Source organism: Sapajus apella, unplaced genomic scaffold (assembly GCF_009761245.1).
Source record: "Sapajus apella isolate SASKATOON/1434 unplaced genomic scaffold, GSC_monkey_1.0 scaffold56, whole genome shotgun sequence".
Lineage (NCBI taxonomy): Eukaryota > Metazoa > Chordata > Mammalia > Primates > Cebidae > Sapajus > Sapajus apella.
The window spans coordinates 3886775-4030953 of record NW_022436996.1 but is presented as its reverse complement, the minus strand read 5'-3'; the positions used below and the strand labels follow the sequence as shown (position 1 = coordinate 4030953).

Genomic DNA, 144179 nt, shown 5'->3' with positions numbered 1-144179 from the left:
TCAGTGCCACAAAGAAAAATCAGCACTGAGACAAAGGATCTCTCGGCAAGGCAATCTTTACTTTCTGCAGAAAGGGGGCACCTGTTAGTCATCTTGCTTAATGAGAGTACAGTGAACAAAGGAAAAGCAGACCTATTCATCCCTTACACATTTGGGGTCGTCCTTACTGCTGTGCCTGATCTCCGTTTGTTGGAACCAGACCTCACAATCTAAACTAAAACCTGATGGGCTAACAACTTAAAACTTTTCTAAGCAGGTAAAAGTAATGGAGAACAGAAGAAAAAAAGGAAGTCCAAATAAGGGACAGGAAGTTGCTTGCAAAAGGACTTAAAAAAGTAATAACCTACATATCTTGGTTAAAGTACAAAGACATAGAATACGCTACTGATTGTGAGCATATCCAGCACAAATATCTTGGTTAAAGCACAAGGACATAGAATATACTTACTCCTGTATATCTAATAGCTACATAGGATAGGACTTGCCAAAGAGTCACTAGAAAAAAGCAAGAAGGCTTTGAAGAAAGTTAGTCTTTAAAAGAGACTATAATTTCTAACATTTATTAGTATTATTCTTTAACAAGAAAGGAGACTTTGAAGAGGAACTTTTCTACTTCCTACACTAAAATTTCTATACATCTCCGGAATGCATGCATGCCAAAACTTATTGTGCAACCCTTGCTGACATTGAGGCACCAAAATGTCTACAAATGTAATAATTTATCATGCAAATCACCCTTCAGCTCCTGCATTGAAGTCCATAAATACCCCTAAGGAAAAACCCACCGCAGTGTGCTCAGTTCTCTCCAGCTGAGGCACCCACTGCACTCTCTGGCACCATTCTTCCTAACAAAACTTTCCTTTGGCTGGGTGTGGTGCCTCACACCTGTAATCCTAGCACTTTGGGAGGCTGAGGGTGACCTTGATCACAAGGTCAGGAGATCGAGACCAGCCTGGCCAACATGGTGAAATCCCATCTCTACTAAAAATACAAAAACTAGCCATGTGTGTTGGTGCGTGCCTGTAATCCCAGCTGCTCAGGCTGAGGCAGGAGAATCACTTGAACCCAGGAGGTGGAGGTTGCAGTGAGCAGAAATTGCACCATTGCACTCCAGCATGGGTGACACAGCAAGACTCTGTTTCAAAAAGAAATTTTCCTTTTTCAAACGTATATTGTTGTTGGTAAATTCTTACCAACCCACGAGTTGACCACTTCCTGGTGCCAGGCATTTAGCCTGGCTAATGTGTCACATCTCAACACAGAAAGGCCAGACAGCTACAGTCGTGCTGCCAAGAAGAAACACAACTGTTATCTGACTTGGTTTCTGGACCTTAACTTTGCCCCTTGGCAAATACATTTAGAAGGTCCTGAAACTTATTTTATGTGCCATGTCCCACAATGAACAAGGGTTCAAGGACCCAAGAGGAACCAAGGGTTCAAGGACTCCATCAAGGAATGATGGAGGATAAAGAAAGACATAGACACAGACGTGGAGAAAGCTGGGCCAGGCAGCCCAGAAGGTGAGGACGTCAGTCTCTCCGGCCCCGACCTGTCTCAATGTACTTTATTTTATATGTTCACAAAGCACATAGCAGAGGGAGGGTACAGTTACTCAGAACAGCCTGTGGTTATTATTCTCATACTTCAGTTAACATACTTCAGCTAAAAACTATCTTGCAGCGAAGTCAGCGAAAGCTGGTTCTCTCTCTAGGTCAGTCTCTTCTTCTCCAAGACATACACATCCTCCTGTTATGGTTTCACTTCCCTGAAGTTCAACCAAAGTTCACAGCAGGTTTGCTGCTGATCGCCCCAGAGGGGCTGTGTTACTTCAGCTCCCTACAATTTTACTTTCACATTTCTCCCTTTCCTTCAAAATTGTTCAGAGAAAGCATTTGTCTTAGTCCGTTTGTATTACTATAAAGGAATACCTGAGGCTGGGCAGTTAATAAAGAGAAGAGGTTTATTTGGCTCATGGTTCTGCAGGCTGTATCGTAAGCATGGTGCCAGCATCTGCTTCTCATGAGGGCCTCAGGAAATTTCTCCTTGAGGCAGATGGGGAAGGTGAGCTGGCACATTGTGTGGTAAGACAGGAGGCAAGAGAGGGAGGAGGAGGAGATGCCAGGCTCTTTTGAAAAAACAGTTCTGTCAGGAACTCTTGTGGGAAGCAATAGGGCAAGAACTCACTCATTACCTAGAGGACACAAGTCATGAGGAATCCACCCTAATGATTCAATCACCTTCCAGTAGTCCCCACCTCCAACATTGGGAAATCAAATCTCGATTTGAGATTTAGAGGGGACAAATATCCAAACCATATTGGCATTGCAGAGGAAGTGTGCTCAGGCTCTGTATTTTATCAAATCCCACATTGCTAGGGAGGCTTAGAAGTCACTTCCTTAGGAGAGAGGACTGGAAGGACCAAGGTAAAATTTCAAAGGAACAAAGGGAGAGTAGTCCTGGAGCCTGAGTCAGGCTGCACAGTTGCGTCTTCAATCACAGCAGTTCTCTGAACAATCACGCTTCTAGTTTTCTCAGCTACACATTGACTCAGGAGCAGACAAACACCATAGCAGTGCTGTGGACGAAGGCAAGATGAAACACACCATGATGGTGATTCCTAGGGCGAGCAGCCGCTATTGCCAGCAAGTTCCCCAACAGCCAAAACAACTACTTAGCCAGTCCCAGAAGGAGGGTTTTCTATCTGAAATTCTGGTTATTTGGGTTATTGTTGGAAATAAAAGCTCGAAGTCTCAAAGAAAATGAGCACACAGGCAAAGGATTTCTCAGCAAGGCAAATTTACTTCTGCAGAAGGGTGCTGCTCACAGGTCTGGTCGCCACAAGAGTACACTGAACAAAGAAGGGAAGAAGGTTTTATTTTTAATGCAGTTTGTCCCTGGTACTCTGCCCTGCCTCCATTGGCTGGCATTGGACCGCAAATCTAAGCTGAACTCAATTGGCTAACTTGAACAGTGCAGGAATATGCATGATGAGGAGGGAAGGGAAGTTTGGGTGGGAAGAACCATTGTGGCAGGAGGGGTAACTTAGAGTGAAAAACAGATGTAGCTCTGTAGATTAAGAATGGAAGGCAAGCTGTTGACCGAAACCAGGGCAGGGGGGCACAAGGGGTAAGCGTCTGGCCTTGAAAGCGGGGAACAAAGAACAAGGGAACCAACCAAACCCTTTGAAGAGGAATTCTTTTTTTATATTTGACAGTTATCATATGAGTCATGAATTTGTGAGGTTATTTGATTCATCTGAGGGTAGTCACAATATTCAGTTTTTATGATGGCACACGCTTCTCCTCGGGCCACACTGAGTGTGTCTTGGCCACACAGCTCTGTAATACAGCCTTTCTCATGACAGCCACGTCATGATTTAATAACAAAATACCCATGCAGCTCTCACTCAGGGTATTTTGTGCACTACTGGGTAGGGCCTCTATGTGCCAAATGACAACTTTGATACCCAGCTGCGGTAGGATGACAGAAGCCACATGATCACACCGATGGAACACAGAACACAGCCACCAAAATTGTAAATGAGGAAAATTTACCGGTTTTGACAGGGTATGAACTACACAGTCTTGTGCGTAAGCATAACCCAGGCAACATCGTCCTTACCATCCTGGGGGCAACAATGGCCATATGTTAGTGCCACATAGCCAAGATGTTCCATCTGGGACTAACCAATAAATACCAGTCCTTGTGTCTAACTGGTGGCAGGGCAATCCATCTTTTGTAAGACAAGGGTGCAGGCACACTGCATTTTTGGTATCCACCCATATTTCTAGGACAGTTGGGCCATTATCTTTGGTGTGATTTTTTTTTTGCTCCCAACACAAAGGGGGATGCTGCCTAAGCTGTTCATAACAGGACATGAGGCCAAGTGCAGTGGCTCACACCTGTAATCCCAGCACTTTGGGAGGCCAAGGTGGGCAGATCATCTGAGGTCAGGAGTTTGAGACCAGACTTACCAACATGGTGAATCCCCATCTCTACTAAAAATACAAACAACATAACTGGGCATGGTGGCATGTGCCTATAGTCCCAGCTAATCAGGAGGCTGAGGCAGGAGAATTGCCTGAGTCTGGGAGTTGGAGGTTGCAGTGAGCCAAGATCATGCCACTGCACTCACTCCAGTCTTGGAGACAGAGAAAGACTCCATCTGAAAAAAAAAAAAAAAAAAAAAGGAAGTGAGCTAACCCACCCCAAATTTGTGTTACACCATCCTGAAATCCTGTTGTCTTTTAGGTATCATTATTGTTTTTCCTTTCAGATGGCGTGGGTCCTGACTAAAAGCCAATAAATTTCTACCAAGAAGCTCTTCTCATGTTCCTCACTCTGTAAAGTGTCATCAGTAGGTCCACAGTGTACCTAGTGAGGCAGTGTATCCTTAGACAAGTGTGAAGGACACCAGTCTGATTTCATGTCCTGATAGTTTTGATAATTTTTCTATTCAGTCTTGCTCTTGGGAGAGAGAAGCCCACCATGGTAGGCCAGAACCACTGGAAACGGGCCACATATCCAGCAAGCATCATTTTGTAATCTACCAGCACAGTCTGGGACCCATTGCAGAAAGAGGCTGATAGTCATGCCATCATGTAAGGACTAAGGATACAAGAAGGAAGTTCAGTGGAAGTTTATAAAAGAAGATCTTCTCCATAGACTAACAACTTAGTATTAAATGTCTGTCTAGCATTTTGGTTTCAGTTGTCTATGTTAAATGCTATCTTGTTCTCTGCCTGGCATAGACTTTTTTGAGCCAGAGATTACCTTCTGGGGAAAGTGTCCAACCTGGAGTCTCAGCCTTTGATATGGCTTGAGTTTGTGTCCCCACCCAAATCTCATGTCGAAGTGTAATCCCCGACTTTGGGGAGGGACCTGGTGGGAAGTGACTGGATCGTGGTGGTGGACTTCATCGTTGCTGCTCTTGTGATAGTGAGTGAGTTCTCACAAGATCCGGTTGTTTAAAGGTACATAGCACCTCCCCCGTGTTCTCTTCCTCCTGCTGGCCATGTAAGACATACCTACTTCCCCTTTGCCTTCCACCATGATTGAACATTTCCTGAGACCTCCCCAGCCATGCTTCCTGTACAGCCTGCAGAACCAAGAGACAATTAAACCTCTTTTCCTTATAAATTATCCAGTCTCAAGTTGTTCTTCATAGAAATGTGAGAACAAATAGTCTTCTTTAGATGAGAAGTGTGAATCCACAAGCTTTAGCAAGCTATGTTCAATAAGGCCCATACCACTTTGGTTGAAGAGAGTTATTTAAGAAATGTTGTTTCCAATAGAGAAAATCTCATGGGTCAAGTCCATGGTCCTTGAAATTTTCTTCTCCCACAAGCTCAGTGTGAAAAGCTTCTTCTGCCCATTCATAATTTTTAGTTAATTCCTTCCTAAAGCCATTGCAGTAGCTAAATACGTCTCCTTTCCTATTAAATGCTGTAGATATGCCTGTTGTGACTTCGAATGGTGATAACTGGTGTTTGCCAAAAGGGATTGACCTCGGATTAAGCAGAAACAGTGGAAAAGCTTTTGGCCAAGGAATTGAATAACATCAATACATTTTTCCAGTTGAGCTTTGACTATTCTGTTCGTGTGGTCCACTAACCCCGATGACTGGGGTGGTCAACACAATGGGAATGCTGGAGAATGGGCCAAATTTAACCTACTGGCTGGATTATTTGTCTGGTGAGCCAAGTGCCTCTGCCACTATGAAGCTCCAGAGGAACTCCCCAGGCTGCAATAATTTTTTTCTGAGAGAATTTTGTTTACCCTAAGGTAATTGCTCTTCTGCTTAGAAACCCCTGCACCCAATGAGAAAGCATGAAAATCATTACTGAAACATATTTGTATATTTGTGAGGGCAGCAACTGGATGGAATGAAATTGCCATACTTTGACAGGGGCCTCCCTGGAGTATTTTGGGGGCAAATGTAACAACTGTACACTATGTGCACTGCAGTCAGAGAAGGTTTCCAAACTATTGTTTCCCTCAAGCAATCACTCTGTCAGGCTCAGGGGAGTTACGCCATGTGCACAGGTTAAAAATGATAACAAAAATTCAGCAGGAATAGAGGCATGTTGCGTGTTCCATATCATACCTCGTCTTTGGGGAAGTGTGTGCCCCCCTTTGCTTTCCAACTTTTATGTTCTGATTTTGGAGCTCAGGTTGAGTTAATTTTATATACAGGTGTTTCTTTTTAAATTATTGTAGATTATCTTTCCTGTTTAGATGCATTTAGAGTAGCTCTTTTCACTACCTTATTAGCTGGCTGATTTCCCTTACTTTCTGGGGTGTCTGATTTGGAAGGGCCTGGAATTTTAAGTATGGCCAGTGACTTTGGTAATAATATGGCTTCTAACAATTGTGAAATGAGGTGTCCATTTTTTTATGGATTGACCAAGAGAGGTGAAAATTCAGTTTCCATAGCATTCCAAAATCATGAGCTACTCTGAAAGCATATCTACTAATATCAGGAATGAGTATTCTCAACAGGTATTCCTTCTGCCAATCGGCAAACCCTGATCAATGCAATTCTGCTTGTTGACGCAAGGTGGCTTCTGAAAGGTAAGGCTTTCTATGTCTTCAGTTGAAGATACGATTGTATAACCTGCGCAGTAAGTCCCCTATCCATCCTTTAAATAAGAGCTGCCTGTAACTCAAACAACACCAGCATTTATCAGTGGAGTCTCTTGCACTTCCGTCCTAGGAGGAAGAAGCCAATCAGTTAGGACTATGTCCTCGTGCAGCGTTTCAACTGAAAATGAAGGCAGAAGAGTGTCAGAATTTAGGCTACACCCAGAGATGGTGACAGGAGAAGCTGAAAGAAGTAAAGCTCATGTGACGCTCGCCTTTAGTGGAAGAATGCTGAGTGTGGCACAAGTTTAGCAATGCTTCCACAGAATGAGGGATAAAAACAGTAAGCGGAGTTCCCACCACAGTTCCTCTTGCTACTGGGCCTAAATGTTGGCTATAATGCCTTACAGGTCTATTTTGGCCTTCATGTTTCTGAGTCAGATCATCAAAAGCATTTCCATCATTTTCATGTACAAACAATGAAAATCTGAGGTCATAATTTACATGCCCCAAAAAAGGAGCATTGGCAAGGTCATTCTTAGTCATTTCTAATGTTAGCTGATTTTCTTCTATCCAGTCCAGAGGGTTAGAAGGTCTCTTTTAAGAGGATATATAAAACTGGTCAGTGAGACTGACCAAACTATGAGTAACAGTGTAAGGATCGGGCTTTTAAACAAAAATTTGGAATCCAATTTCTACAATATCCTGCCAGTCCCAAAAGCCACTCAACCGTCTCTTCATTCTCGGTGGTAAAAAGCTGAGATCCTTTCTAGTCTGTCTGAATTAATAAAAAGTCCTTCCTTGGATATTAGGTGGCCTAAGTATTTCACTTGTTTTTGACAAAATTGAAATTTATCTTTAGAGACTTTATGTTTTCTTAAGGCTGTCTTTTGTAATAAATGCAGCCCATCATTCACAAAAGCCTGTTTGCTCTCCAAGAGGGAAGTCATCTATTTACTGGATTAATGCATGCATTTCAGGAAATTAACATCTGAGAGGCCTACTTTTAGTATTTTTGAAAAGTCAGGCTTCCAGCATGTCCTTGGGGGCATATGTGACCCAGTGTATTGTCTGTCTTCCCAAGTGAAGGCAAAGAGAAGTTGGCTATTTTTGTCTACAAGAATGCTAAAGAATGCACTAAGGCCGGGCGCGGTGGCTCAAGCCTGTAATCCCAGCACTTTGGGAGGCCGAGGGGGGTGGATCACGAGGTCAAGAGATCGAGACCATCCTGGTCAACATGGTGAAACCCCGTCTCTACTAAAAATACAAAAACATTAGCTGGGCATGGTGGCGCGTGCCTGTAATCCCAGCTACTGAGGAGGTTGAGGCAGGAGAATTGCTTGAACCCAGGAGGTGGACGTTGCGGTGAGCCGAGATCGCGCCATTGCACTCCAGCCTGGGTAACAAGAGTGAAACTCCGTCTCAAAAAAAAAAAAAAGAATGCACTACGTAAGTCTCTGACTGTAAGGAATTCCACATTAGATGGAAGGGCTGTGAGTGACACAGGCTGTCAGTGTAGAGTGCCTGGGGTTACCACGTTGTTTATTGCTCTCAAGTCTTGTACAAACCTCCATTCTCTACCATTTGGTTTTCTTACCAGCAGGACCGGGCCATTACAACGGCTTGTACGGGAGTGATTAGCCCTCTTTCTATGTAATCTGACATTACAAGCCTTATCCCTTCCAGGGCTTTAGTTCTCAAGGGGTATTGTATGATACTTGGAAGATGTTGCCATGGGTGTATCTGAATCTTTATTGGAGTGGCTAACAGTTCCTATATCAATGGAGGACCTTGACCGCAATGGATCAGGTACTGTTTTTAGTACATTTTGTAATTCTTCCTTAAGCAATAATTCATTGTCTTTCATGACAATATAGATTGCCGTTAGATTCACCTTTGAAAATTTATTGAACTATCTGGTGTGTCTGGTGACTGAGTTTTATCATCTAATTTTAAATATATTTCCTTCCTTTGGGAGAAAGAAATGTGGGTATCATATCATTCCAAAAAGTCTCTTCCTATTGAATGGGTTGGGGGGGCTGACGGAACAAAGAGGAGGGCAGGAATTCCTTGTAAGGAACACAGTTGAAAGGTTACAAGCTGAGATTTACATGCCAGTGCAGGAGTACTGTGATGCCCACCATTTGAATTGTGTATTACTGCAAGGAATGGGAACTTGTAACAAGACGGGATTAATTCCAGATAACGTGGCCGCAGTGTTACTACGCGCTGTGTTAGTTCTCCATTTACAGTCATTTCTGTTTCTCCCAGAGTGCTGGGAAGGAGAAAAGGAAAGGCCCCTCTAAGTTTCTTGCAGCACCCACGTTTTCTTTTCTGCCTCCGCTGGTTAACATTCTTTCCTTTTTTATTTTTGGCCATTCTTTTTAAAGTAATCAGGCTTTTTGCAATAATTGCAAAGTGGAAGGTTAGGTCCATGAGGGGGTTATGGGGTATTTTGAAGGCCAAAACTGTGTGAATCGTTGTTTTGATCGTAAATTCGTAATTCTATTAGCCTCACTGTTGCGTTTGGCTTCCCTGTCTCTTCTTCAGTTAGGGTGTGGAAACCTGCTCAGTGAGACTGACCGAATGGTGTGCAGCAGAAGTGGCCCGCCTGGGGCTTTGTCTTTTCACTGTGAGTGCCAATCCGTCTAACTCATTTACAAAACTGGAGTTGAGTATCTTTTTGATGATTAGCACCACTTTCTTGAGATAAACCTAAATATTCCTTTAAATTTTTTTCACAGCCCTCAGAGTATATTACTGACTCATCTGAATTTTGTCGGTGTTGTGTTTTGTTGCAGTTGACTACTGGAAACACTGAAGGGACAGCCTGATGCAAAGCCCTTTGGTCTGCAGGCCTGTCTGCAGTCGCCTTCTGAAGACGCCAGTGCAGGAGTATTGTGACGCCCACCATCTGAATCGTTTGTTCACTGTCCTCTTATGAAGATTCCTAGGAGATCCTTCCAATGGGCCTTGTCTAGCCAGCCTGTAGCTTTACTTTTGCTATTAGCATGTGACTGTGTTGCTAGAAGTCAGAACAACAAGGGTCATAAGTCTGGATATTTAATTCAAATTTCCTAGCAAAACCAATAGGCCCCTGGTGAGGATCTGGGTATTCTTTTAACTATGCCTTTAAGTTGGACCATGATTGATAGACAAGGCAGGTTCCCCTCTGCCAGATGCTGGATGAAATGGAGCCAAACCAGTGGGAGCGGGAGGAGGGGCTGGGAGAGGAGGAGGAGGTCAGTCAGAGCTGGGCAGTTCTGATTAGGAGGCTTAGAGAGACGGGGAGCAGAGAGAGACGACGATGACATTTCAGTGAGTTTCAAAATTCAGTAATGGTTTTAGAAAGCTTTTCATTTTCTTCCTGTAAGGGAAGAGCTCTGTCAGAACCTCTTTTGGATGCTTCTGGGTCCACCGGAAGTAACCCTCCCAATTATTTTGATTCTGTAGCTGGCTTTTTAAAATTCTGCACACAAATAAACTAATCTAGGCATTTCAAAGACACTCCTCTCTGATTATTGTAATTTAGGGTCTTCTTAGGTCAAATAAGACCACTTCTCCAAATATTGGCAGGAGGTGGCGCCATAAGCCCTGTACATAAACCCCGCTGGAGTTTCCAAAGGCGCATCCTTGCTTAATGAGGGCGTGGTTACAGATAAGTGATTGCTCATAATGTGGATTCTCTTTTAAAATGCCCAAAGGCTAAAAGGGAAAGATGTGTGGGCTCCAGCGTGCTGCTCAGTAGGGATTATTCCTGGAGGTGTCAGTACAAGTACCTTCTTCGCTTGTACCTAGGGGGTTCAAGGCACTCGGTGACCAGCCCCTTATGTGTGCCCCGGGGATTAAGACACTGTCCCTGTGAGTTCTTCTCCAGGGTTTGTTGTATGATCTCCTTTGCCTAAGGTGCCTTTCAGCTGGGAGAAAGAGTGCTCTGTATTCAGCTATCACGTCCCCATTCCAAGCCTTTTACAAATTTTTGGTCACTCAAGGAGAAACTTTAAACCTCAGTGTTAACAAAGATCCAAAGCCTGGCTAGGATCTTAAAGCCACACAGTTAGCTTAAGCCACAAACATTCACTTTCTCATTTTAAAAAGAGACCTGCTTTCTCTTTAACCAAATGTCAAATGAGAGAAAAGTTTGCAAACCTGAGCGAGTAAGATGAGTGAAAACTTAACCTAACAGAAAAGTGGAACCACAAACCTGCCCATAGCAGAATCTTTAGAGAAATAACGAATGAAATTCCTGCCTTAAAGCCCTGAATTACAGCTTCAATATCAGCCCCATTGAGCATGAAATTCGTTTACTTAAATAAAAGCTGAATCTCAGCCCAAACCGAGGAGATCCAAAACCTGAGAGTAGTCTTACCGAAGATGCCCGTTACCCCTGGGGTGCGAGCAGTGTGTGCGGGAACCAGGGCCCAGCTGCTGATGCAGTGGCAGAAGTCCGCAGAAGCCTACTTCAGAGTTCCTGGGGCTTCTAGGGGAGGTGAGAACACAAGTGGTGGGAGAGCCTGGGCAGGGAACGTCCGGTGAGTAAAGGTTGTGCTGTTGTGCAGATAAAATGTCTCTGAGGTCGTAGACGTCTTGTGCCACCCGCTCAAGAACAGGTGATGGCCGTCTGGGCTGATGTCAGCCTCCAGGGTCCTCTCCTGTGATCTGTGTTAATCTTCCCAGATCGGTAAGATTCCTTCCTGGGGAGGGGATTCATGACAGCTGAGTTCCTTTTGGAGAATTCATCTTCAGGCAGATAAGGGGCTTCAGAGGAAACGTCTGTCTCCATCCGCTGATCCCCAAGTGCCCTCAGCTCACAGGGACCAGCACTCCAAAGCGTCACGGAAGTGGCATTTCCTGAACTCCTTCAAAGCAATAACAGCAGGCTGGGCGCGGTAGCTCAGGCCTATAATCCCAGCACTTAGGAGGCAGAGGTGTGAGGATTGCTTGAGCCCAGGAGTTCAAGATCAGCCTGGACAACATAGGGAAACCCTATCTCTACAAAAAATTAAAAGAAAACGTAGCCAGGCATGGCAGCGCACACCTGTGGTCCCAGCTACTCGGGAGGCCGAGGTGGGAGGAGTGCTTCAGCCAGGGAGGTGGAGGCTGCAGGGAGCTGCCATTGCACCACTGCACTCCAGCCTGGGCCACAGAGTGAGGCTGTCTCAAAGCAAACCACAGCAAAAAGTGAAGCAGTAATAGTAACTCGTACAAAATGGACATTTGGGATCGGCATGCCACACTCCTGAATGTGTCTCTTTAAACAACAGGTGTCACAGTCTTAAGCCTAGTTGTTCTCACCCTCTTCATTCTAGGCACCTGTCTCATTCCAGGTGGGGCTGCCTCCGGTTTCCTAACTCGGCAGGTTGAGACGGACAGCAGAGGACACTGCACACCTCTACGGGGCCTCCCCTCGGGCCCACCAGCTCTCCCTTCTCCAGAGTGAAGACCTCACTGTGTCATCCAGGCAGGAATCATATAGACAGAAACCCCAGAAGCCCCAGAGCTCTGAGGACTAAACCACAAGCCCCACGAAGTCCCACAGGGCGCAGCTGGGCAGAGTGGCCTGGGCCTTCAGGGTTCATTTGGTTTTGTGGACCACGTAGGCATTCTTTCTCCTTCCTCTCAGGTAGCACAAAAATACATTCTCGGACTCCCAGTTACATATAGGGGAGAGGGAGAGGGGAGGATATTCCTGACTGGAAAACAAACAAACAAACAAAACCTACATTTACTATTCTCAACATATAAATTAAGCAAATCAGATTAAATAATTCTGAAATTATTCAAAATTTTCTTGTTAGTTTTTTTATTATTTTAGAGAAGGGGTCTTACTCTGTTGCCCAGGCTGGACTCAAACTTCTGGGCTCAAGCGAACCTCCTGCCTCAGCCTCCTGAGGGGCTGGACCACTACGCCTGACTGAAATTGGTTTTTATTGAGGTCTTGATATGAAAAAAAACTTTGAATCTTAATGTTAAGTTTTCATTTCTTCTTGGCAACCAAAGCATCCCTATTTTAATTTTTATTTGTTTATTGTTGGTTGGAGAGTACCATCTTCCTCACCTGCTGGGCATCAAGCCCTGTCCCCGGCCTGAAGAACACCATCTGCATCTTAGTGATCATCAGGAACAAGGCATGCCACTCCGAACTACAAAGATGAAGGTTTGGGGTTTATGCTGGGGACAGCTCATGACGCTAGCTGCAGGAATAGCGGACTGAGCCTCGCAGGTCCTGGGAAGCAGAGCGAGGATGCCCTGCTCCGATTTCCTCAGCATCTTTGCCCTGCAGGCCTGGCTCGCCCTCCTCTGCTCTCTGCACCCCTCCTATCATGTGTACTGACCTGGCAGCTTCAGCCCTCCATTCTGTGTGACCTCACAGCCTTGCACCCTACGACACCTAACCCAGACGGTTTCCATGTTCTACTTCAAAATTGCTGGGAGGAAAATCAAATTGGCATTCGAGTTTGAGAACGAAGGTTTGAAGAGCCAGTCTGAAGAGTGGGAGCAAGGCCTGGCTAGAGCAGTGGTCAACAAACTCTTCCTGTAAGAGGCGGGTAGGAGGGACCTTAGGCTTTGCAGGGCGTGAAGTCCACTCTGCATTGTAGCGGTGTGCAAGCTGCCATAGTCAATACGTAAATGAGTGAATGTGGCTGGATCCCATTCGCATTTCATTCCCAAAAATAGTGGATGGCCAGCCAGATTTTTGGCCCATGGACTAGAATTTTCCATTGCCTGAGATACTAGAAACAGAATGGTTTTGTTGCTGTTTTAACTAACTCTTTATTGAAGTAAGGCAAACAGACAGAAAAGTGTACACATCATAGCATTTCATGAACTATCGCAGAGTGATTGCACCCATGTAAACACCAACCAAGTGAAGAAAACGTTGCCAGCATCACAGAAACTATGTTTGTGCCCTTACAAGTCACTAATCTCACCCTCCTCCCCCAAAGTAATTCAACTCTAACTTTTACTGTCACTAATTTCTCCTGTTCGGGGCTTTATAATCATGAATTTATATTTTCTGTGTAACTTCTTTGTACAATATTCTCCCAATGGAATTCATCTCTACTGTGGTTTGTAGCAATGGTTCATTTCTTTTTATTGTTATTACAGTATTTTATTCTATTACTATAATGCTATTTATTTCATTCTACTGTAGATGGACATTTGACATTGTTTCTAGTTTGGAGCTACTGCATGTCTTTGGATGAATATGTGTGCACATTTTTGTTGGAAGTAGAATTGCTGGCTAACATACATGATAGATAGATAGATACATAGATAGATAGATAGATAGATAGATAGATAGATAGATAGATAGATGGATTTATTATTGAATATACATAACAATTTTCTATATTGTTCATTATAATTTCCAAATGACATTTTTTTCTGCTTGGTGAGGAATCACTTTCATACCTTCCACTGATTTTTTAGACATAGGTCTTTTATTTATTTGAAAATATTTTTGATACCTGGTTTAATGTCTGTCTAGTAAGTCCAACATGTGGGCTCACTCTGGGACAATTTCTTTTGACAACTTTTTTATGTTTATAGGCCATACTTGCCTGTTCTTTTGTGTGTTTCCTAAATGTTTGGGTGAAAACTAGACACTTTAAATAATATATCAACTCTGGAAATTAGAGTTGTTGCCGTTTTCGTGATTGCTATTGTGGTGGGTGGCTTATTTGTTTAGTGATGTTTCTGGATTGGTTTTGTAAAGTCTGTATTCTTTTTTGTGTGCAGCCACTAAAGTATTTACTTGGTTAGCTTAGGGGTCCACTAATGATTGGACTGAGAATTTTCTAAATGTCTTCAACCAATAAGCCTCCCCTTGCTTATGGGCTGGTTATCAGGGTATGTCCTCAATACGCCTACAATTCACAGCTCCACCTTAGCCTTCACTCCTACTTGGGCAGAGCCTCAGGAGCCACTGGAGTGAGCACTCAGGGCCTTCCTGGTCTCTCTTGAGCATGCATGCAGCCCTGCACACAGGAGGCCTTCTAACCCTCCAGGAATAAGTTGAAGCTTTTCAAAGCCCCTAAGAACACCTCTCTCTCTCTAGACTTGCCTTATAAGGTTTTTGTCTAATTTCTTATCTGCCCTAAGTGGCACCACCACCTCAGGCATCCAGGATGTTGAACAGTTAGTGCTGATTGATTTTCACCAACACTCTGGGGATGTGGCTTTCCTCGTGGGGAGATATGAACCAGGTCAAATAAAGGTGAGCCCTTTGAATGGATAGGAGCTACCAGCCCATGACAAAGAGTGATGATTCTCTAAGAATGAGGTTTCTGGGACTCCAAGGCTGTCTTTCCCCTCTAGTATCCATTAGGCTATTGGTTTTCACCACTACCACAGTTCCAAGGCTGCTGTTTTTCAAGGCCACTGCAGGGCGGATGGCGGTGGAAGGGGTAGGAGTGGAGAAGAGGCAAAGTGAAAATTCCACAAAGCTTGCTGTTTACTGTGTTTCAGCCACTTTCTTGAATAAACACTCTGAACTGTTGCAATCCTATTGTTGATTTGCAGAGTTCTGAAAAAAGTGGATCTCGACAGCTATGCTGTGTCCCTTCTCTTACGGAGGCACAGATTCTTGGAGGGGCCTCGTCCATCACTCCACACATCCTTCTGTAGCCATTATGGGTGATGGTTTTTTATTTTTTACTAGTATAAATTTTAAATCTTTTCTAGGCCAAAAACTTTTTGGGTATAATAAAAGAACAGGAAAAAAAAAAAAGCATACACACACACATACGCGCGCGCGCGCGCACACACACACACACACACACACACACACAGGTACATTGGCCTATCATTTAATTCTACATGTGGATGTTGGGGTTTGTGTTAGTTTGTTCTCCTGCTGTTATAAAGAACTGCCAGAGACTAGGTAATTTATATATATATATATATATATATATATATATATATATATATATAATGTCTAATTAACTGCCAGTTCTACAGGGCTGGGAGGCCTCAGGAAGCTTACAATTATGGTGGAAGTTGAAGCAAATACGTTTTTCTTCACATGGTGGCAGGAAGAAGTGCTGAGCAATGGGAAGAAAACCCCTATGATCTCATGAGAACTCAGTATTACAGGAACAGCGTGTTACTTCCCGCTGGATCCTTCCCCCAACATGTGGGGATTACAATTCAAGATGAGATTTGGGTGGGGACACAGAACTGGACCATATTGTACACCCTGGCCCCTCTTAAATCTTGTCTTTCTCACATTTCAAAACACAATTATGCCTTCCCAACAGTTTCCCAAACTCAACTCATTTCAGCATTAACCCAAAAGTCCAAGTTCATAGTCTCATCTGAGACAAGGCAAGTCCCTTCCACCTATGAGCCTATAAAATCAAAAGCAAGATAGTTGCTTCCTAGATACAATGAAGGTACAAGCAATGGGTAAATACGCCTGTTCCAAATTGGAGAAATTGGCCAAAATGAAGAGGCTACAGGCCTCATGCAACTCTGAAATCAAATAGGGCAGTCATTAAACCTTAATGTACCAAAATGATTTCCTTTGACTCAAGGTCTCACATACAGGTCACACTGATGCAAGAGGTGGGCTCTCACAGCCTTGGGCAGCTCTTCCCCTGTGGCTTTGCAGGGTTACAGCCCCACTCCCAGCTGCTTTCACAGCTGGCATTGAATGTCTTCAGCTTTTCCAGGTGCACAGTGCAAGCTATTGGTGGATCTACCATTCTGGGGTCTGAAGGATGGTGACTCTCTTCTCCCAGTTCCACTAGGCAATGCCCCAGTGGGGACTCTGTGTGGGGGCTCTGTCCCACGTTTCCCTTTTGCATTGCCGTAGCAGAGGTTCTCCATGAGGGCTCATGGAGATGACCCCTGCAGCAGACTTCTGTCTGGACATCCAGGTGTTTCCATACATCCTCTGAAATCTAGGTGGAGGTCCCCAAACCTCAATTCTTGTCTTCTGCACACCTGAGGGACCAACACCATGTGGAAGCTGCCAAGACTTGGGGCTTGCACTCTCTGAAACAATTTCCTGAGCTTGTATCTTGGCTCTTTTTAGCTGCAGCTGGAGCTGAAGCAGCCGGGATGCATTGCAACAAGTCCTCAGGGATGTGCACAGCAGCAGGGCCCTGGACCTGGCCCATGACACCATTTTTCCCTCCTAGGGAAAACCCTGTGATAGGAGGGGTTGCTTAAAAGGTCTTGGACATACCCTGGAGACATTTTCCCTGCTGTCTTAGTGATTAACATTTGGCTCCTTGTTATTTATGCAAATTTCTGCAACTGGCTTAAATTTCTCCCCAGAAAATGAATTTTTCTTTTCTGCCACATTGTCAGGCTGCAAATATTCTAAACTTTATGCCCTGTCACCTCTTGGATGCTTTGCTTTAGAAAGCAAAATTCTGAAGCAGAATTCTAAATAAATTTCTAAAATTTAGAAATTTCTTCCACCAGATACCCTAAATCATCTCTCTCAAGTTCAAAGTGCCACAGATCTCTAGGGCAGGGGCAAAATGCCACCAGTCTCTTTGTTAAACTATAGCAAAAGTCACCCTAATTCTAGTTCCCCATAAATTCTTCAACTCCATCAGACACCACCTCAACCTGAACTTCATTGTTCATATCACTATCAGCGTTTTGGTCAAAACCAGTCAATAAGTCTATGAAGTTTCAAACTTTCCCATATCTCCCTGTCTTATGAACCTTCCAAATCTCTAGGAAGTTCCAAACCCTTCCACATTTTCCTGTCTTCTTCTGAGCCCTCCAAGCTGTTCCAACCTGTGCCTATCACCCAGTTCCAAAGTTGTTTCTACATTTTTGGGGTACCCTTATAGCAGCACCCCACTCTCTGTGGTACCAATTTACTGTATTAGTCTGTTCTTACACTGCTATAATGAACTACTGGAGACTGGGTAATTTATAAAGAAAAGAGGTTTAATTTACAGGGCTGGAGAGGTCTCAAGAAACTTACAATCATGGAGGAGGGTGAAGCAAACATGTCCTTCTTCACATGGTGCCCAAAAGGATAAGTGCTGAGCAAAGTGGGAAAAGCCCCTTATATTTTCATCAGATCTCATGAGAACTCACTCACTGTCATGAGAACAGCATGAAGGTAACTGCCCCCATGATTCAATTACTTCCCACCAAGTCCCTGCCCCAACACATGGGGATTACAATTCAGATTACAATTGAGGATGAGATTTGGGTGGGGACACAAAGCCAGACCATAGCAGGTTTTCAACACAAGGTTTAAGAGAAGTTCAAAGAAAGTCTTGTGGAAGAGCAAAATACGAATTCACAACAGAATCTCCCCTTGGCCAACCTCCTTGTCACCAGTTCACTGGCTAAACTAGTGCTCTGCATTTCCTTGTTTTTAAATTGTGATGAAATATACACAACACAGAACTTAACATCTTAACCATTTTTAAGTGTACGTTTGTGACTTTTAAGTACTTTCACATTGTTGAGCAGTCATCACCACCTCATCTCCATAACCCTTTCCATCTTAAAACTAAAACTCTATGCTCATTAAAAAATTCTCCATGCTTCCCCCCGACCCTGGAAACCACCATTCCACTTTCTGTGTCTATACCTTTGACTACTCTAGGAACCTCATGCAAATGGAGTCATATACTATCTGTCTGTTGTATGATTTCTTTCACTTAGCATTATATTTTGAAGGTTCGTCCATGTTGCAGTGTGTGTCAGAATTTTCTTCCTTTTTAAGGCTGAATGATATTTTCTAAGGCTGAATGATATTCCCTTGTATGAAATGCTACATTTGTTTATTCATTCATCTGACGATAAACATTTGATTTGATTCCACCTTTTGTCTGTTGTGAATGTTGCTGCAATAAACATGGGTGTATACACATCTTGAGGAGCCCCTGCTTTCAATTCTTTTGGGTATATACCCAGAAGTAGGATTGCTAAATCATATGTTAATACTATTTTTAATTTTTTGAGGGCATGCAGTACTATTTTCCATTTTCCATTCCCAACAACAGTGCACAAATTTTCAATTTCTCCAAATCCTCACCTACATGTGTTATTTTCTGCTTTTTTTTTTTTTTTTTGACAGTAGTCATTCTAATGAGTGTGGAGTGGTATTTTATTGCGACTTTAATTCACATTTCTCTAATGACTGGTGACACTGAGCATTTTTTTCATGTGCTTATGGTCCATTTATATGCCTTCTTTGGAGAAATTTCAAGTCTTACCCATTTTTAAATCAGATTCTTAGCTGTTGAATCATAGGATTTCCTTATATATTCCAGATACTCAACCTTTGTCAGATACACGATTTGCAAACATTCTCTCCCATCTGATGGGTTGCCTTTTCACTCTGTTATCTTTTTGTACATAAACATTTTACACTTTGGTGTAGCCCAATTTATATTTTCTCTTGTTGCCCATGCATTTGGTGTTGTATCAAAGAAGTAATTGCCAAATCCAGTATCATGAAGCTTTTCTCTGTTGTCTTCTAACAGTTTTATAGTTTTAGTTCTTAGCTTTAGGACTTTGATTGATTTTAAGTTCATTTTGCATATGGTGAAAAGCAAGGTTCCAGTAACATCCTTTTGCATGTGGATATCTAGTTCTTCCAGTAGCGTTTGTTGGAGTTACTGCCCTTTCTCCCATTGAAAATCTTAGCACCCTCGACAAAAATCCTTGGGCCATATGTGCAAAGGTTTATTTGTAGACTCTATTTTATTTCAGTGGTCAGTAAGTCTTTGTGCCAACATCACACTGTCTTGATTGCTGCCACTTTCTAATACTTTGAAATCAGGAAGTGAGACTTCCAAATTTGTTCTTTTTCAAGATTATTTTGGCTGTTCACTCTTGAGATTCCATGTGAATTTTATGGTCAAGTTTTCTATTTCTGAAAACAATGTCATTGAGATTTTGATAGGGATTTCATTGAATCTGTAGATTGCTTTGGATGGTATTGACATCTTAACAATATCAAGTCTTCCAATCCATAAAAAGAAGGTGTCTGTCTATTTGTTGGTATCTTCTTTAATTTCTTTCAATATTTGGTAGTTTTCAGCATACAGATCTTTCACTTCCTTGGTTAAGTTTGCTCCCAAGTATTTTATTCTTTTTAATGCTATTGTAAATGGAATTGTTTTATTTGCCTTTTCAGACTGTTCATTATTAGTGTATAGAAACACGACTGATTTTTGTGTTGACTTTGTATTTGCTAGTTAATTAGTTCTGTCAGGTTGGTGTTTTTGTTGTTTTAGTGGTGTTTTTAGGGTTTTCTACATACGAGATCGTGTCAACTGTGAACTACCGCATTAAGTTTTATATTTTAATTATATTTTATTTCTACATATTCCTTTTGATACTTTTTCAAATCTGCTGGGTCATTCTTCATAGTTTCTTATTTCTTGCAAATATGTTAAGCCTGTCTCAAGAGATATTAACTGTTGTGTTCTCTCGTAATTCCGAATTATGTGGCTCTATTTCCTGTTTATATCTCTGATGTGTGTCCATTTTTGTTCCTCATGCTTTGCTCCCTTGCTACTTTCTCTGGGGTATAAGTATATGTTTAGGCCAAAAGGGGGAGGGGGCTTCTCCAAGGATGATTTTAATTTCTTATGCAATTGTTTTAGGGTGCTACTAGCTGAAATTCTGAGCTTGAGGGATTTGGGGACCATCCATGTATGGTGAGTTAGTGCGGTGGTCCTAAGGTTCAAGACTGGCAGTGACTCCCAGGGTTGTTGGGGGCAGATCTAGGTTTTTTATTTCATATTTATACCTAGGGTATAGCCCTTTTGGGTTGCAGTCTTAGGGAAGGAGGATCTTCTATTTGACTCTTCACTTTGGGCAGGCCCTGAGTACTTGCCTGCTCCACGGTGAGGCTGTGAAACTCAAGTTCAGCTGCTTGGACAAATACTCTCAAGGCACTGCCCTCAGTGCTTAGCTAGTCCCTGAGTTTTCATCTCTACTCAGTTTTTGGCCTGAGTACTCCTGTCTTGCCAGCTTATGGATTTATTTTCCATATCTACCTTAGGTCAGCATTTTTCATTTTCAGAAGGAGGGCTAGTCAAGGTAGCTGCCCACCACATTGTTAGTGATATAAATGTCTCCTCAAATCCTGAGCTCTCATACCATCAAGATTCTCATCTCACCTCGCCAGGCATTCCTTTGGTATGTTCCACTGACCACTGAGAAGTGGTCTTCAAGCCTCAGTTCTTGGCAGTACAAAGGGCAATTAGGGAGCATTGATCTACAACTATTTAATGCCATTTTGACAACTCCCCAGTGATAGAATTCAGCTTACACCTCTTATCCAAACTGCAGCCTTAATTTCACCAAAAAATTCTCTCAGGTTGCCTTACCAAGTTCCTTGCTTATATCGAAAGCACTACTTTCTTTCTCCAAATGTAAAATTTTTAGCTTAAATCATGAACTAAGTGATATTGTTTTCCTTTGAAACAACCTCTTTTTGCCTAAGTCTATCCTAACTTCACGTCTATTACTTCTTCTAGAGATGAATCCAACATGTTTTGTTCACTTACCTGCCTTCACCATGTCTACTTTCAAATTCGTCTTTCTGGAATAGTTTTTATTATATTCCCCCAAAACTTAAAACTATTCCTTATCTTGCCTCGATAATTTTAGTTCAACACAGTTTGAGCAAATGCCTATTAACTGCCAAGCAGTCTACAAAAATTTGGGATACCGTCAGTTTTCCATTGCTGCTGTAACAAATCGCCAGAAATTTAGTGGCTTAAAAGAAGAACAAAACTCTATTGTTTTACAGTTCTGTAAGTCACAAGTCTAGTGGGGTCTCACTGGACTAAAATCACTCTTAGTTCCTCACATCTGTGGGATTAAGGTTCCATTCTCCTGCTGGCTGTAACTGAGGGCTATTCTCAGCCCTTTGAAGTGGAGCCATTTCCTTCCCTCATCTTCCAGGCCGGCAATGGTCACATCATTTCATGGCATCTGCCTTCCTCTTTTGCTGTTAGGGGTTCATGTGACTCGATCGGGCCTTCCTGGATAATGCAGGCTAATCTCCCCATCTCGAGGTCCTTAACCTTAATCACACCTGCAAAGTTTCTTTTGCCGACGAGCTAAGATAGAAGCCACAGTTTCTGGGGATTATTAGGTCTAGGACAGGGGTCCCCACCCACCAGGTCACTTACCAGTACCAGTTCACGGCCTGTTAGGAATCAGCTGTGATTCACAACACAGCACAGCACAGCAGGAGGCGAGAGGTGGCAGGCAAGCATCACCGCCTGAGCTCTGCCTCTTGTCCAATTTCTGAAAAAAATGCCCTTGAGATTTTGATAGGGATTTCATTGAACCTGTAGATTGCTTTGGATGGTATTCACATCTTAACAATAACAAGTCTTCCAACCTGTGAACATAAGATGTCTTCCCATGTATTGGTATCTGCCAATTAGTGGCAGCATTAGATTCTCATAGGAGCACGAACTCTATTGTGAACTGCACATGCCAGGCATCTAGCTTGCATGCTTCTTATGAGAATCTAATGCCTGATGATCTGAGGTTGAAGTTTCATCCTGAAACACCCCCTAAACCCCCACCCAGTCTGTGGGAAAATTGCCTTCCATGAAACCAGTCCCTGGTGCCAGAGGTAAGGGACTGCTGGTCTAGAACATCTTTGAGGGCTGTAATTCTGCCTACCACAGATATATAGGTGAAGAGGGCCTATATCTGTCTCTGAGGCTTTAAGGCAGGGAGAAACAGATTGCAAACAAGTAACCACTCACCTTCCACTGTCTCAGAGAGGGTTGAGGACACAAAGCGGAGGAAACTAGCAAGAATGTTTGCAAAGGTCAGGAAGGCCTTACAGTCTAAATGAGGGGAGAGTTTGCTAGATGGGAATGGGAGTTCTTCTAACAGGAAGAGAGGGCATATAAAGTGTGAGAAGCCTATGCAGTGTTTGGCAGGCTTACATAATCACAAGTGATTCCATGTGACTAATGGGAGTAAGGGGGTGGATGGTGATGTTTTAAGAGATTAAGAAGCTGGCCATGGTGGCGTGCACCTGTAGTCCTAGCTACTTGGGAGGCTGAGGCATGAGAATCACTTGAGCCCGGGAGGTGGAGGTTGCAGTGAGGCAAGATCACACCACTGCACTCCAGATTGTGCTACAGAGTGAGATTCGATCTCCAGAAAAAAAAAAAAAAAAAAGATGTGAAACATCTCATCATCTTGGACTCTGTTTTCTTTTCAGCATTAATATGAGACGCAGAATCTTATTTCAGGAAAATAACTCTTGGAACAGAATAGCGAGCAACCTGAAGGGAAGAGATTGGAGAAAGGGAGACAAATGTAAAACCTTGCTAACACACACAGGAGGAAAAGACATGAACACAGGGAGCGCAGGGACAGGTAGACAGGAACAGCTCTGCAGTCGGAGGAACAAACCTTGCCGATGAGGAGACGTGACCTGTGTTTAGCTGCACCCTGGAGGCTGCAAACTGCTGAGGGGCAAGCCCAGCAACACCAGAGTTTAGGGATGAAGGCTGGGCAGTGGGCAAGAGAAACTCTTCGGGGACACGTGATTCATTTTAGGAGGTAGTTAAACTTCCTACAAAGTTTGTACATAATTACGCACTTATTTCTTAATTCAACAAAAATAAATAATTTGGGAGAGCTTTACGGGGAGCAGCACTTAGGTTTAGAGTTGATGATAGGATTATCTTCATTTAGCTTATTTCCTATGCTAAAACATTTCTGAAAAATAAAGTTGTGCAGCTATTACTATTCAAATATTTTTAAATTACCAAATATTTGCCAGATTGACATATGCTGTTTAACTTTCCCTAGTGAGACTGTAAACTCCTATAGCTAGGATACTCATTATTTCTTCCAAGTTTCCTCTCAATACTTAGCATCTAGATGGGTTAAAAACACACTTGTGAACTGTCATGTAGATCATTTTAATTATCCTACACAAAGAATCTTGGTCTTCATCATTGGCATTCAAATTGCCTGCCATCCTTACTCGCCAGTGTTGCAGAATTCAGGGTAAATTGAGGCAGCAGCACGGTGACAGACGGCTGTTCATCTTCTCAATGATCAGCCACCCTGGTCACTGTCCAATGGAAATGTGCATGGTGCAAGGGAACACCTTGATTTTTAATTGCACTTTACATTAACTTAAAAACTGGCACTAATTCAGTTACTGGAAGACACAGTGATGTTTTGAATAACGTGCATATATAAACAGATGCAACAGATTTTTTCAACTATAAGAGGTATGAAATCTAAATACAGATCAAGTGTTTCCAACGAAAATTTCAGAATGGAGATATCCTCTAAGTGTAAAATACATACTGGATTTTAAAGACTTGGCACCCCTCAAATAGTAAAAATACCTCAGTAATTTCTAAAAATATTACTTCTGGCAGAAGTAATATGTGAGTGTATTGTCTACATATTAAAATTAATTTAAAAACATTTGTAGCTACTAAAAATTTTCAAATTATACACATTTTCCCCATTATATTTCTTTTAGATGAACTGAGCCAGATGAAAATAGCAGGGTTAAACGAAAGATTTCCTTTGCTTGTAAGAAATAATTTTTCTGATCTAATCATTTTTTCTAAGAAGCATTTACTCGAAATCTTTTTATTTTTATATGTTCGTCTAAGTCCCTCTTAGTCACCAAGCCAATGCTGAACAGCTGTGCAAGCCGGTTGGCTTTAGACAGCTCCTGGAGTTTTAAAGGATTATTTCTTGGCAGCTTTTGGAAAAAATGGCAGTAATTGAAAGGTTAATCAAATCAGTCCTATTTGTATGTTGGTTATATAAACACCCTGTCTCCACTGAAGATTAAACAGACGCACTATACTCTACCCAGAAGGCCCATTTATTCTGTAATTATCATCACTTTCCTTCAAGTTTCTAAGTAGTAGGGAAGTACTTTGAATACTTTGCAAATGAAAATTCTATTCTGATTTATGAAGCACTTCTGCACATGCAGGATTCTACAGAATCTAAAATATTTTAGAGCAACACCAACTCTACCTGTGGTGCATGAGGGGAAAAGGTCAGTTCTACCTCTACTTAGAGATAAGTACATATCTCTCAGTTTATTTAGCCACAAAAATATAAGCTTAAAAGGAGATACAAAGTTTGTTAAAAACAACCAGCTATGAATGTTGACGACAGCACTGGCCTGCAGGATCTACAGGTATTAGCAGTTACTGCCCTGCTCATCTTTAATAAACCGGCAGTCTCCCATTATTTTATTAATCTAAAATCCAACAAGTGTACCGCAACAGGATCTGGAAAGAAGCGGGATGGATGAAGTTCTGCAGCGTCCCTGGCACTGGTTCTCACCGGTTGTGCCTATGCTTAGTGACTGTGAAATAATCTAGCCCACGCCTGCCTGGGATGGAGTTTATTACAGTGACAAAAAATGGCTGGCTTCCAGAAATTATTACTTGAGGTAAAAGTTTACTAGAAAATAGCTTGTCTTGAAATCACTTAAAATGTGATCCAGTTTGATGTACATTGTTATGCAAAAAAATGTGGAATGATAAAGGATTACTCAATTCTAAGTTCAAAAGTACATTTATTTAAAATGTGGGCAAGATATCAATATAAAAGAAAACAGTATAAGAAATGAAAATAATCAAAGTACAAAACATTTCAAATCTTAAACATCCATAATTTAGAGATAGCAAGGTCTTTATTTACACCATTTTATTACTAGTTGAAGTCCCCTAACAGTTTTTTGAAAACATTTAAAAACCTGGCAAATGAATCATAAAACCTAATGTGGGCTTTTAAAGTCATATAATACAAAACATAATTTATGTTTCCTCAGAATAAAATTGCACATCTTAAAAAGATGCAGTATATTAATTATATCTGTCTTCCTGGCTTTGCAGTCTGATCCCCCAAGAAAGCAGCTGGAAAACAAGAGCATGTGAAGGAAGCACGCAGCTCCTCGCCACCAGACAGCTGGCCGTGCACCGCAGAAGTCCACACACGGCAGCCTAGATGCCATCAGTTAAACTTATATGTAGGCTCGTTGAGGAAAACAACTTCCAAACACAAGGCAAAAGACAAACGTGAAACCATGGGTCCCAACATTCATCACCCAGGCTCAGGCACGCCCTTGTAGGAAGGCTACAGACTCTTTCTTACCCACTCAAACCAGCTGCTCTGCTGCACACCCACATCACAGATGACTTTCAGCCCACTCCCGACAGGCTCACTCAGCCCAGGGACATCAGCCCCTGTGCCAGCTCCCCAGAAGATCCACCATGTGGCTAGAGCTGAGGCCCAGCAATAGCTGCAGTGTCCTTTAAATTAACATGTGCAACACACAACCCCCAAGAGCTGACACCCCCAAAGCCCCACCACAAATAACTGACTCCTACCTATACCTTCAGGAGCAGATGCTGACCTCTGCAATTCTACACCGTCTACTATGGGCAAAATTAATCGAGCTATAGCTATGAAAAAAGGCCCCCAAGGTAATTAATACTCACAAGTCACCTGTATGACTTTTAAAGCAATTTCTTCTGAAAGTAGAAGTAGTAAAGAATAGGCTTTCACAAATATAAATATGAATGCTAGAAAAAAGACTGAAAAAATGCAAGGGTATATATTGTATAAAAGCCAAATGCTTATAGCATATCTGTAAAAATTTAATAGGCCTCTTACCATTTTTATCAGTAGTGCAAGCAATAATTTCCTAATAGATCGAGGTATGGAATACACTAAGCTCTGGTATGAATAAGAGGTTTCTGCACCAAGCCTCATTCCAAGTAGACAGGTTATTTATGGCTAAACATGACATTGGCTTCTGGAACTGAGGCAAATTTTACTCCACTTTTTTTTTTTTTTTTTTTTTTTTGATTAAGACAGAGTTTTGCTCTTGTTGCCCAGACTGGAGTGCAATGGCACGATCTTGGCTCACTGCAAACCCTGCCTTCCCGGGTCAAGCGATTCTCCTGCCTCAGTCTTCTGAGTAGCTGTGATCACAGGTGCCTGCCACCACACTTGGCTAATTTTTTCTATTTTTAGTAAAGACCGGGCTTCACATTGTTGGCCAGGCTGGTCTTGAACTCCTGATCTCAGGTGATCCACCCGCCTCAGCCTCCCATGTTGGGATTATAGGCGTGAGCCACCGCAAGAAGTCAAATTTTACTTTTTAAAAGTGTTTTTCTCTCAGTGATAGCATCTTCTATCTGATATTACAACCATAAGCTCTTTAGGGTTAAAAGGAAAATGTTTGACAAATATAACTGACTGGATGAATGTCAACATATTTAAATGTAAATATACTTAAATGTAATTACCTGGATGAAATAGGCACATATGAAGAATAAAAAAAACTCAGCAAGGATGGATGTCATTCTGACCTCTGTGCCTTACTGAAGCAGTCCTACCCCAAACACAAAATTCCCCCGCATAAGCAATGGTCTACTGAGGCTGATGCTGGTCAGGGGTGACAGAAGCTCCTTCCCTCACAGAGAGGACGAGCTCAGCCCTCCACCCCATTGCACCAGCCCCAGAGAGAAGTCCTGAGAAACACGGCCTGAGAACAGGCCCTCTGCAACAGAAAACCGAAGTTGAAACAGAAGTGTTCCCATAAGGACCTGGAAGGCATGTTTTGCTTCACTGAGGGGCTACTCATACATTAAAATAATAATTCAGAGACTTTTAGTAAGGGCTACACATACAGATGATGAGCTTTATTTTTTCCTGAATGTCTGAAATAGAAAAAATCGTGTCATTATTCTAAAGACTAACCTTTGCATTTTTCCTAACATGTTAATATTCATTCTGCCGCTTCTATTAAATAGTTTTTTTATTTCCCATCTCAAAGTTATACGAACTAAATTTCATTTTGAAAACTACAAACTCAGAAATGAACTGATAAAAAGAAACATGTAAGATTTTTTTGCAATTATTTTCTATTTTATCTAATTGTCAAATACTTTAATGCCTACATAAACTGCTGCATAGATTCTAATCAACATCACCTATTAAAACTGAACTCTCAGTAAGTTAAGGGAAAGTTTTTACTTGCAACTCAAATGAATATTCTGAAGAGAAAGAACTGTTCACTGCATAAATCATAATAGCAAAGAAAGGAAAAATGGCTTGTAAAACCGGAAAGGTACTGCCTGGTTAATCTGGAAACGCCATTCTATATCCACCCCACTTACTTTTCGCTCTCTTTTGGAAAGGATATGACTCGTAGTCCAGCGTCTGTGTGAGCACTCCAGTCAGAACAAACTCCGCGTTGTGAACATCTGAACGGGACGGAAGCAGAGACTGTTAGAGGTGCACTGCTGTGTGTACACACACTCATACACGCAAGCGGGGAAACGTACCTACGCCTCTGGCAAAATATTCTCGGCATAAATGAAGGTCATTTTCACAGGATATTAAAATTATTTCCGACAGACTCTAAGGAAAAGAAAATGAGTTTCTCAGTGACTGAACACTGAATCTGACACAGGACAACGACGGACTCGCTGGTGGACTCCACTCTACCCACCGAGTTCTGCTTGTGCTCCATGAGTTTCCGGAAAGATGGCTGCTTGGATAACACCTTTCCTCCTGCACTCTCTACAATTGATCTCATAGTGGAAAGACTTGGGCAGATTCCAGGCGTGATGTAAAAATACTTTGCCTAAAATTAAATGAAAATGTATGCATTAAGTTCTTAAATACTTTTAACTTTTAGAGTATGTAATTTTTCATAGATTCTGCCCTGAGATTTTTGATAAAATTTCTAATTTTATGAAACGATGAAGGTACTATTTATTCTCCTACTAGCACTCAATCTGAAGTGGAAGAGGAATCCAGCTATGTAAATTTGGAATTTAAGCATTTTCACATGTTAAGTATGCCGAAGATGATTTAAAGTAACCAGAACTTAAGTCCCTAAAACAAAGTGTTTTGTGAATAAGCAAGAATATCAAAAATATTTTTCACAATTTTTATACAATTCTAAATCTGCATTATATTTCACCACACTCATCTGCCTAGCAATAGCCTCTGGCATGGCACTGCCTGCTATCCCTTTTCTTATTTTCTCTGTATTATTTGAACTCAAACAGGGCAGGAAATGATATTGATGCTTAAGATTGAATTCTCTAACAAGCTTGCTCCTGAGCATACCACAAAATAAAACTGCTCACGGAAAAAATCAAACACTTAGAAAGACTATTTTAGGTGAAATATATCTTAACTCAGCATTGGAAATCATCTCTAATTCCCGCTGACTCCTTAAGAAGTTTAAAGAACTTCTTAAGATAAAGATTATCTTTATTGATTTACTTCTTTGATACAAAAAGAATTCCTAACTCTTCTAACAGTTATCTCACGTTTAAAAATCTTATATCTGAAATTATATATATTGAATTAATATTTTCCCAAGTATCTTCTCCAGTTGAATACACATCTATTGACAATAGTATGAAGTAAGCAATGTCCCCTAAAGATTCATTAAAAGCAGAAAAATAAACATGCCTTTTAACCAATTAAATTATTCAAAAACATACTCTTTGAACACCTTATTTCTCCTAAATGTATTTATTAAATTTGTGTACTTATTTTTAAACATTACAGCAAAGTAAAGTTCTCTGGAGATGTGCTGTGGTTCATAGGAGGAAGCCTTCCAAGAAGGAAGACAAGTGGTGAGAGACGCAGGGAGAGCCCAGCTCCCCTGGAGGCGCACTTCCCAGCAAATCACCTGTTCTTTCCCTTCAGTGGGTCCATGTGTTATGCTTACTTGGACTGATTTACTTTTCCCTTAAAGTGTACCTTAAAGAGTGGAGAAATGTGTGCCCGCTTTAAGGATTCTTCCAAACTGAAAGAGAAAAGTACTTCCGCCTCAGCATCTCGGAGAATGTAGTTCTGCTCATCTGGAAAACAGAACAGTACATACTCTGAAGTGTGGACAGGTGAAGTGTGGCAGGTGTGACCCACAAAATTCTCTCCCTTATTCAGTACATAATATTCACAGCTACATTTACCTGTACAGCCTTCGGATATTTAAATCTCACCATTTTATTTCATTTACTTCCCTGTAAAAGCCAGACCAAAAAAAGACAGGCAGGTATTTTTTTCCCCTAGATTAGTAGTAATTAACCATTTGGGGTCATAAACTCTTGAAAAGAAAGGGCAGGGTGTGGTGGCTCTTGCCTGTAATTCCAGCACTTTGGGCGGCCAAGGAAGAAAAACTGCTTGATGCCAGGAGTTCCAGAACAGCCTGGGCAACATAGTGAGACCTCATCTCTACAGAAAAATTTTAAAATTAGCTTGGCATGGTTGCATGTGCCTGTAGTCTCAGCTGCTCGGGGGGCTGAATTGGGAGGATTGCTTGAGTCTGGGAAGTTCGAGGCTGCAGTGACCCGTCACTGCACCTCTGCATTCCAGCCTGGGCAACAAAGTGAGATCCGGTCTCAAAATAATAGTAATATTTTTTTTTAACAACAAAAATGTTAAAAAAAAAAATTACTGAAACTTAGGAACCCTCTGCCCATAGCTGCCCTCCCCTCTTGACTCAACTGTAATCTCATACAAGCTTCTGGGAGCTCACAAACTTTCCAAGCCTGCAGGTCTCAGGTTAAAACCTCCAGTCCTAGAAAGACAAGCTTTAAATAATCCCATCCAAGTATTTATTTATATATAATGACTAACTCTGCAAGGACTTATAGGACATTGGAGTTATCTGGCTGATAATTAGGTGAATTTACCGAACTTTAAAGATTCGCCAAGCACACATTCATTTTAAGTATGTAAAAGTATACAGCAATTTATAAAGGACAGTTTTATCAATTTTTAAAGACTTCTGACAATTATTATTAATTGACAGATTTTCAGAGTTTTCATAGCAACATTTCAAGAAATGTGTCAAAAGTTAAAGATCACAACATGTTTCAATCTTCCTATAAATGTGTCATATTCAAAAAAGCATTTCCTCTTCTCCATTTCCTACCGACCATACAGCATAATACAGGCAGCTCAAACCCAGTTATATAAACATCAAAAACAGAAAACAAGGAAAAGTGATTTGGGATTGGCAAACTGGGGTTGACAAGATGACACATATTTCAGGATTTGTGGGCTATGTATTATTTCTCTTGCACATTCCTCTTCTCGTTTTTAAGCAATATTTTAAAAATGTGAAACCCATTCTCAACGCATGGATCAGTTTGCTGACCCCTGGGCAGGAACAACCACACTACAACAAAAATGCGGGCATCTGTTCAACAATGGCTAATCCCTGAGCCAACCAGCAGATGGAAAGGCTGCCTTTTAGGTGAAAGAAGATAAAAATGTCTAAAATTTGGAGAAACAAAAAAATGATGAATTAAAAAACGAATAAAACAAGTACTGCCACACATGAGATGGTATATTTGAAGTGTTACTTTCTAGGGGAAAAATGAAGGCTGATATGCCTTCTGAAGAACTTGTGTGAGATCACCAAGTAGTTAATGTTTATGATAGAGAAAATAACACCAGGCATGGTGGCTCACACCTGTAATCCCAGCACTTTGGGAGGCTGAGGTGGGCAGATCACTTGAGGTCAGGTGTCAAGACCAGCCTGGCCAACATGGTGAAACCCTGTCTCTACTAAAACATACAAAAAAATTAGCCAGGTGTGGTGGTGGTGGGCGCCTGTAGTCCCAGCTACTAGGGAGGCTGAGGCAGGAGAACGGCTTGAACCCAGGAGGCGGAGGTTGCAGTGAGTCAATGGCACCAGTCCACTCCAGCCTGGGCAACAAAGTGAGACTCAATCTTAAAAAAAAAAAAAAGAAAGTAACATTGAAAAATAAAAGAATATATAACTAAGATGATCCTGTCACGGATGAGATACTGACATTATGGTTTTTTCAAACAAAGGAACAGGGTTAACCTAGTAATAGCTATATAAAGACTCAACTTTGCATGGAAGTACAAAAGAAACGAGTATCCCAGAAAGTGATAATAATATTGATGTCTCATATTTTATATAAATTACACATAAATATAAAATTCCAAAAACACGCACCTACCAAAACAGGTGGAGAAGAGAGTCCTTCCAACAAATGATGCTGAACAACTGGATATACATATGAAAAAAAAAAAAAGAATTTGGAAAAAAACCTTAACCCTTTTAAAAAAAAAAAAAAAAAAAAAAACAACCCCCAAATGGAACACAGGCCTAAATGTGAAATGCAAAACTTTGAAACTCCTACAAGACAACACAGGAGAAAATCTAAGGGACCTTGACTTTGGCAATGACTTTTTAGATACAACACCAAAGACAAAAATCCATGAAAGAAATAATGAGTAAGCTGGACTTCACCTATTAGAATGGCCAAAACCCAGGGCACTGACACCAGCACATGCTGAGGAAGATGTGGAGCAACAGGAGCTCCCATTCGCTGCTGATGGGAATGCAAAACAGCACAGGCACTTTGGAAGACAGCCTGGTGGTTCCTTACAAAGCTAAACATACACCTGCCATATGATCAAGCAATTGCACACCGTGGTGATTTACCAAAAGGAGTTGAAAACTTGTGTCCACACTAAAACCTGCACATGGATGTTTACAGCAGCTTTATTGATAACTGCCAAAATTTACAAACAGCTAGAATGTCCTTGTGTAGGTAAGGGGCTAAACGAACTGATACATTCTGACAATGGAATATTATTTAATGCTAAAAAGAAATGCGCTCTCAAGCCACGAAAAGGCATGGAGGAAGCTTGGATGTATATTGCTATGCAAAGAAAGCAGATCTGAAAATCCTATATACTGAATGATTCCCAATGTGTAACATTCTGGAAAGGGCAAGGCTACAGAAAGGATAAAAAGATCAGTGGTTGCCAGGGGTCAGAAGGCAGGAAGGAATGAGTGGGTGGAGCGCAGAGGATTTTTAGAGCAGTAGAACAACTCTGTATGATGCTGTAATAGCAAAAGCACAGCCTTGTACGCTTGTTAAAACCCAACGACTGTTCAAGGCCAGCAGTAGGCCCTACTCTTAACTATGGACTCTGGGTGATTATGACCCAAATGTCAATGTAGCTTCATTAATGGTTAATAAACATTCCACTTTGGTGTTGAATGGTGACTGTAATGGGGGTAGCGGTGTGTGTGCATGGGTGTGGCGGTGTGTGCACATGGGTGTGGCCTGGGGGTACATGGGAACTCTGTGCTTTTTGTAATTTTGCTGTGAACCTAAAACTGCCCCCAAAAATTGAAGAATCATTACAAATTGGAAAGATTCTCTTAGGAAATCCTAAAATTTGGAAGACAAAATACAAAATGTTTTCTCAATATTAAATGTTTATAACTAAACCACTTCCTGACCCTCACAGAGCAACACAGCAAACATTTATTAACAGTGCTATAAAGAAATCAAAGCCAGTCAACCAAGCTTCCCATCAAATATGAACTGTAAACTTCATAAGCAGATAAAAGAACCAGATTTTCACCAATTGAAACTGGAAAAATTAATTAAATTGGTCATCCACTAAATTGGCTGCTTGGCAAACTAATATTCAAAGAATTTGCATGTTCTTGGTTAGAAGAGAAACGAAATCAGCTAAGTCCGAAAGTAACAGTAAAGATCTCTAAAGCTGGGTGTTACCCAAAAGCAGCCGATGGGGCCAACAGAGGCTGGAACATAACAGACCGTTTTCCCCACCGCCCAAGCTGGTGTGTGCCATGCTCCGACTGCAGAGCCCAAGAAATGACACTATTTGTATTAATGAACTGACCAAATCCTAAGTTTCATAACGTTAACATTATACGAAATTGGAAGCTAAAATGTTTGTAGTAATTGTTTCTATGGCGTTTTTCTTCTGCCTTCATTAAGTTTTATGTTTCATTAATATTTTTTAGGTTTGAAAAAATTTCAAAATTTCAATTAAAAAAATTTCTAAATACCACTTAATACATGTGAGCCTCATTATTCACAGATTCTGTATTTGCCAATTTTCCTCCCCTCTGAAATTTATTTATGAACCCATAATCAGTGCCTGTGGTACTTCGGGGGTCATTTGTGGACATGCATGGACTGGAGAAGAATCAGTCACCTACATGCACATTCCTAGCCAGGAGGAACAAGGCCATGCCCTGCCTTCCGGTTCCAGCAGAAATGGTGAAGAAGCATCCTCTTTGTGATCAATTTAGCGTCACTGTTTTCAATGTGTGTGCTTTATGTTGGTGATTTTGCCGTTTAAAATGTCCCCAGTCCTAAGTGCAAGAAGGCTGTGATGTGCCTTTTGGAGAAAATATGTATGTTAGGGAAGTTTCATGCAGGCATGAGTTACATGCTGTTGATCATGAGCTGAATGTCCATGAATTAACAATATACACTAAATAAGGCGCCTTTAAACAGGAACACACATAAAACACGGTTATGTATGATTGGCTGATGAAAATGTAGTGAGCAGAGGCTCTCAGGAACCTACCCCCGTGTTTACCCAGAGGTACGGTACAGTATTCACTCAGTGTCTGTGCAACTTTATAGAGCATAACTAACTGAATGACAAGAATTGCCTGAATATCGTAGTTTAGGATTTAGTCTTTTCTTCATATTAATGATTTATTCTTTCCTATGTCTTACTGCCTTAGATACAGAATCAAAAAATTTTAAGTTTGTTTCTAGCTTTGCTATGAACAGCAATCTTAAGCTATCTTTATTTTTCTGGATCTCCTCATCTGTAAAATTAGACCACATGAACTTTAAGATATATATACTTCTAATTTATTTACACAAATATGAATTATATTTAAATGCCAGTGGCCAAAAAAGTGACATGAATCTAAAATATTTTAATTTTAAAAGATGGATTTAATGACAACTTGTGCCCACAAAGTGTAAATAAGGTTCGGTTAGCCAGAAGCGTGTAATGGAGACCAGTAGCTCCTCTGCAGGCCTTGCTTGCCACGGCCACATACCTTGCTCTTTTCTTTGGCAGCTGTATCTTTCTGCTTAAAGGGTGGGGTGCAAGGGAGGCATAGGTGAGAAAGCGTGAGAACACGTCAATACCGGGCACAGAAAAATAAGCATGTGGATGCTCTAAATCAGGGGTTGGTGATCAGTATCATCACTACACGGTGGAGTAGCCAGGGAGTTCAGTTTTAGTGCCAGTGTGCCTGGGGCAGAAAGACCACATGAGAAAAAAGACGGAGAATTCAGTGAAGCTTGTCATGGGGCATGTACCTCTAAACCTTTCAACCCAGACAGGGCCTAGGGGAGGATGGAGGACACAGCTGGGGCAGCTGAGAGGTGCTTGGATTTGATGATGCAGAGGACACCAACCCCGCAGACAGGGTGACACCACTGCTATGCAGGATAGGAAGGGCACACAGCTGCCTTGGCTATCCAGTTTCCATGAAGAAAAAAAAAATCATTTAGAATTTATAACTTATTTTATACCTAGCAAGATTCTAAAAACATTTAGGTGTATATCAATCTATCTATCCTTTATATACTATCTCTAAATGTGACTGTTTTTTAAAAGAAATTCTCTTTTGGAGCTCTGAACAATGGAAGATGGGCAAGAGGACACAGACCTCTTTCCCTCCTATATAAACCGATATTCAAAGTGTATTTGAGCAGGACATACACCTGCTCTCTTTCCAAATAAAGACAAAAATTATACTTTCCTGCACTTTGAAAAATCTCATTTTACAGTCAGATTTCCAAACAAGATATACTAAGAGGAAAATAAAAATAGGGATAGAGAGCTTGCTTTCCCCCAACACTGTCCAAATTACCAAAACCTTCATACTTAGGGTAGAATGCAAAGACATCAATCAAAGGGATCACTGGGGATACGAAATAAATTCATAAATTTAAATAAATAAATATCACATAGTTAAAAAATAAACTAGATATTTTTGGGATGAAAAGAGATGAATTCAAGAAAAAAAAACTGTATTTGGCATTAAAAATAAGGTTACTAGCGCTGCTCCTTACCAATGAACTTCTGGCACCTGAAGCATTCCTCCAGCCACTCTGGTGTCACTATGTGCTTCACGACAGAAATCGCCGTCAGGAACTTCACAGTGCGAGTCACTTTGCTGGCAATGAGGTGTGTGCACTTCTGTGCGGACTCTGCAACCTCCCCACCGAGAATGTAGAGCTTCTAAAGGTCACAAACACAGGTGAGAAATGAAAAAGTTCAGCATTCATAGAGTCACACCGACAGAGAGTAACACAGAGGAATACCTATCTGAAGGTAAGGTTTATGACTGTAATTCTCAGCCACAGAAAAAAGTGTGACAGGTAAAACAAAACCTACAACTCCAAGAGAAAAATAAAAAGGAGAATGTATCATTTACACTTCTGTAGTTCAAATCCACACAAATCAAGATAAAAATATGAATGCTCCATCAAATATCAATAACATCTCCATGAATAAGTTAAATGACATGAGAATGATGCAGCTTATTACACAATGAAGAGTAAACAGCCAAGACTTGCTAGGCCGAAACTGGTGTTAATGAGGAACATTTACCTGCTCTTCGGTTTTTGAAATAATGGCATAAAAATTGACTAAGATATGAACATATAAAAAAGCAACCTCCTAATAACTATCTTCACATTTTAAAGGTGGGGAAATTAATTTGTTCTAAATGTATAATAGTAGCGTTGATAATTGTTTCTTTTCCTTAAAAAGGAAACTAGGAGGAAAATGTATGAATCTACCATAATACAGGTCAACTTACACTCTTAACCCAAACAAAACAAAATCCCATCATCCTCTGAGCTGTTATTTCAAAAAGCATATTTAAAATCTCTGCTCATTTATCATCTAAACAAATATACAAACTCCCTTTGGCCTCACTCTACCCAAGAAAACTAATCGTGGGTAGACTGTATTTCAATCAGAGAACTTGAAAAGACAGTTTTCCTCATGCTGGGTGTCTTCATGAATATGATACGGAAGGAGACTTGCAAATGTTCATGTGACTATTAGCATGGAACTTGGCCTATACTAACAAGAAAGCAAGAATCTAAGTATGAAATAATAGCACAGAACAGGGCAGAAAGTCACTAAACATTTAATGACTAGGATTACTATAATGACTACTAAAAATACTTCATAAATATACACTATAATAACAAGATATTCCCAACTATCTAAACTATGTAATAACTGCTGAAGTAAATATATACAAAAAGGAACACTGCTAAAAATCCTTTTACAAAGTAGATGAAATTTTACCTTAATATACTGTTGAACCTGGACAGGCTCGAATCCAGTGAAAAGCACAAGAGGGGTCAATTCTGGAGTTAGCTTTTTAGTGGGAGGCGGTACGTCTTCAATTCTGTGGAAGGAATACACATAAAACAGTGGTGATTTCATATTTACTTAAAACGAAAATTTTCTTTAGAAAACAGGGATTTCAATAGTTTAACAAGCTTTAACTGCACGTGGTTTATACTCTTAAAGGAAAAGTATAATGGGCTATCTGTCCTTCCTTTCTTTCCACTGCTTCCATAAAGTCACCTTCCAAGACTACCTCTGAAGCCTCCAAGGGACGCGTCCAATTCACTTTTAGTTAAGATCAATACTTTCTTCTTCATCAATCCCCTCAGGATTAATTTTTTTAATTGGCTTTAAGAAGAAAGCAAATAACAGAGTTGCTTCTAAATGTCACTGATTGCTTAATCGCTTCATTTTTTTCTATCAAGTTTTTTAAATAACCTTGTGTGACTCAGGCCACTCCTTGTTTGCCTGTTCACCATCAATATAAGTCAGCCAAGACGAGTGTCCCTAGAGCTTCCAGTGTCCTTTACATTCTAGCCCTCTTCAACCACAAATTATAAAAACACTGTTTTGCTAAAGCACACGTTTTAAGTGAAACCTGTTTTGTTTTTTCCATAACCCTTAAATTTTTGAGGTCTTTTCAGTTTATTATTATTTCCTAAGACAGTCCAAGAAAAACTTACTTTAAAATTTCTTTGTGGCAAGTTGATGACAGCCTCAAAAAATATAATCACATAATTAGGATTTTACTACTAACGTCAATAGTTCAGTTTGTGTTCTGGAAGTGGGGAATGGAAGGAGGGAAAGATGAGGAGCAGGGAGAGAAAAGATAAGGAACCTGGTAACTGCAAACAATTCAAGCAGTTATATTTCACCATGTACAGTTTGGAAAGAAGAGTTTTCTAGAATCAAGGAAGAAAATAAAAGCCCTGTTGGTTTGCTCCTGCATTTGCTATGCCTTAGTAATTGAACGACTGGCAGGACTTCATTACTGTCGTGTTGGCCGACACAACACTAAAATGATATGCATCTCAATCTGCATACTCCAGGCTGAAACCCAACACGCCACGTGCACTGCACATGTCCTTCCAAGGCTTTGGGTCTGGATCCTCCTTCCCACCGTGGCCAACACTGCTTGGTCCTCATTGAGAACTGGAAGATCCAAGGAGCATACCTGAGATGACACCATGGCCTAGATGCTCTCTAGTTATCTAGAGCAGGTTCTTCAGCTGTGCCCAGGAAGCCTGGAGCTCTGTGGTGTACTGCTGAGCTGGGTTCTCGACCTCCCACCCCATTCCCACCACTGCAGCTTCTGTTTTACATGGTGGAGAGGGGCTTCTCATAGTATATCGCTTAAAAAAAGACTCAATTTTTTTAAAAATAAAAAATATACTGGCCTATGTCATTATTCACCATTTGTCTCCAGCAATAAAATGAAACATATCACAACAAAGTTGAAAAGCAGAAAGCAAACTCTTTCAAATCCTATTTACTGAAAAACATTTTAGAAACTTTCCTCAATTGCCACCAATTTTCCAAAGCAGACCTGTGAAAGTCAACAATAAAAAATTTGAGGCTATTACTCTTACCTGGCTCTTTTGGAAGAAGGCTGGACATTAGCTACTTCACTCTGTTTCAGTTTGGGAGGTAGCCGTGCACTCTGCAATTAAAATATTGTCTACTTTACTTCAATCAATCTATACAGTAGCTTCCAAAAGATTTATGTGTCAAATACTCAAATTACTTAATCATATAATATACAAGAATCATGCTCTTCTTCACATCAGAACTAGTCTTCATCTCAAAAGATCACTCGGACAACGCAAGCCAGGAGAAGCTAATATTCCAGAGGGAAACTCTGTATTTCGTGTGCGTGGTTTTTTTTTTGCTTTTTGCTTTCCCTCTTTATTCAACAAACCCCTTCGGTGCTTTAAGTATCTTTGTTCCTTTCTTTCCTCCATATTACATATATGCATCCCTCAAAGTTGAACTTCTCAGAATGATTTTCATTTCAAGTATTTTGTCCTGTGTCCCAATTTAGAATGTGAAAAACATGATCAAAATTACACCTCCACCCTAAAAGACTATTCCTATAAGAGAAATTTCACCAGTGAGCTTTCACAAAAGATGTTACATGACAATCAGATCAACATTGCTACCTACAGCCAGACAAGGCGCCAAAACCCACACTCTGTCTCAGCAACATGGTGACCTCTACTAGGACCAGCTGCAGCCCTAGCTCTGGAGCAAAAGCCATGCCAAGTGAAAAGAGAGCAGGAAGAAGATGGGATTTCCTTGCGGGGTCCCTACCACGGTCAGATCTCCATTCTACCCCTACTCCTTGTTCACTCCTAACTTCATATTTTAAACTCAGAGGTTCTTTGACTTGTGTGGGCCAACCATGTCTTTCCCAGATGTTTTATTATTTGAAGGAATTGCTCTCAATCTTATTAATTTAACTACAACTTATTTTTTCTAAATATTGCTGCCATATCTAGAATAAATATAAGCATATCTACAGAAAGTATTCAAAATCTATTAGCCCTGTCATACATAGAGAATCAAGCTTCATAGCAATTTGCAGGAAAGTTTATACTTTTTCTTATTATAGCCCTTACAAGAAAACAATCTCTCAACTCTCTATTTCCAAAGACTGCAGTTAAGTCTCCAAATTATCATTCATTGGTACCAGGAACAGAAACAAATGGTGGGAAAGGCAAAAATGGTAAACTGGCCCGTCTCTAAGATTTTTAGCTTTTAATTACTGACACAAAGCCACAAGAGAAGTTGACATCTGGAGCCCCTGGCAACTTCAGAATTTAAGCCATGTGGTTTGGGAGGAAAACTCTGATGACCACTTTCCCAGTGTGAGCTTAAAAGCCACCATAAAATTCCTTTCAGTTAAATGAACTGAAGGAATATTTGCTTTTGCTGATGTGTCAGAACTGGTGATGTCATATTAAAGTCCTAACTACTAGTGTAAGCTAGTAGGAAAAAATACATATCTATGATCACATTATCATTATCATGAAGAAAACAAGGCTGTGGCTTGGAAGGGCTTCCTCAGAGGCTTGGGATGATTATTAGCAACTTCCAGATGAGATCTGGAAAATGAGTAAGTCAGTAGATGAATAACCAGAAACACGAGCCTGGGTGTTAGCTGCTAATCCTTATGAGACTATTCTCCTCAGCTAATTGATCAAGTGGCACCAACCCTAAATGACCACTGTATACAAAAGAAATGTGGTGAAAACTTGGTGGGTACATGACATATGGAAATCTGTTTTTCAAAACAAAGGTTAATATATAATGACATGAACATAAACCAAAACCTTTAAATTACACTACTATTGGCCAACAGTAAAAAAGCTGCTATTCTCAAAGTGCTGATATTCAGTCAAACAGTGAGAAATCACAGCAGACAAGGTCTAAAGTGAAAAATTATTAAAGTGGTCCTGTCTGTAACTTAGTAAATATGAATGCGGGGAAAAGAGAAAACACAACTGATCTTCCACTCATTATACTTGACTGATGAGAAGGCAGAAAGCACCTCTCTGTCTTGTAACTGACAACCAATGGCCCTCAAATTTCAAGAATGGCCTACCCTGAAAAGCAGAGACCTCAAGCCCTGTGATGTGACTCCCAACTCGAGACACAATGAAAATATTTCCCCTCATCATGAGACCCAGGACTCCTTAAGTTCTGATCTGTAGCCCCACGTAGGTTACATATCCATTGCTTCTTGCCTTTCATTAACCCTACGAAAAACAAGACATCATCTTTGATTTTACTGTTCTCTATAAGCAATCATACAGCTCTCTGAAGCAAATAAGCCCCTCACATGTATATATATGAAAATGACAATCATATCCTAACAATTCAGAGAAAAATCAGTCCTAGGGTTTACTGAACAAGCGAGTAGATACAACCTTCATTTGTTAACATGTTGACAAATTACTAAAATAATTTTTAATTATGAAGACAAATACATCCCTACTGCATTTTAATAATACAGTAATAGCCAAAGGAAGGTTATTAATTTGACATACCATCAACAACTCTGCAGTCACTTTTAAGGGAACTCTCCAAGCATCTAGAGAGAGAAACACATGATTTTTTATGGTAGATATTCTGTTTAAATAAAATGTCCTTTTTGTAAAAGTCTTCCCTGATAACTCAACAGACAGGTGGCTTAGCTGACAACACTTAATAAGGATAAATGTAAGTATTCTAATGAAGTTTTAAAAAAAGCTTTCCAGGCAAGGTGAGGGCATGCTGCTGCTCTAGCTTTACATGCTGTCTGCATGAAGCAGCACTAAGACCAGCGGCAGCAAACAAAGCAAATGTTGTGTCAAAACCCATGGCATTCACTCCCTGCTGTGGGTTGTCTGGGTAGATGTTTCCAGGCCTGTGTCCAAGGCTGGCTTTCGCAGTCGGCCTCTGGCAGGCACAGACCTTCCTATCACAGGAGCCATGATGACATCCGGGACGTAACAGCAAGTCAGTCAAAGCTCAACAGTGACAGAGGACAGACGTCAATTCTAGGAAAGTGGGGAATGTTCTGGACAGTAAGGAGCAATTTAGACAAAGGATTGACTGGCCTGAGAGACAAGACTATCAAAAAGCTTTCAAGTGCTCCTTCCATCTCCAAGAGTTGATCAAAAGCAACAAAAACATCAAATCAGGGCACACGCCTCAAGTCCCAGCTACTCGGGAGGATAAGGTGGGAGAATTACCCAAGCCCAGGCTGGCAAGGCTGCACTGAGCCATGATCACACCACTGCACTCCAGCCTGGGTGACAGAGTGAGACTCTGTCTCAAAAAACCAACAAAAAAAGTCCTTAGCAGAGTGGGGAGAAGAAAGGAAGAATAAAGAATGGAAATTGAAAATGAGTCAAAAACTGATTAGAAAGCTCAAGCCAAGCCTGGTGATTAGTACGAATAAAAAGATGGTAGAAGCAATGTTAGTACTTTTAAGGAAGATTTGCAAGATGTAGAATCTTACTTACCTAAAAGATTGAAAACTAAATGCTGGGTGGGGGCAAAGGGATCCTGCAGACTGAACGCCGTGTAGCGACTATACTGAATCTGCCTCAGTGCCTCAAAGTTTCCCAGGAGAATGTCGCCAAGCCACTGGGCGTTGACACAGGGTATCCTCCACTCTTTGGCTTTTTCATACTTCAAACCAGTTGGTCTTTTTATTTTTTGAGGAGAAAACACATTTATTAAATGTTAGAGATGTCAACTGTCCAAATTTATATTTATTTCCAAAAAGGCAATAAGATATTTCTCCCGATATAAGTGGAAGGCATAGCCTGGCAAACTGAGGGTGACCCTGCATGGCAATAAAATGTCCACCTCAAGGCTCAAGCAGAATTACAAAACCACGTCTGAGTCTTACTTTTACTCTATTCCTATTTCGTTAATTCAAATTTCATTAATTCAAATGTTTCCTAGATATTTCTATTAACATTAATATGAATATCATTGTCATACTTTAACAGAGTTTAATTTTCACAAATTTCTACCACAAAACTATGACATACTAAAAAATGCACAATTGACTGTACTGTATATAAATTTAAGATTAAAAACGGTTTCAAAAATTTGCTTACTCTTTACAGATGAGGACTGTGTTGCTGCGGCATAGATAACCCGTATATTTGGCGCCTGCCAAATAAGCCATTAATTTTAGGTCATCTCTGTCACTATCAACAAATCCAGTCACAGAAATAATCTAAGAAAAAAAGACAGAAAATAAGGTAAAAACAAAACAAACAAAAAACCAAAACGAAGTACTATTTCTTCTACTTCTTAGTTGACATATATTTTTTTCACTATTTCTTTGGCATTATAGAACACATTTGGTAATGTCATTCCTAAAACTGTCAAGATCAGAATTTTATTAAAATACTAAAAAGGTAATACACATAACCCTGACAGAGAAGAAGAAAAAGAATGTGAGATGCCTTGTTTATGTTACTGCAACACCGCTCAGATGATCCCAACAGTTATGTTATAAAGTGTGTAACCACGAGCCAGCTGAGCCAGCTCCTCCTCCTCGCTGATTCCAATGCAGAGATCATTTGAGTGGAAGGACCCATGACTACTGATTAGTTCCACCCAATAGGGGCTGCCTTTGGTGCAAGACCCTGATTTATTTTTGGATTTTAAATAGGGTCAAAGACTGAAGAATCCATTTAAATACCTACTAGGTACAGAAAACTGATTGTTACAAGGAACTAAAAGAAAACAAGCTATTTCTTATGAGCAGGCACTTACAAAATGGGCAAAAGTACACAGAGAAGCTCTGACTCAGAAGCCAATGTGGGAGCCTCAGGTAAGTGCTAGCACATGATTATCTGCCAAAGTAGAAGAATGATATAAACATGGAACACGAGGACTCTGTCTTACATGCTGTGAACATGGCTTTCCTCCTGGTGGGAAGGCCACTGGGAAGTGCAGGGCTCGGTGAGGCGGTACCATTTTTTTCTTCTTTAAGACTGTGTTTAACCAGTGTGCAGTAACACATCTCTTTCTTTCTCTTATTGCCTATCAAACAAAAAATTAGAGGTTTGTTGTTTTTGTTTTTCTGCTGCAGGATTAAAGAAAATTGTAAGGTTATATAGGTACAATGACATTTTCACTGGCAGCCCCATAACAGAATTTCATGATATTTAGCACTTGATTAAAGTAACAAATTAAAACCCAGTAGCTGGTTACTTGAAATATAACCTAAAAATGTTACTATCTATCTGCAAACAAGAGTCTACAACTGAGGACAAAAGCAACAAATTCTACAACAACTTTAAGAATAACTTTAGTGATGAATGAACTAATATGTATGATCACCAAAGTTAAAAGTGCCGTGTAAGAACACAGAGGGCTCCACGTAAGAAAAGTATAAAAAACCCATCTGCCTAAAATGAACCACAGGAAAACAAAAAATGCCTCAGAAGTATTTCCGCATTTTTACTGGAGAAGTAGATCCTGTGAATGGCTATCCTCTTTAAGAGGGGTATCTTGGAGGTCCTTTGTCACATATATATAAACTGTCTACAAGAAGCACAATTTTATGAAAAGAAATGAAACTTCAGAGTACAAGAAGGTAATATTGAGGAGAAAGCCTGCATCCCGGTAGTTTTAGAAAAGCTCTGTAAGGGACCTGGCCTTTGCACGCTTGTGTGGGAGTCACGCGCCAGTGCACACAGTGTGGCTGGGATGGTGACTGCAGGGATTGTCTGCCCTTCTTACCACCACCTGGGAATATCCCTTTCCTTCTCCATTGCTCAAAGACAATGGTGCCCACAAAAGGTATCAATCCCACCAAAGAATCCATCACAGGAAGAAGCAATTTTCCTATCTTTCAAGGCAGAAAAGTCCTTTCCAAAAATAATAATCAATCACTAGCATTTACTGCGTGTAAAAAATGACAGATGTTGTTCCTGGTGGCAGTTAAGGTTGTCTTCCTTACCTGTGCATACACACTGCTGACTTGACTCTCACAGAGAAGGTGCGTGCATCGACTTGTGAACGTGGGGTCAACAGTGCCACCGTGTGCCTGGATTATCTAGACACAAAGACCCGACCAATGCGGTCATCAATGTTAATCACTCAGAATAGAGAAGACTTCCAATTTCAAATAAGACAGCTGTCAAAAGACTCTATCATACATTTATATCATGTATTTCCCCAAAGTATCAAGGACATGTAACAGCTATATTTACAGACTTTTCTACCCAGCACCATACAATGAAAATGAGCTCCAATACTATAAATTTAGTCTGAATTTCCAGGAAACAAGAGAACAACACTGGAATGAATGCATCCTGGGGTCTCTCAAGCTCAGCATAACTGCCCCGCTGAACCAGGGGGTTCTGGGATGTGGTGGCTCTCCTGAACAGAAGAGAAGGCTACCCATCCCATGCCAGCAGCAGCCCCTAGCCATGACTACTTAATATCTTCAGATATTACAAAAGGTCTATGGTGGGCAGATCCACCTCCCTTAAAAAGGGAAATAAAAAGCAAATCAGAATGAAATTCGTAAATCGCAACCGTTTCTTCTCAAAACAGATGTGGTTTTCTGGGAGAAGGAACTGCTGTGGGCATTCGTCAGAACTCAAAATACTGTACACGGAAAAAGAAGAGTTTGATGGCCTATTAGGTGAAATATAAACTTTAAGAAGACCCGCCCCCGGCCAGGCGTAATGGCTCACACCTGTCATCCCAGCACTTTGGGAGGCCAAGGAGGGTAGATCACGAGGTCAGGAGTTTGAGGCCAGCCTGGCAACACGGTAAAACCCCATCTCTACTAAAAATATAAAAATTAGCCAGGCATGGTGGTGCGTGCCTGCAGTCCCAGCTACTTGGGAGTCTGAAGCAGGAGAATTGCTTGAACCCAGGAGGTGGAGGGTGTGGTGAGCTGAGATCGTACCACTGCACTCAAGCCTGGGCAATGAGAGCGAGACTTGGTCTCAAAAAAAAAACACGTCTCCTCAAAAAAACAATTGTTTCATTTACTACTTTTAAGATGTAAATGTTTATTTTTCCTATGGCCAAACATCAACATAGTTTAATGAGGTACAAAACAAAATTGCAGCCTCCTTGCCCATCCCTGTTTTTCACTCCCCTGAAACAAGCACATTTAGCACTTTAAAGCTGTTTCCTCTGACAATTATTTTTTTATTTTTTAATATATATACTTTATTGCACTTTAGGTTCTGGGGTGCCTGTGCAGAACATGCAGGATTGTTGCATAGGTACACACATGGCAATGTTGTTTGCTGCCTCCAGTCCCCTGTCACCTATATCTGGCATTTCTCCCCATGTTATCCCAACACCGGGAAGAGGATCGAGGGAGCCCCCACCAACTGTGGGGACCCCGAGTGTCATCGCTTCTACAATGTGCCACAGGAGGCTGGCAGGGTGCCCACCCAGCAGGCACAGTAGACTGCAGCCAGCTGGTGCTTGGTGTCCGCCCCCCGCCAACCCTTCTCCAAGCACTGGCAGAAAATGGAGAGTGTTTAGGTGGTGGGTGCTGGAGGTACAGGTTTGGGAAGGGGGGAGGGACATTTTTATTTTTGTTCTGCCACGCACATTTATACTTGGAAAGAGACCAGCACTGAGCTCGGCACCTCCCCGCCTCTCTCTTCCTAGCCACAGATGCTACGCCTGCCCAATTTTGCTTACCCCTGGGGAGGAAGGGAGTCATGGTGGGGGAGCTGGGGTACAGGTTTGGGAAGGGGGGAGAGACTTTTTTTTTTTTTTTTAACCCCTGTGTCTCTTTTGCTTATGATTAAAGGAAGGAAAAGTTAAAAAAAAAAAAAAAAGGCAATTATTAATATATTTTAACTAACACATTATATGATTTCCTTTTCTCTAGCTTTACATACTGACCTCCTACTGTGGACACCCTTCCCCCAGATAACACACACACTCTTCAAGTCTTCCCGATTTGGTTATATCAAGACTCTTGTTTAGATCAGTCGTCAGTGATGTAACACAATGTATCCTAAGGTTAGAGTTCCTTTCTGGTATACACTTTGGTTTTCCCTGGTGCTTATCGCTGCCTCATCCCAGTCCCCCCAGAATCCGTCCTTTTCTTAGTTGTCTATATGCCTTTCACTATTTCATTACCACTGTTTGAACAATGTGCATGTGGTAGTTTTATAGTATGTCTGCAAATTATTGCATAATCCTCCCTCTAAGAGTTGGAGCTTTACACACTTAGCTTTGAGTACGGACTAGACTTAGTCACTTAATACGGTGGAACTGACAGTGGGAGTCTCCCGGAACTCAGTCACAAAAGACACTGTAATGTTGTGGCTATTCCCTCTCTCTATCTTAGGTCATGCTCTCTGGGGAAGGGAGCCAGCTATCATGCTGTGAAGATATACAAACAGCCCTCACTTGTGATGAGGAGCTGAGGCCTCCAGCCCACAGCCATGTGAGGGAACCATCCTGGAAGGGGCTCCTGCAGCTCCCGCTGACATCCTGACTGCAACCTCAGGAGACGGCTGAGTCACAAGCGCCCTACCAAGCTGCTACAGGATTTGTGACCCATGACCAAACTGAGAGGTAGTTTATTGTTTTAAGCCACTAGGTTTGGAGACAATTTGTTACACAGCAACAGAAAATGAATGTACTATCACTGGTCCTTGAGCAACACGGGTGTGAACTGCGTGGGTCCACTGATAGCTAGATTTTCTTACACCTCTGCCACCCCTGAGGAGGTAAGACCAGCCCCTCCTGTCCCTCCTCCTAGGCCCACTCATCATGATGACGCGGATGAAGACCTCTATGATGACATACTTCCCCTTAATGAACAGTACATATATTTTCTCTTAGGATTTTCTAAATAACATTTTCTTTTCTTTAGCTTACTTTATTGTAAAAATACGGTACTACATATATAAAATATGCGTTGACTTTATCTCTAAGGCTTCTGATTAACACTAGGCTATTAGTAATTCAGGTTTTGGGGAGTCACAAGTGATGCACAGATCTCTGATTGCGTGGGGGTCAGCACCCCTAGGCCCCAGACTATTCAGGGGTCAACCGTACCTGTCCCTCCTGAATCTACCAGTGTCTTTGTTTGTTTGCTCCTCCAGGAAGCCGCTCTTCTGGTCCCAAGTCTAGTTTTCTCCACACCTACTTTCTCATCATCTGGCATTTCCCCTCACCTCCATCCTAGCAATTCTCTTTCCATCTCAGAGTCAAATCCCTCATTTCTTGGCTACCACATCTTACTCTCTACTGGCATAGTGGCTTCCTCTACAAGGGAGGTACATTTTTGACCATTAGTATACAAATATCTGTATTCCATTTCTTGTGACTAACAGGCTCTATAGATTACTTTAGGTTGGAAATTATTTCCCCTCAAAAACAAAAGAAGCTGCTCTGTTGCTAGCCCCTGTGCACTGCACCGGAGGCTCCTGAAGCCACCCTGACTCCTAATCTGTCCAAGTTTCCCTTCCAGGGAACCTGTGTTTGTCTGACAGAAAAGTATTGTCTCTCGCCTGTGAACGTTCCCAGGTGCCTTATCACAGCTCTCCTTCCATTTCTTTTCAATCTGGGGGCACACGGCCTTCAGCTGCAAAGCTATGTTCTTTCACAACGTTCTTGCCTTCATTTTCTCTGTTCCCAAGCTCCTATTTAACATTTAAAAAAAAAAAAGGATTTACCTCTTAGATAAATCCTTTAACTTGAAAACAAGACAAAAAACCCAAACTTTTCTCCACTAACTTTCATATCTTTGAGTTGCGTTGTACTTCTCAGGACAGTTTCTCAATGCTGGCTTCGAACACTTCTGACTTTTAAAAAAATTGCTGCTGCTGCCCTTCTCAGAACTGCCCCTTCCTCCCTCACCCCGGCACACATCCTCTGCCTCTCTCCCCAGCCAACCACACAGTCACCTCCCTGGTCGCTCTCAGATTCAACACTTTACTACTTAAAACACACAGCCGATCACTTCACCTGCATCTAAATTCCACCACATGGTACATCAAGTTCTTGGAAGACACGGAAGACAGGCCCGTACCCCTCCTGCCTCGTGGGTCCCACTGAGGCACCGTCCTTTGCACCCTCCTGTCAGTTTCCCCAGTCACAAGCCTTTGCCTGTGCTGCACCATTTGGAAAATCCTCCCCGCCTAATTCTTACTCCCAGTCATCCCATAAGCAGTTCAGAAATCACCTCTCCCAGCAGACTTTTCTTAACATATCACCCTACAACCCGATGGGTGAAGGTACTTCTCAGGCTCTCACAACAGCCTGCACCTGCCAACCTGCCTCTCCCACGGCTCTTTGGCTTTCTTCATCTCTGCGATTTCACATACCTTCCCTAAGTCTTGCAGCAGGCTTGGCATATAGCAGGGATTTAAGCACTAGGGATGTTTATGGTGAAGCACATTCAAGATGTATTAGAGGCATATTTAAACTCAGTTTTTATTTAAAAAAAAAAAATTTTTTTTGACTCAGTTTTGTTTTGTGGAATGCAAGAAAGAAAAAGCATTTCTTTTCTTTAAAGGCCATCATGCAAGATAATAAATAGATAAATGAACTACAGTTTCACAATTGGGCTAAAAGACTTTGAGGTTCTAGAGATTCCAGGATTTCCTAACAGTTACCTTTGGAGAAAGAGAAATGACTGAGATGCATACAAATTAATGGTCCTTCTCCCAGGACACCAAAAACCTGAACTTATTTCCATCGTCCCAATTATACACAAATAATTAGTGCCCCTTGGAATTTCCAAGCTGAAAAAAAAAGTCCACCATCTTCATCCAACAGTTGAGAAAACTGATGTCCAGAAAAGCACAGTGCCTGAGGTCAGAGAATGTTAATCGAAATGCCCGTCACACATTAGAACACATGTAGGCGCAGCTCAGCGAATGCAGGCTAGTGAACATAGTTACGTCTACGTAAGAAAGAAGCATCTTCAGACACAGAGTCGTCCTTCCTCCAGGCACAATCTTACCCTTTTCCATGTGGCCAGCAGCTGCTTATCAGACATCTGCTCTGGATAATCCGCAATTGCAAACACACATCCCAATAAGAAGGCTTCTTCTGGAACTAGAATAAAATTATATAAGAAAAAGAAAATTAAACCTGATGAATATGCTTGCACAAGTTAAAAAGTGGCACCTTACAGTGTGAATCTGTTATCTTAATCAGTCTTGACCATGTATCTGCCAGTAATCAGAGTGCATGGGGAATACTGCTACAATTATACTAGTTAACTGTCTGCATCAAACAAACATTAAAAACTAAAATCAAAATAAATTATGCCTGGCCATTAAATACCCGAATGAGTCCCTGTGGCAACCTAGATGTTCTACGGGACACCAATATTCACTTCAGCATATGATGTCCCAAAGTACAAAAGAAAGCATAATTATCCTATGATAGCTATATTCTTTGTCGGGTATGAGGCTCACATTCTCCATCTTGCAATAATTGTTTTGACATGAATCCTTACCCAACACTCAAATGCTCTCAAAGCATTTATGTGGGTACAAGACTTTTAGGAGAGAGGAAAAAAAATCTCCATTACTAACTCTCCACTGCTGGATCATGTCCAAAAAGCTGATGATGCTGAGGTGGTGGTGGTGGTGGCGGCTGCTGCTGCTGCTGCTGCTGCGAGGGCTGCTGAGATGGAACCTGATGCTGCAGCGCCTGTGACGTCTGACTCAAGTGTGGCGCTGTATGACTTTGCATCTGCTGCTGCTGCTGCTGGTGCATACGCTGGAGCTGCTGCTGCTGAATCTGCTGTTGCTGCTGGAGCAGGCTGTGCTGCTGCTGGAGCTGGGCGAGCTGCTGCTGCTGGAGCTGGTGCTGCTGCAGCTGATGGAACTGCTGCTGCAGGGCATGCTGCTGCTGAAAGGACTGGAGCTGCTGCTGAGGGCGATGCAACTGCTGTGGAGGATGCAACTGTTGCTGTGGAAACTGTAGCTGTTGCTGTGAAAACTGATGCTGATGGGCTTGCTGCTGCTGCTGCTGCTGCTGTGAAAACGGATGTGACGGCTGCTGGGGGTAAGGTTGCTGAGAAATCTGCTGCTGCTGCTGCTGCTGCTGGAGCTGCATTATCTGCTGGGGCTGAAGGTGTAAAACCGGGTGCTGTGGCTGCTGCGGCTGCGGGGCCTGGTGCTGCTGCTGTAACATGTGTGTCTCTGGAGTCACTTTCACTTGGCTGAACAGCACTGCATTGGCATTTGTATGGCCCTGCTGGCTGTGATTCACCTGCTGTTCTAAATTTTTTGTAGGTGCTGAAAGAGTCTGTAAGATCTACAAAACAAAAGTTAGGTCAAACATGATCAATACTTCCTGAAATGGACAAATGACAGTTTCTTAGGAGAATAGCAGCATATCCTACATATTTATTCATAATATTCAACCAGGCAGACACAGCAAATAATTGTATACTTCAAAAACGGTACTGCATTTGCTTTTATATTTATTTTGTAACACCAATATCACAAAGTAAATTCATATATTGAGACCACCAAAATATGAATCTACATCAGTAAAATGGAATAAGCTAACAAATTAAAGTGACAAGGACTGAGTTTGCCAGAGCAGGGTGTGAATCCTGTGCACACCTGGAGGCTGAGCCTAGGCGCTCCCTGGGCTGTGCTGCCACACCTCTCCACTGCCCATCAGTCTCCCATCAGCTCTGTAGGCCTTCTCCTGGCCTAGGAATGCACTGAGGAGGCATTTGGTCATCAGGCTCAGCGTCGCCTCAAACCTTCTCACCACAGCTGCCACTCCCCATTTCCTCCTGTCCTATGGCCCAGAGTCTAGTAAAGAAAAGTTCTCAGTGAATCACCTTCCAGAGGAAAGCAGCCATGACCCACGCTGTGACTCCAAGAGCCCTTCGCTCCACTGTCAACTTGCTCTGTGCACTGGCACACTACAGAAAAGGAGGCCAGCTCAGATACCACCAGTGCTGTTTAAATGGTGACATTCCCCCAACTAAGAACTCATCAATAGAGCTGGGAAATGACGCTTCCTCAACAATGACTGAGTTCTTCGTGTGGGACAAAAATATTTCAAGCTAGAAAAAAATAATTCAATAGTCAAGCCAGACTATTTCTCTTCTATTCTTTCTGTTTCACAATGGCAGGGAATAAGCTGACAGTTCTGCTTATGCTGAGGATTAGGAGAAGGATGGTGACCAGCCAATACCCACCAAACAGAGCAAGTTACTTTTTTAATATCCTATAAGCCACTGAATAAAACAAAAGATACATGTTACACAATGAATTCTGTTCAACATGCTCAAGTAACAAAAATTTGAAACCAACTTCTTATGGTCATGGAAATCAGTAAAAATAAATTTTACTAAACTCAACCCATACAACTTTTAACCCTATTAAAAGCATTTAAATTTAAATAAAATTCTAGGAATTTGATTTTAACACATATCAGAACTATACCAAAATCTCAAACATTCTAACATATATGTTTCACTTACACAGATGCCAAAATGCAAAGGTTACAAGACCCACAAGGGTAACAGATTTTGGATTTAGTGATAAATAATTGAGTTTAGAATGAATTAGGTCAAAATCAACAGCTTGGGCACACCCATCTTTAAAACTGCCTTATGTATGAGATATCTCTGTTAAGGAGATTCTAGACTTCAGAGACATCTTGGAGCTCTAAGCAGAAAAATCTCTTTTAAACAAAAATAATAAGATAACTGTTTCATCTCTGTATTTAAAAGTATTTTTAAAAATCCAGAGAAGAAGAGGGGAAAATTCACCCTACCACATGCCACCCTCGGAGCCCAGCAGCATCTGGTGCTGTGTGAACCCCTTAGGGAAGCATGGATGTGCAGGGCACCTGCCTGTCTAGTGGGCACCAGCCAGGAGCCCTACACGACAAACTGCTGCGAACAGTGGCTGCCTCCTGAGAATGTGAACGGCAATGAGGGATGGGAGGTGGCTGGGAGTTTAACTTTTCACTGTCCTTTGGTATAATTTAAATTTTTAAATTTTGTACACATATTACTTTTTCACCCTCATATGTAAATAGCCCATGGAACTCTGAGGGACAGTAAGGAAATAAACACCCATCTGCACGTGGACAGGGCTGAACCAGTCATTTGCCACATACTGCTCCCTGCCTCTCTCTACCTTCCAACCCCAGGTGGAAGGGAGCTCAGGAAGCGGCAAAGGACCTAGACAAACACAGCAGCAGATGTCAGGACAGGACAGAGGCCAGAGGCCCCGACTTTTCAGATTGGCCAAGAGAACTCAGCAGGGTCTGCCACCTGCAGAAGGTGCAACATCTGATCTCAGAGGGCTGAGGGAGGCCTGGATAGTACAAGAGGCAATGTACAGCTATTTCTACTACAGGCTTCAGTTCAGATAGGTCCTCACCCACTGCTGACCCAGCCCGTTAAGGGAGAAGAACAGATGGAGATTCAGGCTGACACTGCCAGCTAGGAATGAAGACGGCCATTGGCCCGGAGCCTTCTCCACCTGATGTGGCGAGAGGTGTAGGCTGGAGCGCAGGTATCTGCAGGGCCAGCCATTGAGATGCTGCCCAGAACCCCTACCACATTCAGGTGATCACTTTTTCAACCAACTGATCTGCTTCTGGCTGAATACATGTTAGCCCTGGAGAATGTACGAAAAAGAATCTTAATTGCTCAATTGCATAATTGTGCTATACTACAAACAATTCTGAATAAACGTCCAGTTTAAATTTTTCCACTACAACTGTCACAATTCTCCTTTACATTACATTAATACTGAGTTACTGAATGCCACAATATAGAAACCATCATGCTACACACCGCATGGCTTCTAACCAGTATAAATTTGCAATATAAAGAGGATTTTCATGGTAAGTTACAGCCCACCTCCCACAATCTGATGTTCAATTAAATCTGTCTCATATTTCTAAAGTTTCAAAAAGTCATTTTCTTCATGTCTAGCAGTAAAATGTCCTTATGTTCTCTTGCATTGCTCAAAGTCTCTCGGAAAAATCTCTGCAATTCTTCTCACTAGTGATCAAATCCATTCACTCACTAGAAATGGATGGAGGCTTCTCAGTTTTCCACCTCTAGAGAACACAGCTGAGTAACCGAATTTGTCTCCAATACAGAGATGCGCCCAAACTCCCTACTGCAGTCCATTATTTCCATTTCAAAGTAAATTATTTTGCGTCTATATCCAAATACAAATGTTAGGAACTTTGTATTTAAACCAACATCTAAACACTTTTTACACCACTGCTATTATCATGCCCAATAAAATTGATTCTCAACATCACCTTCTACCCAGGCCATACTGAATTTCCCCACTTGAGAAACATCAAGCCTTTCCACTGAAAGGGGAGGTGGAGAACACTGGATCCCGCTTCAGGCTGTTCCTATGTGCTACAGAGCAATTTTTCTGGGACTTTGAGATGTTATTCAGAAAACAAAATATGAAATGAAAGTGTCCAGAACAAGGTGAAATGGCAGACCGGGCGCCACCATCAGATGGCATAGCCCATCTGGCTCTCAATAGTGGGGCTCCTCAGAGCCTGGCCCCAGACCCTCCTCTTGCTCTGCCCCATCTACTACACATCCTCACATCTGCCTCCATAGTGTCAGTCAGCCTTGTTTCCTCTGGTTCCACCACTTAGCAGACAGCTCCCCTGCATGTGTCAGATACTTCCAACCCAACACGTCTGAAAAGAAACTTATATTCTTAAAACCTGCCGCTTTCCCAGTGTCCCTTATCTCTGAAATGGCATCATCTTCTTTCACATTCTCAAGTCAGAAAGCTGGATTCTCCCCTTCATTTTTTTCTCTCTCAAACAGCCTCTCTGCTTCACTCTTGCCTCTCTACGATGCATTGTTTACACAATACCTATCAGAGTGTATCTCACTCCAACTCAAAGTCCATTTAGCATCCACTCCTCACGATGGCCCTATCTGGCAAGGCCCCTTTGAAACTCTTCCTAGAACTCATTTACCTACGAAGTTCAAATTTCATTAACTTTCTTTTCTTAGAACTCAGCAAATTCATGCCCATGTTTGGGTCTTCCTTTTGCCTGGGAACCGTGCCCTCAGTTCTTCCCATGGCTTCTCTTTGTCATTCAAACCTGATATGAGTCACGTCCTGCCCAAGGTCCTTCTGACCATCTCATCTAACACCGCCTCCTTCCCTTCACCTGCTGTTACAGGACTCTGATTATTTTCTCCAAAACACCTTTCACCATCAACAGTCCTTTTGTTCATATTTCTCAAATTACTGTATTTCTTCTCTACCTAAATTGGTTCTAACCATTTTAACTCCAGTGCCCAGAAAAATGCAAACAGTGGCCAATATACCACCTCAACTACCTTCTTTCTGTCTTAAATAGAAAAATATCTACTTAAAACTTTTAAGGCCATGTGCAGTGGCTCACCCATAATCCCAGCACTCTGGGAGGCTGAAGCATAAAAAAAAAAAAAAAAAAAAAAAACCCTTTTAAAAACCCCCTCTTTATCAATAAGCTCCATACTATAAACCATAACCTGATATCAAGGCTTCTTCAACAAATCCACATATTTGTGCTATTTATTTATGACTACCATGAAGTTCATAATAAACAAATCAGGTACAGCTGGTAAACTTCATTAATCTCTTTGCTGCCATTGCTAATTTTAAACTAAGTAAAAGTGAAAACCCTTCAAGGGATAGTACTCCATCACAGACATCCTGGTTCTACTCAGCTGTGTTCAACCTTCCACTTAAATGCAAGCGATGACCCTCTTTCAGTAGCCCTTATGACTCTGAAATATATACATATATAACTTACAAGCAGTATTTGTGTGAGAACCTATTTTACCGTCGTATATATATATACATATATATGTATATATACACACATATATATGTGTATATATATACGTATATATATACGACGGTAAAATAGGTTCTCACACAAATACTGCTTGTAAGTTAATTGGTCTGAAAAAACACAACCAACAAACTACACTGAAATAGACTGTGAAACCCAATTCTAAAATCCAATATTGAAAATTTTTTTCTGAAAGAGTGACTTACATGTGCTACATTTGATGGCCGGTTCATCTGCTGAATGTCAGCATTATTAGTAATATTCCTCAATGTCCGTACAGCTGGGCTCCAGGTAGCTATCATTTCTGATCTTTCAGAACTTTGGAGATTTTGTCCAGAAGCCATTAAATTAGCCCGGACCTCAGGGGGCAAAATGTTACCTGGAACAGGTGGGACATTGGCACACAAGTTAATCAACCCAGGCTCCTTTCCCTGAGGCAGCCTGCGTTTTGCTGCAGCTAATTGTGGGACTTCGGCTGGGGTCCAGTTTAAATTTCTCTCCTGTTTTTCCGGTGATGAATCTGAAGAGTCATCAAACATCAATTCCCCTTTAGATTTTTCAGTGTTGGATTTGGGTGAAAACTGCTGGTCACCTGAAGGAGACCCCTCTTGAGAGCTGGCAGGGCTTGACTTCTCATCTGTACTACCCTCATTCTGAGAATCTTGTTCCTCATTTTCTACTTCCTCCTCCTCTTCCTCTTCTTCCTCTTCATAAATAATCAGACGAGGATGATAAGATGCTTCGTCCTTTTTGGTTTTCTCTGATACGCAATCCAGAACCCAGTCAGGAGTCACAATTTTAATACTTGCTCGCTTTAAAGCACATTCGTATTTCTCCTATGAGGAAAGCAGAAACACACACAAAACAAAGCTGTAAATTTCATCACATTTCCTAGAATTATGCGTTTTAGAAAAAAACTCGGGAGAGAAATGCAGTTGAAATGCTGAGCAACTATTATTGCCATTTTAAACATAAGGAAAGTTTGATCTTTTAGACAGTGGACATGAGGCAAAAGTTAAAGTGAACCATACAGCAGTGATCGTAGGAAGGTCTCATGCCTACAGTAGTAGTCTTAAAAGACTTGGGTTAAAATTAACTTTTTTAAATGATATTTTAAGTACAAAAGTAGACCTAGTAATCCTATGGAAAATTATGAAATGAATAATTGCTATCTAAGTTTTTATTGATGGATAATATTTAGAAATCTAGTTTTCCATGACGGTTAAGTAAAGTAAAAGCGTGGCAGAGTGCCGCCAATGTATCACCTGCACTCGTGGAGCGTGGCTGACTTGCACAGAACAGCTCTATTCACGATCCAGTATTTATGGGGCTCATGCTATATGCCAAGCAGCACTAAGGGATGGAGACACAAAGAATGCAAGAGTCTCTGACCTAACAAGGCTCACAGTTTGGTTCTAAAGAGAAATTAAATACGAAATGCAAATACAATGTAAAACCAGTGCTGAATCATGTGGTGATAGACTGGAAGAGGATCTCGTTAACATAAGTTGGAGGACACTGGAAAGCCCCATTGAAAGGTGAGCTTTGGCTGGGGCACGAATGGTGACAATTTGCACAAGGAAGCAGAAAATATAGCCCAAAGGAAAATATACATGCCTGGAGTAGGATGTATGTATGGCAAGCCTGAACAGAGGCCTTTTCTCCAGTAAAGGTTGCAGAATATGGAGGGCCCAGGAGAAGGAATAACAAAGAAAGAGAAAATACATAAAAAATGCTAACTAAGAGTAATACAACAATAAAGTAACTTTAACATAAATGAGTTTGTAAATTTGGCTTTGCTTTAAAAGCCTATACATAATAGCAATTCTCTAGCAAACACAAAATCAGGGCACTAAACTAAACTCCACATCGCGTTGCAGAGCCCCCAAGGCGACACTTCCAATTTATGGGTGGAATAAGAGTCACACGGGATAGGGAAGCACTGTTCATCCAGGAGGCGCAGATCCTTGCAAAGAGTGAGCTGTGCACACTGCTCAGTGACTTAACCTGTTTTTGTGAGGCTGTTCTTTCTGAAACCTTTTTAAAATACAAGAAAAGCCTAGTCATGAATAAGAAGCTAAGCAAAGGAAAATGGATGTAATCATAATCAACTGACTAGAGAGGACCACAATTAACATTTTTAGGGTATAGCTTAAACTATTTGTCATAAATATATACGTACATATATTAAAAGGGCAAAGGGAAAAAACATAGTCATAGTGAACAAATACTTTATGATGTTCCTTTTTCACTTACTATATTGTGAACAACCTCCTCCTATGACAATATGTATACTTTCATGCTTGTCTTTAACTTTTTAATGTACATTTTCAAACACAGGCCAAATTAGAGACTAGCGTAATAATTCCCTTGTACCTGTTACCCAGTTTCAATAACCGGCAACCCTTTATAAACCTTGCTTCTCCTTGACTTTGTTTATGAATCTCAAATTGATAAAGACTTTCTAAACCACCATAATTACCATAGCAGCAAAATGAGCTATGATTCACCTCATCCTCAGGCCCTCTTCACATCTCCCCAGAAGTCTCAAAGGCTCCCCCAGTGTTAGCCACATAGTTATTTCCAGTGTTTCACTACTAAGAAAAACTGGAGTTACATTTCATGACAAATTCCTAGGTTTTGGTGTTGAGGTTTGAAAAGTAATACAGATTTAAGGCTTCATTGCTATAACTACACTTCCCTCCACAAATACGCTATACCAATTACACTTTGAACAGCTATGTAAGATGCAAGAGTATATCAATTTACCTATACCCTTCGTAACAATATGTTTAATTTTTTTATCCTAAAAACCATGTTGTTCTTAAATATTTAAAAGCATAAAATTTTATAAAGATTTCCCCAGATGATAAATACAGATGATAAATTTCTAGTAGAGTTTTTCAATTTCTGAACTACCCATCCCAGAAGATCTTCACTGTTATTTTAGGAAAATATAAAGTCCAGGTACACAGCAAAATACTTATGAACTAATTATTGAATACAAAAATATCTGCTTGATTAACATATGATTATATATAATATGGTTTACATGTTACTTTTCCAAGGTAAAAAGATATTTGCTGAAATGATAAAATATGAAGAAAGTTATTTTTAATTCTGTTTTAACAAATACCAACACACACACACACACCCCCCCCAAAACTATTACCGTGAAGAGGAGTCACTGAAAATTTTAGATATAAAAAAGAGAATTTCACACTTAAAAGGCTGGGATACAGTAGGCTCTTGAGCTCCTAGTTTGTACAGAATGCTGACATTCCACATTTCAGAAATAACTTGACTATTTCCTACAGAAATCTAAGTAAAACATTTAGGTAGCCTTACTATATTTCACTCAAGTTTTCTCTCACTTTTCACAAGACAGGTAGTTTTTAATAACTGAAAGACAGTAACTGTTTCAACAAAGGTGATTTCAGAGCAAAGCAACGTTTAGGTGCCTTTGCCTGAGCCAATTTATCAGCTACATTATTCTAAGTTTTGTATCCTCAGAACTTCTAACTCACTAAAGGCCAAGGACCTCGAGAGTGAACCATGTCCCCTCTCCCCAGCAACTAATAACCATACCCTGTTTCTGTTGGCTTTAAGTTATAAATTCTTTCACTCTTCTCGGTTTGAAACTTTTAAACTTCAGTGGTGTAAAAGGTAGTTTTATTATGCCATTTGCACAAGTTTTTCCTATGTGCTCATTAAAAAAACAAAAACAAAAACAAACATTTACTTTAAAAAGAAATGTTATTTTTGCGTATAGTCAGCTGGTCTCTAGCACTCATATAATTTATAAATTAGAAGAAACTATTTAAATTCACCACTATTAGGTTTACAAATTTATGTCTCAATAGATTACAAAATACAATAATTTACGGGAATGATACAAATTCAGTCTTTTTAAAGGGATTTAATTTTTCAAATATTGTGGTTATTTAGTTACATAAGCCACAGATGTAATCAATGAATTAAGAATATAATAGCTAATTATAATTTACATTAACTTAAAACCATTTTGGTTTTATAAATAGACTATGCCAGAATATACAGTTCCTTCAGTTCATTTTATAGACTAGTGCTTCTCAGCCTTCAAGGGGTGAGTGAGGAAGAACCAGGGAAGAGGCGAGGTGAAGCTGGGAACACCAGGCAGAGAAGGGTGCGTGGCCAACTGTGATCCAACAGGAATGAAACACTATTTCTTAAAGACAACAAGCAGACATGAGGAGGAAGTCCAATCTCTCTCTTTTTGGTCCTGTGATCTTACCTGAAAGTAACTCAGTGACACTAAAGAGTTGTTACTACTCCCTGAAGTTTTGGAAATTTATGAGAGCCTTATTTTATTTGTTACAAAAGCTGGCGGGGAGGAAATGGTTGATGGAATGCTAAGTCCTACAACGATCAAGACAATGTTGCATAGTCGAGAAATTCTCCTGCAAACATTCTGATTATGTACCACCACTCATTAAAAAATATCTGGAGGTATATACATTAATCTTCCAGAAAAACAGCTACCAAAAAAATAAAAGGAATTATTTCTTACTCAAAAATTTACTACAAGTTGATCAGTTTTTTAAAACTGAATTTCATAAGAGAATATTACTAAGGGCAATGACCACTTATTACAACAGATATACAACATTAGTCTTTTTCTGCAGCTGCCATATTCATGATTGTAATATATTTTTAAAAATGCTCATACATGTAAGTTATACATATACATTTTATTTTTATTTTTTTGAAACAGGATCTCACTCTGCTGCCCAGGCTGGAGCGCAGCGGTACAATCATGGCTCACTGCAGTCTCAGGCTCCCAGGCTCAAGCAATCCTTCCATTTCAGCCTCCTAAGTAGCTAGGACCACAGCCATGAGCTACCATGTCCAGTTAATTTTTCATTTTTTGTAAAGCTGGGGTCTCACTTTGTTGCCCAGGCTCGTCTCAAACTTCTGGGCTCAAGAGATCCTTCTACCTTGGCCTCCCAAAGTGCTGGGATTAACAGGTATGAGCCACCACTTCTGGTCCATGTAATGTCTTACTACTTCATTGTCTTCTCAGGTAGCTATGCTTGAGCATTAAAAAAAATCCTGTATGCTTCTCATTATTAATTGCTTTCTTTCTCTTTCTTTACATGTGGGCATTATGGCTTCTTAAAAATTATCTAAGGCCAAGCGTGGTGCTCACGCCTATAATCCGAGCACTTTGGGGGTCCGAGGTGGGCAGATCACTTGAGGTCAGGAGTTCAGGACCAGCCTCACCAACATTTGGTCTCTACTAAAAATACAAAAATTAGCTGGGCATGGTGCCGGGTGCCTGTAATCCCAGCTACTTGGGAGGCTGAGGCAGGAGAATTGCATTAACCAGGGAGGTAGAGGTTGCAGTCAGCTGAGATCGCAGCAGTACACTCCAGTCTAGGCGACAGACTAAGACTCTGTCTCAAGAAAAAAAAAAATTATCTAGGAACAGTAATGTGTGTAAGAAAGGGGTTAGAGAAAGGAGTGGTGGGTATCTGTGTTTCAGTTTCCTTAAGGGGAGAGCAGGACTTTCTTCACAGTATGTCACGAGCAGCACTGTACTGGCGCTTAGTAAGTGCTCACTAATGGGTGCCTATTAGTGTTATTTTTATTACCGGCAAATACAAAATCTGCTTTTAACAAATATTTACCAGTGCAGAAGAAACCAAGTAAGCATTACAATAGTAGTTCATTTTTCCCTATGTTGAATTAGTTCATTTAAAACTGGGAAATTAAAATTGGAAAAGCAAAAAAAGACTTATCTTTCTTTTCAAGTCCATAAATGAAATCAAGAATGAAGAATAAATACGTTACATAAGACATTATAATTCCACTATTGACTTAGATAATCTCTTTATAGATGCGTAATACATGTATACATATCTTGTTTAATATCAACTTTTAAAATACATGGAGAATTTGCTTCATCTAAAAATAATTATAGTAGCATGTTTGTTGTCTTATTCACAAGCATGTTTTAGCCAAATAAAATGATTTCTTTTAAGTGCCACTTTGTTGGGATAAATAAAGCTTAATTAAAGCATTTATATATAGAACTTGCGACTTAGATATGGCTTTCCTTACAAATAAAAGTTTAAAAAGATTCCACTACAAACTTAAAAAATTAGTCTAAAGTCAAGGCATACTTGAAAATATATACTATATCCTAAAGCCCAAAGAGTTACTAAGGACTTATCACCAAAATATTTTGGAAGGGGGAAAAACCCTAAATTAAAGAACTAGAATTAAAAAGTCAAAAACAATTCAAAACAGCTTTAACAAACACACTCTGTTCACATATTGCCTCTTAAATTACAATTCTGGCTCAGTTAAAAAGTTAAAGATTTCATTTCCCCTTCAAATTATGTGAAAATCAAATTTTTGCTATAAATCAACATTAATGTAAAAAGAACCCACTATTTTAACCAAAGCATACTGTTTATCACTTAAATTGTTATGCAAAATGGTTTTTTACTTAAATTTTAAGAGTCATATATTTTCATAGAAAGAGTTTCTGCTTGAATAGTGTGCTTACTAAGTTACTACTACTGAACTCACCAGCTCCAAATCTCTACTGCTGTAGGGAAACTAGCATAATGAACAGCACACCTTCATGAATTACCTCTGATTAGTTTCAAAGATTGTATAAAAGGGAATGCTCTTGGCAGGGTAAGGCTTATACCAGCCCTCTACTCTACATCTTACTCCAATGCCTTTGCCAGATACTGCACACTTTTTTCTTCTAGATTTGTGATTGGATACACTCAGATTAAATAATAAGATGAAAATATTAACTCAGACTGAAAGCAGTTTAAAAAATGAAGTCAATGACTGATACATGGAAAAAATTAAGTAGTCAAAAGACTTTACTACTACAAATATGCTAAACTTGATTCTCAAACGTATAAAAAAAATTGTTCATGAAAGGGAAAAATGTTATATTACTTTTTTATAAAAAACTATGGAACTGTGGTTCTGAAACTTGGGTATGCATCAGAATCACCCACCAGAAGACCTGATTACACAGACTGTTGGGCTCATGTGATGAAGTCTGGGAAGGGGCTGGACAGGCTGCATTTCTTTTTGTTTTCTGAGACAGAGTCTCGCTCAGTCGCCTAGGCTGGAGTGCAGTGGTGTAATCTCAGCTCACTGCAATCTCTGCTCCCGGGTTCAAGTGATTCTCCTGCCTCAGTTTCCTAAGTAGCTGGGATTGCAGGCACCCACCACCATGTCTGGCTAATTTTTGTATTTTTAGTAGAAACGGGGTTTCACCATGTTGGCCAGGCTGGTGTCAAACTCCTGACCTCAACTGATCCGCCTGCCTCGGCCTTCCAAAGTACTGGGATTCCTGCCATGAGCCACCATGCCCGGCCAACAGGATATATTTCTAACAAGTCCCCAAGAAGGGCAGATGCTGCTGATCCAGGGACCCCACTTGGGGAAACACAATCCATATGACCACATCACTGCTCAGGGATGAGTGCTCTGTGCTTATCAAGACAAAAGTCATTTTCATATATTCCAGATGATGAAGAAGGGAACAGATCAAAAGGCATGGTATGATGTTTTTTTTAAAAAAAACCTTTCATCAAAGGCATGGTATGAGGTTTTTTTTAAAAAAAAAAAAAAAAATGGTGAAGGGAACTAAAAATACATTTTTTTAACAAATAAAAATGAACAAAAGTTTTACTGGATTTGAAAGGAAATTCTACAGATTAATAAAATTTTCCTATTTTCCCCATGAAACAAAGCCAGATTTCATAGTATTTAGAAATGTTATATTTGGCTTATAATTTACAGTCATCTCACATCTTTTGTAACATGAAGCCGGATATAAATAATATAAACCAGTATAATCAGTTTTTGTAAATGAAATATAATAATTTAAAAGAAGCTCAAGAAAGACATGCGATTTCTGGAAATTCTTAAATGACACACAAAAAGAAGGTGGCACAAGAAATGCTTACCCCCTTCGGCTCTGGAACAATCAAATGCGTGCATTTCTTATTGAGGGTTAGCTGGCAATTCCCCCCATAGAACGTAACCAAAGCCCACAGGGCACTTCTGTCTTCAGATGACACCTGATAGAAAGGTAGAAAGAAGGCTTTTACCATAAATCTCAACCTGTGCATGACTATACTTTCATTTTAGCGATATACTGCAACAATTCTGTTTCTCCCTTAATAAAATTAACCTAAGACTATTTGTGGAAAAAATAGAGAAGCTCTTAGCTATCTGCTTATTATAATAAAAACTTCTATCACAATAGTTTTACAGATATAAATTACTTATTTTGCCTTGTCACCAAATGAATTTAAAAATATTTATATCCACATTCCAAAAAGCAGAATGGAGGATTATTTCAGTCTATAACAAAAATAGACAGGGGAAAAAAGCAGGAAGAAGTAGTACGCCATTCCAGCTTTCATTTGTGTCACTTTTGAAAATGTTTAAATACAACAGCAATACCAAAATCGTATTTAGAAATTCCTTTATGCTAATGGGTAACAAATACCAATTATGAAATGAATAAAATAAAAACAAAGATAAAAATACAGTGGCTTATAAGTTCAGGGGAAAATGTAAATATTACTTAACACAGGAAAGAAAGAAGGCAAGCATAAAAGGAAAAATTCTTATGCTTGCGCGGTGATGAAGTTAAGACTCCAGATACAATGGCTTATGTGGTCAAACAGGCTTTCACTGTAACAATAAACAGCTACCATTTATTGCCTGCCTACTATGTGCCAGGAACTGTGCCAAGTGCTTTATCTATGCATCTAACCCTTATAACCACGTGAAACAGGAATCATTAGCCCCATTTAAAGATAAGGAAACATTAAATCACACCTAATAATTGGAAAAGCTGGCTTTTAAAACCCAGGTCTGTCTATACCCAGGTCTAACTCCAAACTGGATCTTTCCATTGTTCTCTAGTGCTTCTCTAAGGGCAGTTACTGATGGGAAAGTCAAAAGTAACTTCTTAAAAAGTGAAATTTTAGAGTCTGAAAAGCAAAAGAACATTTAAGAAAAATAAAGATATGAGCATTATTTTCTAAGATAATCATTTAACCAAGTAAATTTTTTCTGGATAAATTTATTGTAAGTTGAGGATTATAGTTGTTGAAGAATCCTGAACTTTGTCTCAAGTTAATTTTTTAACAGTACTGATAATTGCATGTTAATCTCTTTTTAACTGCCGGTATGCAGCTTGACAGTAATTTAGCATTCTTCATCTACTCTCGTCCATTTTACAAACATTTCTAGAAATTATTTTGTATTACACACTACTCTATGAATATTAACAAGAACATGTTAGCTTTCTAAAATCACCTTTCAAATCATTATTTTATATCTTGTTAATTTAGTAAGTCAATGTCAATTTCAGAAGACCGGACCAGGTTATTTTTATTAGAGGCTTTCACAAAAACACTTATATCCTGCCGCTTTTGGAGAGCTGAGATTTAATTATATGATAATACAGATTAATCCAATGAGTCATTATATAATCTTTATTAAAAATGAAATTAAAAAACATAATCTAGAGATGCCTTTATTACCAAGATTTGGCTATGCGTTCAGCTAAATATTCTTTTTATTTCACTGACTGAAGTACATCTAGTCCTATACCCTATTTGGCCTGTATCACAGGCGGAGACCTCAACAGGGTGCAGTATATTGCTGTGGAAAGAACATCACATAGGGAGGAATGAAGGAGACCTGGAATTAATACAATGCCTCCAATAACCAGCTTATGTCAACTTGGAAAACTTCCATAACCCAGCTTCTTCACTGATGTATGTTTGGATTAAATGACTTTGAACATCCATACCCGCTCGTTTAATGAATCTCCATCAGCACCATTAATAATTAAGAATGCTCTTTCCACACCAAAATGTTAACAATAGTTACTTAGTGGTCACAGGATTATGGGGACATTTTAATTTTCATTTTTATACTTTTCTGTATTTTCCAAATTTTGAAAAGCATTAATTTTATAATTGGGGAAAGTGCTTTTCTTTTTTAAAATCCATCTTTCCAAAATACCAATCTTATCATGTTGGCCAATAAACCTTTGATGTCTCCTCAGTGCTGTAAGGCTAAACCCCAAAGACTCCCCTGTGGTGTCCGGGCCCTTCCTGTCTGGCTGGCTCCTAACCACCTCCTCCTGCCCATTGGCACTGCCCCGGCATGCACCTGCAGTCCTCACCATGTTCTGCTTTCCCTGTGCCCTGGCCGTGCCTGCCCTCAGCCCTCCTCCTCTAAGACTCGGCTCAGGTAGCATTACCACTGTACTCCCACAGCAAGCTGGACAGAAATCTAAATACTTCTTACACTCTACAACTATCTGCTTGCCTGTCTGTCCTCCCAACTATACTCCAAAGCAACCAGGAGCAGAGGACTAGAATTTCAAGTCTGTGCCCCCAGGAATAAAAGCTTTCCTTTAAACCAATCAGGAACACTCCCTTCTCCTTCAGGCCTCACCACCCCCAATAAAACACTCCTTGATTCTAGCTTCCAGGATTTCCTCCTTATCCAGTCTTAATTATGAACTCTAACACTCCTTATTAAAGAGTCTTAGATGATGTCCTAAACTTCTCTGAGATTTGTCATAGTACCTAGTACAGTGCAAGGCACATGGGTAGGCAGTCAAGAAATACTGTTGATTGAGATACAGAATGGAAAGGACTTTTTAGTCTTCTAGATTTAAATCATGACCTGGCCAGGCTCTCCATTACACTCTTGACCTATTCCCCAAAACCTACCCAGCACATTACAACAGAGGCCTCAGCCTGCATCAATACCGGGTCAGAAGAAGGCAGATGATCTCTGTGCTTCCCAACTTCTGCTGGACAAGCTCCCTTCCCTACCTCTCCCTGGGAGAGCTCTGGAAGACTCCAACAAAGAGCTCCAGCTTGTATCAACACCCTGACGGGGAAAAGACAGAAGGTCACTGAGAACCACCAAGCAAACAGTCCTTTTGTAAAGCTGGGGTCCTGCCTGGGGTGTGCATGTGAGCGTCTGTGCGCATGGGTGTCCCAGTGTGCAGAAAAGGTGCAGATCCCTCTGACAGTCTCCAATCAGTTCAGAATAACCACCATGAGCACTCCCTGTTTCTGTACCTGGTGCCCACTTTCTTTTTTGCGTATGTTGCAGCATAATGTATTTGCCCACGGTCTGTCCCCTCCTAGACTGTATGTTTACTGAGAGAAATTGCATCTTAATTAATGTGTACCCCTTTGCACAGCTCCTGTCACAAAGGAAGTGCCCATCAAGGATTTGTTGGACCAAAGTCCCTTAGCTGCACACTGTACATGTTTGTTAACATATCTTAAAACCAAAATAACATTTTTTTTTAGCAACCACAAAATATTCGTGCTCCCAATGCACTTTTCTTAAACTATTTCCAGGGTTTCTTCATAGAAGTGACTATTAAAGTCTTCCCCATCCCTATTTGCACAATCTTTCTCAACTTAAATGCATTTATTTTGCCCCATGACACACTGGGGACGTCAATTCATCATGCTAAGTGATGAACTGCGGTAAGTATAGTAAGCCCATAAAGATCATACTAATTCTGGACGGTGAATTTTCTTATCCACTGAATTCACTAAAAGGATATAAAACACTATCAAAGATCTTGCTAACAAATTAACCTTTTTGTCCATTGACCCAGCCACTCCCCTTGATAAGTTTAGCACCAAGGTAAAATTGGACCTTTCATCTGACAGTGGGTGAGCAGTGCCTCTGTCCAGTTTGTCACCAGCAGGGCCCATTCCCAGACCACACAATCAAATGATACTATTCCACTGCTAAGAATCAAGCTATTCATGTTCTCTGACCAGTTTGCTCACTCAGTTGTTTCTTTATGAATATCCATCTTCCTATTCCCACAGTGGCTACACCGGTGACTTCATCATGAGAACCCAACATCTACTTAGACCCCTCGGCCTGCGGCTGAGCCGGCTGATATTCCTGTATCACTTTCTATCATCCTTTCCCTCCTCTTCCTGGGTCACAGAATAGGACTGAGGATACACACAAACCTATGTACAACTACCTCCTACCAATCTATGTTCTAAATCTTTACCTAGGTTGTTGTTACTTCCCAGCAATAAAAATAAAAATAATTAAGTCTGATTTTATCTTGGCTTCTAAAAATAGTATCCTGCTCCTCCAGTATCATCTCTGTTTTCAAGCTCCTCCTTTTATTCCTCCCCAAATCTCTCTAACAATGCCTGCTATCCAAGGCTCGGTTCCCAGTTATCTGCTCCTCTCTCTATTTTGCTCTGCAGGAATTTCCTTCACGCCACAGGATCTCCAAGTTCCTACACTTCCATACCTGATCAACAGCCCAAAGTGTGTTTCAAACCAACGTCATCATCTCTCCTCGCCAATCAGTCTCCTCTCTATTTCCCAGCTCCATCAGTGATGCTGCCACTTTACTGGTGCTCCCCTCCTGAAACAATGACATAATCTTTGGCTCCTGCTCCCCACGTGAAGGCATCCGCCATGGGATCTGGCACAGGGAGGTATACAGTAAGTGTCGGCTTCTCATTCTTTTCACCACAGCACCCCACGTCCCCAATACCTGCTGAGCCCCACCTCTTGCTAAGTCCCATGTTGTACTTGCTACGCCAAATCCAACCTCCATTTGTTAAAACTCCAGCCTCTGTCCTGCCCTGCAAGTCATGCCCAGAGCTCCTAAACCAGTTTACCTGCAATGATCACAAGTGATTCTAATTTGGTTTGCTTTTTTGTTTCCCAAGTTTTCTGAGGTAAATATTTGTAATCCAAAATTAAATTATGAGAAAAAAAGAGCGATGAAACATCCTGCTACCTACTTTACCCACTTCAAACTCATATACCTTGGTTTCCCATCATCTCTACCCATCTACCTGCCTGACCACTTTTTCTCCTACATGCCAATGCACACCCTTGGCTGACACTGATGACTTCTTACCCAGCCTCTCGTGCACTGCTCATTCTCCCTCCACCTTGCGCTATGCAGAATGCCTTCCTCCCTTCCCCGTTTCCTCCAATCCTGCCGATTCTTTCCGGTCCGCTCAGACCTGCCATCCTCTCTATCAAGGCTCCTCGCCTCACAATCCAGACTAATGCCCTCTTTCCTAAGCTCATACAGTCATACCTGTGCCCCTTGTCATACATGTATCATGTATATATGCCTATGCTATAACCTGATTTATTATGTCTATTATATTACAATCTATTACAAATATAAACTCTGTTAAACATAACTATTAGTTCTTTGGAAGACTAATAATATTCTCTGGTGCAAAACTCATAGTTAATATTTAACAATGTCTAATTACCTCATTTGAAACTCTATAATCATCTTACATTCACATACTTTTGTTTTCTTATTTATTTCACCAAATCAAATCTTCAAAATCCCATGTCATTGCGACCTTCATCTCTGAAAAATGCCCACAGGACTTCCTGTCCCTGTCCCAAACTCAGCGTGGCCCTTCTTCCTCTCTCCCTTTCTTATTCAATTGGAATCTTTTCTGGATAGTTGGCTCTGAGTCTCTGAAGCCCAGAAATCCAACCAATGCAAATAAAATTAAATTAAAAAATTCTATTTTAGCCAAAGTACACTGTGTTTATACATAAGTAGTAATGCTTTCATTTTTAAAACTTTCCTGATACGTTGATTGTAAATTTGGAACATACAGAGAAGTAGAGGAAAACAATAAAAATTACATGTAACCATAGCACCCAGCATTTAAGAGGTTTTCTCATTATAGCCAACTTTAAAGATTATTCATGTAAACATATATTTATAACAGATATGAAAAAACATTGCAAAATACAAATACCAACAAAATTCCTGTTAAAGAGATTTTTAAAAAAGCCAATTTTGCCATTTGAAGGATCTCCATCAAATTGATGTCACAAAAACAAAAACAGGATTTTAGAGAACTTCCAGAATACAAGAGACACAAACAAAAACACAGTAACCACAGATAAATTTACTTATTGCTTGGACAGAGGAGAGGGATCAAGATTAGACTGGTAATATCCTTTGTATTAACTGTTGAGCCTGGCCAACAACCTAACAACACTAAATCAGATACTACCCAGCTCCATACTCGTCTATCACAAAAGCATAAGGAAAAGCAAGATTATGACCAAATTTCTTTCCATCTCACCTAATAACTTGGTTGGATGCGCCCCTGTCTCAAAGGTGTGTATAGAGAAAGATGAGGAAATACTTTCTCAAAGTACCACCTATGTGCACCAAAATGACAGCCTTGGATGAGGACTGTCAGGTCAAGTGAGATGGGATGTTCTATGGTGAAATTTTACCTTCCTAAGGACCACTGATTTTAAACAAATTACTCCATGTAATTTTAAAAAGACTTTAAACAATAACAACTTGATTTTTTTCTAATAGTTTTTTATTATGATTTGAGGTTTTTCTTAGCTGGGGTTAGAAAAACAAAATACAATAAAGAAATATTAAATATTCAGATATCCAGAACTAACCACTGTTAACATTTTGGTTCCTCATTTCAGATATCTCTTATATACTTTATTTGGTTGGTGTAATATTGCACATACCCATGCTATGGCCTGCTTTTGCCACTTAAAACATTTCCCATGTCTTTACATGTGTTCATAAAACAGAATTCAAAAATAGCTAAGCAGCTAGACTACTGTATATGTATATATAATAGGTTTCTCAAACATTCTCAAATAGTAGATGATCTGATGGTTTCCAATTTTACCATCTTACAAATAATGCTTATAAGTAAGTGTGAGCACCTTTATGTGTCAGTCTGTCTTTACTTCTATCAACTTGGGATAAGTTTCCAAACATAACAGAAATGCAGGTGAAAATGAAATAAGTATTTTAAGGCTCTTGACACTGTTCCCCTTTACTAGGAAGCTGCTGTACTGACTCCCCTTCCCGCAGGCAGGAGGCTTGAGTGTCTGTCCTCAGCATCTCCACCAGCACTGAACAAACTGTTACAAATTCGATGAGCAAAAATTCTTATCTCATTGCTATTAAAATATTCATATCTTTGATTATAAAGTGTATCAAATATTTTGTTATAGTATTAGTAATTCCTCTTTATAGCTTCTAAATTCATTTCTCTGCCTTATCTGTTAAGGTCTTTTTGATTCTTATTGATCTGTATGATCCCTTTATTTATTAAGAAAATTCTTTGCCTGTATTTCGAACTGATTTTTCCTTATCTTTTAATTTCATTTTTAATATTTTTTCATATTGAAGTTTTAATATGTAATTTTTTAAATAAGAAAGACCATTTTCACCCATCAGAAACTTTAAATCTTAAAAGCAAGCATGAATATTTAAGTAATTTTAAGTGTCATGAGCTCATATTAAATATAAAGTCAGTTTAGGAAACAGATTCTCTAAAACAGGTTAACAGAGAGCTCATAAATCCAATCATACAAAAACTCAGAAGTGTCACATATAAATAACTGAGGACTAACTGTAACCATGCTTACCTGAGAAAGGCAGGCAGTGATTCCAAAAAAAGTTTGACATGATTCTGGAGAAAAACCATTTACTCTGTTTGACAGTTATTAAGATTACAATGAAACAAGATCAGTGCAACCTATACTTCACTAACAGATATTACCCACCCCCTCTGTCCCCACTCAGTCCATTTAGGAAAGAGACAGACTTAAGACAGCCAAAGAAGAGTACAGGGCAGAACGGAATGCAAGAGAAGTGGCTGAGTGCTCTTCTGTAAAGTACATTTTGAAATCTAATCTGTCCACTTGTATCATAAATCAAATGGATAAAATATACTTAACAGAGGGAAGCCTTTTGACCTCTGATAGCTAGCTAACTATAAACACATGTATAAACACACACATACATATACACGTACATACACACATATGGCATAGCAGTTATTTTAAAAGCAAAATTAAAATGTCTTAAGTTTCTTTTAGAATGAAACATTGTGACTGCTTCTGTTGCACAGTAGGAAGAATCCTTCATAAAAGAGCTTGATTGAGCTCTAGCTTTATTATCTCTGCTAACTTTGTGAACTTAGGCAAGACAACTGTGACCTTCAATTTCCCTGTTTTTGAAATAAAAGTTGGAACGTCTAATTCCAAAGATGCTTCCTATTTCTAAAGCTGATCTTAAAAATTCATTCAAAATCACAAATGAGCACTTACTACACATCACACACTGGGAATTTAACAAGACACAAGGCAGTTATGATCTATATGTGCCTGTAATTCATAGTCTATTCAGGGCAAACAATGACTGTTTTTGAATAATTTAGAGTGTGTAGAATTCAAAATGGGTTAAAGTATCACTTCTCTTTCCCTATAGTAGAAAAATATACATATTGATATAGGTGAATCAAGAAAAAGATCAGCTTAAAAATTCTATTCCAATTTTGAAGTCTCCTATAGAGGTATACAGATGACTTATAAATACTTGAGACTTCCCTGACTATAAAAAACTCTGTAGACTGCAATCTGATGCCTTCAGCCCCATTATCCAAGACCTGTTTCCATCCTCTTCCTACGTTAGCTCATGGACTTTCTTCTTCCAAAGATTTGGGGAAACATTAACAAAGGCAAATCTCAGAGCACACTGACTACCACTAAGTCTCTGGGGCTCCCTTGTTTGTTCTTATGGATAGGCAAGTAAGAGCTCAAAGAAGATCTCAGCAGCCAGGCGCGGTGCCTCACCCCTGTAATCCCAGCACTTTGGGAGGCCGAGGTGGGCAGATCACGAGGTCTAGAGGTCGAGACTATTCTGGCCAACATGGTGAAACCCCGTCTCTGCTACTAATATAAAAATCAGCTGCGCATGGTGGCGCGCACCTGTCATCCCAGCTACTCAGAAGGCTGAGGCCAGGAGAATCTCTTGAACCCAGGAGACGGAGGTTGCGGTGAGCCGAAATCACACCACTGTACTACAGTCTGGGCAACAGAACAAGAATCCATCTCAAAAAAAAAAGAAAAAAGATCCCGGCTTCTTACAGAGTCTTGTGCGGAGAGTAAATGATCTAGCACAGCAAAATGAGCCTCTTAGCTCTATTCCCAATCTTTTTCACTTCTTATAAAAACAATAACGATATAAAAACAGGAGTTAATTTCCTTCAACTCTTTACGCTATGTACAAGAAATATTAGAACCTCTGAGGTGGAGTTGCTAAAGTTCTACACATCCTCCAAGGATGTTTTCTGTCTCTCTGTGGTTCTCTATAAATATTTCATTATAGTAAGTTTCCTTCCATCTGCATTGATTCAATGGGTAATAAGGGCATTCAAGAGCTGCCTGGCATAGCTGCAAAATAAAATAAGAGCACATGACACAGTATCTTGCCAGGTCTAAAATTTTAGCAACAGTATGGGTATCAGGTACTTGCAAAAGAAATAATTTCCACAAGTAGTTACACTTGGAATAACAGTCCAGTAAAGCATCATCCTTTTAGGATGAAAAAGGAGCCACCAGGCCTAGAGGAGTAAACAGCAAGGCTGTAGAATGCCTCATTTCTGACTCCTGACACAATGCCAGGGCAGGTGAACATCCAAGAAATGCTCCATGAGCGAAGAAGGCAAGCAAGGAAGCTCCCTGAGGGCAGAGATGCTCTTCTGCACCACTCTATTTTCAGTACTCAACCCACAGCACACGTGCACTGAATTAACACTCCTTCTACCCAATGCAATTAAAAGGATTAACAATGTATAAAACTAAAAATTTTCTTCTCATGTTTTCTTCCCCCATTTACTCTTCAAACAATTCATGATTTGATTCACATAGATTTAGAATTTTAGTAATATTCCTCATCTAGCTATCACCACAAAAGCTGAGGAGAACCAGAACTCCTGCCTCCAGCTCCAGCACAAAGCTACTTGTCACAGCTGAGCCCCCTTTCAACATGAGTAATGACAAGGATCAGGTACATAAAATTTGAAACAGGATGGAAAATAGGAATTTAAGATGCAGACAAAACAATCTGTCCTAACAAATGAATCCACTTTTCACTCCGTAACTATAATTTCTTTCAGTCCTAAACCCAGTTACCCTTTCTCTCCTCCCCACTCCGCAAAAAGGATACGGCAAAAGAGCTCCACACTGAACGGACAGAATCACCCAAGAAGGCTGAAAAAGAAAAGATTAAATCAAAAAGTATTCTCAATTTACAAGTGGCATGTTATTATTTTACTAGTGGTGTTCTTAGAAATTAAAAGGCTCTGTTGTTGTAACGTATTTTAAAACATCCAGATTACAAGTATGTATATTCAAACAGAAATATTATTGTCAAAGATTAGTTACTAATGCCCAAGATGAAAAACCTAATCATAGAATGAAGTACTACCATATTAAAAAAAAAAAAAAATATGTATAAACATTTAAGTTTCAGGTTTACACATTTATTACTGCTGACCCCATGACTAGAAGGACAGGGGAACTGCCACCCATCCTGCCCCACCACCGTCTCCACCTCGTCCAGAGCATAGACAGCCCCTCATCTGCTCCTTTTATGAATCCCAAATTCAATCAAGTCCAAACTCATGAGGTTTTTGTTCGTTTAATTTTTATAATTACACAAATCATTATCCTGATAGCTCTACTTCACGAAATTACTATCTAAAAATGTTGTAATGCCCCCATTACTACATTCTGGAAGGCAGCTCATTTCCAGAAACTTCAGTCAACTGAAATATACATATATACTCATTACCCACGCATCAATTCATTCATCAAATATTTATTGAGAATCTATTTTATGCAGAGATGGTACAAGGCGCTGGGGATATAAAAATGAAAAAGAGAAAAGCAGTCTTTGTTCTCCTGCAACTCATTTTCTAAGCTAATGATCTCCAAGCTATTTTTGTTATTTATGTACACCTTAAATAAATTTCAGACAATGAATTGCCGCCCTTATCATTTTTTAGATGACATCTACAATTTTTCAGCGTAACTTTAAATAAGCATATTTTCTATGAGAAGAGGAATATTAAACAATTTATGAAATAAAATAAAAGATTGGCAGCTATACCTGGGATAATTATTTCATGATGATTTGACATTTTACCAGAGGTTTTAACTAAGTTATTGGATTAGTTAAACGAAACCTGAAAGAAGGCGCTTAATCCTCATCCAACATATCTTCACATTTTTTGATAGTCCTAGAAAAATTCCAGTTAAATTTTAAAAAATGGGCCAGCATCAGGAATCTGTATCGGCCTTGACACTTCTGAACTCAGGACATCTTCACGTGGGCCAAGCTTTCCTCTCAACAGCGACTCCCAGAAACCCCTCTCTGCTCAAGCTCCCATGTTTGAGTGCTAAGGGAAGAGTCCCAAAAACCAGTCTTGCTAGTCCTCCTTTTGTCTGGTGAATTTTCAGAGCCTGGGGCAATGCACTATAAGATTAGGATGAGTGGTCTGATCATTCCTGCGTAAAGTGGGAGGGGGCCGCTGCAACCACAGGTATGTTCTCAGGCAGCTTTAGGAAAGGCCAGTCTGGAAATGTATCAAATTACAACCATCCATCCGCTCAGCACACATGCTGAAAATCTCCCCCCAGGGAGCTTGGGTAGGGTATTCCAGTTTAAAGACTGCTGGCTATCATAAAGTCTCATCCAAGCAGAATAGAATCACTCTGAGGCCCTACTTGAGATAAGTTTAGATAAAGTAATGAAAAGATAGGAAGTAGGCCACAGTATGAAGTAGAAATGGAGAACTATAAAAGCAAAGTAATAAAGAACTATTTATCCCAAAGGCAAAGAACAATATATAAAAATAAGCCTGACCAATCCCAGCACTTTGGGAGGCCAACGTGGACAGATCACCTGAGGTTAGAGGTTTGACACCAGCCTGGCCAACATGATGAAACCCCGTCTCTACTAAAAATGCACAAATTAGCCGGGCATGGTGGCACAGGCCTGTAGTCCCAGCTACTCAGGAGGCTGAGAGAGGAGAATCACTTGAACCGGGGAGGCAGAGGTTGCAGTGAGCCAAGAATGTGCCACTGCAGTTCAGCCTGGGAGATTCCAACTCAAAAAAAATTACATAAAATAAGCCCACTACAAGTCAGCAAAATTAACATTTCCAATGATGCCCGAAGGCCACTGAGAAAAATACCTCAATTAAAAAAATAATTTAAAAAGTTTTGGTGCCTAAAGAAGCAAGGCACCAAAGTTTTAAACATTTATAAAATTCAAATATGTAAATGATAGGTAAACTGTCACTGTGCATAAAAATGCCTTATTTTTAAAATGTATTGTCAAACTTTTTATCAAGGTAAAGGCCAAGGGATATGCCTTAGGGAACCAGGTCTCAGCCTTCAGTCAGCTGAATTCAGACTCAACCATTAGCAGCAGGATTCAAAATAAGACAGGCCCATAAGGTTCAAACTAAGAATATTAGGGTTTACTCAAACTATCTTAGAGTGAAGGCAAACTATTGGATCAGCTCCGAAATACTCTACCACCTTGTAATGTAACATAGTAGTCCCTGGACAATACAGGTGCTGCCACAAATTACAGGCAGGCTGGAATGCTACTGGGTACAGATGAAATGTGTCTGTCACTCATTTTAAAATACCATAGCCAGAGGGGGGAAAAGCTGGGTTCGAATACAGTAAACTACCTTGGCAAAATGATGATAATCCTAGGAGCTAACTGCTAAATTGTACAAGTAATGGTATTTTTACTTAGCCTTATTATATACTGACTTTCCCAGGAATGTGAATACTGTGTAAAATGAAGGAAGACTGCTTTGTTTAGCTCAGAACTTTACAGGAATTGATGACCATTCTGAAATGTCACCTCACAGCAGCGACCCCACTTGGGGGGTGTGAGATCAATCTGCAACTGCAGCAGCTACAGGCAGTGACTGCATATAGCAGCAGCCATGCCCAAATGTTTACACAATGAAATATATACTTATTATTTACTTCCCTTTTATTTTTCCTTCACATTTCAGTTTGGACAATTTATATATACGTATTTTAAAGGCTGGCTTACCTATCGATTCATTTCTAGATAATAAGAGGGGTGCTAACAAAGTATTTATTTCAAAAAGGGGGTTTGGGGCCAGGCAGGTTTAAGAACTACCTCAGACAGTTGGCCTGGCAACAATAACCCAGGCCCCAAGGATGTGTTAGTAAGATTGCCCTTTCACATAAAATCTGCATAAGGTATGCAAAGCCACTTTAATGAGACAATAGCTCCAGGCTATTGTCTGAGAGAAAGAAAGTTTGTAGGAAGGGGAAGGGACAGGGATACTGTCCCTACAATCAGGACAATGAAGCAAGTCAGGGATAAAAACATGGTCCAAAGAAGAGGGAGCCTCAGCTCAGGACCTCATCCCTGTGGTAAGTCACACAAAGGGGCTTTGGGTAAAGGAACCAGGAAACCTGCTGATAACTCAGTCTTCACAAAGGGGTCTGCATCCACAGTGGCTCTGAGCTGGCCATGCTGAAACAAGCCCACAAGTGTATGAACGTGACTGTTACCACCACAAATTCAGAGTCATTCTGGCTTCTACAGCAGTCTCGAGAGTCTGGTTTATAAACAGCTTCTCTTGAGATAGAGCCACTTTCACATTTATTTTCAAAATTCGAGTTTGTGGCTAGGCGTGGTGGCTCACACCTGTAATCCCAGCACTTTGGGAGGTCGAGGTGGGCAGATCACTTGGGGTCAAGAGTTCAAGACCAGCCTGGCCAACATGGTGAAACCCCGTCTTTAATAAAAATACAAAAATTAGCTGGGTGTGGTGGCGTACGCCAGTAATCCCAGCAATCCCAGCTAATTAGCAGGCTGAAACCCGAGAATAGCTTTAACCTGAGAATAGCTTTAACCTGGTAGGTGGTTGTTGCAGTGAGCAAAGATCATACCACTGCACTCCAGACTAGGACAACAAAGTGAGATTTCATCTGAAAAAAAAAAAAAAAAAAAAAAAGAAAGAAAGAAAAGAAAAGAAATTCAAGTTTGTAAGCCTACAAGGCAGTTTCCAAACCTGGGTACTGGGGTACTGGGCAGATCACCACTTCCCAGAAGCCAGGTGGCTTCTCTAGCCCTGCAATTTGACTTAATGGCAATCTTTCTATTTTTTTTTACCCTATTTCTTTTTTTTTAAGAGCTGGTGTCTCACTGTGTTGCCCAGACTGGAGTCCTATAGCTGTTCACAGGTGTGATCACAGTGCATGGCAGCCTTAAACTGCTGGTCTCAAGCAATCCTTCCACCTCAGCCTGCCAAGCAGCTGGGACTCTAGGTGAGTGCCACTGCACCAGGCTGGCAGTCTTTCTTAATTCCTAACACTGTTATTATTAAACCATAGTAACTTTCATACTGATTTCTTTTTAAGGCAAAGCATTTAATAACATGAAGAGGGAATAAAATGGTAGTGGTATAGAACTATTTTAAAACAAATACTTAGTAGAGAAGATCTGAACTAAAATGGAAGCATCAGAATTACAACATTTAACACATTTTTAAAATATACGTTTCAACAGAAGTCAACTAACTTATTAGCCCTAACAGAGTAGTACAGCAGGTAAACAACATCTGAACAATTCTCCCACCAGCTGAATCCCCTATTTTCTGTAATAAATTACCCATCGGTCAAGTTGGACACAGTCCAGTCGACTACTGGGTGGACAATGTGACTAAAGGTCACTGTGACCCTTGTCAGAAAGGAGTTCAGCAACACAGTTAACGGGTGACTCCCTTCAGCTAACTGAAAATCAGCACCACTTGCCACAGTGGGGATGGAAAGTAACTCAGTCCTAAATGTCACCTCCTGACAGGCCTTAGCCCGCTTTTTGAATCAAATACACTCTAACGATAATTCAAACATCCATGTGATTGAAGGCATCAGATCTGTTTGCCATGACAGATTGCCTTGGCTTAGAAAACTTCCAGGCAGTGGTAATGTGGTGAGTTCTACAGCAGGCACAAAGGATGACCTAGAATTACTTATGACATACCGAAACCGCTGCTCTACCTTGGTTTAGTGGAAAGGGCCTGAAAGTAAGTAAGTTACTGAGATGTTAAAGATGTCAACAGTTATCTGGCAACTTTCCACATAAAACGAGACTTTAGGTCTGGGCACAGTGGCTCATGCCTGTAATCCCAGCACTTTGGGAGGACAAGATCGGATCACTTGAGATCAGGAGTTCAAGATGAGCCTGGTCAACATGGCAAAGCCCTGTCTCTACTAAAAATACAAAAATTAGCCGGGCATGTTGGCAGGTGCCTGTAAGTCCAGCTACTCAGGAGGCCGAGGCATGAGAATTGCTTGACCCCCAAAAGCGGCGGTTGCAGTGAGCCGAGATCACACTACTGCACTCCAGCCTGGGCAAAAAAAAGTAAAAAAATAAAAAATAAAACAGAACTTTAGCAAAGACCCTGAAAAGAGCTATACTGAAACTTCAATGTAGTGCTTGCATGGTACATGAGGAAAAGAAAGAAAACCAATTGTATTTACTACTGACCTTTACAACAGGTAAATCAAAGACTTCCCGAGCTTCCCCAACCTCCGGATTGTCCCCATCCTCTGAGATTATGTGTGAGGCTAGTGCGTTGTAGGAAACTTCCTTCGCTTTTCCAGCTTTCAGAAGCTGAATAACCTAAAAAGCAAGAAAACCCACACAAGTTAAAATGGACAGTGCTGTACTGCACTCTTGATTTATATAAATAATTATTGGACATAATGGAAATTTTTAATAAAATACATTGTATTTCCCACATAAAAACTAACAGCCTTTTACTCTGAATATATGCCAATGAAACTTCTGGGGACAATAAAAGGCAGCAAATCTTGATTCACTGACCAAGTAATGGAGGCTATTGTGAGTCAAGTACTGGACATGGTGTGTCCTCAAGACAGATGAGCTGGACAGACCAGGACACAGCACAGTCACTGCCATGGCTGGGCCACGCACATGGCACTCCTGGGCTTCCAACTTAAAGGGTGGGCACGGGGAGTTTCACCACAATTAAGGAAAGATTCTGAAAGAGGAGATAATGAGCAGAAGCCTTGTGAACGTCTGGGTGTCAGGCAAAACCCCATACACCGAGGAGGGGGCAGTGTTGAAGGCACCGAACAGGTGAATACACACCAGGCCATAAATGGGCTTTCTAACACCCTATGCAAAAAAGTCTGCTTCATTCTTGGGTATCTGCAAGGACACTGAAGGATTTCACACAGGAAAAGTAGCACAGATTTCACAGCAAGATGACTGCGTGAGAAGAAAGGATTGGGTTGGCTGGCTGGGTTTGGTTGGCTGGGTGACTAAAGAGGCCCGTTAAGAAACAAGTGCAATTACCCAGGTCAAAGAGGCATCCACTAAAGGATGGCACGAGGGGCAGAAGGCAGGAAGATGAAAACGAGCTGGCAAGCCTTGGTGTCTAGATGAGGTACAAGCACAACGGCAAAGTCCAGACTGAAACGGTGCGGGAATAAGAGGGCCGCTCACTAAGGAGGATACTAGAAGGGCGGCGGGTGGGGGAGGCAAGAACGTGTTTTAGTGCGGGCACACTGCTCTGCAGGGGCCATGTGTAATATCCAGCAACAGGCATCCAGTTGCAGCTAGGAAAAGAAGTGGATCTCACCTAACAAAAAGTCATCAGATATTACATAGACAGGAGCCAAAGCCACGAGCATGAAGGTGATCCCACTGCAGAGTGGGAGGGGAGCTAGAGAGTGGACACCACAAATGATACTTCAGGGCCAGGTGGGGAAGTACATATTACAGGAGAGGAGCATCCACGGAAGCCAAGGAAGCGAGGGTGAGGAACAGTTGAGTCAAGTACTTCAGAGGAGGTGGCTAGTGTCTAAGCTGACAACGTATACCAAGTGTGAAAGTGATATGGTGCCCAAAAAGCTGAAGTGACCCACAAGAGCAACGCTCTTCCAGGTCCCTTCTCTGCAGCAGAGAGCTTTCTTCTTTCACTTATTAAACTTTTGTTCTGCCAAGGGTGGTGGCTCACACCTGTAATCCCAGCACTTTGGGAGGCTGAAACAGGCGGATCACTTGAGGTCAGGAGTTCGAGACCCACCTGGCCAACATGGTGAAACCCCGTCTCTACTAAAATACAAAAATTAGCCAGGCGTGGCGGTGGGTGCCTCTAATCACAGCTACTCCAGAGGCTGAGGCAGGAGAATCGCCTGTACCCAGGAGACGGAGATTGCACTGAGCTGAGATGGTGCCACTGCACTGCAGCCTGGGCGACAGAGCCAGACTAAATCTCAAAAAACAAAAACTTTTGTTCCAACCTCAAAATAATAATAATAAAATAAAGTGACCCTCAAGCTAGGCAACCTTTTCACAATACTATACCAACCACTAACAGATATGAACTAGGGCAGAGGCTCAATATTTAATAAGTGAAAAACAACGACTGCTGGCCACGGGCCACTTTACCTTTACTCCTTCCCTTAACCTCTAAGCATCTTTAGCTTCACGCATCCATTCGACTTGTCTGCAGAAGGGGCACCCCTCCTTTTCCTATCCTCCAGTCTTTCTGATCCTACCGCCTTCTTCATGAGTCCTGATATTCCAGTCTCTCCCTGTCCACAGCTATGCTCCCTCCACCTGTAAACGGTGAAGTCTCCCACATCCTCCCATGTGCTTGTGATGCAACACGGATCCCTCCCAGCCCTCTATTCCTCGGGCACCTTCTGTTTCCTTCTCAGGGCAAATTTTCTGAAAGAGTCTAACCTTTCTGTTCACAGTTTCCATTCACTCTTCAGCTCCCTGCAAACCAGTTCCTTCCACCGACACTCTACCAAAAATACTTATTCAGTTTTCACAGACTTTAGGATGCCAAAACCAAGCGCTTCTTTCAATCTCCACACTACTGAATATCTTACTAGATTTATCTCATGTCATTCTGTTCCACATATAGTGATCATCCTGATGTATTCCAAATGCACGAATGCCTTCATTCCTCAGCACACACGTTCCACGTGAAAATATTCCTTCATGTTCCCAACTTCTGCTTATCTCAAAAGCCAACTGAAATGACATGTACTTAGTGACATTTCAGTGGTGTCTGCTCTGCACGCCAGTGGAGAAAACTGCTACCCCTTGTACTGTGATGTGTCCAAGTGTGTTCCCTCCCCGAACAATGAGGGATGCTCAAGGGCATGTACCATGTCCTCTTCACCTTTATGTTATACCTTCCACCCAGTCCATGCCTGCCTCATACTAGATGGTCAACATGTGAACTTATAATCCACAGTCAAAAGAGTCAGAGAATCAGATGTCCAGGCTCTAAACTTTTCAGAAAATACACTCTTTCAGATGAAAGTGGTTTGCCAAGGACATTTTTAAGCACTTAAATTTAATTCATAGTTGAGTAAATATGATTCCAGTTCAACTTGTTCCAGGTTTTAAGTAAAATTTGGTTCAAGTGCCTTGTAAGAGCCAAAGTCCTAAAATCAAACAGGAAGGGTAGGAAGAAGGGGACAGAGAAAAACGGTGGATAGCAAAAAAAAAAAAAAAAAAAAAAAAGTGTGAGGGGAACAGGGAATTATCATCAATGCTGGAAAAAGCTAACACTGTTATAGCACTGTTGCACTCATTTTGATCACTCCGTGTTCAGCAACCGTTTTACTCTTTAAATGAAAAGCAAGCAGTTTCTCTCTTTTTTGGGGGTAAGATAGATTCTCGCTCTTGTCGCCTAGGCTGGAGAGCAATGGTGCAATCTCCGCTCACTGCAACATTGGGCTCCCGGGTTCCAGCAATTCTCCTGCCTCAGTCTCCCGAGTAGCTACAACTACAGGCGCTGGCCACCACATCTGGCTAATTTTTGTATTTTTAGTAGAAATGGGTTTTTACCATGTTAGCCGGGCCGGGCTAGTCTCGAACTCTTGACCTCAGGTGATCTACCTATCTCAGCTTCCCAAAGTGCTGGGATTACAAGCGTCGAGCAACCACGCCAAGCCTAAGGTCACAGTGCAAAAAGGATCCAAGAAAGTTGTCACTAAGATACAAAGACGAACCTCAAGAAGGCCAAGACCAATCAGTCTTCTACACCATCCAAGTTCATTTGCTAAATATTAGTCTCCGACCTTCCAGGCCTAACTCTGATCACTCGGCATCACCATCCTGCAAGGTGGGCGCCACTGATGTCACACCCAAGGCAACATAAAAAAAAAAAACTGTACAGTTAAACTTTTACGAAGGAAATATTTTGAAGATTAACCTGAAGAGGTCCAACCAAGATGCATTCCTATCACGGACTGATAACTGTGTGACATCAAACAGATGTATTATTGTAGGAATATGAAGGAAAACCCACAATATTCTTTGGCATGAGCCCAAACTACACAAAATTAAATGTGTAACGTGATGGTGTTACCAGAGTACCGTAAAATTAATCATCCAACTGGGAAAATCAAGGAAGACGAATGCCAGCCCCCACGTGCAAGGACACAGGCTGGAGGGGAGCGCTCCTCAGCCTCGCACAGAACCGCAACTGCCCGGGAGACGGAGGCGGCCACGCCGGGGCAAGAACACGGCCCCCGCCGGCCAAGCGAGCCCGGGAGCCGCGCGCGAGCTGTCCGGGCCGGGGATCCCGCAACCTCTCGTTCGTCCTCGGAGCCGCGACGCCAGGCGCTGGGCAGGGGAGATGCGACCCCGCGCCAGTCACGCTCAAGAAAGGAGCAGAGAGCAAGGGGGCCCGCTGGGTGGGGGGCGACAACCTCAGGGCCCCAGGCCCGGGGCTCGGGGCGCGCACCAGGGGCCGAGGCACAGAGCCCCCGCCGCCCGGGCGCCCTCCGCTCCCGCCCTCCCCCGGGCCCCGGCCTCCCGCGCCCACCCGGCGGCCGCCCCTGCCCTCGGCGCAGTCAGGCCGGCGGCCTCGGCGGACCCGACGCTCTGCGCCCGGCGCGCGCCCGCGGCGGGAGCGGAGACGGGGACGGGGACGGACGGGGACGCGGACGCGGGGGGAAGCCGCGGCGGGCGCGGGCGCGGTACCTGCGGGTCGATGTCGCCCACCGCGTAATACTTGACCTCCCTGAACATCTCCTCAGGAACTTTGGGCGACTGGTCCGACATGATCGCGGCGGCCCGGGAGGCTCCGCGGCGGCTCCCGGCCCCGCCCACCCCCCGCCCCCGGCCCCCAAGGTGTCCGGCGCCCCCGCTCGCCCCGCCAACGGCCCTGCCCGCGCGGGCCGGGCCCGGTCCTGCGAATCGGGGTCCGCTCCCCCGCCCTCCGCGCCCCCGCCCGCGCCCGCGCCGAGCGCCCGAAGCGCGGGAGCCGCGCGCGCCCTGCGGGACGCACCATCCCGCCCCGGCCGCCGAGGGGGAGCGCCGAGGAGCCGCCCTGCCGCCGGTGACGGCTCGCGCCTGTGCCGCCGCCCACGGCCCCCGGGGAGCTGACAGCCTTGGGCTAGCTTCGAACCTCGCGGTTCCGTGGCCACCGGTCTGCAATGAGGGGGCTCTTGGGACGAGGGGAAACCCGCGCCCCCCTCGGCGGGGCCGAAGTGAGCCGGTCCCGGGAAGGAGGGGAGCAGGCAGGCCCCTCCCGTCACCACACGCGGCTGCTCCAGAGCGGCGCATGCGCGCGGCGAAGGGGCGGGGCTTCGGGACCGGGCGCGGGAGTCCGAGCGGGAGCTGGAGCGGGAGCTGGAGCGGGATCCGGGGTCCGGGCTGCGGCCTCCTCGGGCTCATTGCCCCGGGGCAGAGTGGGGTTGGGCGTTGCAGGCTGTTCGCGGTGGCCGAGAGCGCGGCCGGACCTGGAGTACTGCTTCGGCGCCCGTGCGGGGACGCGCTGGGGGGACGCCCGGCCCCGCCACTGCCTGAGGCCCCGCTGTCCTGAAGGGCCGGGCCTCGTCCCTGGCGTCGCGTCCTGTCCGCGCTGGAGGAGAGTCCCAGACGGCCCAGCCCGCGGTGCGCCTCCAGCCCCAGGAAACCCCGCTCGGCAGGCGAATACTACACAGCGGCGACTCTAGTGCTCCTGCTTTTGTTTACGCCTCGCCTCCCTTCCGACAAAATTCCCCAAACACGGCAGAGTGGCCTCGGGGTCACCTGCCCGAGACACCTGCGCGACCGAAGGTTGGGAGAAGAAATGAGGCCTTGATGACGAACGCCGCCGTTCACGACGTTTATTTCCAATCTCACGACAAACCGGAGACCAGAAACTCCCGGGTGATTATCGGAATATTACCTGGTCCTAAAACTGGAGCATTGGTTGTTAACTTAATCTGAACCAGGCCCGCGGTGCCTTCCCCACAGACCAGAAGTCACTACTGCCCAGCAGAAAACCATTTTTAAGTAAATGTTAGTGACAATTTAAAAAAGAGAAGGGGCCGGGCGCGGTGGCTGACACCTGTAATCCTAGCACTTTGGGAGGCCCAGGCGGGCGGATCACGAGGCCAGGAGATCGAGACCAGGCTGGGCAACACGGTGAAACCCTGTCTCTACTAAATATAGCCTGGCGTGGTGGCGGGCGCCTGTAATCCCAGCTACTCCGGAGGCTGAGGCAGGAGAAATGCTTGAACCCGGAAGGGGGAAGTTGCAGTGAGCGGAGATGGCGGCACTGCACTCCAACTTGGGCGACAGCTAGACTCCGACTCAAAAACAAAAAAGAGAAGGCTTTCAAATTTCCTCTGTGCTACGCTAATGTAGCAGATTAGATCACTTTCCAGGCTTTAAGTTGGCCTTTGTTCTACCATTTTTTTAACGTGTGATAAAAGTTGTGTTGGTTCATTCATCAACATACAATCTGTTGTTAATAGATTGGTGAATACAGTTTTGTCTTTAAATTTGTGTGTATGTCATGAGTGGTGTTGTACAGGCAGAAAGTAAACCACACATTTAAATATACTTAATGATTTGTCATTCCAATGTTTGCTGTTTTTTTGTTTTTTTTTTAGTCTTTCATTTGTCTCTTGAACAATCTGAAATTCTAAAGCTCAAAAATTTACAAATTTAGATTGATCATTCCTAATCTGAAACCTAAAATGCTCTAAAATTCGAAATTTTTTGAGTGCTGATGTGACCCCACAAATGGAAAATTTCACATGTGCCCTCCTGTCACACTGGTTCACAGTCAAATCACAATCAAGCCAGGTGTGGTGGGCACCTGTAGTGCCAGCTCCTCGAGAGGTTGAGGCAAGAGGATTGCTTAAGCCCAAGAGTTTGAGTCCAGCCTGGGCAATATAGCGAGACCCTTTCTAAAAAACGAAACAGTGAAAACATTTTTTTAAGAAATGCCATCAAAACTTTGTTTCATGCACAAAATTATTTAAAATATATAACCTTACCTTCAGGCTATGTGGGTAAGGTAAAGTGTATGTGAAACAAATGAATTTTCCATCTAGATTTGAGTCCCATCCCCAAGATATCTTACTACGTATATGCAAATATTACAAATCAAAAATATCTGAAATGCTTTTGTCCCTAGCATTTCAGATAAAGGCTACTCAACCTGTAATTAAAAACACTGAGTGCTTGCCTGAAGGAAAAACCAAGAATGTATCATCCATCCTTAAATTTGTATGACATCTTTTGTGATCAGGAAACCTTCTATTACCTAAGAATATATTTGATATATTCTGGTATATATTTTCATTATGATGTTTTATGTTCTATGTTGGGAACATATCAGTATAATAAATACTGTAGGTCCAAATACAGATCATGCCTTTTTATTGACCTGTGTGAGAAAACTTATCATTTCTGTGTGAGAGAACTTATTTATCCTTTTGGTTTCTCTTTTGTCTTTTGTTTTTTGAGACAGAGTCTCACTCTGTCACCCATGGAATACAATGGCGTGGTCTTGCCCACTGTAACCTCCACCTCCCAGGATCAAGCGATTCTCCTGCCTCAGCCTCCCGAGTAGCTGGGACTACAGGTGCGTGCCAGCACACCCAGCTAATTTTTGTATTTTTAGTAGTGATGGAGTTTCACTGTGTTGGCCAGTCTGGTCTCGAACTCCTGACTCATGATCTGCCAACCTCGTTCATGATCCGCCTGCCTCAGCCTTCCAAAGTGCTGGGGTTGAAGGTGTGAGCCATGGTGCCTTGTTGTCCTTTTGTTTTTCTTGGTTAAACACAAACTAAGTAGGTGATTTTATGTTAAAAGGCCTGAAGTGGACTTCAACTAGGTATTTTATTTTGTGAATTAAGAAAGCAATTCATAACGTTCAAAAGAACAAGCTTACCGTACTTCAGGTTCTGATAGTTAATAAGGCAAATTGTGGGATTAAGAAATCTGCTATTTAAGGCCTGAACAGTTGCTTACGCCTATAATCCCAGCACTTTGGGAGGCCGAGGTGGGCAGATCACCTGAGATCAGGAGTTCAAGACCAGCCTGGCCAACATGATGAAACTAAAAATGCAAGTCTCTACTAAAAATGCAAAAATTAGCTGGGCATGGTGGCATATGCCTGTAATCCCAGCTACTTGGGAAACTGAGGCAGGAGCATCGCTTGAACCCGGGAGGCAGAGGTTGCAGTGAGTCAAGATCACACCACTGCACTCCAGCTTGAGTGGCAGAGTGAAACTGCATCTCTAAATAAATAAATAAATAAATCTCTTTAAAACCCCATCAACCTGTCAGAATTTGTAAAATACCACATGAACTGTTCGAAGTGTCCACCCAAGTGGATCTTACAGCAGCAGCACCCGGAAGGGCTGGAGGCAGTGTCACACAAAATATACCTCAGAAAGTCTCAAATACTACTGCTTGACCAATAATGAAAAAATGAAAATGTTTAAATTAATGTCATGTGGATAAAGGATGTTCTGAGGAAGTCTAAGAATCTAGCACCCTGACATCATGAAGAATAACCCATCTAGCAGAGGACATAAAGATGGCAAGTCAATGTTTAAAGACAAGTGGTAAACTCCTGGAAATTATCTTCCCCAAAATGGCCATTTTGCTTATGGAGCAAAATATGTTGACACTGCTGTATCTTATTCACAGTTAAATAAAATTCTTATTACTGGTTTTGTGACACATAAAGGATGATCCATTTGTAGGATAAAAACTCTCAGTTTATTAAACAGAAGCTTTGTATTTGCTTTCTATAATTTGATGCATATACCTCTTCCAGATATGACACTGAGCATTATTATTTTTAGACTTCCCCCAAGTAAATTCAAAGCATGTTCATTTTGTTGATAATCAGACTTTGGAGAATTAAACAGCCTGCTTACTGCCAATACTAGCTCAGTAAATATGGTAATATGTTTCTCATTTTCTATTTTGCTAAATTAGATAAACTGAGCCTAGGAAAAATATGTGAGAAATTTTTTTTAAAAAAAGTAGAGTTGGGGATATTTAACTCAAATTGAACCTACCGGTGGAAACGATAGGCAGTTATTTAGATTATTTCCAAGGGGCTTTTTAAAAATGTATTTCTGTATTGTATACAGCAGTCTCAGTCTCGATCTCTCCTGTTCAGTTCAACTAGCTGTACATCTCTTAAATTAGATATTATTAATGTTTAGTAAACCTTTAGTTCGGGCTTATAGACAACATTTAACTTTCTCATGAAAGGGTCAGAATACTTAAGTTGCAGGCACAAACAGGTTATGGTTTAATCGCAGGAGAACCTGAACTCAAAATTTGAGCATTGCTTCTCTGTAGGAAAGATTCCATCAGTGAACCTACACGGCACAGTTGGCACCAGTGTCATGTAGCTATTCCACGTTGGAAAACTAGAAGTCACGAGTTACGGAAAAGTGTAAATTACCCCAAAGCCTATACCCAGAAGCAACCACTATTGAAATCCTTCTACACATTGTCCCATATAAATATTTTTTCCCTAAAAGAAATTATACACCATACTCTGCCACTTAAAAAAAAATCAAGACTGCCTTTCCATGTCAGTAAGTAATCATCTATATCATTTAATGGACACATAATCCTCCCCTGTTTGAATGTACAATATTTAATTCTATATTGTTGCACGTTTGTTGTTTCCAATTTAGCAATTACAGTACTCCAATGAAACAATCATCTCAAAATACGAATGCATGTGTAATGTATTGTAATGTTCCATCCTTTAAGGTCAGAAACGATGTCCCAGACCTGTCTCCCATCACACTGAGAACAGGGCAGTAGCAGGATCAGTGATTCTCAACCATGGGCAATTTAGCCCGCTGTGGCACATGTGACAATGTCTGGAGACATTTTTGGTGGTCCCAGCTAGGGGGTAGGGGATGCCACTGGCATCTAGTGGTAGAGGTTAGGAAGCTGCTCAACGTCATGCAATGCACAGGACTGTCCTCCATGACAAAGAACCTGTGCAAAATGTCAGTAGTGCCACTGCTGAGAAACCTGGGTTAAGATCATGCTGTAATTACATTTCAGTGAACTAAGACTTTGAAAGTTTCAGCCGGCCCCAGTGGCCCACGCCTGTAATCCCAGCACTTCGGGAGGCCGAGGCAGGTGGAACCCTTGAGGTCAGGAGTTCGAGACCAGCCTGGCCAACATGGTGAAACATCGTCTCTACTAAAAATAAAGAAATTAGCCAGACATGGTGGCATGTGCCTGTAATCCAGCTACTTGGAAGGCTGAGGCATGAGAACAGTTTGAACCAGTGAGGCAGAGATTGCATTGAGCCAAGATCACACCACTGCACTCCAGCCTGGGTGACAGATCTAGACTCCATCTCAAAAACAAACAAAAAAAATTTGCATATAACTCCTTCAGACATCTTTCTTCCAAATGGGACCTGGCTTCTGTCATCATGTGGCTTTGCCAACTAAACAGATGGGGACAAAGCATATAGAGTATCATGCTGCAGGTTCTACAGCTGGGCTAGCAAGAGTGGCATACATACCTCCAGCCATTTCCACTGGCCAGAACCTCGTCAACGTCTCCTGACACCTCCGAAAGCTGCATGGGAGACTGCTAGGTGATGTGGTCTTCTTATGTGACCAGGAAAAGAAAATGGCATTGATGGTATCTTGCCAATTTTTGCCATTTTTGGTTTTCAAAAGAATTCTTATACAAATTAAGATTAGAGAGTGTAACATAATATGAAACAAAATTCTCAAAGATAATTTAAAAAAAAAAACAAAACTATCTACTCAGTAGATATTTGTTGAATTTCGGATTACTGGCTTTATACATAGAAGATTAAGCTTATTCTTTTTCCAGCCTGGCCAGCATGGTAAAACCCCATCTCTACTGAAAATACAAAAAAAATGAGCCAGGCATGGTGGTGCACACCTGCAATCCCAGCTACCTGGGAAGCTGAGGCACAAGGATCGCTTGAACCTGGGAGGCAGAGATTGTAGTGAGCTGAGATCATGCCACCACACTCCAGCCTGGGCAACAGAGTGAGAGTCTGTCTCTAAATAAATAAATAGCATTCTCCTTAAAAAGCAAACACAAGGTGCTTCTCCGGGGCCTGTGAGGGGGTGTTGCCTATCTTCCACTTGTCCTACCCCCCATGTCAGATCTGTAGTCCATGATGCCCCACCTTTTTCTCTGCCCCTGGGAGCTGACCTGAGCAGATTATATAAGTAGAATCCCTTGCACATTGGCTTCTAGTTCAATTTGGTCAATGGGGAATCTCAGCAGAAAGCTGGGAAGTGAGCAGGGGAGGAGAGAGGATAGGGTGTTGATTTCCCAGGTTCCTCATCAGCTTGCCTTGAGCTGGCAGAGGAGCCCATTCTACACAAGTCTCTCCTTCCAGGTTCTGGGAATCTTTCCTGCCCCTCATCCCGTGGACCTGGGGGTGGTGAAGACTCACCTGCTTCTCCCCGCAGGCCCCTTCACTCTCCAAACCTTTGTAAGCAGTCCCTTGATAAACCTTCTCAGATGGTCCTAATTTGAGCGTGTTGCTCCCAGTGGTGACCCTGCTGTAATGGACAGGAAAACATTATAGGGACAATGAGCAATTCTTAAAACAGTGTGTCTGCTCTCAAAAAACTAACAAATACTTGCATGCACAAGCCGAACACTAGTGGAATTCTGTAGAAATGCAGCAGAGATTTAGAAACGAGGTCCCTGTGTGCCGGAATACCTGGGGAAAACCTCTTGGATGGAGTGGGTGTGAAGGGAACAGCTGCTGAAGGGAGAGGAGAAACCACTGAAAAGAGGTCAGAACACTGATTTTGCCAGATAATGGGTGAACATTTTGGATATTAAATAACTGATGATTTAAGATAGAAATGGGGAATAACAAAAAATAACATTCTGTGTCTAGCACATGAAGATCTTGGGACCTCGCCAGAGGAGGTTGTTACATTTGAGACTTAGCATAATTCTGTGGCTATGATAACAGAAAAGAAAATTGCTTACCAGCTATTTAAATTTAAGTACTTCATGGCAAGTTAGGCATGGGATTGACTGTTTACTCATGTTGTGGGTAAACAGACATATTGAATCTTAACTGAGATTTTAACCCTTGGTACCTGAGAGCGTGACCTTATTTGGAAATGGGGTCTTTGCCCACATAATGAAGATGAGGTCCTATCAGATGAGGATGGGACCTAAATCCAGTCACTGGTGTTCATATAAGAAGAAGAAAATTTGAACACAGACACCCAGGAGAGTGCCAAGTGGTGACCGCGACAAGGGCTGGAGTGACGCGTCTAAAAGCCGAGGAACACCAAAGTTGCCGCAGACACCAGAAGCTGGAATAGGGCGGGAAGGACCCTCCCCTAATGCCTTCAGAGGAAGCATGGCCCCACCATCATGTTGATCTTGGACTGCTGGCCTCCAGAACGGAGAGAATGAATGTCTTTGTTTAAGTTGTCCAGTGTGTGGCACTTTGTGACAGTATCCCTGGCAAACCAACATTCAACACATCTGAAGGGTAGTCAAGACGAAGCTAGAAATTAAGAGGTCTGACCACCCTTGGAATTGATTTAAGCCAAACAGTGTACTACATGTGCCCTGCTAAAAATTATAATAACAAGAATTGTTACAGCCTGAGAGTGACCCTAGGATTTATAACTGACTTTGAGTGCCCAAGAACTGTGTGATGAGTCTATTAAGATAAAATTATTTCAATTCCTTGCTTTAGTTTCTTTACCTGTCTTCTCTTTTTTCCTATTAACATACACACATCCAGTGGTCATTTGAAGCCTGGGTGGGTCTATTGGTAAGCTTTGACTACTAGGTTATGCTGTGGAAATTAACTCCCAAAGTTCAGTGGCTTAAACAAAGCTCAATTCTCACTCATGTGTTGGGCAGGCATGGTTCTGCTGCTCTTCTCTCTGGAACCTCTGCAGAAGGCCCTGGCAGTTCTGTGACCAAGGGGAAAGCAGAATGGCAGAACAGTGCAATAGTTAATACAACTTCTCTTTGGAATTCACACACATTCCATTTGAAAGGCAGTCTTGTTGCCACGCCTGATGTCAACGTGGAAGTGAATCTGTCCCTCCCACAGGGAGGCACCGCCAGTCATGGCACGGTGGGCGGGGGTGTGTAATCCTCCTCCTAGGAAGACAGCAGTATGCCTACCAATGCTCCCTCTCAGTCGCAAATGTAAACGTATGGCCCTTCTGTACTCCACATGCGTGTCTTTTAAGAAGAAATTGCCAAAATTCCACTCAACTCTAGCATCAGGCCAAAAGTGCAGCCATCGTGGGGCCTCTACAGCCACTCTAGATGTATCTTCTCTCAGCCTAGTAACGGGTGGATGCCCCTCTTCCCGGACATACAGAAGAGCTGGGAAAGGTCACTCCACTGAGAACAGGGAGGATGCAGGCTAACGCTGTCACTGGTCCAGCGCGCTACAGGCATCCCTGTGGGTAGATGTGGAGAGGGCTCCCACCTCAACTGTCACTACCAGTTAACCTCCATTAAATTACGTTGCATTTACACACAACGTCCGAATCTCATGACTCTATGCTCACAGGCACCGGGGGAGGTTGGAGGAGCTGGCCTATGGAGCTACTTACTTGATGACTTCGGGGTGAGAACCCATTGGTGAATTCTCTCCTTTCTTTGCCCCATTTTTGAGACATTTCACCAGGCTCCTCACAAGGCCCCCATTGATCTCGTACCAAGTCCCATTGGGTGGCCAGTTTGATCACGCATCCCTCCCGCCCTGTTTCACCCCCTGCACCGCACCCCTGCCCCCTGGGGTCACTTTCCCAAACAAACAATTTGCACACAAGCCCTTGCCCAGGCCCTGCTTGAGAGGGGCAATTTGGAGAACCCATGCCAGGGCCAAAGCAAGGCATAAGGCCAAGCCCACAGTGAACAGGGCAGGAAGTATAATCCTACAGGAAAGCAACCAGTGGTGAACAATACACAACGCACGGCTGTGGTGGAAGTGGCGTTGTGCCTCTGGTTTCTTTTGTTTGGTTGGGTTTTGGTTGCGGTTAAAGGCATGGTTCACACTCCCCAGAGAGCATCTTAAGAGTTAGGTTAATGCCATGGTTTCTAGTACATCACAGTGGAGTTTTCATTATTCAGAACTGTTCAATCTGCCCAGCAAGTAATTTCCTACAATTTTCCAGGAAGTATTAACACGCTCACCAATTGCTGTTTCTTTAAAGTTAATGATTCTTCACACTGTGATATCTATATTTGTCTGAGGCAGCTAAATTTTTCCCAGTAATTTTGCACATGCAACTGAGCATGAGCTTAAGTGGCATTATTAGGTGGCGTCTAGAAGCTATACTTGTTCAGATTCTGTGAACTAGCAGGGAGACAGCCCAGCATGGGACTCACACCTGTATGTTATCATAAAGACATGTGCATACACAGAGGAACTGCTTCTTCTGCAAAATAGTTTATTTAGACCCAACCTTTGTAAGTCTAGCCTAGAGAATGTCAGGTCCTCAGACTAAAACCAAAATACAAGTCTAGGAAATAACAAAATATTTTCTAAGTCAGAAGCGGCCAGGCTGGAGGGTGATTGAAGGCTTCTATTGTTCCTTTATTGCCTTTGAAGCGTGTGAAAATAAAACTGTTGTCGTGAATCCTATTGGTCATTTGATTAAAAACACCCAGTAGCATTAACATGTCAATTGAGCACATTTGTTTACAGTAATTTAAAAAATAAATGAATTAAGCATTCAAGTTTTGGGGAAGGAATTGTGCCCCATCAGCTTCTACCAGCACTTCCTAAAACCTTGATTAGATGGGCTAAACTTAATTCCTGTGGGTGTTCATAGGTCCCAGGTATAGGAAATGCATACTGAAGCAAGAGAGTCCTGACATTTGGGAGGATCCCCACAGACTGGGGCTACTCACCTTCCTGTAGGCAAGACCAAGTGTCTATTGAAGATATTCTCTGCTGGCAAATGATTTTTGGCATTCACTTTTGGGAATCCGTAATTCATTTGCCCACTCCCACCCCGCAGAGTGCCCCATGTGCTTGTCAATTGCATGGAGCCTGAAAACAATGTAAAAAAATATTCCTGGCAGGATACCTGCTTAGATATTTTCAAGCTTAGGAAAATCATTTTTTCACACCTGTAACCCCAGCACTTTGGGAGGTGGAGGCAGACAGATCACTTGAGGTCAGGAGTTTGAGAGTAGCCTGGCCAACATGGTGAAACCCTGTCTCTGCTAAAAATACAAAAATTAGCCAGGTATAGTGGTGAGTGTCTGTAATCCCAGCTACTTGGGAGGCTGAGGCACGAGAATCACTTAAAGCTAGGAAGTGGAAGTTGGAGTGAACCAAGAATGCACCACTGCACTCCAGCCTGGGCAACAGAGCGAGACTCCATCTTAATAAGAAAAAAAGAAAGAAAGAAAAATTATTTTTAATGGCACCCAGAAACACAATCTTATTCTTTATTTGGTTGTTGCTCTGGACGTTTCCCAGAGGTTAGGAATTCCTATCCAAAAATGATGTTGACAGGCATGACAGTTTGGGGTTGAAGAGGAAATCGGGCTTGTTTGCAAAATATATCTTTAATTTTATCTCAGACATTTCACCAGCTAATTAATGAAGATCCTAAGCCAAGATCTGGTTCTGTATCATACCACCCTGCAAAGATTTTAACAGCTCCAGCTCCAACTGCCTGGTCTGTTACTCCTGTTTAAGACTCTATCCGTCTCCAAGATGATGGGAGTCGATCTCACTTCTTTCAGAGACTACATTGGGGATGAGAAAGGTGAGGCCCAAGGAATTCAGGTGACTTGCTCAATGTCCCAGTTACTGGCAGAGTTTGGGTTACACTCCTCTTTTTAGACTTATTCTAATTCATTCTTTACAAACATTGAAATAAAAGAGTTTTAATTTCTTATACAATAGAAATAGAAAACAGGTAAACTCTTGAAAAAAGTAATATTTATACTACAGAAAAATCTTTCTTTAGGTTGAAAAGAAAACACAGATTGATATTTTTCGTAGCTAATATATACATATTCCTCTTTTGGAATTGGTGAAGTGGAAGAGACAATTTTATGTTTAATGTCTCGTGTCAGTTTCAATTTTCTGATTTAATTAGTTTCCTAATTAGAAGGGGTTAAATTAATTAACCTCATTATTTACTATATATTTAATGATTTCTCCTCTATGGGGAGTTACTTAATTTTCAATAATTGGAAAGCTTATGACAAGAGGGAATATTGCCAAGTCTTATACTTATTGTTTGATGATCAGTGGCAGGAACAAGACAGGTTAAGGGGAACTTTAGGTGAGATATCAGATACTTGCAAAGGTATTTCCTACTTGCTTTGCATCATGATGCATGTACAAACTTCAATTGAGATTCCATACTTTCTGTCCAATTTGAACTCAATGGACATGTCCTTTATTTAAGGATAAAATACATCCTAGAACATAGAATTCTATAGGAAATAGCCCTGTCACATGATCTCAGTTATAGAGACTATAAAACAATCACGACGCATCAAATTGTACTAAATAATTATAATGAAAAGGAGAGTTTCTGAAACTATCATCTGGTATCAATAGCATAATAAAACACAGTTTTTTCTCAGACTTGTCATGGACTAAATGGCTGACATTTTGCGAAGACCTAATAGAATTGCTAAGCCTAACAGCTATATGGCTTGAGGAAATCAATAAGTTATCTTACTCCATGTTTATAAATGTAAACAATTTGTGGATAACTGTGTTTTCATGTAGCGATGTGTTTTCAGAGAGCAAAAAGGAGGCTGCATCTACAAAATGGCCGAGCCTGCCTTCTCTTCCCACTTTTGAAGGGCGTCTGCGTGGAGATTTGAGCAGCCAGCCCTCCACAGGCACACACGGACAGAGACAGGGCACCAGTGCCCATTCCTCCCTGTCTCTGCATTGCCACTTGTCCATAGCACCACTACCTGGGGGACACCCCAATCCACCAAAAGGTTACGTGAAGAAAGCTTGGGTACTGGTAACAGTTTAAAACACAAGCCCAATGCATATAGTACAGTGAAGTGGACTGATGACAGGGAATCCACTGTAGTTGAACAAGCCGTTACTGAGCACGTGGGTGCGTTGCAGACAGGCCTTGTGTTGCATCAAGGCCTGTCCATAGAATGAATGAGTTCCAGCCTGTAAGCAGCGCATCAAACGCCAACGTGAGTTGTATAGGGTAATGGAATTCAAAGTGATGAGATGCCACGGAGACTGGGATGTTTCAGGAGGTCCGTTTGGAGGAGATCTCTGGAGAGAACTTCAAAGATCAACAGGAAGAGGGGGATGCCTGTTCCCTCTGGAAGAGAATCCTGAGCAGAGGCCTGGGCTTCGGAACGAACACAGTGGGGCGGCAGAACTAACAGTCAGCTCCTGCCTAGAGGAAGATGCTGTGAGGTGGAGCTTGGGAGACACGTACAAAGGAGTAGGTTGGAGACCTTCAGGGAAAAGCATTATATGAAGAAATGACTGTCCAAATTTCTCATAGGTTAGAATCCTGCTATTTTAAATTCCTATCAAAAAAATTTACATGCTGAAACTGAGACACCGAAAACTGAGATTCCATTTGATTCCATTCGAAAAACATCTGCCCCTATTCAGTTTGTTTTATTTTTTTGAGACAGGGTCTCACTCTGTTGCCCACGCTGGAGTGCAGTGGTGCAATCTCGGCTCCCTGCAACCTCTGCCTTCCTGGTTCAAGCCATTCTCCTGCCTCAGCCTCCCAAGTAGCTGGGAGTACAGGCATATGCCACCATGCCCAGCTAATTTTTGTATTTTTGGTAGAGGCAGGGTTTCACCATGTTGGCCAGGCTGGTCTCGAACTCCTGATCTCAAGTGATCCACTGGCCTCGGCCTCCCAAAATGCTGGGATTAGAGGTGTGAACCGCCACATGTGGCCTGCCCCTATTCAGTTTATAATAGCAGGCAAAGTAGCGCTACTAGTTCCATAATATCCAAAAAAGTACTAGACAATGCTGACTCACGGCTCTGGTTCCAAAACTTCCCATGGCTTCCCACCACTTGTAGGCTGAAGTTCAATCTCCTTGGCCTGCCTTTCGGAGAACTCCCTAAGATGTTGCTTTCCACCATAAACCCCACCTTTGTACGCCATAGCCCGAGCACACCAGGCCTGTGCGCCCCCACTCTCAGCAGACGAGACTACTGTCCTTGACTCTCCAAACACATCCAGAACTTTCCCACCTCAGCCATGCTGTGTTCCATCACCAACAACCCTCTGCACACATGCGCCTGCACAAATCTCATCACCTCTTCCTATGGCCAACCTCAGATGCCCCATTTCATGAAACATCTCTGATGCCTTAAGAAAGAATTTATTTGGTCTCTTCTACTTGTGATTTACAGAAATATAAATAAATTATATAACGCGTGGCTCTTTGGCATAGATCAAGGATGACTACCTCAGCCACATGTGAGAGAGTTCATTCTACCCAACGTAATGGCTCGTGCGGTGCTGCTGAGAACCACTTTCAGGGCAAGGAGTATGAACAGGGCTGGAGGGAGCCTCAAATGTGAGAGCTTGCCTTCATCCCAATAGTTATATTAAAGTATCAAAAAGACTTTATCCTAAAATACGTTGCCATCTCATCACCACCACCACCCCACTCTCAACCCCTCCACTACTAAAATGAGGTTTTGTTTTTGTTTTAAGACAGGGTCACTCTGTTGCCCAGGCTGAAGTGCAATGGTGCAATCACAGCTCATTCCAGTGTCGTCTTCATGGGGCCCACGCGATCCTCCCGCCTCAGCCTCCCAAGTAGCTGAGACCACAGGAACACACCACCAGCAACTTTTAAAATTTTGTGTAGAAATGGGGTATCAGACCGGGTATGGTGGCTCATGCCTATAATCCTAGCACTCTGGGAGGGTGAGGTCCGCGAATCACTTGAGGTCAGGAATTTGGGACCAGCCTGGCCAACATGGTGAAACCCCAAGTCTACTAAAAGTACAAAAATTAGTCAGACATGGTGGCAGGTGCCTGTAATCCCAGCTACTCAAGAGGCTGAGGCAGAAGAGAAGAATTGCTTGAACCTGGGAGCCGAAGTTTGCTGTAGGCGGGGATCACGCCACTGCACTCCAGCCTGGGTGACAGAGCAAGACTCCGACTCAAAAAAAAAAAAAAAACAAAAAACCCAAAAAAACAATAAAGGAAATGGGGTCCACTGTGTTGCCCAGGCTGGTCTTGAACTCCTGAGCTTGGCCTCCTGCCTTGGCCTCCCAAAGTGCTGGGATATCAGGTATAAGCCACTGTACCTGGCCTAAAATGAGCTTTCTTTTCCCTTAACACATGATCTCTTCCATATTAAGTATGAGGCCTGATGTCAAATGGATGATGAGTAAATATTTAAGGAGTGGATAGATGCATTTGGAATGAATTAACATCACTGCCCCGATTTTTCACCTTTTAAGGCCTCTTCAAAGATAATCATCATAATACAAATTTAAAACTTCTTCTAATGAGGTTTCCTTGTTCTACTGCATTATACTTTACAGCTGGGGAAACACATTTGGGACGCTTAGAATAGCAGTCAGCAAACATTTTTCTTTAAAGGTTCAGATGGAAAATATTTTAGGCATTGTGGTTTATAGAATCTCTCTTTTGACTTCTCAACTCTGCTATTGCAGTGCAAAAGCAGCCCCAGACACTCTGTGTACACACCGGCAAGACTGCATTCCAATAAAACTTTATGTACAAAAACCAGGCAGCAGGCCAGGGTTAGCCTGTGGGCCCTGGTTTGCTGAGCCTCTGCTGGGGTTTCCAAGGTCACGCACTAACAAGTGCAAGAAACAAAGAAAGACTAAAACCCAACCGGTGTTCACTAACTAATGAGCCTTTGACCCCCACACAGCACTCTTTCCACTTCACTGTGATAACTCTGTGGTCTCAGGAGGTCTGTCTGAATGCTTGACCATCAGGAAAACAAGGGAATTAGGGCTAATTAATTAGTCAAGACTTTGAAATCCATTGAGAAATGGGGCCTCATATTAAGTGCAAACTATCATCCTAAGTAATATATTTGTGGCACTTTCATTAAATTTTCTCTCAAATCTTGAAAAATAAGTATCTCCTAGCTGCCAAGATTTTCATCTTAGTATAATTATGAAGCCTCCCCAAATAATCATTTTCCGGTTTGCGATACTCAGTGGGGTACAGGGCCAGCTGCGGAGCCTGGACGGAGCTGTTTAATTTGAGACTTATTGGCACAGCACAGGTAAAATGAAGAAAGTCTCAGTGAAATTTGCTCATCGTGTGTTAAATATAAATGCTTATTGTTTAGCGAAGCTCATGGAACAAGAAAAGAGCACCAATCTAAAAGGAGTTAATTCAATGTCTCTCAAGATCAATATAGGAATTTTAGGGACGCTTTTCACTGGTATTCATAGAAAACATTTTATTAGGAAAAAGGCAGATATTCCAACATGTCATAATCATTTGGGGGGTGGTTCTTTTGTTTGTTTTGTTTTGCTTTGCTTTGCTTGAGACCAAGTCTTACTCTGTCACCCAGGCTGTAATGCAGTGGCATGCTCTCAGCTCACTGCAACCTCTGCCTCCCAGGCTCAAGTGATTCTCATGCCTCAGCCGCCCGAGTAGCTGGGACTACAGGTGCCCATCACCATGCCCAGTTAATTTTTGTGTTTTTAGTAGAGACGGGGTTTCACCAGATTGGGCAGACTAGGCTCAAACTCCTGACCTCAGGTGATCCACCCGCCTGGGCCTCCCAAAGTGCTGGGGTTATAGGCATGAGCCACCGTGCTGGACTGGTTTTGGTTTTTTGAGACAGAATCTCACTCTGTCACCCAGACTGGAGTTCAGTGGCATGATCACGGCTCACTTCAGTCTCAACCTCCTGTGCTCAGGTGATCCTTCTGCTTCAGCCTCCTAAATAGCTAGGACTGCAGGTGCATGCCACCATGCCCATCCAGTTGTTCGTATTTTTTGTTAGAGATGGGGTTTCACCATGTTGCCCAGCTGGTCTCAAACTCTGGGGCTCAAGCAATCTGTCCACCTTGGCCTCCCAAAGTACTGGGATTACAGGCATGAGCCATCACGCCTGGCCTATTTTAACCATTTTAATGAACACAGTCACCAAAGAGAAAATGGTCACAAAATGAGATGTGTGGTTCCTAAAATGAATTAAAATACTTATTCACTTATGTGAATAAGTATTTGAACTTTAAGCTTAGAGCAAATTTAGAAACTGCAAATCCAAAAGGGCATCTGTGAGTCACTTCTTGTTATGAACTTTCTATTCCCAGTTAATTCTCAAGACACATTTTCAAAGATGTTAAAAACTCCACCACATAGAAGTTCTAACACTGTACTACGTTTCATGAATAGAGTTCACAAGTAATTCTCTCTCAGTGGTAAATCCGTTCATTGTTTTCACTTAAAAACATGCTACTCCTTAGTAAGACAAAGACCATAGTAAGAATATTATTAGTTGGCCAGGCGCAGTGGCTCACGCCTGTAATCCCAGCACTTTGGGGGGCTGAGTGGGCAGATCACTTGAGGTCAGGAGTTTGAGACCAGCCTGGCCAACATAGTGAAACCCCGTCTCTACTAAAAATACAAAAATTAGCCAGGCATGGTAACCCCGTCTCTACTAAGAATACAAAAATTAGCCAGATATGGTGGCAGGTGCCTGTAATCCCAGCTACTCTGGAGGCTGAGGCAGGAGAATTATTTGAATCCAGGAGGTGGAGGTTCAGTGAGCTGAGATTGCACCATTGCACTCCAGCCTGGGTGACAGAATGAGACTCCACCTCAAAAAAAAAAAAAAAAAAAGAATATTATTAGTCAAGAGTATGGAGCAGAAAGGATGAATCAAAAAGAAGCTCAAAGGAAAGAAGCATGCTTTCATTGGGTAGCCTTGACTTCCGCTATTTCCACTGGCAGGTAAGGCACCCTCATGGGGCGCATGTGAAGAACACTGGTGTGCGCTCTTGACCCTGTTACTCACGCGTTCACATAGAGGAGAGCATCTGTGTCACACCTGAGGAGGGAAAGAAAATAAGACCATGAAGAGCAAAGGCAAAAACACTTACTTTTAGAACACTTTGTCCTGGCAACATTTCAGTGATTCAGTGATTTATAGAGGCCCGGGTAATTCTGGCACCTTTCTAAGTGAGAAAATTTACTTAATCCATTTACATATATGAGGCAACAACTATGTGAACTTTAGAAGAAGTATTTTAAAAAATCAGGGGAATATGCAGATCATGTTGAATCGACTTGTACGTTCTGTTTCTACAAAAATTTTCAATGTATTGGATATGTGTTGTAGCGGAAGAAAAATACCTTTCCTTCTCCCTTTCTAAGTTTTCAGGTGGGCTCCTGCAGCAAGAAACAGATTAACTACAGACAAGTATGTAAATGTTAAAAGTCTTACATGACACAGGGGCCTTCATAAGGAAATGAAAACCCAAAAAAATGGTGGCATCTGATTATTTTTATACTGGGTTTGATGAAGAGCGGACAGAGGGGAGAAGTGAGAGAACAAAGGATCTGAGCTAAGCACAGTGAACTCAACAGAGAGTGGTCTTTTCCTCTCGGTGGAGGAGGGCACCTCTCACATGAGGACCTGATGACCTTCAGGAGAGAAGAGGGACTGTCAGAGTCCTTCTGGCCATTTCTCAAATGCCTGCAGGCTGAAATATTCACTTTATCAAGCTGCCCTATTTTGGGGTAGCAGGTCTTGAACACCACTGTAGAGAAACGTCATAAAAGCTGGAACTAGGGCCGGGTGCGGTGGCTCACGCTTGTAATCCCAGCACTTTGGGAGGACCAGGGAAGTGAATCACATATATCTTTCCATTTTTGTGTGTGTTCTCTTCAATTTCTTTCATCAACATTTTATAGTTTTCATTGTGGAGATCTTTCATTTCTTTGGTTAATTCTTAGGTATTTTATTTGTAGTTATTATAAATGGGAATACTTTCTTGATTTATTTTCAGATTGTTTGCTGTTGGCATATATAAATGCCACTGATTTTCATATGTTGATTTTGTATCCTGCAATTTTAATGAATTGCTTTATCAGTTCTTACAGTTTTTTGGTAGACTCTAGGTTTTTCCAAATATAAGATCATATCATCTGCAGACAAGGATAATATGACTTCCTTTTCCAATTTGGATGCCCTTTATTTCTTCCTCTTGTCTGATTGCTCTAGCTAGTAATTCCAGTACTATAATGAATAACAGTGGTAAAAGTGGGCATTCTTGTCGTGTTCCAGACCTTAGAGGAAAGGCTTTCAGTTTTCTCCCATTCAGTAGGATACTAGCTATGGGTCTGTCATTATACAGCTTTTATTGTGTTGAGGTTTTTGCCTTCTATACTGTCTTTTTAGAGTTTTTGTCATGAAGGGATGTTGAATTTTATCAAATACTTTTTAGCATCAGTTGAAATGATCATGATTTTTGTCCTTCATTCAGTTGATATATCACACTAATTGATTTGCATGTGTTGAACCATCCTTGCATCTGTGGGATAAATTCCACTTGGTCATGATGATCTTCTCTTTTTCTTTTATTTTGGCACAAGGTCTCACTCTGTTGTCCAGTCTGTAGTGTGGCAGATCACTACACTACATGGATCACTGCAGCCTCAATGTCCCCGGGCTCAGGTGATCCTCCCGCCTCAGTCTCCCAAGTAGCTGGGACCACAGGCATGTGCCACCACACCTGGCTAATTTTTTTCTATTTTTGGAGACAGGGCTTTGCCATGTTGCCAAAGCTGGTCTTGAACTCCTGAGCTCAAGCAATCTGCCCACCTCAGCCTCCCAAAGTACTGGGATTACAGGCGTGAGCCACCATGCCCAGTAAATAATCTTTTTAAAGTGTTGTTGAGTTTGGTTTGCTAACATTTTGTTGAGGCTTTTTCCATCAATGTTCATCAGGGATATTGGCCTGTAGTTTTCTTTTTGTGATGTATCTTTGTCTCATTTTGGTATCAAGGTAATACTGACCTCATAGAATGAGCTTGGAAGTACTCCCTTCTCTATTTTTCAGAATAGTTTTAGTAGAAGTGACATTAGTTCTTTTTTAAAAAGTCTGGTAAAATTCATCAGTGAAGCCATCGGGCTCCAGGCTTTTCTTTGGTGGGAGACTTTTTATTATGGCTTCAGTCTTGTTACCTGTTATTGCATGGTTCAGGTTTCGGAGTTCTTCACGGTTCAATCTTGGTACGTTGTGTGTAGGAACTTATCCACTTATTCCAGGTTTTCCAATGTATTGGCATCTAGTTGCTCATAGTAGCCTCTAATGAGGCTTTGAATAACAATTTTTTACATTTCAGTGGTATCAGTTGTAATGCCTCTCTTTTCATCTCTGATTTTATTTATTTGGGTTTTATCTCTTTTTGTTTTCTTAGTCTGGCTAAAGGTTTATTGATTTTGTTTATCTTTTTTAAAAAAAACACCTTTCATTTTGTTGATCTTTTGTGTTGTTTTCTTCATTCCAATTTTATTTATTTCTGCTCTGATCTTTATTATTTCTCTTCTTCTACCAATTTTAGGTTTGGTTTGCTCTTGATTTTCTAGTTCTTTAAATCACATCATTAGGTTGCTTATTTGAAATGTTTCTGATTTTTTGATGCAGGTGCTTATAGCTATAAAATTTCCTCTCTGTACTGCTTCTACCATATTTCACAGGTTTTGGTATGTTGTTTCTATTGTCATTTGTAACATGGTTTGGCTGTGTTCCCACCCAAGTCTCATCTTGAATTGTAGTTCCCACAATCCCCACATGTCATGGGAGGGACCCAGTGGGAGGCAACTGAATCATGGGGGCAGTTTCTCCCATGCTATTCTCTTGACAGTAACTTCTCATGAGATCTGAAGGCTTTCCCCACTTTGTTCTGCCCTCATTCTTGTCCTTCCTGCCGCCACATGAAGAAGGATGTATTTGCTTCCCCTTTCACCATAATTGTAAGTTTCTTCAGGCCTCTCCAGCCCTGTGGAGTTGTGAGTCAATTAAACTACTTTCTTTTGTAAGTTACCCAGTCTTGGGTATGTCCTTATAGCAGTGTGAGAATGAACTAATACAATTCGTTTCAGGAAATTTCTTAATTTCCTTCTTAATTTCTTCATTGACCTATTGGTCATCCAGGAGCATATTATTTAATTTCCATGAGTTTGTATGGTTCCCAAAATTCCTCTTATTATTGATTTCTAATTTTATTCTATTGTTGTCCAAGAAAATACTTGATTTAATTTTTTTTTAATGTTTTAAGACTTGTTTTGTGGCCTAACATCTGGTCTGTCATTGAGAATGATTCATGTGCTAAGGAGAAGAATGTGTATTCTGGAACCATTGGATGAAATGTTCTCTAAATATCTTTTAGGTCCCTGTGGTCTATAGTGCTGATTAAGTCTTTGTTGAGTTTCTGTCTGGGAGATCCATCCGATGCTGAAAGTGGGGTGCTGAAGTCTCCAGCTGTTTTTGTATTAGGATCTATCTCTGTTTTAGCTCTGATAATATTTGCTTTATATATCTAGGTGCTCCACTGTTGGGTGCATACATTTACAATTGTTAGATTCTGTTGCTGAATTGACCCCTTTATCATTACATAATAGCCCTCTTTGTCTCCTTTTATAGTTTTTGTCTTGAAACCAATGTTATCCGATATCGATATAGCTACTCCTGCTCTTTTTTGATTTCCATTTTCATGGAATACCTAAAAAATAAAAAATTTTGAGCTGGAAAATGCAATACCACTGGCATAGCAACAGATTAGACAGTGCAAAAGAAAAGGTCAGTGGACTTTAAGACACAACAGTGTAAATTATTCCAACAGGAACATGGATTTAAACATAGCTGAACAACAATGATCATCAGAACCTTAGTTCCTGTCAGACAAAATGAAGAAACCTCACATACATGTAGTTGGAGTCCCAGAGAGAGAGAAAACTATTTGTAGAAATGATAACTATTTTCCATGTCTGCTCTCTAATGTGAACCCACTAGACGCCAAGCAAATACCTCAAGAAGAATAAACCAAAGAAGATAACTCCAAGGCACGTCGTCATTCAATTTCCACCAAATGAGAGGAGATATTCGTGATTCATGTATCTGACAAAGGACTTGTAGTGAGAAAATATGAAGAACTCCTCAACTCAACAATAAGACAACAAACTGAAAGCCATAAAAATGGACAAAAGAATAGAACACATATTTCACAAGAGAAGACATGTAAGCACCTCAATGAACACATGGACACTTGTCTAACATCTCTATTCATTAGGGAAATGCAAATTGAAGTTATAAGATGCTACACAGCATGTCCAACAAAATAGCTAATATTAAGATAACACCAAATGTGGTAAGGTGTGGATCCACTGTAACTCTCACGCATTGCTGGAGTCAGTGGGAAACGGTACAACCAGCCACTTTGGAGAGGGATTTGAGAGTTTCTTATACAGCTAAGTGTTTACCATATGACCCAGCAATTCCACTCCTACGTATATTTTCCGAAAAGAAATAAAAACATATGTCCACAAAGTCACTTGTACATGGATGTTCACGGTCTATTTAGTCCTCATAGCTGCAAGATGAAAACAGCATGAAATCCACCAACAGATGAATGATAAACATGTTGTGATATATCCATACAATGAAAAGACTACAAACTGTGTGACTTCACTTACGTGAATTTTTGGAATAGGCAAAAAAATGAATCTGTAGTTATAGAAATAAGGTCAACAATGGCCTGAGTTCAGGGGCAACTTTTTGGGGTGATAGAAATATTCTATATCGCGATTGGAGGCTGTTAATGAAAGACGACACTTGTCTGAACTTAACAAACTAGGCATTTAAAAGGAGCACATTTTGCTGTATTTCAGTTATATCTTGATAAAGTTTATTTATTTATGTATTTTTGAGATGGAGTCTCTCACTCTTTTCACCCAGGCTGGAATGCAGTGGTGTGATCTCAGCTCACTGCAACCTCTGCCTCCTGGGTTCAAGCGATTCTTTTGCCTCAGCCTCTGGAGTAGCAGAGACTACAGGCGCCCACCTCTACCCTGGCTAATTTTTGTATTTTTAGTAGAGATGGGGTTTCATTGGCCAGGCTAGTCTTGAATTCCTGACCTCAGGTGATCCGCCCACCTTAGCCTCCCGGAGTGCTGGGATTACACGAATGAGCCACTGCACCCAGTCAATAAAGTTGATTTTTAAAAGTGATAAAAGATTCAGTTTTTACTGTGAACAAGTTACCTGAAAAACAAGGCTATTGCTTTTCTAATCTCCATATATAGTTTCTACTAATTAATGTTTCTTATATTCTAAGAAATAACAGATATGATTTAGATTTCTTTGGGAGACATTGAGCAGGGGAGTCACGTGGTCTGATTTATATTTGTCCAACAGATTTTATTTTGTAGAGCAGTTTTAGGATCACAGCAAAACTGAGAGGAAGGTAAGAAGAGATCACGTATACCTCCTGCCCCCACAAAGGTACAGCCTCCCCCATTCTCAGCATCCCCAACAGAACAGTGCATTTGTTACAAGCAGTGAACCTACACTGAGACATTATCACCCGACGTTTACAGCTTTCATTAGGGTGCACTTCTGGTGTTGTACATTCTATGGATTTGGACAAATGTATAATAACGTGTCTGATTTGTGTTTTCAAATGGTCTGTTTTAATGATGACTAGATGTGATACGGTTTCTAGAAAAGAAAAAAGGGTTGGGTTTTTGCATAGACACCTCAATGTTTGGCTTTTCTTGAACCGGGACATCTGAGGACATTGTTGTATAGCACTTGTCCGGAGCCGAGCAGTTGCTGCCCCTCTAGGTGGAGCCAGCACTCTCTCCAGCTCACAACAGTCAACACCTGCTTCTGTCTTTACCTTACCTGATGGTAACCTGTGACATACCAACTTTATTAGAAGGAACAGGGTAACAGAGCTCATTGTGCTTTTGTCAGTTTCTTAGGACGCTATGATGAGATTGTGCTGCATTCAGGCTGTGATGCTTATTCTTGACCACAGGAACATTGGATCCCTACTCCCATGCTGACTCCAGCAATGCATGAGAGTTCCAGTTGATCTATACCTTACCACATTTGGTGTTATCTCAATATTAGCTATTTTGTTGGACATGCTGTGTAGCATCTTACTGTCTGCTGAGGCAGGGTGGACACGATTGTCCAGTGTTATAATTGAGAGGAGAGCATTTAGCAGTGGTCACAGAGCTAATCTGTTGGGGTCAGGACTGGAATCCAGGCTGCAGGGTTCATGCTCCATCCATGCGTCAGTGCTGACTTCCTGAGGAATCAGCTCCATGGCTGCGATACAGAGAGCAGAAGTGGAGAAGTCGTCCAGGGAGGGATTGGAAAACTCAGCTCACGGTTGTGCGCTCTCAATTGAGTGGCGATGACATTCATATGGCAATCCTCTCACCATGCCCTACAGGGCTTGGCCTCTTCAAGAGTGACGTGTGCCTTGGGGTTAAGCCATGCTCATTCAGGGCTCTTATGGAACCATGATTAATCACTGTTTCCACATTCACCACCTACATGATCTGAACTGTGCCCATTTTTAAAGCCGTTGATCCTGCACGGACTCCATGCCTGTTTGCGCAGCACCAGCCTGCTGCCTTTCCTCCCGCTCATCACTGTCATGTCTTACCATCTGTTAGTAGCTGTCTAACTGCCTCTCCCTAGCTGCCAGTCCCAATTCTCTGCCAACATGCTTCTTCTTCTTCTCTCTTTTTTTTTTTTTTTCTTTTTTGAGGCAGGGTGTCACTGTCACCCAGGCTAGAGTATAGTGCAGTGGTGCCATTACAGCTCCCTGCAGCCTCCGCCTCCTCCAGCTCAGGAGGTCCGCCTACCTCAACCTCTCCAGTGGCTGGGACTACGGGCGCATGTCACCATTCCTGGCTAATTTTGGTATTTTTTGCAGAGATAGGGTCTCACCATGTTGCCCAGGCTGGTCTCAAACTCTCGCATGGAGTGATCTGCCCGTCTCAGCCTCTCAAAGTGCTGAGATTACAGGCAAAAGCCACCATGCTGGGTGCTGTGTCTGACCTGAGAAGTGAGTTGAGCAACTATTGGAAATCCGGCCCAAGGAGACTTTGAGTAAGAGTTCCAAGAGTCAGCTTTCTTCTGATCCTGGCAATGTTTTGGTGTTTCCCCTTCCAAGTAAGTCAAGTGCTGAGCTACGATTTGCTGGACACACATGTGACAGACAATACAGGTCACTCCAAAGCACTCTGTGGCTTACATTTGCAATTGCAGATTTTGCTTTGAAACTTCAAGGCTATAAAGGTATTTGATTCACTCTGGTTTCCAACTTTTATTTTAAATTCTGGGGTACATGTGCAGGATGTGCAGGTTTGTTACATAGACAAATGTGTGCCATGGTGGTTTGCTACACAGATCATCACCTAGATATTAAGGTGTTAGCTCTTCTTCCTGATACTCTCCCTCCTCCCACCCTCACCTCCTACAGTGTAGGTTGTTCTGCCACGTGCCTATGTGTTCTCATCACTGAATCGGTGAAGTGTCTTGGCAGCACCAAGTCTCGTCTTAGGGCAATGCCATCTTCTGGCTGTGGAAGGAGACAAATTTTGCCCAGATTTGTGGTCATGCCACATGGAGCTTTGTCCCATCAAGACTATTTCTGCCACTTTCCCAGTGTGTGTCATATATGCCTGAACTTTGTTCAAGGGAGTCGATGACAAGAATTAATGAGAACAAGTCTCCACGGACTACGTGTCTCTGTTCCTTTCAATCTTTTATCTAAAAAGTTTTCGTGTGAGCCGGGCGCGGTGGCTCACGCCTGTAATCCCAGCACTTTGGGTGGCTGAAGCGGGTGGATCACGAGGTCAAGAGATCGAGACCATCCTGGTCAACATGGTGAAACCCCGTCTCTACTAAAAATACAAAAAATTAGCTGGGCATGGTGGTGCGTGCCTGTAATCCCAGCTACTCAGGAGGCTGAGGCAGGAGAATTGTTTGAACCCGGGAAGCGGAGGTTGTGGTGAGCCGAGATTGCACCATTGCACTCCAGCCTGGGCAACAAGAGCGAAACTCCGTCTCAAAAAAAAAAAAAAAGAAAAAAGTTTTCATGTGTTGATACTAAATATATTAAAATATATTTTAGTTAAGAAGTGTTTTTGAAGTAAGAGATATGGAAAAGGGAGTTACTAAGAACAGAATGGGTCCTAGATATACCCACAATATCCGTGCTTAGAAGAACCACAGGTCTTCAGTCCACTGGGGCCCAGGACCAAATGGCACTTCTTAATGTCTATAGTCTTTCACAAACCAGCAATTTTTCCAAAGAATAAGAGAACAAATATGAAAATAAGTTATGAGTCATGCCCCTGAGAAGGTGTCATCTGGAGGGAACCACATGTCACGATGATGAGTATGTGTAATTGTGTTATGCTGGTCAATTTGGTTTTATGTATGTTTGAAATTTTCCAAAACAGAAAAGTTTTAAAAAATCAGAAATGCATTGTTAAAGAGAGCAGAAACATCCATGAAATTTTTTTTCCTTTTTTTTTGAGACAGGGTCCTGCTCTGTTACCCAGGTTGGAGTGCAGTGGCGTGATCTTGGCTAATTGCAACCGCCTGCCTCCCGGGCTCAAATGATCCTCCTGCCTCAGCCTGCTGAGTAGCTGGGACTACAGGCATGCACCACCACGCCTGGTTGATTTTTTTTTGTGTGTGTGTATCTTTTGTAGAGACAGGGCTTCACCACATTGTCCAGGCTAGTTTTGAACTCTTGGGCTCGAGCATTCCACCAGCCTCCACTTCCCAAGGTGTGAGATTACAGGTGTGAGTCACCACACCCAGCCCATCCTTGAAAAGTTGGAAGCTGTCATAGGTAGGATAGAGAGGATGAAAGAAAAATGACATATTGAATTGGACTCCTGCTTTGAATGGAAACAATGGAGTCCCAGAGAGGAAACAACTGTCAGAGACATGGTTAACAAAATTTATGTAGTAGACACTAGGGAAAGAGACAATCAAAGCATTTTCATCACAGTATCCCAGGAGGTAGCTTGTCAATTATGGAACCTTAGGAGTAGAATGTATGGGCAATCTAATAAGATGTTACCCTAATAATAATAATAATAACCTTTTTGGGTCTGGTGGGCAGAAATTAGACTTAAATTGCCACAGCTGAATTTTTGTTTTGTTTTGTTTTGTTTTGATGGAATTTTGCCTTTGTCACCCAGGCTGGAGCGCAGTGGTGTGATCTCACCTCACTGCAACTTCCGCCTCCCTGGTTCAAGTGATTCTCCTGCCTCAGCTTCCCGAGTAGCTGGGATTACAGGAGCGTGCTACCATGCCTGGCTAATTTTTGTATTTTTGGTAGAGATGGGGTTTCACCATGTTGGCCAGGCTGATCTCGAACTCCTGATCTCAGGTGATCTGCTCGCCTTGGTCTCCCAAAGTGCTGGGATTACAGGTGTGAGCCACAGTGCCCAGGCTACAGCTGAGTTTCAAAGCCCCTCACTGGACTCCTGGACCTGGGAACACTTGATTGAAGAGAAGGCTGGGCCGCTTTGCGGAAATTCCCCACAATGTGGCCATACCTGCAAACTACACACCTCCCTTCAAATGTCTTCAGGAAGACCCTTGGCCCCTTACCCCCATGCAAGGGAAATGCACACCCCTGCAGGAGGTTTTAGGCACTGGCTGTGGGGAAGCTCCCGTTCCCTGGGGTCTGGTTGTGCCTTCAGCTGCAGCTCAGCAGGACGGTTTCATGTACCCCACAACGTGGTACTCCAACTCTCCACCCTCCTGCCTCAGGGCTTGCTTCACAACCATGAGGACTTAGCCTGCACGCAGAACCCTCCCAGAAATGGGGGTGGTGAGGCTGATGCCTTGGGGGCAAACGTCAACCAATGGGGTGTAGGAGTCAGTGGATGAGCGTTGTGGCCTCTTGCTCTTCTGGGATGGACTTTAGGTGGAGCTCACCTCACATGCCCACAGTGCACACCAGCTCTCCAGTGTCTTTTTATTGGCTTCTCCTTCCTCATACCTACTCTCTCTGCTTCCCTTCTCCTGCTTTCAGAGATCACCTCCCAAACGAATTCCTTATACCTAATGTCCTGTCTTATACTTTGCTAGGGGCAGGGTGATTCAAATAAGAAACTGTATCTGCACTCACGTGGATCTCTGCGGCCTCCACCCACCACCACAGTCTACCAGTCACAGCAGGGATTATGGAGGTCAGGAGAGAAAATCTCGGCCAAAGTCCATCCTGCTGTGGGTCCAGTGAGCACACAGACTCAAATCGTGGCTGCCCACCCCTGTTCCCGAATGAGACACTTCATCAGCTGCAGAATGTCGACATCAGCTCCCTCATCTGTGAAGTAAAATTGGTGTGGAAAAGAAGGGCTAAGTAAAATCCTGTGAAACTGCTCCCTGTAGCACCCCTGTAATCCTGAGAGACTTACGGAGATTAGAATGCAAGGGGTCACTTCCTACTGTGTCATTATTTAAATCATCTGCTTGGCTAGTATAAAAGATGAGTGAATGGGTTTTGGGTAATGAATGTGGATTATGGTGATTACAGCTGTAGTCCCAGATGCCATATTTTTGGTGGAGTAAATAAACATAACCCCTGGAACCTGGTACGCAGTAATCAAGCTGGCAAAAACAAACAGAAACAACCCACCTTGACCTTCATTTTGTTATGTTATGGTTTTGTCAATTATTCTGCTCTCCATATTATATTTTCTTGAAGGAAATTGACATCCCAAATAATACCAGATGGTCATTATATGGATAATGTGATTCTAAGTGCACCTGCTGAGGAGGAACTAGCAAATACAAACAGAAATCCCAGTAAAGTATATACCTGCTAGAAGATGGAACATAAGCCCTAAGAGATGTTTCTGGGAGGACATCTAGTAGCATGGGATATATTAGAATATCCCCTCTAAAGTGAAAGGATACCACCTTGAAGAAAGTGGTACAATGCGTGTCCTGTTGGATTTGGGGCTACATTTGTCTAGTCCATTTTGCAGGTAACTGTTGCACCAGGCTGTTAGAATTGTTAGAATTAAGTTCTCTGTGCCACAGAGGAAGAAAATCAGCACTAAGAAGAAAAGTTTCTCAGCAAGGCAAAGTTTAATTCTGCAGAAGGGTGCTGCCCACGCCTGTAGCAGTCACAAGAGCACATGTAACAGAGGAGAGCAGGGCTTTTTAACCCTAACGCAGTTCCTGCTTCTGTGTCTTTCCCCCTTTGGCTGGGGTTGGACAGCACAATCTAAGCTGATCCTGACTGTGGATCAGCTAAGATTTAGACTTTTCCAAATAGGATAAACTCACGATTTGTGAAAAACAGAAGGGGGTAGGATTGATTTACAACTTATGACCAGAAAGTTGTCTTTGAAGAGGAATTTAGTTGTCCCAACACTTTTAACTCCAATAGGGATGGCACCAAGTTCAAGAGGCCAAAGACGAGACCCAGAGCCAGCAAAGGAGAGTTGGGGTTACTGAGGGGAACTTATATACAGGGTGGCCCATGGTGGCAGGCAGGGAGAACTGCTACTGCCCCCAGAAAGCATGCAGCTTACTGAACATTTTCACAACATGCCCTGTGAGCCCCCCAATAGGTGAGATGGTCTCAGTTGATTTAGCAAGTTTATTTTGCCATGGTTGAGGATGCCCACCAGTGACACAGCCTCAAGAAGTCCTGATGGCATGTACACAAGGTGGTCAGGCATTGCTTGGTTTTATACATTCTAGGGAGACATGAGACACCAAACAACTTATATAAGAAGTACAATGGTTCCATCCAGAAAGATGCGGACAACTCGAAGCAGGGAGGGGGCTTCCAGGTCACAGGTAGGTGAGAGACAAATGGTTGCATCCTTTTGAGTTTCTAATCAGGCTTTCCAAAGGAGGCAATCAGATGTGCATCTATATCAGTGAGCAGAGGGATGACTTCGAATAGAATAGGAGGCAGATTAGGCCTAGCGTGATGGCTCACACCTATAATCTCAGCACTTTGGGAGGCCGAGGTGGGCGGATCACCTGAGATAGGGAGTTCAAGACCAGCCTGACCACCATAGAGGAATCCCGTCTCTACTAAAAACACAAAGTTAGCCAGGCATGATGGTGCATACCTGTAATTCCAGCTACTAGGGAAGCTGAGGCAGGAGAATCGCTTGAACCTGGGAGGCAGAGGTTGCTGTGACCCGAGATTGCACCATTGCACTCTAGCCTGGGTGACAGAGCAAAACTCTGTCTCAAAAACAAAAAAAAAAAAAAAAAGAAGAAGAAGAAGAATAGGAGGCAGATTTTTTTTTCCCTGAGCAGTTCCCAGCTTGACTATTCCCTTTAGCTTAGCAATTTTGGGGCCCCAAGATTTTCCTTCCATACCTCCTTCCAGCAACCTCCACCTGGAAACCTTCATTTAACCCAAAACAAAGGGGCTTGAACCCCTATGTTGCCTGCATTTTGAGGGACAGGCCAGGTGGTCAGATAGTCCTCATAGCCAAGGAATGAATCTCCAGATTGCCCTCATTTACCACTGTGAACACACATTCAGGTGTGTCTGCCATATGGGGTCATTCTTAGGGTCTGCATAGGTTACATTATTGCTATTAGGTGCATCTACCATAATTAACTAAGAAGGGTGCCCGTTTTAAGGGAAGGAGAGAGTAAGAGAGTTCTTCAGTAAGTCCAAGTTGCGCTGAAAGCAACCTAATGAATCGCTGCAAACAGGGTGGATCAGTCAAAACCCAGAATCATTAAGATGGCATGCACAGCAGCAATCAATTATTAAACAGAAATAGCATGGGGGACTGGGCACCGAGCACATCAGGATGCTCAGCAAATACCACGGGCAGGTGGCTCAGGGCCGCTGCTGCCTGCTCCCACCACTCACTGCCTCTCCCTCCACTCACACCCATTGCCTCACGGCACGTTCACTATTGATCAGTTAATAGAAAAAAGGTGCAGCCTCTTCCCTGCGGGGTCTGTGGAGTGTGTTGGCACCTGCTGGCAGAGGACCCTTGCTGCATTAAAGCCCCAATTAGGGGTGATTCTGAAACACAGGAATCAATGACCATCTTCCCATGGGACAAAATTTCCAGAAGTAAATCTGTGTGTTGGCTTTGCCTGAAAGAAAAGGTAGCCTGAGGTATCGGCCCACAAATAGCTCCAGGAGCCTGACTGCATGAGCAGGTATCCCAAAGCCCCTCATCGCCCACCAGTTTCACCAGAGCCACTGCCCCAGTTCCTACTACAGCCTTGTTGGAGATCCTGTATGACAGTGAAGGAGGAGGAGAAACCTGAGCCTGGTTGATGATTCAGTTGGCTCATTATATGGGTGCAAATGCGTGACAGCTGTGTTATGGCCACATTCAAGGATGCCCTTGCAAGAATGCAGAGAGGGGAATTTTCCCCAGTGGTTGAAGCTATTTAAATAGGGCACCTGGTCCATTGTAGGACCTAAAATTTCAAGAGCTGCCTTGACACCTTTGGGTCTGCAGGGCTCTGAGGTCTAATATTTGAGGTCTGCTTCTCTCCCCAGATACACACCGCCTCCCCACCGCCGCCACCCAGCGGGAGACTCCTACCCAGGGAGTTCTCCCATCAGGTGGGTAGGCTGCATCCCACCTGGCCCACAACCTAATGGGTTCCACCTCCCGGCCAACTCTTGGAATTATTCAGACAGGCTCTTCACATTCTCCTGCTGGAGTGGGTCACCACACTTCCCCCAAGCCGCCTGCCCCCTGTCACTACAAAGCCTGCTTCCCTCTCCCCCAACCAGTGCACTCTGTTCCCAAGTGCAGCCTCATTTGGCACAGGGTCCTCCTCCCTGGGCTGTGAGTCTACGTGACCGAGAAATTGCCATTGATCATGTCTGTCCAAGGCCAGGTGTCGCATGTTCTTCCATCTTATACTTTTAGGGCAGGGTATCCCTCCCTCATCAGTGGGGTGAACAAGAGGTAGCCGAAGCACCTAGTAATCCTCCGAGTGTGGCCTGATGTGAGAATGTGTGGATTGATGGTCTTGGGTCATGGAGCTGGAAAGAAAAATACTCCACTTCTGGGTCCTCATTGTACCTGGGAACAGGTAGGTGCTGCTGGCTGAGACAGGTATGATTCCCAAGGGTCCAGACCCCTCAGGAAACAAGGTTCAATGGACACCACCAGGTAACCTGCTAAGGTGAGAGCCGAGGGTGAGAGGCATTTAGAAAGCTTTAATAACACTGGGTGATCCTGGGTCCACTAATCCTCAACCTGTGTGGGCATTCTGCTTTTGGTTGTTTTCAGCTGCTTAAGGAGATGGCTGTGGGTCTCTCTGGGAAAGGACCAGGGGAATTGCCATGCTGATGCCAGATGTGATATCGCAGGGTCCTTCCTGCCAGGACCCAGGCTCCTCTTCAGTCAGTGGCTTCTAGATCTGGAAATTGGTCTCAGTCTGCAAGGGATTGTGGCTTTTAGGTCTTTCTGATTTGGGTGGTAGAAGTTAAAGCAGCACCCTGGCTGGTGGCCTGCCTATTTTGCCACGGGGGGTGCTGTGCTCTCTAATCCTCTCCCTGTACCCCAGGGGGTCCAGCACCCTTGGCCACACCTCCTTGGTATATGGTCACTCTGAGTTTCTAGCTTTTGGTGATCAAATGCCTTTGCCTGGCCCCTGTCACTGGGCAACTAAATACCTTCCGGTGTAACAAAACACCACCTGTTCCCCAATAACCTATGGAAGAATCGTCTGCATGGATATGAGTGAACTCACGTGTGTGTGATCCACCTTTTGCCATCATTCCTGGCCTCTGAGGAGATCTGCCACTGAGCTTTTCATTATTTCATTCCTGATGGCCTCGGTGAAGGGGGCTTGCTCTGGACCCCCCAGGAACATAATCCTCTGAATCTTCCAGCCATACATAATCTATCTGTCCCAGCAAGCCCACTTCCCTTTCATTCCTTCCTCTCCCATCTGCCAAGGCAGCTCAGGATTTCCCAGGCTGCTGATAGCCACACTGGTGGTGGGTGCCACATCCCATGGCGTCCTTGCAGGGGTATTGAGACCCATGTCCTGAGGTAGTGCCGCCAAATCTACAAGTTCTTCCTTGTTTAGGTTTATTTATTTTGTTTTTCCATAGGTTTTTGGGGTACAGGTGGTGTTTGGTCACATGAGTCAGTTCTTTAGTGGTGATTTGTGAGATTTTGGTGCACCCATAGCCCAGGCAATACGCGCTGCACCATATTTGTAGCCTTTTATCCCTCACCCCCTCCCCCGCACTCTTCCCCCAGTCCCCAAAGTCCATTGTATCATTCTTATGCCTTTGAGTTCTGATAGCTTAGCTCCCACATATCGTGAGAACATACAATGTTTGGTTTTCCATTCCTGAGTTACTTCACTTAGAATGATGGTCTCCAGGCCGGGCGCCGTGGCTCACACCTGTAATCCCAGCACTTTGGGAGGCCGAGGCAGGTGGATCATCTGAGGTCAGGAGTTCGAAAGCAGCCTGGCCAACATAGTGAAACTCTGTCTCTACTAAAAATACAAAAATTATCCAGGTGTGGTGGTGGGTGCCTGTAATCCCAGCTGTTCAGGAGGCTGAGCCAGGAGAATCACCTGAACCTGGGAGGCGGAGGTTGCAGTAAGCCCGAGATAGTGCCATTGCACTCCAGCCTGGGCAACAGAGCAAAACTCCATCTCAAGCAAATGCAAAAAGAATAACCTTCTTCAATCTCATCCAGGTCACTGAGAATGCCATTAAGTCGTTCCTTTTTATGGGTGAGTAGTGTTTCATTGTTTATATATACACCATGGTTTCTTCATCCACTCTTTGATTGATAGGCATTTGGGTTGGTTCCATGATTTTGCAATTGTGAATTGTGCTGCCATAAACATGTCCTGAGAGAGCACTCCCAAACCTACAAGTTCTTCCTTATTCAGTTTTATATCTGCACCAACAGATGACATTTGCTCCCTCAAGATCTAGTCCCCAGGGTCCTCCCCTAATTCTTGCTGGAATGTTGTACACTCTCCTTGCAATTTCTTCAGTTATAGACATTTTCCTCCTTATCAGGCATAGCCAGGTGATGCTGCAACTTAAGCCTGGTTTTAGTCCTGAAGCCAGGAGAAGGGGAGAGAGCAGAGCCTGAGGGAGTGGCTGTTGCCTGGGGTGGAGTTGGGTAGAGGCACCTGCCACAGCCCCCAGCCTGGTGGAAGAGCTAGGGAAGGGGTGGGGGCAACTCCTGTAAGCTCTGGGCTTCAAGGTGTCCTCAAGGACTTCATTCTTTTCTTTGTAAGGAAGACCTGTATGTAAAATGTGTTTCTCTGTATGGCTTTCTATCAACAGTATACTCAGCCATTTGAATATTGGGGCTATCCTCCAAAAAGCCAGATGGTTCTAGTAGCTGAAGACAGATTTGACCTCACAAAATGCCAAACTAGTTCTTGCTTTCACCCCACTGCCAAAGAGAAGGAAAAGCCTATGATAAAAGTAGCTTTCTGAAATACGCCTGGTAAACTGCAGATGCATCTTACTGGCCTGGTTAAAGAAGAGTCAGGAGAAGGGCCTTTATTACTCCCCAGCCCCCTCCCATGTATTGCTGTTTCCTTTCACTTTAATTCAGATACCCGAGGAATGCAAGGGGCAAAAGCAAACCAAAAATAACTGTGGCTTTTGCACCTGGTCTATGAGTAAAAGATACTTGACTATTAACAAGAAGCGTTACACATCCCGCTGTTAGACACTTCCCAAGATAACAATTTAATGTTATGAATATAATGACCATTTTAAGACTCATGTTTACCCTCTTATATTATGGGACATTTCTAAGTGAGACAGGTAAGAATGTAGAGACAAATAATTTCTATTCTAGAATAAGATACTTCAAGTAATCTCATCTCAAAAATTTACTCATTTTAGGCTGGTAACTTTATCCAATAAATAGGTACAGTCATGTGTCACTTAACAATAGGGATATGTTCTGAGAAATGCACTGCTAAGCAATTTTGCTGTTTTGCAAACATCATAGAGTGTATTTATGCAAATCCATATGGGATACCTACTATACCTTAGGCTATATGGGATAGCCTATTGCTCCTACGCCATGAAGGCGTAAAATGTTACTATTTACATCAGGATTACAGGTGAGTAATATGTTGACTCATTAGATGTTAGGAATTTTTTTTTAGCTGCATCATAATCCTATGGGACTGTCATTGTATATGTGGTCTGCTGTTGTCTGAAACCTTATTTTGTGGCATATGCATTTTGATTTTCTTCAGAAGATGAGCTCTCCTAGGCTATAAATTTTCTGTTCATCTAAGGATTTGCACTTGCTGAATACTGTAATAGGTGGTCAGTGTATTTACAATTGAGACCTCGACCGATCCTTCAGGGGCTTTGAGCAGGAGTTGCCTATCAGAACTGTCCCAGATCGAGGCAAGGGAGCTGGGACTGTCTATTCCTGCATCAGTCAATCCCTGGTTTCAGGTCACCTTCTGGGATGGGACAACATTGGGACAACAGTGGGAAGCCTGTTTTATTCAGCAGAGCTCAATTCCCAATGAGGGATGTAGCTATGAGCCATCAATAGCTGATACCCAGAATTTAGGGAAGGAGGAATCGGTACAGAGGAAGGGACCTACACGAAATACCATAGCGTCCACTGCAGTCCACTTCTTATACCCTCAAGCCCACTCGCTTCTCAGTGAGTTCTTTCCATCCAGGGTTCTTGTTGGTGGATCAGGCATTACCCTCACTGTTGCAGCTGGCCTCAAGGCTGTCACAGATACTCCTCATCTCCCTTCTCCACTACCTGCCTGTGTTTCTCTGCACCTATGCTAGCATCTCTGTTGACCTTGGTGTCAGAATCATCCCTCAGGTAAGGCCCTCATCCCTGAGGGATCTTACCCACTGATCATTGAGCTCTTTTCATGGCCTGACTGCCACATCTACGTATTTACATTCTGGAGAATGGCACATCCACACCAATCACCTGGCTGCCAGGCACATCTGATATGGTTTGGCTGTGTCTCTACCCAAATCTCGTCTTGAATTGTAGTTCCCGTCATAGCCACATGTCATGGGAGAAACCTAGTGGGAAGTAATTGGATCATGGGGGAGGTTTCCCCCATGCTGTTCCCATGATAGTGATGGTTTTATAACCACCTGGCATTTTCTCTGCTGGCACTTCTCTTTCCTACCTCCTGGTTATGAAGGTTGTGCTTGCTTTCCCTTCTGCCATGATTATAAGTTTCCTCAGGCCTCCCCAGCCATGTGGAACTGTGAGTCAATTAAACCTCTTTTCTTTATAAATTGCCCAGTCTCAGGTATTTCTTCACAACAGCATGAGAATGGATTAATGCAGCATCCTTCTCTGCCTCCTCCATAGCTGTACCCTGCCACCTCCTCACAATCAGTTACCCCTGTCAGGTTGATGACCCTTGTCCTTGCCTGCTAGTCTTTTGGCATGAGCAGCCCAAAGCGAAAAAGTTACAGTAAACTATTCCTGTGGCACCTGATGGAAGCTCTGTCTTTCTACGAGCTGGAACCTCTAGACCCACAGAGCCTAAAGTCACATGGACAAGAAGGACAATTTTGCCAGGTGGTCACTGATTGTGACAGGAAGCATGACGATGTGCTTCTATTCTGTGATTTCCAGGCCTGTCTGTATAGTCCACCTTAAAGGCACAGTCCCATAAAATGACATCGATGTATGGTATTACTATCTATAGAGGAATGGTGCTGCAGAGTAGTATCTCCTAGTGGTATCTCCCTAGAACATTTGAGAGGCTGTTCCCCCACTCCATCAGGCTGGCAGTTTCTGGGTAGAATAGCGTGTTAATTTCCTAGGTGGCTACAGCCATGTACCACAAACTCTGCGGCTTAAAACAACACGAATTAATTTTCCCACGGAGTAAGGGCTATAGATCTGGAATCAAGGTTTCAGCAGACAGGGCTGTGCTCCCTGAGGGGTCCAGGGAACAGTCCTTCCTTGCCTCGCTGGCTCCTGGTGTTGCTGCCAATCCTTGATGTTCACTGATGTGTGGCAGATTGCTCAGCTATGTCTTCGCATGGCCTTCTCTCTCTATGTCTGTGTCTTCACATCTCCCTCTCCTTATGAGGTTACTGTCATTGGATTTGGGGCCCACATTCATCCAGAACAATCTTAAATTTAGCCAAGACCCTATTTCCAAAGAAGGTCACATTTATGGATACCAGGGGTGGGGACTTCAACACTTCTTTTTTCTCAGTCGGGAGAAATGCTCAACTTGCAACAAGTGGTCTGTGTGGGACCCGAGGCCACGTGCTCATTGCTGTAAAGTGGGGCCGTTGGTTTCAAGGATGCTAAATGCAATCCTGTATCAGAAGATGGAAACTTACAGAGGTCCTTGGAGAGTGATCTGCCTGAGACCCTGCAGACAGGAGGGGCAGATCCATCCCTGCTGATGAATAGCTACCCTTCAAGGTGGCTGGTGATGTCCTTAGGGGATGTGCCAATTTGGGAGTTCAGCATTGGTCTCTATGACTGGCAGGTTGGATGTTAGGCAGCAGTAACTAGACCAGGCTTGCTGAGAGACACCACACTGCTTCAGCCATGCACGGCTTCCCTCCCTGCTGCTATGGTTACTCCACTCAACTACTGTGCTGAACTGGGGTGGACAAGTGACAGGTTGTCATCGGTGGGCTGAGCCATCCTGTTGCCAGTGTTCTAATCTGCAGTGGATGCTCTCTGGAGGATGTGAAAAGTGATAAAAAGGTATCCACACTTTGTCCTTATTCCCGTTGGTTCATCTACATGCCTCTTTCACAGACCTCCTTCCTTCCCATCGTTCACCTTCTGGGCCTTTAGCCACTGCTCATGGGTCTGTATCCAGTCTTGCTTCAGGCCACAGCTTTTTTCACACAAAATGGAAGATCAGGTGCAGTACCTGGAGCTCTCTGCCCCTTGGAAGGATGTCCCCTGACTGCTGTCGCCAAGGCCACCCAGAGTAGAGCCGTGAGACAGCAGGAGTCTTCTTTCTGACTTGCACCAATGCAGCAGGCTGACCCATCTTTGAATCCCCCTTGGCCCTGCTGGTATCCCATTAGCGGGCCATGCAGCCAGGGCTTTGAGCTGAAGGGTAGGCGCTTGCACAGTGATGACAGATGGCAGGGTGGTCTCGGCCCCCTCTTGTGGAGCTGGCTTGTGCCCTCCATGCAGCTCTGCTCTGCACCACTTCGTCTTATGCTATTTTGCTGCTGAGTCCACCCAGTCTTGTGTGTGAGTCTGCACAATTCCACATCACGATGGTTATAGTTTGCTCAAGCGTCACTTAATGTCTCATGCTCAGATGCTCTATTTTTGCCGGAGCCCCGGCTCACACAAACTGCTTTCCCAACAGTGTAATGTTTCCTGTTGTAGATGAGGTGACTTAGCTCCAGAACCCTCAGGGTCTATATTGTGACTCTTTTACTGGTGTTTGTCATCAAATCGTCATGGCGTTTTTCCCATTACAGGTACTCCAAGTAACGTAAGGTTTGCAAGTTGTAAAGCCCCAGCAGTAGGCTGTTTTCACTGCAGCTAGGACTTCTCCTATAGCTGTTTCCTGCTTTTAGCCCCAACCAAACCTGGCAGCCTTTCCACGTCACCAGGATGTGAGTCAGAGCAGCTGCCTCTGGCATTCAAAGGGCTGACCAAGCCTGAGGTTTCCTTTCCAGCAGGGGGAGGTACCAGGTGCACCATGTATATTTTTATAATGAAAGGAATGCTCTGTCATGCTGCAGGGCACTGAAGCCCTGACATCTTCCATGATGCAGTGGGCGTCTGTTTCTTCAAAGACAAAATTATTTCTCGTAGTTTAGAGCACACGTATTTTACGGAGGTCTCTAGTAAACTTGAGACGTCTTTTCTGGCTTGTCTTGTCTCATGAACATCCCACACCGACGTGGTGTACTAGCACGATGTCCTGGTGACAGCAGTGTTCAAACACGGTGGCCGCAGGTCCCCTGCATATTCTTTAAAATCAAGTACCCCAAAGAGCTTTTGTTTACATGGGTTATAGATATATTAATATAGTCTGGAAAACAAACTGGAGACATTTTCCACATATTTGTGTATTTATTAAAAATAAAATACCAAAACCTAAAATGCAATAAAATAAATAAATGGGGAAAAAAATAAAAAAAAATAAAAATAATAAAAAATAAAATAAATCCATTACATGTTTACATAAATGACACCTCATTATGAAAAATAACTATTTTCCAAAAAATACTTGTGAATGGCATTGTTTAACATTTTTGCAAATCTCTTCAAGACAGCTAGAACATCATATGTTTCTCTGTTCCATCTGTTATGTTATTTTGGTTTAAGATTGTGAAGCACATCTGCTTCCATATAGATATACAGCTGAAAAGAGAGTATTTTAATACTCTTCAGATAATTATGGATATTTTTTCTGTGAAGCCAGTGGTAGCACCTTAAAGGTTGTTTTGATGTGGAATCTGAAATCGTATCATACATGTTTTATACCCTGTTAGATTAAAAATCATTAGTCTTGGCTGTGTGCAGTGGCTTAGGCCTGTATTCCCAACACTTTGGGAGGCAGAGGGGGGTGGATCACTTGAGATCAGGAGTTCGAGACCAGCCTTGTCAACATGGTGAAAGCTCATGTCTACTAAAAATACAAAAAAAAATACCCAGGAATTGCTTGAACCCACAAGGTAGAGATTGCAGTAAGCAAAGATCGCGCCAATGCACTCCAGCCTGGGTGACAGAGAGAAACTCTGTCTCAAAAAACAAAAGTAAAAATAACAAATGAGCAGCTCTTACTTGCATGAAATAGATTAATACCTTCCCATTATAGAAAATCTAAAATAAGCATTTTTCTACATGCGAATGACATGACTTGATTACAAAGTGTAAGTAACCTTAATAGACAACCCAGTCTTCACTCTAAATGATTGTTAGATGGCTGCAAATTACATTTTGTAAAGGAAAGCTTTTAGTAGACATCCCATGATTTGTTGATATGTCTGTAATTTCCTCTGCCCCCAGTATAGCACTTTGTTCAGTTATGTGGTTGTATCTTTTGTCAAATGGTATATTAGCTTTCTGGGGTTGCCATAACAAAACACCACAGACTGAGTGACTTACACTAGAAATTTATTTGTTCATAGTTCTCGCAGCTGGAAATCCAAAATCAAAATGTTGGCTGGGCTGGTATCTTCTAACGTCTCTCTCCTTGCCTTGCAGATGGCCACCTTCAAACTTTATTCTCACATGGTCTATCCTATGCACACACATCCCTAGTGTCTCTTTGTATGTCTAAATTTCCTCTTTTCATAAGGATATCAGTCAGATTGAATGAGGTCCTATCTATGGCCTCATTTTAACTTAATCATCTCTTTAAAGACCTTATTTCCAAATATAGTCACACTATGAGGTTCTAGGGGTTAGGACCTCCATTTATAAATCTGGCAGGTGTAAGGGAGGAAGAAGAGAAACAATTTAACCCAACAGATGACAACCCAGGAAATTATATTTCCCAATGCTGCCATTTCAGAGGTACCGTGTGGCAGATGGGAGTTTTATACCTTTTCAGATTTTTTTCTTTTCAGTGATAAAATTTGATCTTTTCAAGATAAAATTGGGGCTATGCTTTAAGATAAAACTGAAATATTATGATTTTTCATTTGTGTATTTTTGAGATAAACCAGACTTTCTGAACAGGGTTTGTCCCTTCTGGAAATGCTCCATTGGCTCTCTCCTTTGTGGGAATATTCTATTCGGTCCCTTACTTTATGACACTCTAATTTTAACAAATTATCCTCAGTTGTCCTTGGCTTTGTCTCTATTAGACTGTTCTGTTGATCACTTGACTATCAATACAGACAGCTGTGGCCTGGGGAATCAGTAGGGAATATAATTGCAAGCCCACAATGCCTTTCAAGATTTATATGAAGAGGTCCATCGCACCCTGCCTGTGGGGAACACAGCTCGTCCATTCCTCCAGGTCTAGATGCAGAACTTCTTTCAAAGTATACAATTCATAGTTTACATCTCATTCCAATTAGTTCCATGACTTCAGGAAGGTAATGTACCCTAAACAAGCACAAGCTTGCTTCTTGATTGGGGCCCTGCACAGTCGCTGCATGCAGGCAGTCACCATCAGCTGTTTTTAAGTGGTGTCTGAAACAGTCCTGTGAATAATCCTGTATTTAATGATTTTATCCTCTCCTCTGGGTTCCAGTGGAGGAGTTTCTCTTTTCTCAGTGCATTCTCCTGATTCTTGTTTTACTCTGCAAGAAACAAAATCTTATACCATAACATGTTGCTAACTTTTAAATAGCTAAAATATTTCTGATCAAATTTACTTGTAAATACACTCATTTTACTTTCATGACACTCATTTTATATACTTAAAAACAAAGCTTATTACCACCTTACTTTCATTGATGCCATTTATGTCATGCCATTTTAAAATTTTCTTTTTACTTATTTTTTATTATTATACTTTAAGTGCTGGGGTACATGTGAAGAACGTGCAGGTTTGTTACATAGGTATACACGTACCATGGTGGTTTGCTGTAAAATTTTAGCTTCTTTTATATTGCTCTTTTTTTATGTGCCTCTTTATAAGGTGCTTTAAATATTAAATTCTTGTTGGAAGCTTTTGATATTTTCTCAATTTATATGGATGTGTTTGTGGGATTTGTGTTCATGTGTGAGGGGAGAGTTACATTCCCACTTTCTTTTGTGTGAGATGGAGCTCTTATAATAATTTGTATCCCAATTTTTCCTTCTTAGGAAGCAAATTTAGTAGGAACTACTGGGGACTACACAGCTACCTTATGACTCTGAGGAGGTAAAGCATTCTTCAGTCATTCCTGTTGGAGCCAAGTGAAGCATTCTAGCTCCAACACCTTAGCCATCTCTAGGAACAGCAGCACCTTCTATCTCAGAGCCTCTTCTCCTTTAAGGAAAACAACCTTTAAGGGAAGCAACTGAGAGCTGGGTAAGAAGAAAGCAATCATGTGCTGAAATCTTCTGGAGAACAAAAGTTAGTGAAACGATCTTAGACCCCTAACTCGGAGCTCTTATAGGAACAGCAGATACTTATGGAAAGCTGAGAAAGCAGTGTTCAAAGTCTCCAGACCACCCCTAGAGGGATGCGTGTGGGTGGCTAGGGGAACGTTTCGCGGAAAGTTCATTGGTCAACTTGTTCCACGTGGGAACCCGTTTCAGGCAAGGGCGACAGCACCGTGGACAGCGCCAACCCTCCTGCATCCGGGCAGGGTGAGGCGGCAGCACCGCGGACAGCACCGCACGAGGGGGCGCTCGCTGGGAGCCGCCCGGCGAGGGGGGCACAGGAGCGCAGCAGCAAAGCCGCGCGCTCCAAGCCAGGAGGAGGGGAGAGGAGGCCTTATCAGCTGATGGCTTACGTAGGGCTAGATCTCAACTTGGATAAGGCAGGTCTCGGTGGGTGCGACAGCATTCGCTCTGCGGAGACGCAGCCTCAGACAGGGTGGCGGGGACAACCGGGACAGAAGGCAGGTTCCAGAAAGCAGGTCTCCCCCCAGATTGGCTTCCCTAGCACGGAGTTAAAGCTGCAGCCTGCTGCCTAGAGAGAAGGGTGGGCAGGGAGGCAAAGCGGCGAGAGTGACTGCTCTGACGCACCAGCCCCTCTCCCGCACCCACACGCAGCGGGCCGCCCTGCTTCTCCCCCATCGGGGAGATGCTCGTTTCTGGGCCGCCAGACAGCCTTTTCCGCCAAGGCAAGGAGCCCGGGGCTCCTGACAGCTTAGGCGGGCCCTGGCTGGAGACGCACCCCTCGCCTCTGCTTCCTTAGCCTCTCAGGGCTTCAGACCTGCCGCACTTGCAGCCACGCCGTCTCCTACGGATGCTCACTAGCAGGAGATTGGGGCCAAATTCACAGGCACTTTCCAGAAACCCCACCACTGCCCAGAGGTTGCAAACATCCAGGTTGGCTCTGGGCGCAGTGGGCACCTTAAGTCTCCTGAATACCCTTCCTGCAAGCACCCCAGGCCGGTCTCCTGACCCAGAGATGGATTTACCTGTGAACCTAACCTCCTTTTCCCTCTCCACCCCTTTCCCTTTGGAGACCAACCGCAGCCTCGGCAAAGATGATCTGCGCCCCAGCCCGCCCCTGCGCTCAGTCTTCGGAGTGCTTATTCTCACCTTGCTGGGCTTTCTGGTGGCAGCGACGTTCGCCTGGAACCTGCTGGTGCTGGCGACCATCCTCCGTGTGCGCACCTTCCACCGCGTGCCCCACAACCTGGTGGCGTCCATGGCCATCTCGGACGTCCTGGTGGCCGCGCTGGTCATGCCGCTGAGCCTGGTGCACGAGCTGTCCGGGCGCCGCTGGCAGCTGGGCCGGCGGCTGTGCCAGCTGTGGATAGCGTGTGACGTGCTCTGCTGCACGGCCAGCATCTGGAACGTGACGGCCATCGCGCTGGACCGCTACTGGTCCATCACACGCCACCTGGAATACACGCTCCGTACCCGCAAGTGCGTCTCCAACGTCATGATCGCGCTCACCTGGGCGCTGTCCGCTGTCATCTCTCTGGCCCCGCTGCTTTTTGGCTGGGGAGAGACTTACTCTGAGGGCAGCGAGGAGTGTCAGGTCAGCCGTGAGCCTTCCTACGCCGTGTTCTCCACCGTGGGCGCCTTCTACCTGCCGCTCTGCGTGGTGCTCTTCGTGTACTGGAAGATCTACAAGGCTGCCAAGCTCCGCGTGGGCTCCAGGAAAACCAATAGCGTCTCACCCGTATCCGAAGCTGTGGAGGTGGGTATTGCAGCAATCCTGAAAAATACTCGACTTGCATTTGTACAGGCTGTATTTCCAGGCCACCTGCCCCACCCCCCACACTTGTAGAAAGTGGAACTTTTTGGGTTTGGGAGTAGGGGGAGTACACTGGGAGAGTGGAAGAAGGCATCAGAGGTGTTCTTTGCCCTGACGTGTTCCCTCTTGCAGAGCGAATCACGCTGTTTTCCTTCTCTCGTGGGTTATTTGTTAAATATACAGAACATGAGGAATTCCAATGGCATCACTCTACAGGGTCCCCTTAGGCCCCCAAATTCTATGGCTCTATAACACCCTTTAGAACATCTGGATAAGCTAGTATCTGGAGTACGCTGGTTCAGTACACTGGAAAAATCAACAGCTTCTTGCACTTCGAATGAGGGTATTCCAGGAGGGGGGCTCCAGGTGTGGGAGCATGATTTGATAAGACTGCCATGTGTCAGGCAATGCAGGTTAGTGTTTCATCCTAGTCTATTGTTTTGCTTTGCAAATCACAGCAACTGATTTATTAAAAGTATGGTATCACGTAGGTTACTGTCCTTCTGTGGCATCCTCCCATCCTGACGTAGATGGAAGATGTGGTCTGCATTAGTCCCAGAGCCTGCATTTGTCATCTGCTTCCACTGCCTTGGGGTGTTACTTTCTGGATCTCTCCCCCACAGCCCTATTAGGTTGTAGGTGTGACTGAGAACCTTCCTGAAAGTGAGTAAGGCTGCAGAAGGAAATTAAAAATTCAGGAAAGAGAATTCCCCAGTTCTCTGCAAGAGGCATTTATTGCATGACAATCACTATGGCAACAGCAAGGGAGCTTTTCTCCTTCTCCCACTCCTGCTTTTTGTTGACTCTTAATAATCTGACCCTATGACTCACAGTTCTGAAGACCACGCCCCCCTCATTACCAAGGATGATTCCTTGAATCTAATTTACACATTTAGGTTAGACCAGGAGTCTACACAGTCCCCATTTTCTGTAGTTGTCTCTGGAACAAGAATGTAATCCAATTAAGCATATGGAGTGCGTACTATAGGCTTGGTGCAAGAGATAAGAGAATGATAGAGATGTTGTCTTTGCCCATGAAGACTTTGGTCTAGGGAGGGAGATGGGGACCCACCCTGGGCTCTGCAAGTGCTTTCTAGAGTCAGTAGCTAATTCTAACCATCCCCAGTCAGTCAAGCTTAGAGGGACCACAGGTGTAGATAGGGAAAAAGGGGAGACAGCATCATCCTAGATGAAAGAAGAAAACAAGGGGTCAGAGGCTACCTGTCCTCTTATCTATGTCGGCACTTCTCAGCGAAGGGTGATATTGCCCCCAAGGAAACATTTGGGCTGTCTGGAGACAGTCTGGTTAATCAAGACTTGAGGATGGGGTGCTAATGGCATGTAGTATAGAGAGGTCAGGAATGCTGTTAAATATTGTACGATGCATAGGACAGCCCCTCAACAGAGGATTATTCAGACCAAAATGTCAATCGTACTGAATTTGGGAAACTCTGATCTATTCAATTTCTAAGCAGAACAAAGAGTGCTGTTGGGTAAGAACACTGAAGCTTCCATCAAACTACCTGAAGCTGTGTTCCATGCATATGAACGTCCACTCAAATTCCAAGCCAGGAATAAGAAGACAGTCACCCCCAAGGGCCCTCCTTTTATAAATTGTCCTCTCCCCTGATGTTTATCCAGGAAAATATGATTTACAATCAACCCCAAACATAGCTTTAGAAGGAGAAAGTTAATTACAATTCTAACCCAAGGCTTGTTGTAAAAGGATGAGGGGCACTCTCATTTCTCTGCTTCAGTGATAGCAGAAGCAAAGCATTATAGCATCTTTGTGCTTTTTCTATAGATACACACACACACACACACACACACACACACACACACATATACTCTCTTCTTTTCTCTCTCCCTCAACCCCCCTGCCTGGTTAGTTTTGAAAATGGGTCCCTTGGCTTGGCAAGGCCTCTAAATAATCCAGTTCTCTAAATATAATGTGGGGCTGCCTCTGTCCTTATGTTATGTTGGAGGGTTAATTATAAACCAGGCCACCTGATTGCTCTGTGTAGTGGGAGTGGGCGTCAGAGTCTCTAAACGCAGTTCTACCACCAGCTAGCTGTTACCTAGGGAAACCAAAACACTTCTCTCTCATTTCTTTCTCTGCCGAGTTTTATTTAAATACATGTCATGAAACCCTAACCCAGGTCAGACATTGAGCTGGAATCTGGCAACCACAAGACAGATAAGCCTTGCCCTTGTCAAAGGATGAGGAAGCCACTGCTAGAGATCTGAAATAAAATGACAAAAGAAAAATGCCTTGCTTACTAGAGTGAGCTGGGGCTGTGCTGTCCAGGTACGATTTCCCTGAGCAGAGCAGAAGTGGGAAGACCTGAAACAGCACTTTTGGGAGGTATGGGGCCTTAGGGATTGGTGAATTGTTGAGTGTTGGGTAAATGACATCCTCTGTGTGAGATGCTGTTGTTGATTTGTTGTTCCTCCAATGGGTATTTACTGGAGTGAGTCCATCCTTGGTGGCCTTTCAGTACTCAGGGGCTAACACCAATAATCTACACAGGTGCTATAGACACCCAGGAGGTAGAGACAGTGTGAACTACTTCACCTTCTTTTATTCTAACCCTAATTGCCCTCCCATTCTTATTCATTCTCTATATAACAGACAAAATTAATAAAGCTCTGACTCTCAAAATTACAGGCCACCAATGGTACCAAAGCAATGCATATACAGACTGTACAGGCTTAACTTTTGACTCCCATATGATCCCTGCAGCAGACCTACACCCAGGAGAGCAACTTATGCAAAAAGGCCCTGTGCATATAGACAGACAGCAGCAAAAGCAAAGCAAGCAGCAGTAGGATAGACAGATGAATACCATGACGCCATTTCCTAAACAGTACACTGTGTGACAAGAGGTTTGATGCCTTATACACAGATCTGAGACAATTACCTAATGGTAGAATCTCTTAATCAAAGATGTAGTGACTTGATACAAACACCTTAGCCCTACAACCTTATACAGGAACATACTTGGTGACAAATCTTAAGATAACAAAATTTCAAAAATATCTTGATTGAGATGGGTTGCCCTTGATCAATAGAGTAAGTTTAAAACTCGTTCTGGGCTAAAGAGCACTCATTCTTTTGCTAAGTGTGTGGGAACATTTCCTTCTCAGTCTGCCTTTCTTGGTCCTCATTCAGCCAGAGCTGCAGGAGAGACCACCATGGCTGTCCAGATTTTCACCACTGTGGCTGGTCCTCCTTGACGATGAAGTTTCTTCTGTGGAGATGTGATGTTCATACTGCATGTTGATCTACATGAGTTTATACTGTTTTTAAAATTATCTGTTGACTCATCTGTCAGGACAGTTGTGCAGAAGCATGTAAAGATCTGAATTTGGTACTAGAGCATCAAAGTTCTCTCTGGAGCCAGGATACTTTAATTATAGAAATTCAGTCATGTGTTTCCCCTTCCTTGTCTAAGGGTTTCAGAGCTGCTGGCTGATGCATGTTGCAACAGGAGAAGGAGAAAGTAGCCATGAACCATCAATAATGAGTAGAAAAATATTGGATAGTTTATGTTAGCAATTGGGGCCTATTACATTTGGTACATCAGATTTAAAAGGCTACCATGAAATGTTCTGAAGATGTGTTGACTAATTGAATTGATGCCTGTAATGTCTCTGAGACAAGGAGGCAAAGCCTCCAGGTTACTGAATTAAGCAGTGACATTGCCTTAAAATAGGCAATGTTCTTTGACAGGTGCCATGCTGTCACCTCAATCCACCCAGAGCATGGCCCCATGTTTTCATATTTGCCTGAAAAGGAACATTCATGATAACCTAGGAAGAACCAGTCTTAACTCTTAAGCATTCTACTTCACTTAAATTTTCTAGTTGTGGAGTCTCTTGTCCATGGAGATTCTAGAACCATGAGTATTTCTTTAGTAATTTAAAAAATTGCATGTAGTATAGGCATTCTCACGTCTAATCAGCTATAATCTCATCATGAACGAGGCTGAAGCACATTTTATTTGGAAGCAGATCCTACCTATTGTAGGAATGTCATAGATTAAAGAAGCATTCTTTTGCTAGTGATCCGGAAATATCTATCAGTTATAAGTTACCATACAGGATTGCTAAAGATTGTTACTACTTGAATTGTTCCATTAAATAAAGTTGACTTTCTCTCAAGCCTTTGAAAAATTTACTATATAGCTAGAAATTTGTCATTTATTATCTTGTTTCACTATCTGGTATAATCAATAGCTTTTTTTTCAGCTCCCTGTGTTGCCCAGGCTGGAGCGCAGTGGCATGATCTTGCTCATTGCGACCTCTGCCTCCTGGGTTCAAGTAATTCTCCTGCCTCAGCCTCCCGAGTAGCTTGGATTACAGGTGTGCACCACAATACCTGGCTAATTTTTGCATTTTTAGTAGAGATAGGGGTTTCATCATGTTGGCCAGGCTGGTATCAAACTCCTGACCTCAGGTGTTCTCACCCTCCCAAAGTGCTGGGATTATAGGCATTAGCCACTGCACCCAGCCATCAATAGCTTTATTAAAGAAATTTTTTGTTTTAATTTTTAAAAACTTACTACAAGTTGATTTGCTTTTTTGCTTTTCAGACAACTTTAAAAATGTATGTGGCATGACTGTTGTTCTGTAGTGGTGGGGTTACTGGCAGTTATGATGACAGCCACATAAACAAAAACGTTTATATAGTTATATATCTCATTACAGAAAACTTTCCTTGGAAGTTTAAAAAGACAAAGAATTGTTGAGTGATAATACCTTCCTCGGAGTGGCTTTATTAGATAGATTGTATATAATTGTCATTTTGTCTTTTAGCCAACATGAGATGTTCATTCTTTCAAGGCTCCTTCTGCTAGCAAGATATTAATATATATAGGAATTCTTATCTTGGCTCTCAAATCCTTGAGAACAGAGGCCCTTTTGGGTGTTTTATCTAGAAAGCCATATCTCGTATTGATTTCTAGCATTTACTTTATAAGGCTATCTGGAAATGTGTACCCCCATGTTGGATATTTTGCAAATTGGCAACTTCACATTTCAGTTTATTTTTTCTTATTAAATTCCCAAATTCAGGTTTAAGCCATTTATAGAAAAACAAGTAGGACAAGTCTCTACTTCAGCTGTTGGGTGTACACAAGCATGTTGCTTAAAGGTTTTCTAAAGTCTATTTTCTATCTTTATTCAGCCTCGCAAGTAGATGGGACTTCAAGAATGTGTCATCACACCTGGCTAATTTTTGTATTTTTTATAGCAATGGGGTCTCACCATGTTGCCCAGGATGGACTCAAACTCCTAAGCTCAAGTGATCCTCCTGCCTCCACCTCCAAAGTGCTGGGATTACGAGCATGAGCCACCATGCCCAGCTTTATTTAGTTTACTTTGAATCTTTATTCAACCTCTCCTTAAAAGAAAGCCTTCTAAAATTACTTTACGTAATATATTTTCTATTTTTATATTTAAATTTTCACAACTGGGTTACATAACTTTTCTATTTTCTATGCTTCTGTTTTTAACCATATTTTTTATATGAGAGGATTTCAGTTAATTTAACTAATGAGTACACATGTATAGTTCAAGAAAATAAAATTTTCGTTTGATATTCTAACAAAATTATAAATTCTATAACAAAAGTTTAGAAACTTTTTTCTTCTTCTTCTTTCTAATTTTCTTTCTTTTGCTTCTTTTCTTTTCTTTCTTTTTTTGAGACAGAGTCTTGCTCTGTTGCCCAGGCTAGAGTACAGTGGCACAGCCATAGCTCACTGCAGCCTTGAAACCCTGGGCTCATGCAGACCTCCCACCTCAGCCTCCTCAGTAACTGGGACTACAGGAATATGCTACCATACCTGGCTAATTTTTAAAATTTTTGTGGCGATGGGTCTCTCTGTGTTGCACAGCATGGTCTCAAACTGTTGACTTCAAATGATTCTCCTACCTTGGCTTCTCAAAGTGCTGGGATTACAGGCATGAGCCCCCATGCCTGGCCTAGAATATTTCTTAATTATAGCTCTTAACTTAGGTCTAGACAAGGGTTTTAATTTAAATTCTATAAATCTGATTTTTCTTCTGGTAAATTTATAATGTGATTGTGTTTTTCCTGAGAAGAACCTGATTCATTTAGAAGGTCAGATAAAGCTGAATAGAAAAATACAAGATAGAGATATGCAAAGATGGTAGGTTTCTGAAGGTTACAAAATCTTTGGTACTATTTCAGAGTTAGAATTTTGTTTTAAAGCCTCAAAATACCAATTAAAGAGGCTGAATTTTAGCTATTTGATGTTTGTCTCCTAATTTTTCTAGAGCTTCTCTTAAATAACTTATTAATTTTTGATTCATCAGATGTTTCTCATTAAGTAAAAAAAAAGTTTGGCATTTGTGGAAGAAAAGTGCAAGGGTTAGGATCATAATGCAATTTTAAAGAGGAAATAGTTCTTAAAAAAGAAGATTGGGATTTTGACACGGGCAAGCCATGGCACAGGGGAACACGAGAAGGAGGTGACTGTGGTTGGCTGACAGTTTGTGCTTGTGAATAGTGTCTCAGGGTCCCGGACTAAACAGATGGCAGAAGGGGACACACAATTGTCCACACAACTGTCATTAAGCTGGAAAACAATGGAGCCAAGTGATGTATTTTCACCACTCGACAAGTCAGGAGTGCCCTCATAAAAGTTTTGTAGGGGACCACAAGCAAAGTTTGATCAATTGCTTTTTCATAAATTGGTCACTGGCCTAATAATGGTCTTCAAATCATTAGCGCTCAGGTCCTGCTTGGATTAGATTGGAAACTTAACAAGCCAATGCCTTACAGAATAGTTCCTTCTGTATGCAACAGAAGAAGGCATTGCAGGACAAAACAAAAACCCATGCAGCAAGGCTTTGTACATGTAGACAACACAACAGCAAAGCAAGCGGCCGTAGGATAAGTAGAATAATGGCATGACAATATTTGCCAAATGATACATCTTCATGGCAAGAGGTTGAAAGCTTTAAACATAGATCTAAGACAATTACCTAATGGTAGATCTCTCAATCAAAGATCTAGTTACATGATACAAACACCTCAGCCTTGCGACCTTATCCAGGACATACCTGGTCACAAATCTTAGGATAACAAAATACATTGAGCATTAAGAGCCCAGTGAAATGAGGCGGAACTCAAATCCTTGTTGAGATTGATGCACTTGGCTGCAGATGCAAAGGACAGCTGAGTGTGGGGCCCAGTGAATGTGCTTGTGGTCCAAGGATCCCAGGGAGTCTTCAAAATGACCTCAGTGGAACCTCCAGAACTGTCCATGGGTGATGCCACTACTGTTCAGAATCTGAAATAGACAAAGCTGAATCTTTCACTCAGAATAGTGAGAGGAAGCAATGCTTGACAGCAATATCCCAGAGCAGAGCTGGGTGCCAGTCATCCATGATTTGGGGTGGTGTGGGTTCAGACACTGGGGGACACTTGAGGAGCAGCAGACTGACATCAGCTGCAGAATGGGGTTTTCTGTTGGATGACTGATGCTCAGAGGTGTGTTTATTAGGTTGAGTCTGACCCTGAATGGCTGACTTTCAGAAGTGAGGGCTGACACGGATTAATTGGTTTACAAGTGCATATTCACAAAACTTCATTGTCCTTGATCAATTGAAGAGGTTTAAACAAGAAAAAAAGCTTGTTTGTTATTACAGTTATAGAACAATTAGTTTTGTCCTAAGTTTGTGGGGCCATTTTTATTCACACCCTCATGGAGCCTTCCTTAATGTGTAAGACCATTTTTAATCAAACATTTTTATTCTGTGGTCCAACTTGCAAATCACCTGAAACCACACTTCCAAGGTAGGAGTCTTTGTCCCTTAATTCCAATACCCATTATTGACGGTCATCCATTGATTATCTACGACATTATTAAAGAGGCAAAGCAGAGTGATTGGATGAAATAAAAGAACATATCATATTTATGATTAACCGGTAAATAATTATTTAGCACACAATCATTTTGGAAGAATGAAAGCTCTAACACATATGTACCTGTCCCCAAAGAACTTGTTTGCTGAGGGAGATGAGGCTAAGTGTTCCTTTAGAAAAAAATTTATAAATGAATCTTAAATTTTGAGGTATGTGCTTTACATGCATTTCAGAGATTATTAGGAAAAATTAATTTGGCTTAACTGTTCACTTTTTAACCCTATTTCCTCTCTTTCTGTGAGTTTACTAATGACCAGTTTGGGTGCAGTAATTAACAGAGCATTATTTTCCAGACTCAATTAATTGCTTTATTGCAACCATTGATTAGAAGACAGCAAAGAGCTAAAGAGTCCATAAATCAGAGAGCCATGGAGTAAGCAAACAAATTCACCATTTGAGGGCATTAGAAACCTGAAACTCCACAAGCAACCAAGATCCTCCTAGCAGCTGGAGGCTTTATTAGTCACAGAGGTACCATTTTAAATCACTGTCACTCTTTCTTCTATCAAGCCAGTTGATGCTGAATACAGCACCAAAGATGGCCCAGTAAAATAATCAACATTTCACAAGGTAATAGAAAAATGTCCTTCTCTGAACAACTTGGAGTTCTATGACTAAACTATGAAAAATGTCTAAATCAAGCACTAAGTGTCACTGACATCACCAGTGTGATCATCACCAGTGTGACCAGCACCCATGGTGTCTCCAGTGTAACCAGCATCTCCAGCATCAATGATGTCTCCAGTGTGACCAGCATCCACAGTGTGACCAGTATCCATGGTATCTCCAGTGTGACTAGCATCAACAGTGTGACCACCATCGACAGTGTGAACAACATCCACAGTGTGAACAGCATCCATGGTGTCTCCAGTGTGACCGGCATCTCCAGTGTGACCAGCATCGACAGTGTGAACAGCCTCCATGGGTTCACCAGTATGACCAGCATATCCAGTATGACCAGCATTCATGGTGTCTCCAATGTGACCAGTATCTCCAGTATAATCAGCATCAATGATGTCTCCGGTGTGACCAACATCTCCAGTGTGACCAGTATCCATGGTGTTACCTGTGTGACCAGCATCTCCAGTGTGACTAGTATCCATGGTATCTCCAGTGTGACCAGCATCCACAGTGTGACCAACATCCATGATGTCTCCAGAGTGACCAGCATCTCCATTGTGACCAGCATCCACAGTGTGAACAGCATCCATGGTGTCTCCAATGTGACCAGCATCGACAGTGTAATCAGCATCCATGGTGTCACCAGTGTGACCAGAATCTCCAGTGTGAACAGCATCTTCTGTGTAACCAGCATTCCCAGTGTGACCAGCATCTCTAGTATGACCAGAATCCATGGTGTTTCCAGTATAGCCAGCATCTCCAGTGTGACCAGCATTCTTTATGTGATCACAGTGTGATCAGCCTCCACAGTGTGACCAGTGTCTCCAGTATGACCAGTGTCCCCATTGTCACTCATAAAAATGTGCCAAGAAGAAGCAGAATTTCCAGAGGGTTGAAGAGTCCAGCTAGATTCTTGTTTTATTGCCGTTTGGGGACAATAGGGAAAACAGCTTCCATGATGTTACTATGGGGTTGAATTCTCTTAAGGAAATCGGTAGCTTTCCCTCTTTCTTTTATGCTGAAAAATTAAGCTAATTATGGTTTGGATTTCTATAAATGAATCCCCTCAAATGCATTTCCAGATATGTATTGATAAATCAGTAACCAAAGGTAACTCTGGTTACAGAGTTACTTCAAGAGGTACAGAAAGAGAGATTTTCAGTGCTTATTTTATATGTGTTTTTAAAGGTTGCCTTATTATGGACTATTTGTTTTATTATTTATTATCTTCTTTTAAATTTAATTTAGTGTATAGTACTTGATGTTATGCTGTTTTGCAAATAAATATCAGCAAGTCTATCCTACAAATTTGGTAATTTATTCATCAGGTAACATTGCCTTAACCACGGTGTTCCTATTTCCGCCTGCTATTCCATATGATAGTAAGTCAATTCCTTTTGAATCCACTTTATAAATGCGGCCAAGAATGAGTTAAGTGAGTTAGATTGACCTGAAAGTTCTTTGCCTAAAAGATAGTATGCTCTTTCAGAACAGGCTGTGTAAATCATTTAAGTGTACTAGAGTCACAGTATGGTGGAGAGGGGAAGAATATATTTAATGTCAATGCAATCTCACCTGCCAGAGAATGGCTGACTCAGAAGCTGTCCCACATTTTGATTGGATCGAGTAATTTCCAAATGTAGTAAATTTACAGTTGCTTCATATTTAGGCTGCCTCATCAGTAGACACTCATTATGTCATTTCTCCCAACAGCTAAAAATAGGACCAGAATGGAGCAAGAGCTTCCTTTCCCAGGAATTCCACTCCTTGAGAGAAGGAAGTGAACTGGAGGGCCTGATTCTGTGGAAACCTGCCCTTTTAGAGGGCACCCAAGGAGAGGCTCTAAAAGACTGAGGTCTCTGTTTTACATAAAGATAGGGGCATAGAGGAAGATACAGAATAGACCCAGAGAGAAGTGTGCTGGCCACTGGACTGCCTCACACAGAATATGCTACAGAGCACAGCAGTAGGATCTTTATGCCAGAGGAAAAGTTCTAGAAAGTTTTAACATTATAGAGGGGACTTACAGGAGCCCGAATGTTATAAAGATGGTAGGAAATGTGGTCGTAAGCGTACAATCTAGCACACTTTTGATGACTTAGTGCACCTCTGCCACTAAGTCATGCGTACCATGTCACCTGCTCGTTTATGCCACTGCCTCTGTTGAATAGACAGCAATAGGGAGCCCATTTTCATGACGTCAATTCCATCACATCCGGTTCTTTCATTTCTAAGACATAAGCAAACACCCCAGCTCCAGTGCTTGGTTCCCACGTCTGACGGTGTGTGCCACGGGCCTTCAGGCTCCCACACCTATCCGTTGGGACCTTCCCTGGAACTGGATGTGCGGAATCCAGGCCTGTCAGTGTCTAGGTTCAGCCTGGCAGGTAGACAGAGGTGGCTCCTCCTAAAACCCCTGCTTGTCTTTTACAGGTGAAGGACCCCGCCAAACAGCCCCAGATGGTGTTCACAGTCCGCCATGCCACTGTCACCTTCCAGACAGAAGGGGACACATGGCGCGAGCAGAAGGAGCAGCGGGCTGCCCTCATGGTGGGCATCCTCATTGGTGTGTTCGCACTCTGCTGGATCCCCTTCTTTCTCACGGAGCTCATCAGTCCCCTCTGCTCCTGTGACATCCCCGCCATCTGGAAAAGCATCTTCCTGTGGCTTGGCTACTCCAACTCCTTCTTTAACCCCCTGATCTATACGGCTTTCAACAAGAACTACAACAGCGCCTTCAAGAACTTCTTTTCTAGGCAACACTGAGGGAGAGGACTAGGATCAAAGGGATTTTCTTCCCATAATTCAGTGGAATTCCCAGTTCATCCATTTCCCATCCCCACCCAACAGCCACGTGGCGAGATGAATCCTCACCATTCGCCAGGGTCATCTTCAGAACTGCACTGGCCCTTTCCACCTCCTCAGTAGGAATATGAATCCTCACAGCAGTTTTGATGACATCATGTATCTAACTTACCTACTATCCCTTCCTCTGCGCTGACAGCCATGGACTTTGCCCATAAAGTGTCCTTTCCTCCCCTTATTCACTTGGCATGGTGAGCGACGTTGTCCTAAAGAAGTCAAACAAGGCAGATAAGGAGGAGGAGGTAAAACAATATGGGCAGGTTGAGAATGGATAGAAAAGAATGAACAAGTCATGATGTAGACATCTGGGGTAGGAGACCATGGTTCCATGCTTTCTGGCACAGTCCCCATTTCAAATATTCTCCTCTGTGGTCCTAGCACACATACCCTAATACCAATGGGGTATGCCCCAAGGGTTGACCACAAAACACTGTCTCCGAATATGTTAAAGTACATAGTCCTATCCATGAGGGCAGAGAACATTAGCTTTAAGGTTTTGTTTGTGGCAACTACACACACACACACACACACACACACACTTCAGAGAGAGAGAGAGAGAGAGAGAGAGAGAACTAAGACAGAGGCAGGCATTCTAGCTGGCTAGTTTACTCCAAAATGCAATCCCTTGACATGAAACAGGCCCTGAGGGTCAACTCCTTCCTTCCATTTTGAAGCAACAGTTTATAACCAATAGAAAAGTCTCCTGGTTTCACACAGTCTGTTAAACTTTCTTATTTGCTACTGGTTTCATGTGTGTGGAATACATTTAAGTGTTTCTAGGCAAAGACCTTTGTCCTCAGATCATGAGATTATAGCTCAGCTGCAATAAGGCTGAGCGTTTCATGATCAGTGACTATGAAGGCACATTCACCACACACGGGCACTTTGGGGGCCTCTTTGACGAATGTGCTAACTGCTATTTTTTGTTGGCATGTGAATGCCTGCTAGGAGGCCAAGACGAGTAAATAATGAAAAAGAACAATGCTAAGCTGCAGCCTCAGTCCTCTGCACATGGGCAGCATACTTGGTGAGGCGAGGAGTTAAGTGATGAGGCAGCATTCGTGTGAGCACGTAAAGCCAGTGCCATTACACAAAAATTAAAAAAAAATCCTAGGCAATAAAACTGCCTGTGGTCTGCTATGTCCCTGACTCTTTAAATGCATGAATTAAAGAATTATACATTATAATAATCTCTGAATTATTGTAATTCATGCAATATATTGCATATAATAAATAATATCAATTGAGAGTTCAAACAGGAAATTTGTGATAATTTATATGTGATCTTGGCTTGAAGTTTGGTCTTGCCTTTATTGCAAATACTGGCTTTATCAAAAGAATGTGAGAAGATACATGTTAGATACCTGTCAAGTCACAATACACTACATGCAGATCTTTATGCATTCAAGCAGATTCATTGAGACATTTAGTGATAGGAATTGAAGAATTTATTTAGAAACATCCTTAGACTTGTCTTCTGTATATATCACTCGAAGTGCTAAGCCCACAAGTATTTTAAAATACAGGCTGCTCACTTATTCAAGTTACCTTTCTCCGTTATTACTTGAAGTCAGAGAGAACAGCACATGCTATTGCCTTCTAGTGTTTTAATAAGGGAAGTGTTTTTAAAACTTTATTCAGTGCCCCATGGCAGAGAAGAAATATTCCAACAGGAGGAGTCTGGAGAGGCGACACTAGAATCGAGGGTAAAAGTTTAAGTCTATTCTACCTGAAAATCCATATGAAAACTTTTACTCCATAAATCGCACATGTCTTACTTACTGTTTAAAAGTTCATACTCTTCAATAAAGTGTAGTTTGAGGAAGATGTGCCACATTTTTCTGGTGGCTTCAAACACTCCCTGACGCTCCCAGGATTCTTCATACCCTAGTTGGAGAACGATGCTATTATAATATTAATTCAACCTCCAACTGACGTTTTTACTCATGTTTTCATAAGATGAGCAAGACTCATTGCTTTTATCACTCAATATGTATTTAAAACCTCCCAGGTGTCACTTATACATTATATACAAAACCCTACATATGCTATCTAGGAAACATGCCATATATGAGAAGAAAGAAGTGGCAATTAATGAATTATTTTTCTTCGATTTCAGTATCAAAAGTTGTTTATACCCGGCTAAGAAATACAGACATTCATTGACTTTGAGCCAAAGTCAAGTATGCAAATCAAATATTTGTAAAACACTTTCGTTTATGCTTGACTGCTAATATTTTATCAGGTTAGAAATTTATATGAATCATGAACAGAAGAAATTGCTCAAATTACTATAATCCCGTTCCCATGCCAGATTGCAACAAGCACCATTGTTAGATGGTGCACCTAGAGAAGGCTGCAGGGTTTCCTGCAAGGCCCCTCTGCAGGGTGACTGAAGTGAACCAGTCCAAAGCCCTCCTTTCAGATTCTATAGAATATGTTGAACAAAATGCAGAGCTCTGCTCTCCTGCCTAAAGGCAATGTACCAAGGAGATAATTCTCTCCTGATGAGTGATCTTAGCCCTCTCGAGGCCACGATGAGTTTGAGATTTTTGGAAGATGTTCCTGAGTCCGTATTGACATCAGACCAGGTTGTAGGGATTAATTCTTGATAAAAGCCTGTTCTTTGTTTCTTCTTCGCATGGGGAGCATGTTTGCTACTATGATGGCTGTTGGATTCACAGTTCCTTGCTCATAGCCAAAGAGGCTGTAGAGACAACACTCTGCCACATTTCTGTTAAAGAGAAAGTAAAGACTGAGTCTACAGCTCGGATGCTGAGTGAAAGTGGTTGCCAAGCAGGGATATGGTTAGTGTCCAGGGAATGGGATCAGAGGAGGGGAGCAGGTGGGCTTTTCAAAGCTCTCTGTCCTGTGTCAGGAAAGGAGGGCTTTTGCACTGCTCATGGACTGGGCCCAGATGGTTTGCTGGGGCCATCTGTGGTTTGCAGCTGTCTTCCCTGCCTTCGTGAGGTCCCACTCAGGACATTAGTGTCCACCGTCCCCGCTGTGCTGGGGAGGGGCCAGCTCCAAGAGGATGGAGGTCCAGCCTGGCCACTGTCCACTGATAAAAATGGCTCTGTCAGGACCACCAGCCCCGGGTAGTTCTTTCCTAGATGTCCTGGGTGCTGTGGTCCAGCTGCACCCGGCCTTCCATCTTCCTCTGTCTCCTCCAGAAAGGGATCTGCCTTTCCATCGGGAGTATCTTTGAAACTCATGATCCCTTCTACCATGGCCTCCTTTGTAATAGTTTGGGCCAGCTGCCGGCCATGTTCACTGAGGTCTGGCTCAAGGCACCGCAAGCAGGGGGAGGGAATCAAGGAAGATGCACCACAGTGTGCAGCAAATTTAATCAGCTTCCCCACATTTATTAAGCCCTGACACCATGCAGGGCACTGTGCTATGCGCTTCACAGCCACACGTATTTGGTCCTAACCATAACCCTTGGAGGTACTATGGAGATTTAACACAAAAGTCATTTGAGTCTTGTAAACATTAAATTACTCATTCAAGATGAACAGCTAGCAAATTAGAGCCAGGATCAGAACCCTAGGACCTGGCTGCAAACTCTAGTTCTTGGTCTCTGTACTTTAACAAAGAAACAGCCCCCAAAGGGGGGCTATACAAAATGATTTGCAGGAGCCAGAGGAGGGCAGGGACTTAAAACAACTGCTTCCTCCCCTCCGGCGTCTACACCAAGTACAGCCCACATAGACGCTGCAGAAGCACCAGCTTTCACAGGACATCTTTTGAACAGTGTCCTTTTTCTTAGTGATATTTGGTGACTGGAGGTCACCCTCTGTGTGGCGCCAGCTTCCCAGACCAAATCTGCCCCAGAGATCAGGAACGAGCTAACCGTGATCTATACTGCACCAATCCCAGTAGCCTAACAAGGAGTTCCTGGCAGATGAGCGATGTCAGATGGGAAGTAAGGGAGATGGCAACTCTGCCCCTGGTGCTAACAAGGGGAGGGGCTGAGATTCATTTAGAGTCTCATAACATGAGGATGTGCTGAGAAATGCATCATTAGGCAATTTCAACACTGTGCAAACGTCACTGAGTGCACTTATCCACACCTAGTGGGGACAGCCCACTATCCACGCAGGCTGTACGGTGTAGCCTCCTGCTCCTAGGATGCACACCTGTGAACCTGTTACTGTACTGGATACCATAGGCAATTGTAACATGATGGTAATGGGTTTGTGTACATAAACATATCTAAATGTAGGAAAGGTTCAGTAAAAAACGATTTAAAATGGTGCACCTGCATAGGGCACTTGTCGTGAATGGAACTTGCTGCAGTGGAGGTAGCCCTAGGTGAACCCTTCTTTTATTCTGAGAGGGAGTTTTGCTCTTGTCGCCCAGGCTGGAGTGCAATGGCATGATCTTGGCTAACTGCAACCTCCACCTCCAGGGTTCCAATGATTCTCCTGTCTCAGCCTCCCAAATAGCTGGGATTACAGGCACTCACCATCATGTCCAGCTAATTTTTGTATTTTTAGTGGAGACGGGGTTTCACCGTGTTGGCCAGGCTGGTCTTGAACTCCTGACCTCAGGTGATCCACCCACCTCAGCCTTCAAAAGTGCTGGGATTACAGGCCTGAGCCACTGTGCCTGGCCTACACTAAACTCCTAAAAAGTATTTTCCTTTTTGTTAACAGTAAATTAACCTTAGCTTACTGTAACTTTTCTAACTTTATACATTTTTTAGTTTAAAAAACCTTTTTGACTTTTCTGTATAACACTTAGCTTAAAACACAAACATTATACAGCTATACAAAAGTATTTTCTTTCTTTGTATCCTTATTCTATAAGCTTTTTTCCTATTTAAATTGTTTTAACTTTATTTTTTATATTTTAAACTTTTTGTTAAAAACTAAGACACACATGAACCCAGGCCCACACAGGGTCAGGATCATCAAGGTCACTGTCTTCCAACTCCACACCTTGTCCCACGGGAAGGCCTTCAGGGCCAGAACACGCATGGAGCTGTCACCTCCAATGAGAACAGTGCCTTCTTTTGGACACCTGAAGGACCTGCCTGAGGCTCTTCTTGAGGAGATGATACTCTTTTCAGAAGGACATCCATAGTGGTTTGCTTGGTTTGTTTCTTTCTTTCATCTTAGATTTGTGTGAGTAAAATGCATTGTACTATGACATTACCGTGGCTACGACGTCACTAGGGGGTGGGAGATTTCAGCTCCATCATAACCTTATGGGACCACTGTTGTATATGCGGTCCATCCTTGACCAGAAGAGTCGTTATTATTTGCAGTCCGTGATGATACATTCCGTGAACGCGTACATGGTAAGTGTGCTGTGCTGCCCATTCCATGATCTATAAAACAGTGGGCTTGCGATCCTCCCTGATGCCGTCTTTAGGTTATACAAACATGCCCTGCTGTGCAAGGATGGAGCTGAGCCCCTGCAGACATGGCTGCTTTCCCAGCTCCTCCCTGTCAGGCTGTGCCGTGGGGGACTGGAGAGAGGCTGTGAGACTGGGCGTCACCGTGGCAAGTGTGTACTCAGAAGGAGAAGGTGGTTCTAGCTTGCTTTCATTATTATGATTATTATTTGAGACAGAGTCTTGCTCTGTCACCAGGCTGGAGTGCAGTGGTGTGATCTTAGCTCATTGCAACCTCTGTCTCCTGGGTTCAAGTGATTCTCACGCCCCAGCCTCCCGAGTAGCTGGGGCTACAGGTGTGGGCCACTATGTCTGGCTAATTTTTGTATTTTTAGTAGAGATGGGGTTTCACTATGCTGGCCATGCTGGTCTCAAACTCCTGACCTCAGGTGATCCACCTGCCTTGGCCTCCCAAAGAGTTGGGATTACAGGCATTAAGCCACAGCACCCGACCTCTCTTTTGCCTTTATCCTTGTCTGTACTTCCTCAAAGATGCCAGCACCAGCCCTGGAGGCCTTAGACCCAGTTCAGCAGAGCACCCACCCTCAAGCTCTTGGGGCGGAAGAGCTTCTCCCCCCACAGGTCTCACTCCCAGCTCCTGGAGACAGGCACCAGCCCAACATGCCCCTTCGTGGAGGTGTCAGCAGCAGTTTGGCTGGGCCTCTCCCCGACCGTCTAGATTTCAGAACTCTCAAAGCCTGGCGGTGGCAGCTGCCTCCCTCAGGACCATCTCTGCCTTAACGCCGCCATGCCTCCCTTTCCCCTCCTCAGTCCTCTAATCCCTGACTAACAGACCTGTGTATTCCATTCCTCTGCTAAAATGGCTGGTGTATTTCTACTTCCCGGCTAGACTCTGGACCTCAGAGTGATGCAAAGGGGACACAGAGGCCACGCCCCGTGCTCACATTGCACCTGCGTGGGTCCCAGGAGGGCTCCACAGCCCTGATGGGCACCATGCCCTTCGAGGGGGCCACGTCTGGCTGCTGTAGGGTCTGCCCAGCAACCGCCATGTTCTTTGCCACGCCGTTCACGGTTTAGACGGTACCACTTCATCTACTGTCCTCTGGCCAAGAGAGGAGCCGTCTCATCCCAGAGCTGA

General features: G+C 42.5%; 2 protein-coding genes across 9 annotated transcripts; one reads left to right on the top strand and one right to left on the bottom strand.

Annotated features, from left to right (window-relative positions):
* Window positions 1-25112: 25112 nt before the first annotated feature.
* PAXIP1 (PAX interacting protein 1) lies at window positions 25113-83639 on the bottom strand. 8 transcript variants are annotated; one of them, XM_032244924.1, is made up of 22 exons: window positions 83547-83639; window positions 78629-78763; window positions 73241-73284; window positions 70657-70720; window positions 65922-66084; window positions 63123-63236; window positions 55344-55973; window positions 49854-50580; window positions 49274-49368; window positions 44273-44368; window positions 43213-43350; window positions 42414-42535; window positions 41808-41992; window positions 40848-40891; window positions 38388-38458; window positions 36754-36856; window positions 35502-35670; window positions 29347-29447; window positions 28076-28210; window positions 27909-27984; window positions 27767-27827; window positions 25113-25582 (listed from the first exon to the last, which is right to left on the bottom strand). In XM_032244924.1, exons 4-22 carry the CDS (start codon window positions 70713-70715, stop codon window positions 25567-25569), a joined length of 3105 nt encoding a protein of 1034 aa, XP_032100815.1. In that variant the 5' UTR covers window positions 70716-70720; window positions 73241-73284; window positions 78629-78763; window positions 83547-83639; the 3' UTR covers window positions 25113-25566. The 8 variants fall into 8 exon arrangements, with proteins under 8 accessions (XP_032100815.1, XP_032100814.1, XP_032100818.1 ...); XM_032244923.1 differs by lacking the exon at window positions 83547-83639 and adding an exon at window positions 83120-83241; XM_032244927.1 differs by lacking the exon at window positions 83547-83639 and adding an exon at window positions 83120-83241 and having other exon boundaries at window positions 65961-66084.
* A 41617-nt stretch (window positions 83640-125256) lies between these two features.
* HTR5A (5-hydroxytryptamine receptor 5A) lies at window positions 125257-138928 on the top strand. The gene is made up of 2 exons (XM_032244921.1): window positions 125257-126182; window positions 137248-138928. The coding sequence occupies exons 1-2, from the start codon at window positions 125277-125279 to the stop codon at window positions 137578-137580; spliced, it is 1239 nt and encodes a 412-aa protein (XP_032100812.1). The 5' UTR covers window positions 125257-125276; the 3' UTR covers window positions 137581-138928.
* Window positions 138929-144179: the final 5251 nt, after the last annotated feature.

Excerpts from the sequence above, each read along its gene's own strand:
- PAXIP1 (XM_032244922.1), bottom strand. The coding sequence starts at position 83,200 with ATGTCGGACCAGTCGCCCAAAGTTCCTGAGGAGATGTTCAGGGAGGTC. Across the intron at positions 73,285-78,628 it reads TTGATTTACCTGTTGTAAAG|CCTTCTTGGGTGATTCTGTC; the intron begins GTCAGTAGTAAA and ends TTTCTTTTTCAG. Across the intron at positions 29,448-35,501 it reads CAGGTGCCAGAAGTTCATTG|ATGAGCAGAACTACATTCTC; the intron begins GTAAGGAGCAGC and ends TCTGTTTTCCAG.
- HTR5A (XM_032244921.1), top strand. The coding sequence starts at position 125,277 with ATGCTCACTAGCAGGAGATTGGGGCCAAATTCACAGGCACTTTCCAGA. Across the intron at positions 126,183-137,247 it reads CCGTATCCGAAGCTGTGGAG|GTGAAGGACCCCGCCAAACA; the intron begins GTGGGTATTGCA and ends TGTCTTTTACAG.